This window comes from Nuphar pumila, chromosome 13, assembly GCF_984573655.1.
Source record: "Nuphar pumila chromosome 13, dmNupPumi1.hap1.1, whole genome shotgun sequence".
In the NCBI taxonomy this organism is placed as follows: Eukaryota; Viridiplantae; Streptophyta; class Magnoliopsida; order Nymphaeales; family Nymphaeaceae; genus Nuphar; species Nuphar pumila.
The window spans coordinates 99216824-99336711 of NC_143261.1; the positions used below are offsets into that span (position 1 = coordinate 99216824).

A 119888-nucleotide genomic window follows, 5' to 3' on the forward strand; every position below is an offset into this window, starting at 1 on the left:
TCGCTCTTCACTCAGAACTCTCTCTTTGTTGGGTGTTCCAGCCACTGCCGGAGCCTTACCTTCCGTCGGCCGTGAAGCCAGGAGAGCGTTCAGCCTCGACTGCACCACCAACCCCACCGTCTTGTCGTTGCGACCCTCGGTGCCCTAAGAGCTCTGGTTGATCCTGTTCCTGTTCGAGAGAAAAAGTTTCTCGTCTACCGCCTTCAGATCCGTCCGCGCCTTCATCACAAAGGCATCCTTGTCGAAGCAGCAGGGTAACTCTCTCTCTCTCTCTCTCTCTCTCTCTCTCTCTCTCTCTCTCTCTCTGCTGATGATGAGAGGCAAGTTGCGGGGGTCGGATCGATTTTGGAGTCTCTCGTGTAGTCGGTCAATTTCGCACAACAAAAAAGCTCTCTTGGACTTAGCGAAGGGTATTAATGCTTGGGCCTTCGCGGTGTTGCTCCAGAAGTGGGGAGTTTCGGTTAGGGTCCCGTTTAGGCTATCTCAGGGATTCTTCGCATCATTATCTGGGTTCTTGGTCCGCGGTTTGTGTCGACGAGCGCTTGATATAAGGGATGTTTGGTGGTTTGTCAAGTCTCTTCACAGGGAAGCTTTGGAAGAAAATGAGATTCAAGGGTCGCTCAATGCTCCTTTCTTTCGGCCCTACTCTAACAAGGACGTACTAGAGGGGTGGAATCTGGTTTGGCCGATGTGGCAACCTTCTTTCTGCAGCCTTAGGCGACGGGCGGATACGTGTCGGTCGAAGCCGGGAGACTGGTGGTGTACTGTCTGTTTCAATCGCAACTTCCGTTCAAGAGTTTTCTGTCACAGGTGTGGCTCGGATCGTTCAAAAATTCATCATATTATTTGCCTCTCTGGCAAGTCTCGTATGCCGGAACATTCATCACACGCCAGGCACCGGGTCCATGACCCAAGTCGACCTGTTGTATCTTTCAGTGATGTGGCGCAGGTGTGTACCATGGAGGCAGGTACCTCTTCATTTTCGGCGGTTAAGATAGGTTCGCTTTGGGTACCGTTGAAGGCATCCAGTGCCGTCTGTCCATCCCATGATGTCGGTCGTTCGTCAGAGTTATACCGCTCGTATCCTAAAGCGTCCATCGAGAAGCGTCCTTCCAAGCCTACAATCTGTCTCATCCGCCCTGATGAATTAATGAGTAAAACTGCTTTCGAGATGGAGTGTGGGTCCACTTGCGTTGAGATTTCTTCGGGCTCTATATGTTCATCCGGTTTGCCTCTTCAACTATTGGGCCGCCAGCACGATCTTGCTTCTTGGAGTTGTGCTGCATCTGTCGCCCATGATGCATCCTGGGCCCGTTCATTTTTTGATCATCATGGGAGCTTATGTTCAGTCGATTCTACAATTCGTATTATGACGATATTCCTACCATGCAAAGGCATCCTGGTGTGCATGGGGTCTGCCCCAACGTGTGTTTTGGGTTTTACCTGCGTGGTCTCGTTGTCACCTTGCATGCTGCGTCCAACTCACTTTTTGAGTTCGGCGGACTGCTTGCCCGATCAAGACGGGGGTTATCCCATGGAGGGTATCGGAGCATCGGTTCAGGGGAACTCGGGGGCCTCCTGCTTGCAACCAGTGCATCCACAACCTTGCCCAGATTCGTCAAGTTCGGGGGGTGAGCCGCAGGGGGTCGATGACTTGTTTGACATATGGGGTATGTCATTCGTCGAGGCTGTGCAGGCACTAGGAGTGCAGATTTCAATCGGGCAGCTTTCTTTGATCCAACAATAGATTGTTCCTCGAGCACGATCGGCGGTCAGGGTCACAAATAGTCTTCGTAGAGCTAAATCATTGGCCCGTTCGCAAGCCCAGATTCATGCAGATGGCTCCAGCTCAGTTCGACGCTCAGCCAGGCAAAGGCGTACTAGGGTGTTGTCTGATTATTTATCATGAAGATGTGTATTTGGAATATTAGAAGCATGAATTGCCCCCGTAAGCGGTTGTTTTTAGCTAATTGGATTAGGTATGAAAGTCCGGATGTCGTTGCAATTTGTAAAACCAAAATGGAGGATATTCCATTAACAGTGGTATCTTTCTTATGGAGAGGTGCGGCATATGCTCTTAAGCCGTCCGTTGGGTTTGCTGGGGGAATCCTGGTTCTTTGGAAAGCTTCTCTTAAGGTTGCGATAGTAGATATTGGTCTTTATTCAATCTCCCTTTCTGCAAACTTGTTGCCGTCGCTGCAAGATGTTGTTCTCACCTTTGTGTATGGTCCTGTCGTGTCTACTTCGCGACCAATGTTTTGGGCTGATTTGGATCGAGTTCTGGTTACATTTGGAGCTCTTCAGTGTTTAGGAGGGGATTTCAATTGCCTGTTGTCCACGCAGGATTCTAGTTTATCGGTTCTTCTCAACCCCTCCATTAGGGGGTTTTAGGAGTTTGTTCAGCGGAACCAACTTTACTCAGTACCTCATGTGGGAGAGCAATTCTCGTGGTCAAATATGAGGTCTCGCCCTTGCTTGCAGATACTTGATCGCGTTTTTCTCTCCCCAGAACTATTTCACGCAGTTCCGGATGTCACTGCTTGTCTGCTGCCACGGACCATGTCCGATCATGGACAAATGACTGTTTCGTTGGGCGCAGGCTTCAAGGCGTGTCGTAGGTTCTTTGAGGAATGGTGGCTTCGGGTGCCAGACTTTCAGCAGTTGGTAGGTCAATCGTGGACTCAACCTGCTACGGGATCTTGGGTGGCCGTCCGCATCCATGCTAAGCTTCTTCGTCTTCGAAAACGTATTAAGGAATGGCTAAGTTTTAATAACCTGAACAAGTTTAGGTTCATCGGCCAGTGGGAAGTCGAGCTCTCTGATTTGGCTCAACGTCAGGTCGATCTTGTTGGTGTACCGGAGGGCCAAGTGCTTCAGTTGCAGGAGCGTATCGTCGTACTCTCTGCTCTCGTTGCATAATGGAGAGCACGAGATGAGCTTAGATGGAAGTTGAGGGCTAGAGTTGCATGGTTGGCTAATGGCGATGATAATACATGATTTTTTCATATGAACGCATCAAATAAATACAGTAAGAACCGAATACTCTCGATCGAGATCGATGGATGTCAGTTTGGTCCGCACAATTGCCTGCCAGCTATTACTTCTTATTTCTCCAGGTTGTATTCGGCCGACTTAGGCGTCGGGGGTGTCATCGGCGATATGGGCTATAAGCGGTTGGCGGCAAACCAATCTGTTTCTTTGCAGGTTAGATTCACTGAAGTGGAGATTTTGAATGCTATTAACGAACTATCGGGATGGAAGGCACCAGGCCTTGATGGTTTTCACATCGACTTCTTTAAAGCATTTTGGTCAAGTGTTAAAACGGACCTGCTCCACTTGTTCGATGAATTCTATCGTAATGCGAGGTTGCCTAAACCATATCACGTGGCAGTCATCTCTTTGATTCCTAAGAGGCAAGGGGCGTCAGACATATCCAACTTCAGGCCGATTTCGGTGATGGGTGCTCTGTATCGCATTATATCTAAGGTGTTGGCTAATCGATTGCGCGCTGTCATTGATCAACTTGTTTCTCCGAACCAGGGTGCTTTTATTCCAGGTCGAAGTTTGCAAGGATCTTTTATTTGTGCAACTGAGCTTCTTCACTCTTTACAGTCGACTGGATCACCGCACTTTATGCTAAAATTGGATTTTCACAAGGCTTATGACAGTCTGGCATGGGATTTTCTTATTGAATCTCTAACAAATATGGGGTTTGGCAGCCGGTTTATAGCATGGGTTAAGGAGTTGGTCACAAAATCCGTATCATCAGTTTGCATCAATGGAATGAGAGGGGAAGAATTCAAGTTGGCTAGAGGTGTACGATAGGGTTGTCCTCTAGCACCTATCCTTTTTAATATCGCGGTAGATGGTTTACCTATTCTCATGAAAAGGGCAGAAGAAACAAGCTTCTTGGAATCCTTGGCATTCCTGATTTTGTTGGTCACACAATTCAATATGCAGACGATACTTTAATTTTTGGACATGCGAATGTTAATCAAATGTCCAGGTTGTGCTTCATTATTAAAGTCTTCGCTGCAATTTCAGGCCTTCGCCTGAACGAGAGTAAGTGCGCTCTGGTCTTACTCAATGCTGACCCTCTTCTCCAATCGACTGCTGCAAGGATCTTCAACTGCCCAATATCCGACCTTCTTGTCAATTTCTTGGGTCTATCGTTGCACTCTCGGCAGCCAGCAGGAACTTCTACTTGGAGGTCTACCATAGAGCGGGTGCAAGGGAGATTGCAGGCTTGGAAGGCTCGATATTTATCTTTTGCGGGACGAGTGACGCTCATTCGCCATGTTTTAGCCAGATTACCAGAGTTTCGAATGAGCATGTCTATTATACCGACGATAGTAGAGCAGACGATTAACCGTTTGCTTTCGCACTTTCTTTGGTCTGGGAATGTGTCGCACAAAAAGTACCCGCTTGTTTCTTGGCAACAGATCGTTCTCCCGAGGCAGCGAGGCGGCTTGGAGATTCCAGCTCTGAGAAAGAGGAGCATCGTTTTAGTCTTGAAGTGGGCTTGGGAAGCTTCCACATCTCAATCTTCTTGGGCTACGTTTGTTAGGCAAAAATATGGTAGTCTACATGAATCCCTTCTTTCCACACCAAGTTCAGTGTGTCACTCGTCCCTCTGGCTGGAGTGGCGGAAGACACTTCGATCCTTCAGTGGCAGAGATCTTAGGCCGGTCCATGGCCTGCCGTGGCTTCACTGGGCCATGGCGAGCGGAGATAGGTTCTCCATTAAGCAAGTTTACCATTCCTTGTTGCCGTCAGGGATGGACTGGTTTCCCAGTGATTGTATGTGGGGTAAGGGGCCAGCTCCAAGGGCAAAAGCTTTGGCGTGGCTTGTGGCTCTGGATCGTGTTCAAACCCAAATTAATGTTAGGAAGCGGGGGATACGACTCACCTATTTTGGCTCTGCTCGGTTGTTCTAGACTTATTTTTTCAAACTTGGGGTGCGCCACCTGTTCAAACTCGTCCGTGCTCCGTTATTCGGGACCTCTTGCTTGGTCCCAGGATTGTTCGACATAAAAAAAAATGGAGATTATTGTGGCGGGTTTGGTTGCTTTCAGCATGGTGGGTCATATGGACCGAAAGAAACGACATCTTTTTCAGGGGCATCAAATTCGATTTCGGAAGGCTTCGGCAACGGGTCATGTCTGATGTGTATTTGGCTCTTAAGTTACATAGTAGGGGGGAGGGGCTGATCGGCTTGTACTTTGATCTATGCACAATCACCATCTAGATTGTGATTGCTTTGCTCTTATGTTTCTCTTTTGTCTCTCCCATCCAATATTCTGATGGATGTATTTTGGTAATGTTGAATGGTGAATGTTCTCTCTCTCTCTCTCTATATATATATATATATATATATATATATATATATATGAACGCCTTTTCTTTGCAGACTCTTCTTCCAATATCTCATTCTCTTCTCTCTTGCATAGGTCAGCGTAAAGACCCTTTTCGAAATATATATATATATATATATATATATGCACACACATTTGTGCCCACCATAACTTGGATTTATGGCTCTACTAACTGTGAGGCCTTTTGGGCATGGTTTAATGTCACAACACAAACATAATGCTCTTTTTTCAAAAGGAAAGAAAGCCCTGATTTTAATAGGCACACCTCCTTCCCATACCTTCTACGTTAGCATTTTTGGTAAGGGGACTGGAGCATAGTGACAAATATAGCGAGAAATTGCCTGAAAGTTTAAAACGGTAATTTCTTGTGAGATTTTTAAAATATCGCAAGATTTATGAAAAAAAACATAAATACTGTGATTTAAACATGATATTTATGTTTTACACGGCTATTTATCATGAAAAAATCATGTGTTTTTATTTTAAAATATTTTTTATTAATATTTTCTTATAAAAATATTTTTATATTTTTTAATTAAATTTTCTTATTGCCAAGATTTTGTCCACAACAGGCAAACACACCCTAACAGGTTTTTTTTTTTTTATTTACGCAAAGAAACCACCCTAGGATTAGAGACCTTACAGCCGCTGCCCCAAACAAGAGGGATGGCAATGCTTGTGGCTATTCAGGGTGAGGCCACCCTTGCACGCTTTTAAATGGGGTCATCAGAATTGAGACCCCTGTGAAGGGTGGTAGGATCAGGTGCAATCACATTGCACAAAGGCAATGTGCTGCTGCACCTGATCACCCTCCATCTTCCATGGTTACAGCCGGTCGGAATGGGGGCTCAACAACAGATGATGGTGATTAGATGCATGGCTCTGAGTCATGGGCAAACTCGGTTGAGTCACTCTAAAACTAATCTGACTGGGTCATGACTTGGCTGAGTTTGCCCATGACTTGACTAAGTTATGTACACAAACAAGTTGTACTGGATTTTGACCCAGTACTTGAACGATCCAGGCCGAGATCGAGTGAGTTTTCAAACCTTGCCTTTTTGTTTCTGGGAGGACATAAACGATCATATGGAGTGTCACACCCAAGAGGCAAATCAGCCATTTAAGAGAAAGCAGGCACCTTTTGGTTCTCTAGAAATCAAGTCTTGGACATTAGTGTGTGCTTAAGTTATTAGTCAAAGTTAAGTATCGAAGTTGTCATATAGTTGAGCGTTTTGAGTATTTTTGTAAAAGTGAAAGTGTGGGGAATTTGCATTCAGTTTAGCATTTATGCAATGATATAAGAGTAGCATGTGGATAATAACTTACTTAAATATATGTATAGTGAGAACCCAATGTTGTTATGATAGGGATATATAGGGTTACATGCAAATAGTGGGTACATATAAAGGTAAATAGTAGTTATACAAGTTATGCGTGCACAGAAGAGTGGTGCATCATTAGTGTGTCATTAACATGAAAATTAGTACTTAGTGTGAGATCGTGTCATTGTAATATAACCACAAGGGCTCCGCTCATCTAATAGGGATGACTTATGAATATCACCAAGTTGACCGAAGGTTACAAGTTCGAAACCCATAGCTGGCATCAGGTCAAAGTTGGGTGTACTCCCTAGTGGGCCGGGGAGTCCTTAAGGGTTTTATCAACCATAAACCATCTAATGTGTGGTGAGGGTCTTTTTTCTTTGGATTATAAGATATATATATGTGTGTATGTGTGTGGATTAGTTTAGCATTAAGTCAATTAGGTTTAACATTAGATGGATTCAATATGAAATTGACTAAAATATTATTTTAAGAATGCAAGGTTACTTTTTTTGGCATTATAGGTCTTTCGAACTTGTTGAAAATTTAACCTTCAAGCGCTTTTTCTAAAAAAAGTAAAGTTATCAAAGTTACTTTTTTTACCACAAAAAAGTAATCTTTCAATTTAAAAAAATATTATTTTTGAGTGTGTTTTAATCATTTCCATAAACATCTAAAGTTAAACCTAACTGTTTTAATATATATATATATATATATATATATATATATATATATATATATATATATATATATATATTGTGAATGTATTTTGTATTTTAATAAATAAAAATAAAAGTGAATTTAAGAAACATTACTCTTTTCTTTGTATTTTTCTTGGGTTGGGCGTATCTTTTATTCTTTTCTAAAAAACCCTCGCAAACACTTTTTTTCTTGGGGGAGTAATTTAAGGGGGGGATACTGATGGACTGCGTCACTTTATGTGCAACTCTAAGTAGGTAGAACTTTATTTTATTATAATGTTAATAAACCCTCGACAATAGAAACTTGGTAAATAAAAATATTATTTTTTTACTCAAGATACATGTTCCATCTGCGTCACTAGATGCTTAATACTGTGTGCAGTGTTTGATCCCATTTGCTTTTGCAAACCAACCTCACACATAATGCCATGACATAATGCTTATCGAAAAAATAACTTCTTAAAACCAAGTGAACAACCGGAAGTCAAACTAAATTGATTCTCTTTATTTTATTTTTTTGAGCATAAAGTCAGCAAGCTATAACTCGATATAAAACAGCACACACATGACACAACTCCACTCTTAACGTGGGTTTTAAATCAGGGTGAGAGAAACCGCCCCCAGAAACAGAGACCTAACTGTGCAGGCTCTGCCTTTCGTGCTTTCGGCCACTATCCTGATAGCGTAAAACTCCACAGAGAGATGGCAGTGGACCGGGGTGGGGGCGGGGGACAAGGTCTCCACCCCCGCCCCATTTTAAAATCTGAACCTTCATCCCCGCACGGGGATGGATTTTAACCTCCACCCCCACCTTCATCCCTGTTTCATGCATGTCCTCCATCCCCGGTCCAAAAGGGGGCGAGGTGGGGCAGGTCTCCATTTTTCCTTAGTCTATAGTCATCCCTTAAAGGATTGCTGCCGGGGCGGAGCGGGGTGGGGATTGGGATGGGGATCGGGTGGAGCGGGGAAAAGTGTTAAGTCCATTCCTGTACGGGGATAGATTTTAACCTTCATCCTCGCCTCCATCCCCATTTCATGTCCTTCATCCCTGGTCCAAACGGGGCGAGGTGGGGTGGAGCCCTGTTGTCCCACGGTCCACTGCCATCCCTAACTCCACAGGCTTACCCCTTGTCCCAAGGGAGACGCGACACTTCAGCTTACACAAGGTGACATCCATGAAATTTGAACCTAGACCGCCTAGCGGCCTAAGCCCCATCCCACTACGCAAAAAACCCCTTTGGGGCAGGCTGCCGGATTTAGTAATGCATTATTTGTTGTTTTGTATCTTTGTTAATGGAGAATGTAAACAGTGAATAAACCTCCTGATTGGGGAGGATAATTCTCTTAACCCTCAGCTTATAAAAAAAAAAGGTCTATGGGATAATACAAGAAACAAAAAAGGACTCACGTTTTCCAATATGATGGGTGTTGATCTGAGGTCCTTATTTGACAGTTTTTAGGGAAAGTTTGGTCCATATTTGAAATTTCAGAAACATCTGGCTTATATTTGTAATTAAGGCAAAAAGTAAATGAAATTTTTTCAAAAAAAAAAAAGAGTCACTGTCCGTCCTCCTAAATTGATTTTTTAAGGGTATGATAAGATGGTGTTAAAAATATTAAGTCACTAATCTAAAAATTAATGACATGTTTACTGGACCTGGTGATCCACGACACCCCCAAGAGTCAAGTTCTACATATGTCAAGCTGCCACTAGTGCAAAATCAGAGGTACATTTGGGGTAATTATTATTTTTTTTGTGAAAGGCAAGCTGGGTTAGGCAGACCTCTACAAGTTATACAACTATACCATTGAGTTTTGATCATGCAACGTCTCAACACAAGGTGACGTACACTAGCTGCTCTTATCAGACAAGCGGAGCGCTCTTTGCAAGTGGCACCAGCAGCTGTACAGGCTTATTTTCAAAATTCACTGCGCTTAATGCTTGAGAAAAATACTGGTTCTATTTTACCATAGAGGATCCCATTCTTCACATAGGATACAAAGTATATTAGTTGATTTTAGCCGTCCAACTGATGCATCTGGACGGCTAGGATCAGTCCACATGCAGTGACGATGTGGATGAATTATAGCCATTGGTTGTACAGTTAGAATTGAATGTAAGATGAAACCCATCAAATGTTAAATGATGGGATCCCTATTGTTTCACAAATGACTCATTGAAATTAAGGATGGCAGTGGATCAGGTGGGGCCACAGGACAATTCTCAAAATCTGGACCTCCATCCTAGCACGGGTTTGGATTTTAACCTTCATCCACAGTCCAAACGGGGTGCAGCGGGGTAGGTCCCCATTTTCCCCCAGTCCATTGTCATTTCTAAAGAAGGATTGGGGACAAGACGGGCGGGGCATGGCGGGATCGGAACGGGGGAAAGCGTAAGTCCATCCCTGCACGGGTTTTAATTTTAACCTTCATCCCCGTTTCATATCCACTATCCCTGGTCCAAATGGGGCCCGTCCCCCCAATGCCATCCCTAATATATGTCCCTTGAGTTTAGGTTTCCATGGCATACACCATCTGTTAAAAAGAGAGGGGATCTGGTCAGAGCAAAGATGTCTGTATCGGTATCGGCCTGGATACTCAGGTGAATCGTTCTATATCAGCCAAAAAATAATTAAAAAAATTTGTGTCAATCAAAATGTGATACATGTTAAAATCATTAAAATAATATTTTAAATTTATTAAAATTTATTTTTTATTTTTATATTTATTAAAAAATAGCCGATTCAGGGGTGATAAGTATCGATTTTCTGCCAATACGATACGTGATCCTCTCTCTTATAAAAGTACTATTTGAATATGATTCACTAGGGTATAGCAACAAATTGACAAATATCAGCGATATTTTGAAAATATTGCAAAGAAAAAGAGCAATATTGTCGTTGCCACTTTAAACATCCAAAACATTGCAATATTTTCAAATATTGTGATAGTGTCAGTTTCACGTTTTAACAAATATATCGAGATTTTTTTCGCAATATATATTTACCTTTATATATGTGATATCTCACTAAAAAATGGGCTGTCTTACTTAGTTATGTAATTTTGTCTTTTGTTCCATAATTTTATGTACTTTTTTTAATAAATTTTTAATCAATTTAGTTTTTTGATAGGAATGCTGGAAAAAACAATGACTTTCAATTTCAAATAGCAATTTATTTGGCGCTATTTTGCCGTTTTAAACTTTTGCCACCAAGGTACAATGCGCAACAAAGTCTTCGGGCTAGGGGTGCCAACAGGCTGGGTTTACCCGGACCCTACCCGTATCAAATCCTATAATGTCAGGTATGGTGATAAATAAGAAGACCCAATTAAGACTCGGGTAGTTCATATCGGGTCTAGGTATGGTTTCTCTTATGATGGTCTGATTAGACCTTGATCTGTATCCGATAGCATACTAAAAGTCAGGGTCAGGTCTGGTTCAACCTGGGTCATAACCAAACACCATCATTTGACTCCACTACTTCCTATTAAGCTTTATGATGCTCTGCGTTCTTCCCTAAAATGATCATTTTGATTCTGTCACCCTGCCTTTTTGTAAGATGAAGTCAAGAACTCTGTTATTTTATCAAGTTTTTTACACGTTTTGTTTCTTTTTCTTTTTGTTGTTAAACTAGTAAGTTGTGAACCCCGCCGGGTTAGCTTAGCTGGAGCGGGACTCAGCGGTTAGATGGGCAGTGGGGGCTTGGGATAGTGGACCGGGTCTGGGGACAAGGTCTGCTTCGTCTCAAAATCTTACCCTTCATCCCTGCCTCAATTCCCGCACGGGTTTTGATTTTAACTTTCATCCGTGCCTCCATCTTCGTTTCATGTCCCCCATCCCTGGTCCAATCTGGGCGATGCGGGGATCCGTTTTTCCTCGATCCACTGCCATCTCTAAAGAAGTATTGGGGATGGGCAGGGCGGGGGGAAAGCGTAATTCCATCCCGGCAAAGGTTTTGATTTTAACCTCCATCGTCGGTCCAAACAAGGTGAGGCGGGGTGGGGCTCCATTTCCCCCCCGATCCACTGCAATGCCTAGTGGGGGTTTGAATTTAGTGGGTGATAGATAACCCCTTGCGTAAGTTGAAGCGCAATATAGGCCTTTGGAGTGAGGGTTCTAGTCCTGACATTTTACTCCACCAGGATGGCGACGTTCTGAATGTGGTTTTCTCGGGCAAAATAGAAAAGCCAGAACGGTTAGGTCTATTGTGATCTTGAGAGTGATTTCTAAGTGTAATTATTGAAAAATATAAAAGGAAAAAAATAATAAAAATGTGGGCTGACGTTTATATTGAGGGCCCCGTGGGTGTGGATGATTCATGAGGAGGGAGTGTGATGAACTTGGGGGCTTTGTGTTGCATTACCAGAGGGAGGTTGCAATTCTTCTTTTCAAAAACTCGACGCCAGAATTACGCAACTTTGAAGGCTTGCAATAAAATAAAGTAGTTGGCTTTCTTGAATCAACAAGTTGCCAATGGACACAAAAGAAGAAGAAGAAGACGAAAAAACTTTTTCTGTACATCGCCTTAAGCTGGTTGTTCTTGTCCCTGTGTAATCAAACATTCTAGAGGACCAGATCGATGGTGTTCGTGTCTACTTTCTCTGAAAACCTGCGATTTTTTCTCTGTTGAGGACTCTTGAGATGATGGTTTAATAGACGTGAATCCTGAAACAAAAAGGGAAACACAACAAATCAGCTAATGGAGAAAGGGTGTTATTGCAACAGACTCTAAAAGAAAAGCAGAACAATTTCATTTTCAGCAACAGAAGACCAGTGCCCATCCCCCCAATCCAACAATCCAAAGGAAATGCTTCATCTTGGGCTGCTGCTGCTTTGGTATGTTGGGCAACCAATCACTAGTCAGGCATGCACATCCACACCCAATTAAAATTTGCACTGATCAGATTGCTTTTAAAAAGAGATTGGAGAAAAAACTAAAACGAAAGCAACCCAAACAGGCACACAGCACTGTAAGGAGAGAGAGAGAGAGAGAGAGAGAGAGAGAGAGAGAGAGAGAGAAAGAGAGAGAGAGAGAGAGAGAGAGAGAGAGAGAGAGAGAGAGAGAGAGAGAGGGGTTTGTATGGTCTCATCACCTCAGAAGGCATCACACGGGCGGGATGGGAGGAAGAAGAGCGACATTCGTTGCAGCAACAGGAGATGCAGCGGTAGAAGATGGTTTTCAAGATACTCTTGAGGACATCGCCTCGCTTTGGGATGTAACGCGGGTGGGTGTTGGTGGTCGGCATAATTAGTAACAGCTGTGATTCGATTGATTCACAGATGAGAGAGCAGGCGAGGGACAGGGCCGTGAGGCTGTAAGAGAGATGGATTGGTGAGTGAGAGGACCGCTGCTCTTTATTTATGCATCGCAAAATGATTTCGGCTCGCTCACTTAACCGAGTGACACCGTCCTCATTTGAGTCCGTCTCGGGGAGGGTGGGACCACGATTCAGGAACCATTCAAAGAGTACAAACTTGGGGCACACTCCCCAAATGGGGAACGCGGCGTTTTCCGTCCATCCCACTTTGCAACTCTGACCTTTTCTCTTCCTCTTCAGTCTTTTACTCTCTCGACCCTGTTTTATTTTTTATTTTATAGTCAAGCTGGGGTTAGGCAGACCCCTACCAGATATCTCTTAAGCCCGAGAGATTCGAACCTTGGCGTTCAGCTTGAAACAACAGGACCCCGCTTACCACATGGGATACCACCTGGGTGGTCTCGCCCCTGTTTTATTAGTTATATGTTGTTGTTTTTTATGATGAGGAACTGCCCTGCCTTGCGTGGCTCACATTCGAAAGTAATCAAGACACCCGTGTGACAACAGGGTTTGATCCCATATCTTCAACTCAACACCTTAACAACAACCCCCTCTGGCTAATTACGTTTGGACAGTTTGCGTCCTGGTTAGTTAACCAAAGGGTCCATGTCACCCAATTTGTTTTTTTCTGAAAGGCAAGCTGGTTAGGCAGAGTCCACCAGTTACTATTCAACGTAACATTAGGTTTTGAACCTGCAACGTCCCGCCACAAGGAGACTTAAACTGAGATCCTACCAACCACGCGGAGCCCACGTTGGTACTCAATTAGTTTTTGTAAGAGAAACAAACGAGGAGAGTGGATAGGGATGATCTGCCATATCACTACCATTTGTGCTCCTACATCCTCACCGTCCATTGATCTCGTTGGGACCATCCCCTGTATGTATGGGGCCCGCCACGAAGATTCTCATTGCGTCATCAAATCTGATGTGCTTCCTGGATCGAGGGCCCACCAAGAGACTAAATCGCAAAGTGTTTAATGACTAATCATTCATTCTGATTGTTAGTTCGTACTTTACAGGTTTACACGTGTCCACCAACTTTTAAAAGTAGCACTTTTAGATAGAATGACTTGGTCATACGTATCACTCTAACTTGGTTTGCACAAGGGTGTTAACAGGTCGGCTTTGGTTCGGATCCAGGTGGTATCACACTTGAACCTGCTTTTCAGGTATGGTATCTGGTCTGAATCTGGATCTAATTGCGTCCACTATAAGAAAAACCATACCTGGACCCGATTAAAACTCATGGACCAGACCCAGTAAAACCATATTTTTTATCATTTTTATATTGAAAATTTGGGGGTCTTTATCCAGACTCGGGTCAGGTTCGGGTCTGGTATTATAATTCACAAACTATACCCAGGTCCATGTATTACTCGGGTCTTATGATTTATCACCATACCCAGATCCTATAGGGTTTGGTTCAGGTTGGGTCTGGGTAAACCAGGCTCATTGACACCCCTAGTTTGCACACAAACTATACCCAGATCCAACCCGATCCAGATGCACATATGGATTTTACTTAAAGCATCCATGTCCAAAAATAATGTGTCAGACTCAAATCGAATGTCCGGCCACATCCGATCCATTTGCAGCCCTAATATTATCATTAGTAAAAGAACAAAGAAAGACTGCATAATCAAACATCATGCCTGTTCCGAGTCATCCCCCCCTCCCTGGATCTCATTGATGTGTCGTTTTGATCAAATCAGACACTGTAGATGTCATCCACATCATTCACTGGTGAAGATTAGCATTTGAATCACCTATACCCAACTTGTGGCAATTCAAAAAATCGAGGACTGAAATATACAAAAAAATATATAATTTAAAAATTCCACAGCTTTTAGAAGTAGGTCACCTAAGGCAGAGTGGTCATCGGGTTTCACCCGGTATTTTTCTTCGCTTCGGCGAGGATTTCTTGTCATTAAAAATGTGTATATATATATAATTTTAAAAATCATCATCACCACGCGTGCCCCATTATTAGGAGGCGGCATCTCTAAAAGGATAGTAGCCTAATGGGGGTATTTGATCGCACAATGCAGGAGATGACATGGTGATCAAACGCTGGACACACATTATACATGTCCATGTAACGGTGAAACATCGTTCCCCCTATGTTACGATTAAGACAAAACAAGAGATGCAGCTAAAAAAAAGAATCCTGCTTGGGCGGAGGGGTCCCTGACTCTCTCTCTCTTCTTTGTTTTACATTGTTCTTTCTTCTTTTTTCTTCTTCGATTAAGGAGTTTGTTTTTCTTTGATTTTTTTAATAGGGGTTCTTCACTCATTAGAGTTTTTTTTTATAATTTTAATTGATTAGGGTTATTTTTTTTTTTATGGATTATGACTTTGAATCAAATATCTTAATTTTTTTTTATATTTACATAAAGAAACCACCACCAAGATCAGAGACAAACCCATGCTAGCTCTGCTTGTCGTATTTACGATCACTGTACAGTAGGGGTGTCAACAGGTTGAGTTTGGTTCCACTACAAGAAAATTGTTAATTAGCGACGGAAATTAGCGACGGATTTTTTTCGTCGCTAATTAGCGACAGATTAGCTAGAGATAGAATCTGTCGCTAATTCGTGACGGATTAGCGAGGAAACAACTTTTATCACTAATCTGTCGCTACTTAGCGACAGATTAGCGACGGATTAGCGACTGCATTTTTTGTCGCTACTTTTTATTACAAGAACACCATTTTAGCGATGGATTTAGAGAGGGAACTCTGTCGTCGCTAATTAGCGATGGCGTAGCGACAGAATATATTCCGTCGCTTTTTTGGTATTTTGGTTTAGCGACGGCTTAGCGACGGAAACATTCTGTCGCTAAGCCATCGCTAAATGTCGCGTAAATCCCTAATCCCATCCCTCTTTCTCTTTTCTCTGTTTCGCTGTATTGCTCCCTCCCGCCGCCCGTCGGCTCTCGCCACCGTCCGGCCGCTCGCCAGCCGCCGCTCCCCGTCCACCGCTCGCCAGCCGCCGCTCCCCGTCCACCGCTCGCCAGCCGACGCTCGCCAGCTGCCGCTCCCCGTCAACCTCCCGCCACCGCCCGGCGACGCGCAGGTAATCACTTGCATCTTCTTCTTCTTCTTCTTCTTCTTCTTCTTCTTCTTCTTCACGCTGTACGCCCCTTCCCTGCCGGAAACGCAGGGGGTTTAACCCCCTGCCGTGCTTTATAATTTTAATTGATTAGGGTTATTTTTTTTATTGATTATGACTTTGAATCAAATATCTTAATTTTTTTTTATATTTACATAAAGAAACCACCACCAAGATCAGAGACAAAGCCATGCTAGCTCTGCTTGTCGTATTTACAATCACTGTACAGTAGGGGTGTCAACAGGTTGAGTTTGGTTCGGACCCAGGCAAAACAAGACTTCAACCAGATTTTTGCTTATGGTATCGGGTCCGAACAAGAGATTAATCGGGTATACCATAAGAAAAACCATACATGGACCCGATAATAACTACATGAACCAAACTCTAAACAGACCCGGTACAAGCATATTTTTTTATCAATTTTACACCAAAAATTTGTGGGTCTTTATCAGAACTTAGGTCGGATCTGGATCTAGTATAAAATTTAACGAGCTATACCTGAGTCCTTGTATTAATAAGACCTTTGGGTCTGAACCCGGTTCTTAATTTGGCCTTCTTATTTATCACCATACCAGGACGACATAGGGTTTGGTTCCGATAAACCAGTCCCCTACCTGGCAGCATAAAACTCTGAGGGTGGAACATGGTCTGCGATGTTTATGAAAGATAGGCTTCAAATTGACCTGTAATAGCAGTTCTATAATGAGAAAGAGTTATCGTGCTAAAAAAAATACACATCCAATATGTACTTGCATGAGAACTGTATGCAGAAAATAGGTATTGCCGAATTTACTTTTTGTTATCCAATTTTGGAGAACTTTGCTCTTAGAACCCAAAAACCTTAAACTACAAGAAAAAAAAGAAACCATTAATAAACCATAAAACTAAATAAAAAACCTAACTCAAACTCTAATCAAAGTAGATGAAAAAAAAAAAACCCTAATCAAATACAATAAAAGCCTTAATCAAATTAAGTATAAGAAACCCTAATAAAAGAAATTTGATTCAAAACTCTAATAAAAGAAAATCAAAGAAAAAATCTCTAATCAAATTAAATAACAAAAATCATAATTAAATATAAATGATTAAAAAGCCCTAATAAAAGAAAATCAAAGTAAAAAACCTTAATATAATTAAATAACAAAAGCTCCAATTAAAGATATATGTGAATCGTACGCTATAACAAATATTTGATGTAGTGAGTAAGCCTATAACCTGTCTTAAATCCTACCAATGCAATTGATTGAATAATTCTACATGAGGTGCAGATTACTTCAACAACTCAATGCACAATTAAGACAGGTTTTTTTCCTTTCATTGTAGGGTTTTATGATTTATTTATTATTTTTTATTTTTATATAAAAATATTAATTCTTATTTTTTTCTCAAAGTACCTAAACTTAAACATTTTTTGTAATTGAATCCAGTTTGAGATCCATATTTGGGGCTAAAATCTATAATTTTTTGATAAACTTTTATAGTTAGATCCAATATGACATTGATTAAATGATTTATATATAAAAAAATATCAATTCTTATTTTTTTTTAAATTACACAAATTTTACCTCTAATCGCACATGAAATCATTACCTCTATGTATAGAATCATGAACTATTATCCTATGTAGCATTCTCAATCTATATATGAAAATGATAAACACAATCATAATGATTAAAAAAACAAGTTCTTTTTCAAGAGTCATTATACTTTTGCATACGCAAATATAAAAATTATATATGAGTAACATGCAATATTGTGATAACATCTATCAAGTATATGCTTCTGCATACACATATATAATCATGCAATAAACATTAATAAAATGTATAAAATTGAACAAAAATAATATGAATGCAAGCACAATCATTTTGAAGTATATATTTCTACATACACATATATAAGCATGCAATAAACATGGATAACATGCACACAATTGAATAAGAATAACATGAATGCAAGCACAATCACTGTGAAGTATATAGTTTTGCATACACATATATAATCATGCAATAAACATGAATAACATGCACACAATTGAATAAGAATAACATGAATGCAAGCACAATCACTGTGAAGTATATAGTTTTGCATACACATATATAATCATGCAATAAACATGAATAACATGCACACAATTGAATAAGAATAACATGAATGTATAACTCTATTATAATATGCAATATTCAAATGCCTAACACTGTTATAACAAACAACATTTCAATTTAAAAATATTTAACGTGCACAAAAGCAATATTGAAAAATTAACAATGTTATTGTATTTAACAATCAATATAAGTGATTAATTTTGAAAATGCATACCTAAACATTTGGAGATAATCTATAGTTCAACCAATCGACCCGACAGGCATGATTCGTGCTTAGGAACATAGATGTATTTCCAGGAGCTATCAATAAGTCTAATGCCTTCAGGTGCGTGAACTGGGTAATCTCACCATTATCCAACATTTCTTTTAATACAACATTATATTCTGTTGCCATTTTGCAGGGGTTAGTATCATTGATTGTCTTCACATACTCACAAGTGTTGTCTAGCATATCCATGACTTGATCATCACTACAATGTTTGCACTTTCTTTTATTTGAATTCTTGTTTGAAGATGAGGGCATGCTTGGTGGTTGGCTATTCCTGGGTATCTCATCACCTGCACCTTGTGATGATGAGTTTAGTTCATGTACTCCATGTTCGATAGGAGATGGTGGTGGTTGTACTTTGAATAAGATGGTCCTATAACGGCCTGTAGCTATTGATTCTTCATAAATCTTCAAAACATATTCATAATATCTCTATTTGTTTGATTTATTATAATTTTTTAGTGTTGAGTTTTTCTCATAATATCAACCCATATTTTAGTATCTACCACAAACATCTTTAATGCATTATCCCATCCAAATTCTGAGGTGTTCGGTGTTTTGTTCATTATTGTTGAGTTGGGCCTAGCATGTGTCTAACTTGTTCTTGATTTTTTCTAAAGTGAATTCAGCACCAAACTTCTCCTGCATTTTACTCTTCATGACCTTCAAGGCCTTTTCTTTCAAACCCCCTCAATATTTCATTCAAGCTGTTCTAACATGCAGTCAAATTGAAAAAAAAAAACTTCTCCAGCATTGTTTTTTTTTTTTCAATTTGGCTAGGTTGTACAACTTCTTGTGCTTCACTCATTACAAGATTTTCCATTCTAAACGATTTGCATTCACAAACATAATTTTTGCCATAACACTAATAAACACATTAGAATCATAAATAAATATTAATTGTATAAACCGTCATAAAAAAAGGAGTTTGTATTAACACACATGCACATTCATTCACTAAAAATATACGAAACAACATAAGCAGATTCACAGCTCTCTAATCGGGTCTAGTAAAAAAATAGACAACTCATGCACATAATTTTGATTTTTGAAAACCAAGAAAGAAAATCCCAATGAATTTTTTATTGCGTGTACAAAAAAAATAGCAAGATTTGGTAACTATGACATATATGTGTTTCTATGTATATATGTATGCGTTTTTGTATCTATATATACTATGCAAACAACTGGAAATAAATGAACCCTTGAAATAGCCAGGCAAATATTAGTACCGAACAAAATGCAACCATAAAATTCCCCTCATTATATCGCAGCAGCTTGAAAACCATAAAATTTCACTTCGTTCTGACTGAATTTAAATATCCGTAGCCTGGATACAAAAAACCTTACCTGATTTGCACTTAAGATGGTCTTTGGAGCTAGTGTAAGATGTAACAGACCCAACTTCTACTATTTCGCAATATTTTTGTAAAACTCCAACATTCATCTACTCAAGGCATGCATCAAGCCAATTAGACGTAGGTAGACAAGATCCCACCTAGAAATAAATTGCTTAAGCTAGAACACCCCCCTAAAGATCATCTGATGCAGCAAGAATAACTAGACTACAAATACTGGTCAAGATGATAATCTGCACTTTACAGTTAATTATGTGATGACACTGAAGTCATCAAGCTCAAGAAAAATACACCACCTTACGAAAGTCTCAGCTACAACCCACAAAAGCAAGATAAATCCACATTGCAAGACCACAGGACATGACAACAATCATGATACTTGGATTTTCAAGCATGAAAATAAGTTTATGAAACAAAACAATAGCTAACAAACAACATTTTTTATAAGGTAATAGAACCCTTGGAAAAACATAACATTTTCTTTCCATCAACCATCATATATTTGGGCAACCAAGACTCCCAACATCCCCAATTCACCTTGGTTCTTAGATCATCCGATATCACATGAAAACATAAACAGACAAACAAAGAAATTCATTTAACTTCAAACAAGCAGACACCGAAATACTCTTCTAATTTAGGAAACCCTCAACACCAATCCATTTACACTTCAAACAAGTAGACAAAAGCAAAGCAAGCAACTAACGCCATTCTTAGTGCATCAGATCTGTTTCTTTTAGACACAAAACCCTTAAGTCCAAACAAAAACCCCTAAAATAAAATCATAAATCGAACTATGTGCATCAGATTTGTTTCTTTTTAGACTTGTTAAAACATGTAAAATGGTGGACGAATCGAGTTATACAATCCAAAATAAAGTAATTTGACCCATTATCCATGATTGTCCAAATTGTTTGTGCATCATTATCAAACAAGGGACATTTGGAGCACAAAATCCAAGTACGGTTCAAACAAACATTGGACTTGGTACAGTTGTTATAGAACGAACAAAACCATGGCTTTGTTCATTTCGTTCTTCTGTTCCGTAATTTCATGGACAAGCCATCAAACATGCTCATATTTGAAATTTCAAAAAAAATGTGGCTTATATTTGTAATTAGGGCAAAAAGTTGGCCCCTAAATGAAAAATTTTCAAAAAAAAGAAAAAAGTCATTGTTCGTCCTAAATTGATTTTTTTGAAGGATATGATAAGATGGCGTTAAAAATATTAAGTCACTAATCTAAAAATTAATGACATGTTTACGGGACCTGGTGATCCAAGACACCTCCAAGCGTCAAGTTCTATATATATCATGTCATGCTGCCACTAGTTCATATTCAGGGGCACATTTGGGTTGATTTTTTTTGAAAGGCAAGCTGGGTAGGCAGACCTCTGCAAGTTATACAACTATACCATTGAGTTTTGAACCGCCAACATCTCAACATAATTTGACGTGCAGTAGCTGCTCTTACCAGACAAGCTGAACCCTCTTTGCAAGTGGCACCAGCAGCTGTGCAGGCTTATTTTCAAAATTCACTGCGCTTAATGTTTAAGAAAAATACTGGTTCTATTTCACCAAAGTGGATCCCATTCTTCACATAGGATACAAAGTATACCATGTTGATTTTAGCCGTCCAACTGATGCATCTAGACAGCTAGGATCAGTCCACATGCAGTGACAATGTGGATCAATTATAGCCATTGGCTGTACAGTTAAAATTGAATGTAGAATGGAACCCATTAAATGCTAAATGATGGGATCTGTATTGTTTCACAAATGGCTTATTGAAATTAGGGATGGCAGTGGACCGGGCGGGGGACAAGTCTCAAAATCTGGACCTCCATCCTCACACGGGTTTGGATTTTAACCTCCATCCCCATTTCATGTCCACAATCCCCGGTCCAAACGGGGCTAGCGGGGGGCAAGGCCCCGTTTCCCTCGGTCCATTGTCATCCTAAAAGAAGGATTAAGGATTGGGTGGGGCAGGACAAGGCGGAGATTAGGACGGGGACGGGGCCGGGGAAAGCGTAAGTCCATCCCTGCAAGGGATTTGATTTTAATCTTCATCCCCGCCTCCATCCCCATTTCATATCCTCCATCCCCGGTAGAAACGGGGTGAGGCAGGGCAGGCCCCGTATCCCCCCAGTCCACTGCCATCCCTAATTTAAATATATGGGGTGGTTTTGAATTTAGGCATGTCCAAACTGTCCCTTGAGTCCAGGTTTCCAGCATACACCATCTATTAAAAAGAGAGAGGACAGAGCAATGTTGTCAGTATCGGCCTCGCCTCGATACTCAAGTGAATTGTTCTATATCGGCCAAAAAACAATAGTAAAACATTATGCGCATCAATCAGAGTGTGATACATGTTAAAAACCATTATAATAATATTTAAAAAATATTAAAATTTAATTTTTGTGTCTTTTATATTTATTAAAAATTAGCCATTCAGGGGGTGATAAGTATCGATTTTCTGCCGATACTATAGGTGATCCTCTCTATTAGTACCGTGTGCATATGATTCACTAGAGTATAGCAAGAAAAGTGACAAATATCAGTGATATTTTGAAAATATTGCAAAAAAAAAAAGGAACAACATTTTCGTTGCCACTTTAAACATCCAAAACATTGCAATATTTTCGAATATTGTGATAGTGTCAGTGTCAAAGTTTTAACAAATAAATTGTGATTTTTTCGCAATATATATACCTTTATATATGTGATATCTCGCTATAAAATGGGATGTCTTACTATTTATGTAGTTTTGTCTTTTGTTCCTTAATTTTACGTACTTTTGTTAATAAATTTTTAATTAATTTAGTTTTTTGATAGGAATGCAAGAAAAGACGAAGACTTTCAATTTCAAATAGCAATTTATTTGGCACTATTTTACGGTTTTAAACTTTTGCCACCACGGTGCAACGCACCCCCAATGTCTTGGGACTAGGGGTGTCAACAGGCTGGGTTTACCGGGACCCGACCAGTACCAAACCCTATAGGGTCTGGGTATGGTGATAAATAAGAAGACCCGATTAAGATTTGGGTTCGGACACAAAGGTCCGATTAATAAATGAAACCGGTGTAGTTTGTAAAATTTTATACCATGCCCAGGCCCGACCGATTAAGACCTGCAAATTTTAAATGTAAAAATGATAAAAAACAAAAATTTATTTTGCCCGCTATGGCCTGGGTCTGGTCATTTAGTTTATATCGGGTCTTGGTATGGTTTCGCTGGCGATTTGGCAGGGCAGGGCCGGGGAAAGTCTAAGTCGTTCCCGGCCTCCTTCTCCGGTCCAAACGGGATGAGGTTGGGTGGGGCCTGTTTTCCCCCGGTCGACTTACCATCCTTAGTCGGGGTTTGAATTTAGCCGGTGATAACCTCTTGCTTAAGCTAATGCACAATATTGGCCTGGGGAGTGAGGGTTCTAGTCCTGGCATTTTTCTCGGGGAGAGAGAAAAGCCAGCACGGTTAGGTCTATTATGATCTTGAGAGCGGTTTCTAAGTGTAATTATTAAAAAATATAAAAGGAAAAAAATAATAAAATGTGGGCTGACGTTTATATTGAGTGCCCCGTGGCTGTGGATGATTCATGAGGAGGGAGTGTGCTGAACTAACTTGGGGGCTTTGTGTTGCATTACCAGAGGGAGGTTGCAATTCTTCTTTTCAAAAACTCGACGCCAGAATTACGCAACTTTGAAGGCTTTAAATAAAATAAAGAAGTTGGCTTTTTTGAATCAACAAGTTGCCAATGGACACAAAAGAAGAAGAAGAAGAAGACAAAAAACTTTTTCTGTACATCGCCTTAAGCTGGTTGTTCTTGTCCCTGTGTAATCAAACTTTCTAGAGGACCAGATCGATGGTGTTCGTGTCTACTTTCTCTGAAAACCTGCGATTTTTTCTCTGTTGGGGACTCTTGAGATGATGGTTTAATAGATGTGAATCCTGAAACAAAAAGGGAAACACAACAAATCAGCTAATGGAGAAACGGTGTTATTGCAACAGACTCTAAAAGAAAATCAGAACAATTTCATTTTCAGCAACAGAGAGAGAGAGGGAGAGAGAGAGAAAGAGAGAGCCGAAAAAAGATCAACATTATCAACAAAATGTTGAACTTATGAACCTAACAAGATAGAAAAAAAAAATGAACTATAAAAAAATCAGAAGCTAAAGAAAAAGAAACTACAGCCAGATAGCAACAGACAACAAAGTTAATATCAACCAGGATATGAGTGAATGTTGATCAGAGGAAAGGAGAGGTCTTCCATCAACCAGGATTTTTATGGACAAGATTATTAAAGACAACCAAAAATTGACAAAAAATAACATCATTACGTGTCATTCAAACAAATCACCAAGTAGTAAGCAACCTAAACAGACACAACACTGTAAGGAGAAAGAGAGGGGTGGGGGGTCTCATCACCTTAAAAGGCATCACACGGGCAAAATGAAAGGAAGAAGAGCGACATTCGTTGCAGCAACAGGAGATGCAGCGGTAAAAGATGGTTTTCAAGAGCCCCTTGAGGACATCGCCCCGCTTTGGAATGTAACGCGGGCGGGTGTTGGTTGTGATCGGCATAGCTATAACTATTAGTAACAGCTGTGATTCGATTGATTCACAGATGAGATCAGGCGAGGGACAGGGCCGTGACCCTGCAAGAGAGATGGATTGGTGAGTGAGAGTACCGGTGCTCTTTATGCATCGCAAAATCATCCCCACTTGCTCACTCAACCCAGTCCGTCTTCGGGGAGGGTGGGACCACGGGAACCATTCAAAGACTACAAAGGCGCCCCACACTCCCCCCCAAATGGGGGAACGCGGAGTTGTCCATCCCATCGGGACCATACTATGTACCGCTGTACGTGTGGGACCCGCCACCACAATGCTGATTACGTCATCAAATCTGATGTGCTTCCTTCATCGATGGCCCACTAAGAGACTAAACTGCAAACCGTGTAATGACTAATCATTGTTTTTTTTCCTACAACTTTAAAAAGTAGCACTTCTAGATAGAATGACTTGGTCATACGTATCACTCTAACGTGTAGGGTGTTAACGAGTCGGGTTTGGATCGGATCCAGGTGGTATCACACTTGAACCTGCTTTTCTGGTATGGTATCAGGTCTGAATCTGGATCTAATCGCGTCCACTATAAGAAAAAACATACATGGACCCGATAAGAACTCATGGCCCAGACCCAGTAAAACCATATTTTTTATCTTTTTTATATTGAAAATTTGTGGGTCTTAATCTAAACTCATTATATTTCATAAACTATACTCAGGTCCATGTATTACTCGGGTCTTATTATTTATCACCATACCCAGACCCTATAGGGTTTGGTTCGGGTTGGGTCCAGTTAAACCTGGCTCATTGACACCCCTAGTTTGCACCCAAACATCTGGTCGTGTGTGTATGTGTGCGTGCAGGATGGCCGACACAGCAATATGATACGAAATGACGTTTTTGCTGCAGCCACCCTCAATCTGTGGAGGTAATACCTATTATCTAGGGGTGCAAATGGTCGGATTTGAGATGGATCATTCTAGATCCTAATTTCAAGCATTAGATCCATATCAGGAATAGATCCAAAGAGGTGAGGTTGAATCTAAATAAAAAATACATAGAAAAAAGTGAACAAGAAAAAAGATATTTACATGAAAAAAATTTGCAATCGGATCAGATTTTGATTCAGATCAACTCCAAATCCAACTTAAAATGCTGATCCGAATATGAAAAAAAAAAAGATTGAAAAGATTCGAATCTGATCAAGATACCCATATGGATTTTACTTAAAGCATCCATATCAGTGGCGGAGCCAGGGGCAGAATTAGTGGCGGAGACACATAGTGGCCAGGGTAGGTAGGCACGTGCCCACCCTGACCTGAAAAATTCCCCGATGTGGGGGGTTCATGGCGAGTAGTGCCCACCCTGACCAGACTACCTGACTTCTTTTACACTGTTTCCCCAACTCTTCTCTCTCTCTCTCTCTCTCTCTCTCTCTCTCTCTCTCTCTCTCAGAGGGCATGATTATGCAGAAAGTCCATTATTTTCTCGCTATCCATTCTCAATGAAACCCCTTTTTTTCCATCTGATTTTCAAAATTTCTTGTTGTTGATGCCTAATTTTGGTTCTTCTAGGGTTTTCCTTTTCTCATTCTGCATAGATCAATTCTTATCGCAGTTGCAGAATCAACAACTTAAGTTAATTTGTTAGGGTTATGGTTTCCTTGTAATGGTTGTGATAAAACTTATCCTAAAAATAGAAAAAGGACTTTAAGGGTTCCTATGAAATGTGCCTCTTGTGACATGATACCGATTTAAGAACCCGATAGAGCACAAGTATGAAATCGTGAGGAAACTGCAAGAAAGGAAACATAAATGTGGAATGAGTGGAGATGGAGAGAATGTTGCTCTAGCTCTGCAGAAGGAAAATATTGGAATTGTCGTTGTTGTTGCTACTAATGCAGCTAGGAGTGCATCTAACATTTTCCCTATAGAACCTGGGCCAGTTTTGAATCAGCATAATGCATGATGTTTGTTAGGGTTTAGGTTTTTTATTTAGTTTATTTTTAAATAGCATAAATATTTAATTTAGGTTTTAAAGTTTTTTCTGTTTTTTTTAATAAGCATTAGCCATTAAATGAATACTTTATTTTGGTTGGAATATTAGATTTTTTTTCAATGAGCATAAATCTATTAATTTTTTAGGAATTAGGGTGTTTATTTGGATATTTTCAAATGATGTAAATGTTTAATTATGGTTTTTGAGTTTTTCGTGTTCTTTTCTCTTTTCAATTATCATTAAACATGATTTCATTAATGAATGCTTGATTTTGGTTATCGGTTGTATTTTTGTGTTATTTTGGTTTTGCATATGACATGAATATTTAAGTAGGTATTTTTGTCAATCTTCTTTTTCAATCAACATTAAACAAGATTCCATGAATGCAAGCTTGGTTTTGGTTAGAATTCTAGGTTTTTTTTTTTCAATTTGCTTATTTATGAATGATGTTTATTAGGATTTAGGGTTTTGACTTGGTTTCTTACCATGTGTTTGTGCCCACCCTAGTTTAGGTTCCTAGCTCCGCCACTGATCCATATCCAAAAATAATGTGTCAGACTCAAATCGAATGTCCGGCCACATCGGATCCATTTGCAGCCCTAATATTATCATTAGTAAAAGACCAAAGAAATCAAACAATCATGTCTGTTCCGAGTCGTCCCTATCATCATCTGGATCTCATTGATGTGTCTGTTTGATCAAATTTGTAGATGTCATCCACATCATTCACTTGGTGAAGATTAGCATTTGAATCACCCATACCCAACTTGTGGCAATTCAAAAATCAAGGACTGAAATATATATATAATTAAATAAATTATAATTTAAAATTTCCATATCTTTTAGAAGTAGGTCACATAAGGCAGAGTGGTCATCGGGTTTCACCCGGTATTTTTCTTCGCTTCGGCAAGGGTTTCTCATCATTAATATATAATTTAAAAAATCACATTTTTCATGGAAAGATACCATCCAAATGTCGACTCCTTGCTCTTTTTTTCACGAAAAAGATACAATCCAAACATCAACTCCTCTCAAATTGATCAATCTGTGGGATCAGATCTAAACAAAACAACCTACATCAATCAGATTCTAGAGGGGGTATGATTATAAGGGATGATGATGAGTGAAACCAGATCATCACCATAGGTGCCCAATTGTAAGAAGTGGGAGGCATCTCTAGGAGGGTAGTAGCCTAAGGGCGGTATTTTATCGCATATTGCACGAGACGACGTAGTGATGAAACGCTGATGCACATTGTACACATCTGTGTAATGGTGAAACATTGTTCCCCAATGTTACGATGGAACATGGGACACCTCTTAAAAAAAAAGAATCTCACTCAGGTGAAGGGGGGTCCCTGGCCCTCTCTCTTCTTCTTTCTTCTTTCTTCTTTCTTCTTCGATTAGGGATTTTTTTTTCTTTGATTTTTTAATAGGGTTCTTTTCACTAATTAGAGTTTTTTCTTTGATTTTTATTGATTTTGACTTTGAATCAAATATCTTAATTTTTTTTTATATATTTACACGAGGAAATCACCCCCAAGATCCGAGACCTAGCCACACTGGCTCTGCTATTTACGAACATTGTCGTGACAATAGGAGTGTCAACGGGTCGAGTTTGGTTCAAAACCAGGTGGAACCAGACTTGGACCAGATTTTTGGGTATGGTATCCTGTTAAGACCAGAGTTTTAATCAAGTCCACCATAAGAAAAACCATATCTGGATCCAATAAGAACTACATGAACCAAACTCGGTACAACCATATTTTTTATCATTTTCACACTGAAAAATTGTGGGTCCTAATAAAAACTCGGGTCGAGTCTGGATCTAATATAAAATTTCACAAAGTATACCCGGGTCTATGTATTAATCGGACCTTCAAGTTTGGACCCGGGTCTTAATTAGGTCTTCTTATTTATCACCATACCAGAACCCCATAGGGTTTGGTTTGGGTCTGGTCCGAGTAAACCAAGAACTGTATGCGGAAAATAGGTATTGGCGAATTCACTTTTTGTTATCCAATTTTGGAGAACTTTGTGCTTACACAATCCAGAAACCTGTCTTAATTGTGAAGTGAGTTGTGGAAGTAATCTCCACCTCATGTAGAATTATTCAATTGATTGCATTGGTAGGATTTAGCACAGGTTATAGGCTTGCTCACTACATCAAATACTTGTTATAGCATATGATTCACAAATATCTTTAATTGGGGCTTTTGTTATTTAATTATATTAGGGTTTTTTACTTTGATTTTCTTTTATTAGGGCTTTGAATCAATTATCTTTAATTATAATTTTTGTTATTTAATTTAATTAGAGATTTTTTCTTTGATTTTCTTTTATTAGGGTTTTGAATCAAAAAAAAATTATTAGGGTTTATTATACTTAATTTGATTAAGGCTTTTATTGTATTTGATTAGGGTTGTTTTTCTTTGATCTTCTTTGATTAAAGTTTGAATTAGGGTTTTATATTTAGTTTTATGGTTTGTTTATGGTTTCTTTTTTTCTTGTAGTTTAAGGTTTTTAGTTTTATTTATTATTTTTTCTTGCATTTTAGGGTTTTATGATTTATTTATTATTTTTATATAAAAATATGAATTCTTATTTTTTCTCAAATTACCTAAAACTTAAACATTTTTGGTACTTGAATCCAGTTTGAGATCCATATTTACGGCTAAAATCCATAATTTTTTGATAAACTTTCATAGTTAGATTCAATATGACATTGATTAAATCATTTATATATAAAAAAACAATTCTTATTTTTCTTAAATTACTCAAATTTTAAATATTTTTTAGTTTTTAGATGCAATCCGAGATTTATATCCAGAGCTAAAATCCATAATAAATATGCTAAAACAATCATATAGTTGGGTGGATCAAGTCTCATGATCCAAAATGAAGTTATTCTACCACTTATCTATATGTGTTCAAGTTGTCCGCAAAGCGTAAAATTCAAATGCTGGACATGTGGAACAATTCTTATTCAGTCAAAACAAACGCTGAACGTAGTACAATTAATATTTTAACAGATATAACATGTGTTTTGCCTATTATGTTCTACTGTTTCGTCCAATCTTTACCCTAATGAAATGTTGGCATGTGAACAAAGCCTAGTCGGACTTATTGAGCTTATTTGTGTTCGATTACCTATCAAACTCAGTTTGTTTATATATATCAATCCTGAACCCTTGCTGAAGCTCCGCTCATTTATTTTCTTGGACGAGTTCGAACCATGCTTAAACGGGCTGATCCTGAGCTCAACCCAAGCTAGCTCGACTCCATGTGCAGCCCTAACATATTCAGGAAAGTTCACTGCTTCACAAGTGCAGAGTCATAGAAAATACAAGGTTTCATCAGATTGCCAATTTGAATACTTGGTTATTTTACTTACACAAGTTCAACATGCACATCCAATCAGCATTACATTGATTTTATGCAAAAACTGTGTAACTTAGGCTGTTCTGTTTCAACGTGGGCACAAACTTATCTGATCCAGTTGTGTTTAGCATGAACCATACTCACATTAACTTTCAAAGTAGGATTGAGTGAGCCCATGCTCGATCAATTATCAGCACAGGTACCAGCTCAGCTCGGTCCGTACACATCCCAGACCAGCCCATTTCTTGCTGACCCAAAGTTGGTGGAGCAATGCCACGGTCCAACCAAGGCTTGTGAACGGGTCGGGCATTTGACCCATCAGAGTGCATCCAAACTGCCCAAATAACATGCACGTTGAGGTTATATTGGGTCCAGAAAAAACAGTCCCCAAGCCAACCCACAAAATTTGGAGCTGTACTGAAAGTATATTTTTCACATTAAAATATTAACAAGAAACACTCGGGTCAGCTGGGACAGGACTACTAATATCCAACAAAGTCATGAATAACTGGAATATGTAAACTACTGAGATTTTCATAGATTTTTTTTTTTTAATTTCATCAGATTTGGTTTTATAGAAAGGCTCTTAGATCATCCGATTAAGATGTGTAAGAAGAATCTTTTAAAGCTTGAAAATCAACGATTCATAATTTTCATAAATATTCAAGCATACAAAATCTTATTTCTTGATCCGATTATGATGATCCAATATATAGCCGATTCCAAGCAAATGGACAACGTCGAATGCATCTGCAGGGTTAGATTTGCAAAAAAAAAACCTATAAAAAACTCTCTTATTATTTTACATATTTTGCTGGTTTACCTATTTCAGTTTTTCCAAACTCATAGCTCAAACCCTATCCATATGCTACTTGGGTCAGGTTCAAATCAACCCGAATATCATTCCGAATCCCTTGTTTATTATGTCCATACCCGATATCCGGGTTTGGGTACACAGCCCAACCCGTTGAGATCCGTAATCCGATCGATCGACAAACCGAGATTTGCTCATGCAAGGATGATTCTATATCGCCAACCTCTCTCTCTCTCTCTCTCTCTCTCTCTCTCTCTCTCTCGTGATTTCTTGGTTGTTGTTGAGTTCTGGGAGAAGACTATGGATGATGAAGAAGACGAATGCCATGCAATGAGGACCATGGTCACCGACTTGTTGCACATCCGACGCCACCCTGAGGTCCTCTGCCTTTTGCGCATCGTCTCCTTCCTCCTCGCCATCTCCCTCATCACCCCCTGGATCGCCTTCAACAACTTCACCCTGCGGATTCCCGATGTCGACATCATCGACCCGAACCCGCCGAACCATCACCATTACCTCTTCCTCTGGTCCGGCCTCGCCACCATCGCACTCCTCGTCCTCTGGGTCTCATGCTACGCCGTGCGACGCCACCTGACCACAGTCGTTCATAGGGACTCCTTCGACGGCCACGATCAGCAGGCTCCGCCCACGCCCGTGGCTCGGCCCCGAGACCGGTACGGGAACCAGCAAGAGAGAACCGAGATGCAGGAGCAACACAGGAAGATCAGGAAAGTAGGAACTGATTCACCTGCAAGAAATGGCGAACCTTCCTCCTCTCGACAAGAAGAAAGTTCCGGTGCCGAAGCGGCTCGAATTGGCGGCGGAATGATGATCAGAGCCAGTGGAGAGGTCGAGCCGTGTCAAGATGAACGTACCAAGAACGTCTCGGATTCAAACCTCACCGGCTGTGGCTTGCAAGGACATCAACGAGGCCAACATGAAGCTCGTGCTAAGAACGATATCAAGATGAATCGAACCGGTGTTGGCTCCGAAACTGGAATCGGACACGGGCCTGTGCAAGAAGGTACCGACGATGAGTCTAGCAGGGGCGGCTTCCCTTTCCCGCTGCTCAGCAAGGTCCCGGGTCATGTCGAGGAGTCAATGGACAGTTTCCCTCTCCCCTCAACGTCCCGTACCGGCTTTCCGTTCCAAGAGAACCCGAATCTTGACGATATCTTGCCCCGTATCGTCAGCCAACCAAGCGAATCGCTTCTGGGTGCTGCGGCACACGTCAGTGGCCAACCATATGCTGCCACATCGGCTGAAGCGGGTCCGACAGAGCCTTGTAAGCAGGAACAAGCCAGCCTGCGTCTGCTGATTCATCAGCCGTAGCAACTTTTTCAGCGCAGCCCACAACCGCTGACGATGAACCACCTGGCCAGAGAGCAAAATGCGTGATTTCCTTGTTGCCAGACGTTAGCCAGTAAACGAGGGCCACGTCAGCAAGTTACACGGCCACGTAAGCATGATGAATGTAGAATACATGGACTGTTTCCTCTGTTATTTCCTTACTGCCTGATTCTTTGAGTAAAATGAATTTTCCTGGTTTTCTTTTCACCACACACACATTTTACCAATCTTAATTTTGTATTTACAACTTCTGACGTATCAACTCCACGGTGGCGAGGGGGTCTTCAAGGGTTTTACCAACCGGAGGCCAGTCAATGTGCAGTTGGTGACGGGATTTTTTCTTCCTTAGATTGTCTAAAAAAAAAGAAATTTGGTGCATCGTAGACTCCTGAATTTTGAAACTCCTAAAAGATCTGCTTGGAAATACAAATCCAGATCATGTATTACAAAATAAACCATGTATATCGTATGTACAGGGCCTGGATCCACAAAAAATTCAGAACAAAGAGAATGGGTGGTTTCTCTACTCTAGAGTGTATGGTATTAACGAGATCAGCCAATATTTCAGCAGAAAACGATTTCTGCAAGATCTGGCAGGGGCTTGCACTACAGCTTGCTGCATCTGGCATCATGCTAAGCATGGAAGAGAGAGAGCTTTGTTTAGCCCTTCTAGTACTTCATACACTCTCTCCATGCCAGCGTTGGACCTATCCCCTGCCACAAACAAACGAACCTCATCCTGTGTCTCAATGAAGCTCCAACCAACCTCCTTATTCCCACCAACATTCTCCCTCATCAACCTCAACACTCTTGCTGCATCCCCTAACCTACCATACCTACCATACAACCTTGCCAATGTCAAGTAGGCACCACCATCCTCTGGATCCAACTCAATCGCCTTTCTCGCGGCCATTTCACCGGTTATTAGATCACCATGAACACTGCATCCTACTAACACTGATCGCCACATATCGGCTTCTCGGCCACCACCGTGCTCTATCAACCCAACTGCCTCATGAACATGGCCGGCCCGGGCCAACGCATCCACTAAGCTAGCACAATGTTCACTAGTGACATTGCCATCCAGTTTCCCAAATAATTCACACACTTCTTTTACTAAACCAACATGACTAGCAGCGCTCAACACTCCCAGCATAGTAACATTATTCCATCCCACCCCTTCTCCCATCCTCATTTCTTCAAACAAACCCAATGCCTCCCTTCCCATGCCATGTTGCCCATAACCAACCAACATGGAATTCCAGCTCACTATATTCTTGGCCCCCATCTCCTTGAACACTCGCTCAGAATCCCTAATGCACCCACATTTTGCATACATATTTATCAAGGAGTTGCCAACTGAGACATCCCAATCAAACCCACACTTCACCACCTCAGCGTGGATTTGCTCACCAAACCTTAGGCATGCCAGCCTAGAGCATGCACCAAGCACACATGAGAGAGTGAAACCATTGAATTCAATACCCCTCCTCTTAAATCTCAAGAAAAACCTCATGGATGCTTCATACATGCGATTCTTACTCAGCCCATTCAGCATGGCAGTCCATGCTATGGTATCAACAGTATGCATGGAATCCAGCAAGAGTGCTGCTTTCTCTATGCCACCATTCTTGGCATAGAGGTCTATTAGGGAAGCCACTATGTAAGGATCACACTGAAGGCCTGCTTTTATGAGTTGTGAATGGATTGCCTCCCCATGTTTGCGGGACTCGAGTTTGGAACATGCTTTGATCATGTTTGAGAACATGTGGTTACTGAGTGGCTCTTGGCTCTGCTCTAGCATTGCCGTGAAAAGATCAAAGGCTTCTTCTAATTGTCCGTCCCGAATGTACCCGGTGATCATTACGTTCCAAATGACAGGATTCCAGCAGAGCACACGATCAAATACTCTGCGGGCATCTGCTACATCACTGGACTTGCAGTAGAATTCGAGCAGAGCACTCAGTAGAAACGCATCATGGATCACACCGCTGCGAATGATATGAGAATGGATTTGTTGGCCGGTTTTGAAGAACTGGAGCTGCGTACACGCCTTCAAGGCAAGAGTATAAGTGACGTGAGTTGGATTTGGGCCATTTACAAGCATTGCCATGAAAGCTTGGAGAGCTAATTGTGGGAAGCCACGGTCGAGGTAGGAGCTGCAGCTTGAATTCCAACGAACTGGGTTCTTTTGGGACAGTTTAAGAGAACTTTCCCCAGATGGTGGTACAGAGCCAAGAAGTTGAGGAGATCTCGAGGATTTTCTCTGCGGCATTTCGTCGAACAGTTGGCACCATGCCTGAAAACGACGAGAGCGCTGAGCACGAGAATCCGAATAATGAAGGCCGTTAGAATGGATGAAATAGGGGTCATTCAATTGCAGTACTTTTGAATCCATTGATCGTTCCCACCTCACCTTACAGGAGTCTCTCTCTCTCTCTCTCTCTCTCTCTCTCTCTCTCTCTCTCTATATATATATATATATATATATATATATATATATATATATATATATATGTGGCTTATTTTTTTAATTAATAGTAAGGTTGAGCGAAAACGGGAATTAACATAAAGTGAGAGCCTTCCAAGAAAAGAGAAGACACCACACGTGACACAATATCAAGACTTTACTTTTGTGGCTAGGGATGGCAGTGGGACGGGGAAAGCGGGGCCCGCCTCGCCCCGTTTGGACCGGGGATGAAGGGTATGAAACGGGGATGGAGGGGGGGACGAAGGTTAAAATCCATCCCCGTCCGGGGGTGGAGGCGGGGATGGACGTGCACTTTTCCCCGCCCCACCCTGCCTCATCCCTGTTTGAACCGGGGATGGAGGACATGAAACGGGGATGAAGGCGGGGGTGGAGGATAAAATCCATCCCCGCCGTGGAGGCGGGGAGGGGGTGGAGACCTTGTCCCCCGCCCCACCCCACTGCCTATTTGTGGCAGAGGTGAGGGCTTGCTCTTAAAAATCAATGCACGTAACCTTGTGTTGGGACCTTGCAGGTTCAAAACCCAATGATGTATAACCCCAGCTTGCCTTTCAAAAAAAAATCAATGCGAGAAGTACAAGCAAATAATACTTTTGGCTTGCACGGCCTATGATTTTGTAACTTTCACAGGTTTTCTGTAATTTTGAATCACATTTTAGAATTTTTACATGAACATTGCAAACATGCAGAAATGCAACCAGTAAATTTGATTCTCATATGTGAATTTTGAAGCCTCAAAATTTGTGAAAGTTTTGCACAAAACTTTCATAAGGATTAGATGCTTAGATGTGAATGTGTTAAAGTACCAAACCGTGCTCCGCATGGTTGGTAAGCGCCATCAATGCATCTCTTTGTGGTGGGACATTTTAGGTTCAAAACCCAGTGGTACATTGAATAACTGATGGGGTCGGATAGACTTAAAAAAAAAGGGTTATAGTAATGATATAACACGACACATTCTCATGTGATAAATTTTCATACAAGTCAAATTCACAACCTGATAGCAAACATGAAAAAGTTAATGTCTGAAAATCTGAATCACAGACATAAATCACTTTATTAAGGACAAAACTTTGACAGCTGCATCAAAACAAGCATGTCCTATAAGATGGGAAAGAACATACGGGAACAAATATCCTTAGATAGTCTTTTTTTAATAATGTACTTATTTGCTATCTGCCAACATTCTTTAACCAATAATTAGCAAAATTTTCTAATACAAAAAAGTTTTAATTTTATATATGATTCAGCCAGCATGTGAAAAATAAAATAAAATAAAATAAACAAAAGCAACTTTGTATCGGATTTAACAAGCATAAGAATATACAAAAAATCACATGCTTAAAATTTGCTGATCTCGATTATTGAAAGAAGCTTCACATGATATCTTATAAATGTCATACTATATATGCGAATTTAGTAAAGTATTTGCGAAGTTGAACAGGTTTCAAATAAAGAAGGCTCACAAATTTAGTTATGCCAACTTTACAATATGTTACATGCACAGATCATCACAGATTTATAGATCTTCTTGAAGATCAATTATTGAAAGAAAGTTTGCACGGTATCTCGTGAATGTTGTACCATATATGTGAATTTAGTAAAGTATTTGCAAAGTTAAAAATCTTTAAGTCACATGTGGTTAACAAATTTGGTTATGCGAACTTCGTGAGGTCTACAACAAAAATGTGAATATATATTTTAGTGAGAATTAATGATACTTGAAGATTGGATCGATATATCGCACGAACCTCTGGAGGTTTGCTCATATAAAGGGTAAAAACATTCTAAACAAGTCAGGCATTTATGAATTTGAACATGAGATGCATTTAAAAAATCATGAGGTATTTCGAAAAACATGTTATTTTTGTTGTACAATATGGTTGTTTTTTAAATTCTTTTTATCTTATATTAAAACTCTGACCTGGTGGGGATTTGCCTAGCCCCATATTCTTTATCCCAAAAAGGTTAATATAAGTCATAATAAAATTTAGAAAGCCAATATATATATATATATATATATATATATATATATATATATATATATATATATATATATATATATATATATATATATATACTTAACATGGGAGAGGGATCCATTAATTTATTGAGAGAAAAATATCAATTTAAATATACTTAGCATGATAAATGGTAACCAAAGATAGTATGATTGCCACAATTAAAAAGGTGAAAGAAGCAACCCACATAGATGGGAGTTATAGAAATTCTTGTCAAATTTATAAGAGATGGAAGGCATTGTCCTTTAATTTTAGACGTAGAGGAAGACGTTTAAAATGTGAACAGTTGCTTAATTCAAGTAGTTTATATGTAATTACTAACGGGGTTTCCGCTTGTATGGCAGGAGCAGTTAGTGCACGTCACCTTGTGTTGGGACGTTGCAAGTTCGAACCCCAAATGGTACGATTGTTTAACTGGTACGGGTCGGGGTAATCCCAGGTTTCTCTGTCGAAAAAAAAATAGTTTACAATTAATTTATTAAAAAATTACGAAGCAGACATATATGTAACACATCCTCTTTTAGAAAAAAAAAATCTGCAAATGCCCATCAAATTTATATTATCATTCATTGGGCACATGACAGCTGTCATTCAAGAAAGGGTTACAAAGAGTAAATCTTTTTGCCTCGACTATCCCTTCAACAGCTTTTATAAGATTTTGGAAAAATGGGCTTGAAAAGCAGAAACAGATGTCCATGCCTATGCCCTTGCTTCAATGGCACCGGTACCCATCAACTCTCATGTACAGATGAGATCTAATTTAGGTTTTCTGAGGCACAAACCTGATCGGCATCAAGGAACCACTAAAGCTGCCCCCATCAACTCTCATGTACAGATGGGGCCAACAAAAAAAAATCAGACCCATTCATGGTCCAGATGGACAGCATCTGTCTACACAAAAGAATGAACAACTTAAAATAAGAAGTAAAACCGTGGTTGTAGCGTGCCTACCATCACATCCATCAAACGGCACCGGCCAAACTCCTAATGGTAATACCGTCCGGGGCACCCCTGACCCGAGCCTCTCACTAACCCAGGGGATTTGAACCCCAGATCAGCGGCGGAGCTACATTGTAGCCAGGGTGGGCATGCGCCCACCCTGACCTGAAAATCCATCAATATTGGGCCAAGGTGGGCAGTGCCCACCCTGACTGGAAATGTGCTTGAGAGGCCAGGTCAGGGTGCGCACCACCCAGGTCGGCCTACATCATAAAAACGATATGCTGGATCAAAATCGGATCAGGTATGTTTGAATTTACGTTTTGGATCATATTTCTGGATTTTGATCTTGCTCTCACTCCTCGCGTGTGGGGCACGGATCCAAATGCTCATTACTCTCTCTATGCTAATTGCTCAGGGGTTAGGGCAGTAAGCATGCCATCCAACTGTACCGGCAGGCAGCCTCTCTGGCATATCATTCCATCTTCTTGTGCTATTTCTTTTTCTAGGGTTTGGAGTATTTTTTGTTTTTTTGTCTAATTAGCATTTGGCTTTTTTATTGTAGCTTTATCAATGAGATGAATTAATTAGGTATTTTTATTTTTATTTCAATCAACATTAGATATGATTCCACATGCTTGATTTTAGTTATAATTTTAGGGGTTTCATTTTTTTCTCAATTAGCGTGTATATAAGAATGATTTTTGTTACCAAATAGGTTTTTGATTTATTTTTTAAAACAGCATAAATATTTAATTAGGTTTTAGGGACTTTTAGTTTTTTAATTAGCATTTAAGTTTTTAAAATGCTAATTAAAAAATAAATCATAGAATGCCATTGAGGTTAAAATGCTAAAATGGAAGAGTGCAACTAGAGTGTTGTGCGATCGTAGAATGCCATTGAAGTTGAAGGGAAAGTTTTATAGGACAACTATTAGGCCCGCTTTACTATATGGTACGGAATGTTGGGCTGCCAAAAGACATCATATTCAAAAAATGAGTGTAGCTCAGATGCGTATGCTGAGATGGATGTGTGGAAATACAATAAAAGATAAGATTCGGAACGAGGAGATACATAAGAAGGTAGGCGTTGCACCCATTGAAAATAAGATGAGAGAGAATCGTTTATGGTGGTTTGGACATATTCGACGAAGGCCTAATGATGCTCCAGTTAGAAGGATGGAGAAATGGGAAAATATATTAGTTAAAAGAGGTCGGGGTAGGCTTAGGAAGACATGGATGGAGGTGATAGGAAATGATATGAATGCTTTGAACCTCACCGAGGACATGGCATTGGATAGAAATGAATGGAGGAGAAGGATTCATGTGGAAGACCCAGAATGATTTTCTTTGTTGGTTCATATCGCCGACCCCAATTGTTTTGGGATGAAGGCGTAGTTGTTGTTGTTGTTTGTTGTTGTATTTAAGTTTTTAAAATGAGATGAATATTAATTAGGTATTCTACATGATTGATTTTAGTTAATAGGGTTTTTTAAACTTTTCTCAATTAGCATATATATATATATATATATAATGTTTGTTAAGAAATAGGTTTTTGATTTTTTTAGTGGCATCAATGATAATTAGACTTGAATCCATGAATAATCAATAATAAACGCATGAATTCAGTTAAAATATTAATTAGGTTTTAGGGTTTTTGTATTTTTTCAATTAGCATTTTGGTTTTTTATTTAAATTTTTAATGATTTCAATATTTAATTAGGAAGCTTGGAAGCTAGAGGTTTTAAGTTGAGTAAGAGTAAGACTGAATATATGGAATGTCGGTTTAGTAAGCAACGAAGTAGTGATGGGAGTGTAGTGAAGCTTGGTGAGCAAGATATACCGGTGAATGATTATTTCAAATATTTGGGATCCATCATTCAAAAGTATGGAGAAATTGATGGAGATGTAAATCATAGGATAAAGGTTGGGTGGATGAAATGGAAAAGTGCTACTGGAGTGCTGTGCGATCGTAGAATGCCATTGCGGTTGAAGGGAAAGTTTTATAGGACGACTATTAGACCCGCTTTACTATATGGTACGGAATGTTGGGCTGCCAAGAGACATCATATTCAAAAAATGAGTGTAGCTGAGATGCGGATGCTTAGGTGGATGTGTGGAAATACAATAAAAGATAAGATTCGGAACGAAGAGATACGTAAGAAGGTAGGTGTTGCACCCATTGAAAATAAGATGCGAGAGAATCGTTTACGGTGGTTTGGACATATTCGGCGAAGGCCTAATGATGCTCCAGTTAGAAGGTTGGAGAAATGGGAAAATATATTAGTTAAAAGAGGTCGGGGTAGGCCTAGGAAGACTTGGATGGAGATGATAGGAAAGGATATGAATGCTTTGAACCTCACCAAGGACATGGCGTTGGATAGAAATGATTGGAGGAAAAGGATTCATGTGGAAGACCCAAAATGAATTTCTTTTTTGGTTCATATCGCTGACCCCAATTGTTTTGGGATGAAGGCGTAGTTGTTGTTGTTGTTGTTGTTGTCAATATTTAATTAGGTGTTTCTGTTTTTAAAATCAGCATTAAACATGATTTCACATGCTTGTTTTTAATTAAAATTTTAAGTTGTTTTTTTTATCAAATAGGCTATAAATGAGTGATTCGTGTTAGGATTTAAGGTTTTGATTTGATCATTTTTTAGATGGCATAAATGTTTTTATGGTTTCAGGTTTTTTTATTTTTTTCAATGGTAATGAGACATGAATCCATGAATAATCAATAATAAATGTTTGATTTCAGTTAAATACAAAGGGGTTTTTTTAATCAACTAATATAAATGCATAATTATCATATTTGTAGGAATTAAAGTTTTTTGTAAATGTTAAGCATTAGAATAATTGATTTTTTTGAAAATATTGTTAGTATAGTTTATTAGGTTTTATTTTTCCTTTTCATGTGCATTCATGCCCACCCTAGTTTAAATTACTGGCTCCAACCCTGGCCCTGCCCCAGGACACCTGATTATGAATGAAAGTCACGATAATGCAACCTCATATCATTCTGACACCCAAAACTTGTGATAGATGTCTCACCTGACTGAGTAGGCACGGCCTACTTTAGATTGGAACCGGGCAGACCCAGACTTTCCTCCACAGCGTCTGAGACATGGAACCGGATCCTCAATCCTATCACCAAAGAGCGGTAGTGACCCCCCTTGCCAAGGTGTGGGAAGAAAAGGCAAAAACGTTCCCCTCCCAGTAGAAAATATAATAAACAGGTAGCTGCACAAACTCTTATTGTATTCATGAAAAAAAGATCAGTAACTTATAAGATGCCAACAACACGGAAGAGTGGCAATTCAACAACTGACTAATGCAAGGTGAGCGCCTACAAAATCTTCCATTTCTGCTCCAATGCATAGCAGATCCTCGCAATGCAATAGGCGGCTGTTAGAGGATAAGCAGAAACTGCAAATGAGATAAAAGAGGAGTCAACTGAGGTTTATCTGTGTATTGCATTCAACTGAGGTTTTCGCAACAAGCAAGCAGAACCAACAATGACTACAACACTCCTTGCACAGTTCAACTCTTTAACACATCATCCATAGTATAAACAGATGTCAGTCTTCTGTTCGTTTGATTGCACATGCTAATTTCAATGGTTTCACTGAGAACAACAATTGCATCAGCAGGCCCTTTTCAATTAGGCAAAATTATCCTTTTCTCTAATAAAAGCCAAACGGAAATTTTCAAGATAAGACAGATTTAGCCGCATTTCATGTGTGAATTCCAAACGGCTTTTGATGATATATGCAAATTTCAAAAGCTTATTCCAATGATAAAATCAGACACCAAACTAGGAAGCCGAAGCAGGAAAAGAAATAAGAAGCAAATTTATAAGAAAAAGGAAACAAGGAATCAATTTAAAAGCAAAATAGGAATAAAAAAAAAAGTGATATGGAATCGAGTGGGAAGCAAAATACTAATCAAAGAAGAAAATAAAAACTAAAACAAAAATGACTAATCTTAAATTTTGTGATTTTGTACTATAAGAATTAAATTCTTCTCAAAATCTAAAAATGATGATTGCCAATTTAAAAAAAGTATATGAAAAGTGTGTGGAAAGAGTAAAAAGAAGCACAAAAGAAGTGTGGGAGAAGCACAGGAATCACGTAGGGAAACATGGAAGAAATGTGTGGGAGGCATAGGAGAATTGTAAAAGAATCGAGATTCCTATGAAGTTTCGAAAGCAAAGAGTTTCGCACTTCCGAAGTGAGTTTCCGAAAAGCGCGCTTCCCACCTATCTATGAAGCTTTCGGTAACTCTGCACCAAACCATTCTCACACTAATATCAGCAAGTGTTCTATTCAGAACTGAAAAGACATTTTTCTCAAGAAATTTTTGACAACCTTAAGAAATGAAATATTTAATATATATATAGGGTTAATATTTGCTACAAATGAAGGCACGGACTTATTGAGCTAGAAATCATAGGTGCAAGTTGTAGACTAAATCTAACCACATAGATGTGTTCAACATGTTTGTTTGCTAAGGATCAAGCCTTGCATCGTGCTTTTTTTATGTAAACATGTGATCTTTGGAGTTATAAAATTTTGATACATTGTGGGCCATTGATTTTGGACCCCTTTAAAAACCTAATTACTTATCATAATCACATGATTCAAAACAAGTATCCTACAAAACAAACCATGTAGATCACATCCGTAACATCAAATTTACAAAAAAACAGAATTTAAAAAAAAAACATGATTTCTACTAATTAGTTTAATACCTTCATTAGTAGCCAATATATATATATATATATATATATATATATATATATATTAAAAAATGCAACAGAAAAATATTGACAGTACACAATAACATTGCAATGAATATTTTAACAACAATTTCAATGTATCAATAATTTATCCCATTTTCATTTTAAAAAAAACCTTTAAAATGTTATAATTTGAAAATATGGACATATTTGGCGAAGACTATACTTCATGTGAAATCATCCCCTGCTGAAAACAAACATTTCTACTGAAACAGCAAATGAGAAGCTAAACGGACATTAAAATACATGCAATAGTTACAAACATGCATGCATGGACTCCCCACATGCGTGTGTGCCCACACATGTGCAGATGCATAGATGCACATACACAGGCATGCATGCATACATACACACAAAAACACATCAATAAATCCTCTCGATTATAAGAAGCAATCCCAACACCAGTATAAACCAACTCGTGAATAAATATTTCTTATAATGGAAAAAGTAACATTTTCATTTGTGCGCATGTCCGTGGAACAAACCAAAGGTCCAAAGACATTAGTGTATCCTCTCAATTATGCAAAATGCCTCAACTACGTATACTAATTCCCAATGAACAACAAAAGAGAAGCCAATTCAAGGGCAATAATAGTAAGCCATATGCAGGCACACACACGCCACCCCTCCCGCAGATTTCACATGCCTCCAATGCCAGAAACATGAACCTAGTCTAGTGTGCATCACCTTATTGTGTCAAGTGAAAAGCAATACGTTAAGCCCCACCTACCTCTCAGGGTTATGCTTTGTTTTTCAGCCCAAAGAGGTGGGGAATGTCTTAGTATTATTGAACTAAACCATAAGATAAAAGGAAGTGTGTAGTTTGTGGTGCACCTTCACCTGCCTTTCAATTGGCAGTAGGCATGCTTCGCTCAAACCAAGTAAGATGTGATTTCATGAGTCCTTTTTCAGGGTTTCGTTGAATAAAACGGTAAACACGGGCTTGATCTTGGTTTGTTTGTTTATTATGGGCTTCTTGATCATTGTTCCACCACATGAGCAAGCCAGAGGTGATTTAAAAATTAACAAATAGATAAAGAAGTGTTGGAAAAAAAAAAACTGTCACCCTTAAGTGTGGCAATGACTTTTCAAAAGCAAAGTGGTAACATGTCATCTTCCTCACTACCTATGCAACTTACCAGCTATTAAATCATCGAGATAATCTGTATGTATCTTTCCATTGGCCATTGCACCAACCTGCATTTTGATGACAGAAAAATTGATACTTATTTAGTTGAAAATTCCAATGACAGCAAATAATAGATATCTGGGCTACAAAAAATGTTTGAACACATTCTACACTTAAGCTTTAAATCAAGAACCACAGTGATAAGATTTTGTATTGGTTGACATACCACAAACACGAGGTTAACATCATCGCTTGCTGAAGCCACATAGTTACTCATCTGGACTAAGTTTTGTGAACTATATGAGAGACCTGATCAAAATATGAAAAAAACAAAAGCATAAATTTTAGGGGGGGAAACAAGAAAAAGGTTGAATGTCATCCATTGTACCACATGCTTACCTATTCGCCGAGAATTGGGAGGTAAATGACGAGTTACTGGGTTTTCTATTTTGCGAAGCAAAAAACCAGACCCATCAGCAGTTCGTATGTTCTTATTTTGCAGAACCTGCACTATAGTTATTTCAAAATGGCAGCATATGTTAAGAAACAGGGATGAAGAGTTAAAGACAGCACAAAAACTAAAATACAACAAAATGTGGAGTATAAGCCGCTTACACATGACACCACTAAATCGCTTGTATGTTCTTGGTAATCGAACTTGTGGATTGACTTGAACAAGCACATTTTTTTCGGTATGCACATACAATGCCTGAACCCTCCCAGATTTATTAAGGGGGCTGTCTAATATTGCAAGTAGAGCCTGCATCAAGTCAAGCCAAATTAAAAACAGGAGCACCCTAGTTTGAGCAAAAGCTAATTCAAGCATAACCCACTATTTAACAGTGGAGTGGATGCAGTACAAGAACACACGTAACTAAAGCAAACTATATATGCACCCTCCAAGAGAAATTCAACCACTAAACCCCCCCCCCCCCTCCACGAAACCAACTTACTGGCAGCCAACAAATAAAAGGAAAACACAATAAGACATGTTTGCATATGCAAAATTCTTCCAACACATTTAAAAATGAATAATTTGAATTTGAAAGAAATACGTCCAACATATTGGAGATCATAAATTATGGAAAATCCAACAAACATGATGCTTGGAATTGCATGATACTTAAACGAAGCCACTAACCTGATGAGTGATATCAGGCCGATAAGCCGCAAGATCAAGCTTATGCTTCTTGAAGTAATTGACATGATCGTCCGAATTCAGAAGCTGGAATTTCTGAACACAGAAAAAACACAAAAATATATATTTTAATCCGCAGAAAAAATACAATGTCCACTGCGAATCAATACTTCGTCATTTTAGCAAGAGAAAATATGATCCGTGTGACAGAAAACTCCAAGATTTTTCAAACAAGAGCATTTTAAATTGCACACTAATTTATCGAAAGCGAAATTTGCAATGATTTTCCAACCCTTATCTACTAACAATTTCCCCAAGTTTCCCCACTTCTTCCCACAAAGATGCTATCCATTTCCCCTTATTCCTTACTTTCATTGAGACATTCCAGTTCGCCAAATAAAAGGCGGGGGGGGGAGGGGCGGCAAAACTCGGTAAATAATCGCAGCGATGATTACAACACAGGAGAACACCTTGCCTTTCTTTTCCTCCTAACTTTCGTCAACATGATCGACTCCTCTCAATCTTTTTATCAGATTTTTTTTCATGAATCTCATTTCTCTTGTCTTGTACACAAATCCAAGAGAAAAACAATGATACCTCAACAAACGAACACACAAACCACAGAGAGAGAGAGATTTACCTTTCCAACGCTTGCGTACTCCAACGACGCCTTCTCGAGGATGAAGACGACCCCAGGCTTGGCGCCCTCACCAGCAGAAGTAGGCATCGAGGGAATCCCTACCGACTCCGATAGCTCCGACGGATCGGAATCCTTCGTGTCCCGTATCTCTACCCCACCCTCCTTCTCTCCTTCCTTCTTCTTCCGCTTCAGACCCCTGACAGCATACGGCCGGACCATCGCTCTTCGTCCACCGGAAAAACCCTAGATTTCTTCAAGATCAAGGAGCTATCGCCTTGAATTATGAGAACGATGAAATATATCTGACCGGTTTGGATGACAGAGCGAGGGTTCAGAGTTAGGGTTTTGAACGGGAACGATCTCGATCGTTACCGTTCGAATTGCGAGAAGAACACCGGAAAACCGAGGTATTTGGCTACCGAGAGTCTCCGGGAGACAATCTCAACGGAATATTAACCGTACGGTGGCAGACCTGACGGAATCCCCCCGCGGGAACGTTGCGTCGCCGGAGATGCCGCCGTGAGGGTTTTGTTAGGGTTTCTGCAGAGAGGGAAGATAAGAACGAAACAGAAATAGCCTTGAACCGAGTCTTGAAATAACCGGTTCCTTTCTTTCGATTCTATGTATAATCGTCGAGTCTCTCCCAGATCCCGTAGTGGTCGGATCCGGACCCGGGATATATGCTCCACGATCATATGGACCAGATATCCAGAATCCAGATCCTATTAGAAGAGAGTTGGATCTTGGGAGAACCGATGGAACCATACCTGGGTCCTAGTTAGGCCTGCCAAAGTGCCGGATTTGAGCGGGATATGGTGGGGCCAACAAATACCTGGCATGGTCCGAACCGAAACCACATCATATTTAGAATATAAAGAGCCAGACCCAGCAAAATCTCCACCGTTAAAATATTTACTTTGGGGTCTGCCTAACCCCAGCTTGCCTTTCAAAAAAAAATTGTATCCAATCTTCCAATGCTTTATAGGATTATTCATATTCCTATTTCAATAATCACTACTCAGGATCCACATTCAATTTGCTTGATACTATAAATGAGCCTTATTTCGAATATTAATTAGATGTTATTCTTCTTTAGTATTTCTGATTTGGTGGAGCCAAATTTCAAACCTTTGGCATCCTTATCTCAGCTGCCTTGGCCTGGATCTTGGGTTTCGTTTATAAACTTTGAAATAGATCCAAGTCTGTTTAGTAATTGGGTCGTGTGGATCCGATCAGAGTTGCTTTCAGACACATTGTGACAAGTCCACACCTAGGCCCTATAGTATATGATATGGATTAGAATCTTACTGTTAGTTGACCCATTGACAGCTCGGGTCCCAGTCATATAACAGTAATATTATGGCCATAAAGCAGTCTGATTTGAATTAACCAACGCACAGTTTGGTTCCATAGAGTCAGGATTGGATTTCGGATCTGCTTTGTAATAATCTTCCTCTTGGATCAATTTCTAGTAGAAGCATCATATCCAATTAATTTTGATGGGTCAAGTGCCTACTTGTCCAAATATTTAAAATTCATGCCCTCATTCTTAGTTTATGAGGTTTGAGGTTTATATGGTGGAGCATATCCATAATTCCAAACCAGGTTCATTGGATCATGGAGTTTTCAATTTTTTAGCACTTAAATTGAGATATAAAAACTTAAAACTTTATTTTGGGATCTTTTTTACTTTTACAATAGCTTTTCATTACTAGAGCTGGGATTTCAAGTAAGAAAAAGAAGAAAAGAGAGAGAAAGAAAGATTAAAAAGGAGAAGAAGAGGAGGGCTTGAGAGTTTGTTAAATCCTCTTATCTTCTTGGGCTTCCTTGAATACACTGTTAATTGAGCCAAACTTTTTCAATCTGCTTTATTTATTTATTTCTCATTTTGCTAAACTTTTTTCTTAAATTTAGGTCTATAATGAAAGTTACTCCATCATTGATGCTTTTTTGTCTTCTTACTTTATTTATGGGTATCAGTCACAATATGGGTAGATATGTCTTACTCTACTTTATAAGTACTAGTTATGATATAGGTGAATGTTTAGAAGTTAAGTTGCTAACATTTTTTCAACTACGATAAAAGAGATTTACCGTAATCAACACAAGGTATCATCTTTTTACCATAACTTGTAATGTTGGTAAAAAAGGTTTACTGTAACCAGCACATGTTACCTTCTTTTACCGTAAGCACAATAAAGAAAGTTTATCGTAACCATCATAGGTTAACCTGCAAGCATGGTAAAAAAAGTTGACTGATTTGAACCAACAAGCACGATAAAAATATTTATCCTAATCAACACAAGTTATCATCTTTTACCATAATTTTTAAGGGTGGTAAAAGATATTGTAACTAGTACAAATTATCATCCTTTACCATAACATTCACACCAAGAGAGATTTTACACTAACTTATGTATTTATTCTATCATGTGCAAATGAGATGAGTGTATATCTATATCTATATCTATATATATATTATATATATGATATATGATATATTTGACACGCTTGCACATATTTTTCAATAATATTTAGACTAATTATTTATATTTTTTATGCAAACAGATCCCATGACATAAAAAGAAAGGAATGCACGCAATGTCATGGGTACTCGTATTTTCTTGGCATAGGAAAATGCAGTCATTAATTAAAATTTTGTTTTTTGAAATTTGTTGAGCATGTACAAAAATTAAAATACAAAAATGCATATTGTATGAAAACAAAGAAAGTGTTAAAATTATTGTGATTTTTATAATGGGATAGGATTTGGTCACGGTGACCTGACCGTCCAAATAAACTGAAACTCATGTGCAGGTTGTATTGACACAATTGGACCTCATAAATGGATTTAATGTGATTCAAATGCTAGAGATAGCTTGTTGGATCATGTTTTTTTCAAAAAAAAATATATGTTTTTAATTATGAGCCGAGAAAACGTCTTCAAGGCTCATAAAATTGTATCTACATGTCGTAATCGGACAATCTAAGAGTCGATTCCCACTAACATAAACATGTGAAACTTGTTTGTAAGGTTAGTCTCATGAAAAGCAACAAAAAACAAGAAAATGAAAAGAAAAAATCATATGTAATGGCGACCTGACCAAATGTTAGCCCGTTTATATTTTAAAGTCTTGAGCCTAGACAACGAATTGTGCACCAACTTGTTTGACCAACCAATCAAAGATTGCCGAGGACCTAGAACTTGGCTTTGACCAGGCAAGACTCGACCAAATCCATTAGTCGATTCTTGGTCCAACCAATGACTCAAGGACTTACCCAAGTTTCCGATTATTCAAGTTGACTTTCGACTATCATGCGAGTTGGTCATACCTACCAATCCTTAGAAAGCTCATAGTAATAAGACAAGAAGGAAATGCTGGTTATTCTTGACATAAAAATATGTTTTGTTTTTTAATCATAAAATTCTGCTGCCATTGATATTTGCAACTCTTAAATACGTTGATGCTATTCCGTTGGAACATAGAAAACCTCTTTTACCCAAAGTTTTAAAACCTGGTGACTTGTCGCTGGAATCGTCCTTGATTGACTCGGGCGGGTCATGTTAACTTTATCTTTTACATAAAATATATAAATATATCTATATAGTATGTATATTTTATACTATGCTACTAATATATTATATATAATATGTATTATATGATATTTTTATATTATATTTAATGTATACTTTTATTAATATATGAATAACCATATTTTTATATATAATATACATAATATTTATAGTATACTTTATATAATATATGTAATTATGTATGAAATATTATATATATATATATATGCATGAGTCAGCCCATGACTAGACCGAGTTTTGTAAATAACGAGCTAAACATGATTTTAATCCAGTTATTGGGCAATCCCGGTGAGTCATCACTAGGTTGACCCGCCGAGTTTTTAAACCATGCTTTTGCCTAGACAAACCACATAGATCATATCTAAAAGACTTGATTTGGTAAAAAATGAAGGAAATACTAAAAGATAACTCATTTCAGCTCCATAATATGGTACTGTCGATGATAGCCAACATCAACCCTAAAAAGGGAGTCCCATTATATTGCTTTTATCATGCATACTTAAAACCGATGCTCTAAAAATCATCAATTTTAAAAGTGAAAATCAACATAGATAGGGATGGCAGTGGATCGGGGTGGGGGCGGGGAACAAGGTTGCCTTCCAACTCGGCCTTCATTCCCAGTCCACTCTCCATTTCATATCTCTATCCCTGGTCCAAACAGTGTCATTGCCGCTTTCTGTCGTTAAAAGGAGAGAAGAAAAATGAAAGCTTGCACAACTAGTTAGAAGGAGAGAAGAGAGATTCGAGAAAGAGTTTTATGTTAGAGTTAAGAGTATATATATATATATATATATATATATATATATATATATATATATATATATATATATATATATATATATATATATATATAATAGTAATTTTCTTAATGAGGATCGGGGATGGGGCAAGGCAGGGTGGGGGCAAGAGATTTCATCCCCGCCTCCATCCCTACACGGGTTTTCTTTTAAACCTCCTTCTCTTGTCATCCATCCCCGGTTTAAATGGAGCGAGGCGGGAGCAAGAGTAAGTTCATCCATCCCCACACATGTTTTGATTTTAACCTCTATCTCTGGCCCATTTCGTGCTCCATCCAGTGGCGGAGCCAGAAGTTTTTTGTTGGGTGGGCAGACTTCGGGTGGTAATCATCGACCTCTGTCGGCACGAAGCTTCCATGGTGGTGAAGATCATACATCGAGATCGAAAGCCTGTTTCGGTAGTTGAGCCACCTCCTTCTCGGTGGTGATCCAGCAGCAAGCCGAAGGTATTCCAACTGAGGTGCCTCCTCAGCTCTCTCTCGGAGGGGACGGTCCTCGCCACAGCATCAATGCAGAGCAACTCTGTATCGTAGGGAGGCGTGATCTCCACTCCTGCACGACCCTGCTCTGATCTTCTTCCACAAGCATTCACAAGGAAAGAATGCAACCTCCAAATCGTGGGGAATGAAGAAGAAGACCCAAGTCGTATCATATTTCGACTCGGTTTCTAATTCTGGGGTGGGCGACCGCCCACCCCTGGCTCCGCCACTGGCTCCATCCCCGCTCCAAATGAAGTGAGACAGGGTGGGGACCATTTGAGGACTAAAAGACAACAAAAAAATGTAACACCTACACCATATGAACCAAGAGACAAGAGATGGAAAACCTTCCCTTCCCATTCATCCAATCTACCTTTACTCCCATAATGGATTAAAACCCAATGCTGTAAAAATCATATTGAATAGGTAAAGGTGCCTTGAAGAAGTGATCTTGCAGATAGATATAAAGAGGATAACGACAAGTCAAACCCACAAGCCACAACAAAAAATGAAGCAGCCAATCACAAACTTCCATGAATCATCTCCTGTGACATTGCAAAAGAGAACAAAAACCTTCATATCCTCCTTCTATATACCCTTTCATCTTCTTCCACAACCTTTTGGAAACTGTGTTGCTCCTTTTGCTTCCACAGAGTTTGATTAGCAGATCATAGCCATGGTGTACCACTTGATAATTGCAGCCAAGATCAAGTTGCTAACAGGCTGCCACAGCCATTTGATCACACTGCTCCTGTGGCCTTACATACTCAAGTTTCCACTATGGAGTAGGGTATCTAAATCTTACCGTGAGCTAACCACTTCTTCAATTCTCTTCTTTTTCCAGTTAAGCCAGATCATCTTCCAGGACGCCTCCTCGATCTCGAATGGCCGGAGATGGGAAAGAGCCCTCCGGCTCGTCTCGGAGAGGACCGCCAACATGTGGCAGCTTCCATCAGTTGAGCCTGATGCAGACAGTCTTCATACGTTATCCATGATTTCTTTGTAGGGGCCTATGTAATTAAGTAATGTTGAAGATGTTCATGCTCTTGTACTTGTTATGTGTATCAGACAATGATAATGAAAAGTGGTAATTCCCTTTTGGGATTGGCTGGGATTCTGTCGATTTTGAAATTAGTAGCATGTTGAATTTTAGTGGCTATGGCTCACCAAATCCTTATCCCGTACACCCAAGAAACCAAGACAGGGCATTTTTGGAAGCAAGAAAAGTTTTCATAGGAAAAGAAAATTTTGCCCAAGTTTTTACTTATTTGTGTACCATAAAAAATGTTATAAAAATGAGAGAGAGAGAGAGAGAGGAAGGATGGGGTGGAGCAGCTTATCCACCACGACTGCTGCCTTGCGTCTCAGCTTCAACCAAGACGTGGATCCAAGTGTCCTTTTGCTATCGCTGTACAGTGTAGGATTAGCAGCAGCAAGGAGTCCATCGTTGAAATCCAAAGCCAATGTGTCATACCCACAAGCCCCAATTGAAAAACGCAGCCAAAATCAGGCAAACGATCAAGTAAACATCATTGTCATGAGAAACCAATGACCCCCAAAACGAAGAACAGGGAAAAAGCGTCAAGATAAATATAGGAACCAAAAAGGGCAGAAGGTGAGGAATAGTAAGCAGCAACTGAACCGTGAACGCAACGATCACATGATGGAGCGAGAAAGAAGAGGAAGACACCCAATAGAGGGAAGAAAAAACCCATGTTTGCGTTAACGGGGAGGGTTTGCTCCACACAGCCATGTGAAGTCCACCACTCTTTCCCCTTGCCAATCCAGCGAACGGGGATCCCAGTGCCACCGCCACCGTCGGCAGCTCATGGCCGTCTCATCCTCCGCTGGCGACAAGGCTTTCGATGGGTGTGTGTGTTAAATCAACATTTTCTCTTGGTAAGCACTCCCCTTGCCATTCCTCAACCTCTTGGTATTGCCATTCCCCTTACCACTATTTCCCCTTGTCATTCCTTCATGGTGGAGAAATGTTTCTTATCAAAAATTGTATTTTTTAGAAAAAAAATACTTTCAGAAAAAAATTCTCTATCGTTTGAAACAGTCGGAAAATTCGTAGTTTTTTTTACAAACCTTCATTTTTCTTAGCTTTCTCTCCCAAAAGTGAGGAGTCCTTACCTCAGTGTAGCGCACTCTTGATTAATCCATAGATTTATGTGTCCGTCCTATATAGGTAGGTGGGTGCATAATGATCCCCTTATGATGAATGGGACAATTTTCTTTAAAACTTGTGTCACATTGATTAGGTTCAACTGTACAATGGCATTAATAGGGATACGAGACAAATACATAAATTTGTACATTATCACAACGAGAAACTGGATATCTCATAGAAGTAAATTGGATCATCATAATAACATTAAATTAAATTTCATCTTTCTTTTTTTTAAATCATCAACTGTTTAAACTAGATAAATGGATACAAAATAAAATTAAAAACTAATTTTGATTAGAACCTTTCCTAAAAAGAATAGTAAAATATCAGAATTTATGATCGATTCCTTCAATATTTTCCTTTTTAGAGGACAAATTATCACATTTATATCATGTGTCACCGCACCTGGAATCTTTTTTCATGTTTTTCCTGAAGGTCGAGAGAAAACAGCAATCGATAAGATTCCCCTAATCTTTCCTTCCCAAAAGAACATGTAGCCCACAAGGATTAGACATGTGGATGTCACCAAGTTAATAGGAAGTCACAAGTTCCAAACCCATGGGTAACATCCCTTAACGAATTATAGAAACGAAGTGTACGCCCCTAGTGAGCCAGAGGGCAATCAATGTGCTGTCGGTGATGTGGGGGGTTTCTTGAATTATTAAAAAATAAAAGATTCCTGTGGTTTAAGGTCTTGACTTTATTACCTTTAATCACCATACGGATTTGTTCTGTACTGGTAAATCTAGAACGTGAGAACAAAGACATTTTAGTATTTAATCTATAAAAGAATATATTTTGGTACTTTAATATATAAAAATAAAAGGAATTTATTTTTATTACAATATGTTTAAAAACTAATAATCATAATAAATAGTGTCGCAAATGTTTATGGTGGGGTCACCTACATCCGGAGAGCATAAACAATCAATTAAATAATTTCTTGTCAAGGGAAAGTCTGTTGGGTGGTAGTTCTGGAGAATAATGATCTTCCTAAGGTCTACGACTATGGAATGCCGAACACTTATAGCTAGGGGTGGCAGAATCTGACACGACCCAGCCAACCCGCTTCTTAGCAGGGTTCGGGTTTGGCTAAAATGGGTTGTGTTGTAAACGGGTCGACCCGCCTAACCCGTTTATTAAACGGGTCGGGTTCGTGTTAGGGGTATGCCAACCCGGACCTGTTTAATAAACGGGTTAGGTGGGTGGGTCAGCCTGTTTACCCGAACCTGACCCGTTTACTCGTACCTGACCCACCAACCCGTTTACCCGACCCAACCCGTTTATTAAACGGGTTAATCATGTTATGTCGGGTTACCCGTTTAATAAACGGGTCGGGTTCATGTTGAGGTATGCTGACCCACCAACCTGCTGACCCGACCCGATTGCCACCCCTATTAAAAAAGTGGGTCTCATGCCTGCCCCTATTAAAAAGGAAGGGACACATAAAGTAAGGATGGCAGTGGACCAGGGGAAAAGGACCCCGCCCTTCATTGTCCCTCAATCCTTCTTTAGAGAGATGGCAACGGACTCAGGGGAAACGGGCCCACCACCGGGAATGGAGGACATGAAACGGGGAGGGAGGTTAAAATCCAAAAGCGTGCAGGGATGAAAGTCCAAATTTTGAGACGGGGCAGGGGTGGAGACCTTGTCCCCCGCTCCCGCCCCCCGTCCATTGCCATCCCTACGTATACTATTTGCCCGAATCAATGTTGTCAGTATCGGAATGGGACATGTATCGGTTGTCCAACAAAAAGTAATTAAAAATTAATGTGTCAATCAGACCATCATAAGTGTTAAAGTTATTAAAATAATTTTAAAAATTAATTCTAAACTATTTTTATATTTATTAAAAAATAACTATTCAGGTCAGTATCATATCAATTTTCTGGCGATACGATGTGTATTGTCCGATTCAGGCCGATGGGCACCCATACTGACAACATTGCCCAGAACACACAGGACCACGCCACCTGTCTCTACCAAGTGATGAAACTCACATGCCAGAGAAAATCCTCTAAAGCATTGCTATTGGAACCAAGATACATACATATCTTTGCTACTTGCTTAGTCAAGATGTTGAAAGCAAATAGACAGTAGGAGCTAATGAATCCAGTGCCCCTTTATCCAAAAAATGGTTCAATGCGGTAGCAGTTGAAATGGTTTGAGCATCATCATCCAAACATCGAAATTTTGCTTTTCAAATAGGTTACCGGCTAGTGATTAACACAACCAAGAAATCCACTTTTCGGATTACACAAACCTGAATCCATTTAGTCCGATTCAAATGAAAGCAATCCGGTTAAAAAACATATTTGGATCTGCTTTAAGAAATTTACATCTAATTTTGAATCTGATTAACATTTGAATCCAGTCAGTCACTTACAAAGGGCACATCGGATTAGCTACATATGTTAGATGGAAAAAGATCCAATAGTAACTTGTATCTAATTCCAAATCTGTCTTTGAATCTGATTAGGCCAGTAGGATTCATTAATGCCCACATCCAACCTGAACCTTATCCACTTTTATTACTAGATAGAACTCATGAAAGAACATAAATAGGGAGAGAGAGAGCGAGAGAGATTGGTTTATTTTAAGACCTCTGATTATGAATTGTTCTTATAATTGACAGTCATTCAAGCCCTGTCTTGAAAATTGATCCCTCCTACCATCAAGAGGGCATAGATAGCACTAGTTTAGGTTAGGACGTTCTAAGGCTTGTTTTGCAAATTAGACCCCCCACAAAATATGCTCAACATGGTTCATTTGCAAAGAAACCTCAGTCTTGAAAATGGTAAAAATTGTAGACCGTTGATTTATGAAACCCTTGGAAATCCGGCTTTAATTGGACAAACAAAAAGCGATTTTGTACTAAGCAAACCATGTAAACCACACCTGCAAGGTTAGATTTAAAAAATAATAATAATAAATGAAAAACTATCACCATCTACACCCGACCGACATTTAGAAGGAACCAATTACTCTGAAATAAAAAGTTTTGTTACCCGTCTTGAAAGTCATTATGCTGGCTATATTAGCTACTATCGAGTTGGCATTAAACCGGGAATTGCAATACAAATTTTTGGGTGACCGGTATATTTTTACGATATTAGAACATGTTAAGAGAAACGCTCAGGGCAACAAAACAAGCATTTGTGCACTGCTACACAGCACAAATGTCATTGCCATATAACAATTGTTGTCATCTATCATAAAAGGAGCGGAGAAAGATTAGGTGGAAGTTAGAATGGAGATTGATGACCCCACAGTCACATGGATACTCCAACATACCCTCTTGTCGTGTCCCCTTGTATACTATGTCTAATGGAAATTTACACAAAAATGGTGTTCCATGAACATTTGGCAATATCCTTCTGACAGCTTCCACATTTCTTCGCTATCGCCAGCAATGCTTATAAATGGTCTTGCTGTAGATGCCACAATGCCATACGCTGTGTTCCTGCTGAATGCAACAGCACATCTCTCTAATTCATACGAATTGGGTGTCATCCAGGTCATGGAGACGTTCTCAATCTCTAACATCAAACCTAAAACCGCAACAGCGTCAACCTTCGAATTTGAGACGTGATCTAAATGACTAGTTCCATAACCCAACTCCAAATGAATCAAGCACCTTCTACATTATGGATCTGCTCTCAATCTCCAATATAAACCCAGAAATGCAGTAACATTGACCTGCCTTGAGGTGATGAATCATTCTCCAGCTTCCAGCCTGCCATTTCACAATTTAAATGTTGATTTGCATCGAGCAATTCGTTACTAAAAATAATTCATATAACAAACAATTATTTTTCTATTGTACTGAAGTATTTCAAAGAAACAAGTCTTTCTAAAACTAACCTGCACAGTGGCGAAGATTGGAAAACTACTATTGTCGCCAAGCATACCCAAAAGAATGGCTTCTGTTCAGAGATTACATAAATAGAAATGAAACAACCAAAATGAAGATATAACCAAGTGAAACAATGTTGAAAATTAGATGTGCCGGTGGATGACGTAACAAAAGAATAGCTTGTGTAATTTTCGCCACTTGAAAAAGTTGACAACCAAGCCCTCCTCACAAGTATGTTTTCAGGAAGATTTTGGGTGCCCTCCGTTTCATGAGCCACTAGTTTTATCTTTTTCGGACCCAATATTATCTCCTAGCTTTTTCAAAAGAGGTTCAGGTCATGGGCAGTGGATTTTATTTATAGCTAATGTTACGATGATTCGTAAAGCAGAAGTGGATGAACAGTCTAAAGGGCAAACCCTTCAGTCTCCTGAAATAGTTTAGGTCCTTGAGGAGGAGGGAGTTAGCTATAATGAATTGAGGAACTCTAGCAACTATCCCTTTTTAATGAATCGTATGCCTCCAACACACAGACCTATAACAAGTATTTGATGTAGTGAGCAAGCCTATAACCTGTCCGAAATCCTACCAATGCAATCGATTGAATAATTCTACATGGGGTGGAGACTGCTTCCACAGCTAACTTCACAATTCAGACGGGTTTCAGGATTGTATAAAAGCAAAGTTCTAACAGAGTGAATTCACCAATACCTATTTTCCGCAGGTAGTTCTCATGCAGGTACAGATTGGACGTGTGTATCTTGTTGAGCACACTAACTCTTTCTCATTATAGAACTGCCAATACAGGCCGATTTGAAGCCCCATCTTGAATGAATATCACGGACCATGTTCCACCCTTGGAGATAGCAAACAACACAGGTACAAAAAGTGCAGAAAGAGATCAGGCCATCCTGTGGACACGAGATAAGCTAACAGGGTTTACCCACCGAGTAGTACATTCAAGTGTACTTACATTTGCCATGAGCACCGCACAAACCCATCATCCACCAACATAAGAATTGCTGCAGATGTATTCGCCATTGCCCATTTCTTACCCACAGAGGTATGTCCGATTTTTGGGATGAAGCATCAAGATCCTTACAGGTAGTGATAAGATATGAACTTCAACGGCTACTGTAGGATAGGATATGCAAGTGCTTCAGGTTAAACTGGTTTCTTCCATCATCATCATCTGAATAAGATCAGAATCAAGCATCCATGACAGTTGTCACTATCAGAAAACATACATATGGGGAATGGAACAGCTGGCAGGAACATGACTGTATTGTGAAAGCACAAGGACAATTCACATTACCTGCAAAAGCATGTCTGGCCAATACGATCATTCCATAAATGATTTGATGCTTGGGATAATCATCGGAAGCAACCTTTGAGATGGTGCCTTTCTTGCATCATCAGAACGTGGGAGATGCATTAGCTCCTCTTCAAGAGTGGAATAGGCATCAGAAAAGGCCTGCATGGCAAATTAGGTCAAAGTTGAACAGTATGTGCAAGCATACAGATACCCACTTTTCAGTAATATTAACACCCCATTTTCCAGACAGCACCAACTTGGCTGGAAAGCATTCGGCCAAAATTGTCCAGACACAATGGAGCCAGCTGTGCCATTGTATTACTTGAGATTCACTGACCTATAGATCCACTATTGCAGTTCCACGTCGCAAACATTGGCCAGAAATCAGTAGGGATCGCACCATCGTTGGCACTGTCCATCTTAGCAAAACTAATTACTAACCACGCAAGTTGAGGCAGGGAAGAGAGAAGTTACACAGTCAAAACTAAATGCAAAGCTAAACAAATTCACTGTGCAGCAACACCACTGAAGAATCACATGCTCACTCAAGGCTAGAAAGTGGAGAGGAAAGAATCACTGTCATACAGCAGGGTTTCCAAACGAAACTTAGTGTTTCATATGAAAAGGTGGGGCCCATAGGATGAGATTTTGTTTCACGCAAAATATGAAATGGCCCAATTTTCATCATTTTCCCCTCATTTCATGTGAAACAAACAAGCCCTATTGTGAAAAATACCAATATATGCTGGTTTTATAATGAAAAAAGTAATTCCTTGGAAGAAAAATCAATTTTTCTAATATGAAAATGCATTTCCAACATTAGTACAACTGTACAAGTTTGATTTCATATCAGGAGAAGTGAGCTTCCCATAAAGTTCCAGGAGCATAAAAGAAGTGCATTCTTTTGCACTTCCAAAGTGAGCTTAAGCGAGCTTCAGAGCTCTCCAGAAGCTTCTGATAACTATGTGCATAGCACTCAATATTGTAAACTCAAAGTGCAATTCATGGATCTAACATCTCTTTTTCTTTCTTCCTGTTCTTTGGCATTAAGTGTGGGATTTGGACCAAAATAGCTCTAACTGAGCATATCCTTTAATCATATGATAACATCAAGCATCAACTTTTTACAAGACACATTTAAAATAATTACGGTTGTTAACAGGTCGGGAATCCAACCCATCAGGTGAACCAAGACTCACCCAAATAACTAGTCTATGGAAGCTTAAACCAAGCCATGTATTTAAAGAATTTAAAAAACAAAAGCTCAAACCCAACCACGTATATTATTTGAGTCAAGTTCAGGTCCCCGCATATTTGGGCTTGGGTTCAGTCAGATCCTGTACACAAACCTGAACCACTGATGCCCTTGCAGAAATCCTTCATCAAGAAGAGCAATTCTTTTTCAATCCACATTAAAGTGCAACAAAGGAAATGATATTTACAGCATAATGGTTTGGACAAAGTCATTTAAAGATTTTCAATCTAATAAATGAAAATTATTTTTTGGCAAACGAGAACTCTAATTGTGAGTCCAAATAGGCAGTTTCCTATAGAAATTAATATCAGAGCACTTGATATGACAGCTTCTCAGATGATGGCTCAGTTCAGGTTTGTGGCTCACCAGCTCACCACACAGAGCACATCCCCCAGCACACAGGATTCAACCCAGCCAAAATGCTTTATATCTGTTCGAGAATGTATGGATTGACAACAAATATAGATAGTCCAATCTTTCCAAATAAAGAGTCATATATGTTAAATGTATTATGCCTGCATGTCAGTAAAAAAAGGAGATGAAAAATACCTCAACCATTCCAGGCTAAAAGATGCAACACATAAGAGATGTAGCCTCAAGGATAAAAGATAGCACAATACTAAAAGAAAAATATTAAAAGAGGATGATAGCTTAGAGAGAATAAACATCTACGAGATGTGGACATAGCTAGAGTTCTAGCAAAGAATTGAAGATCACCCAAACAGGGCTGAAACCTAAGGGGAATGAATAATGTGGAGAAATCCAAGTTTATTCAGTAATTAGAAGCAGATAAATAGGGTTGCCTGAGAAAGCCGGCACAAAGATGTGAAACAGCTACAATAATGCCTCATGATAACCTAGTTAGGAAATACATGCGGAAAAACAACAGTAAAGAACAAAATACCTTGATACACTGATGTATCCGAAAGCAATTCCTGCCAACGTTGTTTGTTGGATAAAGAGGGTCAGCAATATGCAACGGATCTAGGCTGAAAAAATTCACAAGAAAATTATTAAGGAAAATCACTAAGGAACAAACATAAAGGGGAAGATAAACAAAAATCAAAAACTCATCACCTTTGTCCTCTTTCTCTATTCATATAAAGCCCACTACCTCTTATTGAAATACGCATTTGACGTGGATCAAACACATTACTGGGTTTTAGAGAGCATGATTCATCAGTTGGATGGAGGACAAAACATATTCTTTGAGAGAAAAAGAAAAAACTTGTCAACCAGTCAACAATTAACTTACCCAAAAAAATAAAAGAAGTCCATCAAGAGGCTCCCTAAGTTCTAGACAATAGAAAAAATAGCATTAGTTAACTGAAAAGTACAATCTCAATCTCATGAGAAAATTAGGAGCAAAACTTGGCAACAATAAGGTAGCTAGACAGCTAAGAAATAACAATAAAATAAATATGGAAAAAAGTATTGAACAGAAAATATTGTATTTAGTTTCAAATGTCATTAAAAGTACTTGAAAATTATTTAATTGAGATAAGTTTGAAAATGGCAAGGATAATGAGCTTCATACTATAATGAAAGAGGAAAAAATACAAATAGATGCCACTTATGGGCTTACAAGAACACAATAACACAATGACCACTTATGGGTCAATACAAAACTCATACACATGAGCCACTTATGGGCTAGAATCACAAATAAAAATAATGAATATTATTGAGAGATGGGTGCTTGAGAAAAGCAATTCCCATCTAAAGGGAAGCATCCCTATATATACTCAAATGAGAGCCAATATAGTAGTTGGATACCAACAGCTATAAATATAGCTATTGGGATCTCCCAACAGCTACATTTGGGCAATGACAGTATTGTCCATTACAAAACAGAAAAAATAAAGGAAACTAAAAATATACAAAAACACTAGTGCCCCTAATGGGCACAGCCTATACAGTAAAAAGACTGAAACACCCCCATTGGGTATTAAATATTACAATGATATGAATATATGTATCATATATATTTATATGTATCATATATATTTATATGTATCATATATATTTATGATACAACTTAATGTTAAGATGGATGTCCTTTTATATAGAGAGACCTTGTACAAATAAGGAACCTACATAAGTAGGAAACCTTATACAAATAGGAAACCTACATAAATAGAAGGCATGCATAAACAGATAGCAAGAGACGTCAATTCCTGAATGCTGGACCTGACCTGGAATTGGATCAGGATCTTGGATCAAAGTATTGGATCTGGATCTGGATCCAATGTCCAGATCCAAGTGTCATTATCTCTTAATACAAGCTCTTTACTAGCTGAGCCAGAAGCGGCTGTTCTTGTTTCCTAGTCCTACCACCAACACAGTTCATTATCTTCACATTAGGCATTGCAACACAGTCCATGAGGAATTTAGCATCCAAAATTACTTTTCTTCTCATGCTAAGAAATCCTCCATCCAACAAACCATAGCTTTCTGTTTTCCGTCATACTCTGTCCAAGCTTCAAACATCAACATCCACCAATTCCTACTACTGTAAAGTTAAAAGGTTTAAACATACCGAAAACAGAAAAATACTGCACCCAACCCTTTAAGAGGCTTCACTTAACCACCTCAATTTTTATCCTTGTACCAGTATCATTTTGATTTTCTTTTTCTCTTGACCTCTCATATTCCTTGTCTCCATCTACTGATGCTTTTTTAAGCATCAGACTTCTGGATTTTTTTGTCCTATTTTCTTTTTCCAATCACCGAGTCCCATGAATCTTCTTTTCCTCCGAAATGTGGCCTTGCAACTCAACTTGATAGATTTATCCTTTTTGTCATGGCAACAATTCAATAAAAGTTGAAATGTCATATCAAGACTACAAACTGACGGGTAAAAGTTTGAATCCCAACAGAATAACCTAGCTTGCAAGAAAAAGAAGAATGAAAAAGGGCAGTGTATGTCATGAAAAGACGTTGTCATTCACGACTGGGTCTGGATCTCAGACCCAATTCATTTTATTTAAACGAATGCTCTCTTTTTATTTAAACACATGCTCGTTAATGGCATGTTGTAATTTTAACATATCATGTAATGGGTATTTTCGTACCCTACTATTGTACCTGTGTATATTTAATGAGAAAGGCAAGCAACCGAATACCCTAATAAGGGATTTTCACAGCAGCCACGTTCTCTCTCCCCATTCCGTGCTGGTGCATGTGGATGAACTAAGGAACCCATGATTTCTATCATGGTATCAGAGCAAGCAGGTTCAAGCCAACGTGTTTCTCTATCATGTGGATGAACTAAGGAACCCATGACTTCTTCCTTCTGTCCCCTTTCTTATTGCTCATACTGATTTCTGATTTCCCTCTTTATTCAAGCCAACGTGTTTCTCTTATTTCCTAAAATCCAAAACTTCACGTTGTAATATTTTCTTCTCTTCTCATTGCCTATTAGTCTTCTGTCTGTCTGCCACTCTTTCTTTTCACCATTGATGCATGTGATCTTACCCATCCATTGCTAAAATAATCACGCAAGATCAGATTTTGATCTATGCGTGATTTCAAGAGTTGAAAAGGATCACGTCAAACTCTTTTGCATATTGACGTCGGATCAGTTTCTGATCTGGATGAGATCCCAGATCTGTTTTGAATAACTACTACCATCTTTGAACTCATTTTCATCTTTGTTTTGTATTGTTTGTCTATTTCATCATAATTGTGAAAGGAAAACAAGTTATTTTCAAAATAATGTACCTCTTACTGATTGAATTTTATTCAGAATAGATTCTTAACTGCACAGTTCTGATTTTTTGTCTCATGTTAAACAGTTAAAAAAAAAGATGCAAAATTCATTGACATTAAATTTTTGTTCTGAATTATATTAGAATTCAATAGTAGTTGGGTCTTTGTCATAAAGCCATTCTCTTGTTTCCTATTTCTTATTCTTTCTTGTTTTCGGTTATAATAGAATATGGACTCATTTCCTTATTCTCAATCCGGCCTTTCCTCAAACTTTCTTAGTCAACTCGTGTCTGAGAAACTAAACAATTCCAATTTCCTAACTTGGAAGCGACAAATCATACCATTCATAAGAAGTCAGGACATTTCCGGACATCTAGATGGTCATCTTCCTGTTCCTCCAGAATTCATACCACAAGAAGAAAAGAATGGTGAGGGAGATCTTTCTATTACCTATGTTAGAAATCCTGAGTACGTATCCTGGATGAAGCGAGATCAGGTGTTGGTTGCCTATATCACTTCTACATTGTCACAAGAAGTGCTTGTGGCAATTCCAGATGACTGCTCAGCAATGCAATTATGGCAACGACTGGTTCAAACATATTCTCAAGTTTCTCAGGCTAGAGTATTATTTTTAAAGAAAGAGTTTCAAATATTGAGGAATGACTCCACGACTATTATGGAGTACTTGAACAAAAATTATTACAGATCAATTGGCCATTGTGAGATGCGCAGTTAGTGACAAAGATATGGTACAACAAACTTTGAGTGGCTGGGATCGGATAATCATATGATGGTTACTTCCTTATTATGTTGGCCAGATTTACCTACATTTGAAGATCTTTGTGCCAAGTTTTTACAGTATGAGATGACCTTGAAGGGATTTTCTAAAGATACACATGCTCATGTTGGAGCACACGATGTTCTTGCCACAGGAGTAGCCTATGGGCGAGGACGTGGTAGGTATGATTTTCGAGAAAGAGGAGGTCAAGAAAGAAATGGACAAGGAAGTCATAGAATATCACCTACTCCCAATGAGCAAAGGCAAAGGTCAATACCTACCTGCCTTCTCTGCAACAAAAAGGAACACATAAAGGCAAATTGTTGGTTTAACCCGCAAAATAGAGGAAAGCAATTGGAGGCAAGAAAGGGAACAAATATATTGAAGAATAGTGGAGAAGTAAAAGAGTTGTTATTATCTGCCTTGGCCGAATTGAATATCAAACAGAATAATCAAGGCACTTGGTATGTTGATTCTGGTGCAGCCACTCAAGTCACAGGAGATGGGTCTCATCACCATATTTCGCACATTGAAAATTATGTAATTCCTATGTCCAACTCTTCTCTTGTTCTTTCAAATGTCATTCATGCTCCTAATATCAAGAAAAATATTGTTTGTCTCTAAGCTTGTAGATGAGATTAATACTTCAGTTGAGTTTACTCCTTCTGTTTGTGTTAAGGACCTTCACACGAGGAAAACGTTCGCTGAAGGAAAACGTCAAGGGAATATGTACGTGTTCCAAGAGAATCATCCTTACTCACGTGTTAAAATGTATCTCTCTTTATGTAAATATTTACATATATATATAAAGAGAGATACATATACATATATACATCACGTATATATGTATATGTATCTATCTATATATATATATGTAAATATATATGTTTTCTTTTTTCTGTAAAACCCGAAAGGGTATTTTAGTCATTTCTCTCCATTTTGCGCATATTCATACTTATGAATATGCTGTAATTCTTTTTCCTTTTTTACTTTTCTTCTTTTTTTTTTTCTTTTCCTTTTTTTTGTCTTTTTCTTCTTTATTTCTTTGTTGACTCAAAGTCAACCTTGGAGGACTCAACACTAGCCGTTGAGCCTCTCCAACGGTTAGAATTCTAACCGTTGGAGGGGCTCCAACAGCTAGTGGAGCCCCTCCAAGGCTCCTTTTCCCTCTTATAAATAGGGGAGTTCCCCCTTTGTAAACTTCACTTCTTGGAGCTTTTGTTCTCCAATCCTCTCAATAAAATTCTTTATATTTTGTATGCCTTTGTGCATTTGAGTTTCTTTATTCTACCTTTGTGTACATTTGTTCTAAGTGTTCTTGTGCTTTTGTGCACATTGGTGGTGTTGTGCTCATCTCACACTTTATCTCATTTTTTGAGATATTTTCACATGGTATCAGAGCTAGGCTTAAAGGAAAAGAAGATCGTGCTCTTATTTCTCTTCGTTGGAATACCTCGTAAAGCGTGCCATTGAGTTGTGGTGGTGGAAGTGAAGACTCGGCTCTTCATTCTATATTTTGCAAGCTTCCTACATCAAGAAGGGACTCACTTCGCATTGTGGTACGCATTTATTCCTCTTTGTATCCTCTCTAATGGGCGAAAAGGATTCGCACTTCTCTCTTGGCTTCAAATTGAATGGAACGAATTATCATGTATGGGCCGGGAATATGGAGGCCCATATAAAAGGAAAGGGACTTTGGGGATATGTTCAAGGAACTATTCCCGAACCCGTACCAAAAATTACTACCCTTGACAAAGGGGAGATCAAGGTTCTTGAGGGTGAAGAAAGAGAAAAGGCTTTTGAAGATTACAATAAGAAGCATGAAGAATGGGAAATGAAAAACTACAAAATTCTCTCATGGTTCTTCTCTTCGGTTGAGACCAAAATTAATGCCAATATTCTAAAGTTCAAAAAGGCATGTCAAGTATGGGAATATCTTGAAAGAATGTATACTTCAAGAGATTTGTCTCATAAGTACTATCTCCAAAAGAAGGCCTTAACCCTTCAACAAGGAGAAATGTCCGTTAGAGAGTATTTCGCCGAGTTACCCACTATTTGGGATGAGCTTGCCCTCCAAGAACCTAAATGGAGCGGTGAGGCTATTGAATTGAGGGCCAAACAACTAGAAGAGGATCATTTCTTTAACTTTTTAAATGGGCTTAGACCCGAGTTTGAACAAACTAGATCCTCTCTCTTATCTTCTTTTTCTTCCCCTCCTTTGGAAGATGTGCTTACCAAATTAAGTGGAGAAGAAACTAGATTGGGAATGAATAAAACCAATCTAAGTGTGTTGGCCGTTCCCTCTAAAGATGAGGATGAGGGTGCTTATGCCGTCTCAAGACCGGGGAATAATGTTAAAACCTATAAACCCCCTCATTTTAACAAAAATCAAGGAGGAAGAGAAAATGGTGGGCATTATGGAAGGAGAGATTATAGTAAGATCATATGCCATTTTTGCAAAGAACCGGGTCACATTAAACCGGTATGCCCTAAATGGAAGAAGATGGTGGCTATGTCTACTACTTTCCAATCAACCAAGGAGGAAGGTCCTTCTACTTCCAATCATGCTACTTTGGCTCTCAATCAAATCATGGAAGCTCTTCAACCACTCCTCAAGGGATCCGTTTCCGGAGCCGCCATGACCACCTTCTCTCCTCCCGGTAATACTCTTTGGCTCTTAGACTCGAGTGCATCCTTTCATATGACTCCAAATGTTTTGTCACTTTCTAAATACTCAAAAAATTTGTCACCCTCTTTTGTCTCCACCGCGGATAGGGCTTCTCTTGAAATAAAAGGAATTGGTGATTTTGAAAGACAAGGTTTTTTTATTCCAAAAGTTAGATTTATACCAAAACTAAATTTAAATTTGCTTTCCGTCTCTCAACTATCGGATCATGGATGTGATATCAAATTCTCATCAAATAAATGTTGGATACAGGATCGTCGGTCCGGGAAGTTGATTGGGGAAGGCTCTAGGAAGGGAGATCTTTATCTCATGGAATTTCTTTAAATTCCAAAAACCTCTTTTTGTAATGTTGCCCAACATAAGGATATAAATGTTTGGCATAAACGCCTTGGGCATCCAAATATTGTCAAGCTTTCATATTTACATTTTGTTAAAACCTTATGTAAAGACAATTTCAATTGTAATGATTGCATTCTTGGTAAAATGAGAAGCTTACCTTTTGGACAAAGAACTATGTTTTCAACCAAACCTTTCGAAATTGTGCATTCGGATGTATGGGGACCGACACCCGTTGTGTCTAAGGGAGGTTTTTCATATTATGTTATTTATGTGAATGATTTTTCAAGGTATAGTTGGATATACTTCCTCAAACATAAACATGAGGTTTTCTCTACTTTCAAGATCTTTCACATGTTAATACAAAATCAATTCAATAGTAAATTACAAATTTTTAGAACCGACTCCGGGGGAGAATATCTCTCAAATGATTTCAAAAGTTATATTAAAAATAATGGGATTGTTCATCAAAGGTCTTGTCCCAAAACTCCCCAACAAAATGGGTTGGCCGAACGAAAACATAGACACATAATTGAAACTACAAGAACTTTGTTAATTTCTCAAAAAATTCCAAAAAGATTTTGGGCCGAAGCGGCTCTTGCATCGGTTTATCTCATCAACCGACTTCCATCCAAAAACTTGAACCAAATATCTCCATATGAAATCTTGTATAAAAAAGAACCCGACTACAATAGGTTAAGAATTTTTGGTTGTAAATGTTTTGTTCTCACCGATAAGAATGATAAATTATCTCCCAAAGCTATTCCTTGTGCTTTTTTAGGATATTCGGAAACCCAAAAAGGTTTTAGGTGTTATGATATTAAAAATGATAAACTATATGTTTCAAGAAATGTAACCTTTTTAGAAAACATAAGTGGTTTTGAAGAACACAAAACTCATGAAGATAATGCCGATTATTCCTTTTTGTTTGAACTATTATCTAGAAATGAAGATTTTAGCGATGATGAATTAAAAGAGAATGAGGATATAAGTGAATGTATTCCTCAAACCATTCATGATGAAGAAGAAATGATAAATGAACCAATTACCTATACTCATAGAGATAAAAGCATTTTTAGAAGTGCAATAGAGAAATATAGTGATCTTAGTGAATCTTCCAACAACTCTCGAAGAACTGAAAGATCTAGGAAAAATCCTTCTAGATTTATATCCTATGAGTCTTTTTCTCCAAAACATAGGGCATGTCTTAGTGCCATTCACTCATACCAAGAACCTAGAAATTTTAAAGAAGCTACGAAAATGATTGAATGGAGGGATGCCATGGACAACGAATTTAGAGCCCTCAACAAAGCCAAAACGTGGGTTTTTCAATGTCTTACAGAAGGAAAGAAAACAATAGGATGTAGATGGGTTTTTAAAGTCAAAACCAAGAGTGATGGCATTCTTGAAAGATATAAAGCCCGTCTTGTCGCAAAAGGATATAGTCAAGAATACGGCATCGATTACGAAGAAACCTTTGCTCCTGTTGCACGAATGGTTATTGTAAGGTGTTTGATCACCATTGCATCTATTAAAAAATGGAATATTTACCAAATGGATGTTAAAAATGCATTTCTAAATGGGGACCTTAATGAAAAAGTCTACATGGATGCTCCTCCTGGTATGAACATACCAAAGGGGAAAGTCCTTCGTTTGCAAAAAAGCGCTTTATGGTTTAAAACAAGCCCCTAAGGCTTGGTATGATCGATTTAATGATATAATGGTTCAAAATGGTTTTTCCTCATGCTACACTGACACTGCTCTGTTTGTCAAAAAGTCTGATGCAGGAATTGTGATTTTATTGTTATATGTTGATGATATGTTGATAACAGGTAGTGACAAAAAAGGCATCAGAAACATTAAAACCACTTTAAAAGAAAGGTTTGAAATGTCAAACCTGGGGTATCTGACTTACTTTCTTGGTATTGAGGTAGCCTACTCTCATAGAGGCTATTTTTTGTCTCAAACTAAACTTGCCTGTGAGATTCTTGACAGATCAGGTATTACTGATGATAAAATCTGTGAGACCCCTGAAATTGTGGGATCAAAAATGAAGATCGATGATGGGAAACCTTTGGAGGATCCTACCCCCTACCGGCAACTTGTGGGATCTCTAATGTATCTTAGCATCACAAGGCCGGACATCTCTCATGCCGTGCATACTGCAAGCCAATTTCAGCATGCTCCTACATCCGTTCATATAAGTGTCGTTCTCCGAGTTGTCAGATACTTAAAGGGAACTTTAAACAAATGAGTTTTTATTTCCTCTTCTTCTGAGTTAAATTTAATTGCATATACTGACTCTGATTGGGGAGGTGACCCAAATAACCGTCACTCCACTACAGGCTTTTGCATTTTTTTAAGTGAATCCCTGATCTCATGGAGATGTAAGAAACAACAGAAGGTGTCTCTATCATCCACCGAAGCAGAATATCGAGTCATGGCATCTACGACTATGGAGACTGTCTGGATTCATCAGTTGCTGCAAGACATGGGGATTCCAATTCAAGAACCCACAAAGTTATGTTGTGATAATAAGAGTGCAATCTATATTGCCAAGAACCACACGTTTCATGAGCGGACAAAGCATATTGAGATGGACTGTCATTATGTCCGTGAGGCATATCTACAAAAAGTCATCGATCTTCCTTATGTGACGTCAGAATATCAGTTGGCAGATTTCTTCACCAAGGCGCTTTGCTCCCCAAGATTCAACTTTCTCCTTAGCAAACTTTCGGTCATTGTGCCCTAAGTTTGAGGGAGGGTGTTAAAATGTATCTCTCTTTATGTAAATATTTACATATATATAAAGAGAGATACATATACATATATACATCACGTATATATGTATATGTATCTATCTATCTATATATATATATGTAAATATATATGTTTTCTTTTTTCTGTAAAACCCGAAAGGGTATTTTAGTCATTTCTCTCCATTTTGCGCATATTCATACTTATGAATATGTTGTAATTCTTTTTCCTTTTTTACTTTTCTTCTTTTCTTTTTTCTTTTCCTTTTTTTTTGTCTTTTTCTTCTTTATTTCTTTGTTGACTCAAAGTCAACCTTGGAGGGCTCAACACTAGCTGTTGAGCCTCTCCAACGGTTAGAATTCTAACCGTTGGAGGGGCTCCAACAGCTAGTGGAGCCCCTCCAAGGCTCCTTTTCCCTCTTATAAATAGGGGAGTTCCCCCTTTGTAAACTTCACTTCTTGGAGCTTTTGTTCTCCAATCCTCTCAATAAAATTCTTTATATTTTGTATGCCTTTGTGCATTTGAGTTTCTTTATTGTACCTTTGTGTACATTTGTTCTAAGTGTTCATGTGCTTTTGTGCACATTAGTGGTGTTGTGCTCATCTCACACTTTATCTCATTTTTTGAGATATTTTCACAGTTCAACCTGTTGATTCCATCTTGAAGCTCACATCATCATCTTCAGTTCCTCCTGAGAGTGTTTTTAATCTTTCTGAATGTATTGAGTTGAATCTTTGGCATGGTTATCAGGGTCATTGCAGTAGTCGCTTTATTGATAAGCTTGTTTCAAGTAGTCTTATTCTCAAAGTCAAGTCTAAATTTAAGTGTCGATAATAAAAAATGTTCTAGTTGTCTTCAGTGTAAGAGTCATGGTCTTCCTTTTCATTCCATTAATAAAAGAGCTTCAAGACCATTTGAAATTATATGTTCTGATGTTTGGGGCCCGACTCTATTTTCTTCCATGTCTGGCACTAGATATTATCCCATATTTGTTGATAGCTATTCTCGATATACATGGATCTTCTTTATGAAAAGTAAATCTGAAACCTTCAAGTTATTTCAGAATTTCCATTCCTTTGTTCAAAATCAATTCTATGAAAATATTATTAGTTTCCAATGTGATTGAGGGGGTGAATTTTCTTCAAATGACTTAATTTCCTCCAGACAAATGGAATAAGTAGACAAGTGTCTTGCTCTCATACACCTCAACAGAATGGGATTGCCGAACGGAAGCATCGCCATATTGTCGAGAGTGCACTGAGCATGATGCATGATAGTAATCTTCAAGTTACCTTCTGGGCAGAGCCTTTCATACAACAGTCTATGTCATAAATCGTTTGCCCATGAACATCTTGAAAAACAAATCACTCTATTTTTCTTTGCATGGTGTGCATCCAAATTATCATGATTTGCGTGTATTCGGGTGTGTATGTTATGTTCATGTTGACAGTTAAATGCGGCACAAGTTTTAGGATAAGGCCTTAAAGTGCAGATTTGTGAAGTATGTTGATGATTACAAAGGCTACAGATGTTATGATCCCGTGAGCAAGCGCATCAAAATATCCAGAAATGTTGTGTTTGACGAATCAAATTTTGGTCATAATGCTAACACTCCTCCTGAAATTGAAGTTTATCACCCTTGGTTGAACTCAGATCTCTTTTCTAGTATTAATGGTGTTTGTTCTTTTGAATGTAATCAAAGAGATGAGAGAAACGTACCTACTGTTGCGCAAAGGACTAAGGAAAGTGTGATTTATGGACCATTATTGACCCCCGAAAGGTATAAAGGCATTGTTTACTCTTGATGTGAGAAGGAGATACCGCCCAGCTCTAATCAGGAGCAAATTCTCCTATTGTTTTCATTCAATCACCTGCTCACAGAAGGTCTACCCGACCTCGACATCCTATTGATAGGTGGGTTAGTTATGAGAACTTCATGATGGATTTTCAACTCTTCTTAACCTCTTTAGGCAAGGAAGATCAACCAACAACATTTTATCAAGCAATAAATTCCAAGAGATTGATTGAATCTATGAACGAAGAAATGGAGGTTCTTCGTGAATGTGGCACTTGAGATATTGTTTCAAGTCTACACAATCGAAATGTGGTTGGGTCAAAGTAGGTGTATAAGATAAAGTATAAGTCAGTTGGTACTATCGAGCGATACAAGGCTAGACTGGTTGCCAAAGGATTCACACAGGAGCAAGGACAAGACTATGATGAGACCTTTAGTCCAGTCGTAAAAATGGGTACTATTCGCATCATACTATCATTGATTGTTGAGCCCCAGTCGACTCTCAGCCAACTGGATGTAAAAAATGTGTTTCTACATGAAACTCCGAAGGAAGAAGTATATTGTAATGAAAATAGCGGAAACACCAATAATACAACAGACTCTTTAAAGGAGCCAAAAACACAAGCACTAAAAGTGCAAATGTAACCCACTAAGGGGTAAAATGCCTATAAGGCATAAGATTGATATTATTGAAGAGTGAAGAAGGGTAAAAAACGCATAACAATACAAGGGAGAACCGCCTCTATTTATAGGAGGAAGCTAAGGAGGAGGGACCACAAGGGGGCTCCCATCTAATCGTTGGGAGCCCCAACGATCATAAATATGACCGTTGGGGCCCCAACGACTAGATGAGTGGGGCCCCTTGTGGTCTTTACAATATGAAAAATAAAAAAGAAAAAAAGAAAAAGAAAAATACAAAAAAGAAAAAGATTACATGGTGATTTACCAAAACACCCCTATCGGGTTTTTGGAGTACAAGAAAAACAAAGGAATTAAATATATATATATATATATACTTATATAAATATATATCTATATATATACTTATATATATACGTATGTATATATATATAAGTATATGTATAGATATATATTTATATATACATAATTTAACATATACATGGAGCAACCCACTGGGTATGCAGAAGGGAACTCTAAAGAATATGTGTGCAGGTTAAAGAGAACTATATATGGTCTGAAGCAGGTATCTCGATCTTGGTTTGACAGTTTTTCTCTTGGAGGAGAAAAATATGGCTTTAGTCAGTCTCTTCTTGACCATTCTCTTTTCATATTCAAATGCAAATATATAGTTACCCTGTTATTGATATATGTTGATGACATTATCATTACAGGTAACTCTAATGAACATATTGAACAGGTTAAAAAACTTTTGAACCATAGATTCAAGATGAAGGATCTTGGTAAATTGCGATATTTTCTTGGAGTAGAACTTGACAAGACTCCTGAAGGCATGACACTTACTCAACATAAGTATATTGTTGATGTTCTTAGCAAGGCAGGTACGAGAGATTGCAAGCCTCTAAGCACACCCAGTGTACATCAAAAACTCAGTACCCAAGATGGAGATTTATATGAGGATCCTACAGGATATCGCAGGATAGTAGGAATGCTTCAGTATCTTACCTTCACTCGGCCTAACATTGTCTATTCTGTCAATCAGGTATCTCAGTTCATGCATGAACCGCATATTGGGCATATGGAAGTTGTTAAACGCATTCTTCGATATTTGAAGGGAACTATTGGAGATGGTCTTCTGTAAAGAAAGAGCATGCATGGCCATTTCATGCATGAACTTCTTACTTACACAGATGCAGATTGGGCAGGAGATCCAAATGAGTGTAGGTCAGTCTCAAGATACTGTGTTTTTATTGACCTAAATCTTGTCTCCTGAAGCAATAGAAAACAAAAGGTCATAGCCAGGTAGAGCACAAAAGCTGAATATTGATCAATGGAAGCTGCCACAGCCGAAGTAACATAGATCAGACACCTGTTGACAGAAGTAGGAGAATTGATTTTCAAAAGCATTCTTTTGTGTGACAATCAAAGTGCTATCAACATGTCATTCAATCCTATCTACCACGGTCGTGCCAAACATATTGAAATTGATCAACACTTTGTAAGACTGAAGGTCGAGGAGAAGGAAAGTGAACCAGAATACGTACAGATTGTTGATCAAGTTGTTGACTTGTTTACAAAAGGACTTATCAAGGACAGATTTTGGACGTTAAAAGGCAAATTGTTCATGGTTCAAAACCATGTACAACTTGAGGGAGGGTGAAAAGACGTCATTCATGACGGGGTCAGGATCTCAGACCCAATTCGTTTTACTTAAACGAATGCTCTCTTTTTATTTAAACGCATGCTCATTAATGGCATGTTGTAATTTTAACATATCATGTAATGGGTATTTTCGGACCCTACTATTGTACCTGTGTATATTTAATGAGAAAGGCAAGCAACCGAATACCCTAATCAAGGATTTTCACAGCAGCCACGTTTTTGTGTTCGTGCTTGTGGATGAACGAAGAAACCCATGATTTCTATCATGTCATTCATGTTCATCTAGTAAATTCAGATGAACTCATAAGATATCATAAGTCCATAGCTTGCTTCACAAGACACGGCCCCTGGCTCCAAGTTCAAACATCAGAAAAAAAAAAAAAAACAAAAAACTTTATTTTACATTACAAATAGAAGGGGAGGATAAAACAGTGTTAGTTTCCAGCTGAAACATCGTGACTTTCTCTTTTTTATTTACTTAGGAGAGATTACTATGACAGCCGTGGAGAATTGGTTTAGCTTAAAAAATATGGATGTTGTAGTAACCTCAAAGATGCTTGTATTTTTTTTTCAATAGCCAAGATGAGAGATAAACTTTGGTGGAATAAAAGTTCAAAACCCACAAACATTGGTTTAGTGTATCTTTACCAATCTAGCCATCACCCTCAGCCCAGAAATAATGTTAATATGAGCTGTTATTATCTACACCATAAACAATGACTCCCCTGGAGCATATAAAACCCCCACAAAGGGCATTTTCTATTTCTAAGAATTTTATAGACCCCTTCTATTAAGAAGCTTAACCGTCATCAAACACCTTACGGGTAACCTGGCGCAGTGCTTGTTTTTTCTAAAGAAACTAAAAATGTTACCAATAAAATAAAATTGAGAGGAAACTTGTTGTGGTGCTTATAACTATACCTCAAGGGTGCTTTTTAGGTAGCATTTGATTGTACCTGCAAATAGTTTTTCTAGGCTAACGATGCGTAGAGTTTATCAATTTATTTTTAAACATTTAAAAGCTTGTTTGGATGTTTAAGTCATGCCTTTAAAATTCTAATAAAAATAAATAGAAATATACCTCCTAAAATAAGGGGGAGCTGCTTTTTTTCTACTTCTATCATTTCTAGTTGGGATCCCCTCTTCCCCTTCTTTCTGTTCCTTTGATCTTGTCCTTCCCTTCTCTGACCACTCTGATCCTGGTCCCATCCCTCTTCTCTCCTGTTCCACCTCTTCCCACACAACAAACTGGTCGTCTGCTCCTCCCCTTCTTCCCTAATCTACCCAACCACTTGGCTGACCGGGCAGCCACTGACAACATTGGTATAAAAAAAAAGACCAAGCATAGAGAGCATGATTCACACAAGAGCAAAACTGTTTTAAACAGGCCATGATTCAAACAATGTATTTATTTTTCTACTTCTGTTTATAATTATTTGCAAATGTTGTTTTCATTTACTATATCAAAATAATAAAAATAAACACATCCAAACAAGGCCATGGTATTTCAAATTTACAAACACAACCATTCAATCCTCATGTTCCTTTTAAATAGTATCTATAGGTCAATCAACTTGATTTGTGGTCCTGGCCACAAGGGCTCCCTTCATCCGGTAGGGGCAACTTGTGATTTGTGAATGTCACCAAGTTGATGGGACATCACAAGATTGAAACCCATGAAGGTGTGTGCATATGTGATTCTATGAGTGCATATCTATGTAAAATCAACTAAAATTGAACACCAGATTGCCTTACCAGTCAAAGCTAAAAGTTATGCATAAACGACTGCTATGATTTTTCATGGAAGAGTTATCCTTTATAAAGGAGATTGAACTAGTAAAACTTTTTTCACTATTATCATTAACACCTAGGCATCTACCAATCACATCTATTTACAATGCAAAAGCATGAATGAGAATAATACTATGGGAAACATTCAGATTCTTGGTAATTTAAGCACCTGCTGATGAATTAACAAAATTGAATGACCACGTATCCAGCATTCAAAATTCAAATTGTAAAACAGGAGTTCATCCCTCAGTAAGAAATGTCAGACAAGTCAAAAGAAAGATTCAATTTTTATTTGTTTCTGTGATTATGATGTTTATGCTTACACGGTTTCCAGGTCGGCCCTTATGATGTTGATGCTGAAGAAATCGTGTAATCAGCAAGACCTGCACAAAAGTCACCACGTAAACATTACTAGATAAATTTCACATCAAAAACTACCCTCAGTTATTAGGATATCATCACTGAGATTGTACCTCAGATTATTTTCTCTTAATTCTACTAAAACTTAAATTCCAAGAATGTTTTAAACAAAAGAAATAACAACAAATCTTAGCAGTTATCAAGACCACCATAAACATTTATTCTAAGGTATCACACAGGATAATAAGGTTTCATCATTCTCAAATAATTCTGGTACCAATATAAAAAAAAATGAAGCCAAATATTTTAGCGTATATTATAGGGCACAGACATTTAGAATTGTTAAATTGTATATAATATAATGTATATAATATATATAGCTCCAACGACTCTTTTGAGCCTCTTTGAGTGAACTGCCTCATTCATGTTATGATTCTTGCATATTTGAGATATTAATAAAATAATATTGTTTACATTTGTAAGCCTTCTTTGTATGCGCCCTTTATGGGTATTGTGAATGTGCCCTTAGTGGCCACTTGTGTGCTTGCTATTTTGATTTTTGGTGGACACTTTGTTCGTGATTGAAGTCCCTTGATTCATTACATGCTCATTGATTCACATTCAAGTGTTTGTGTGATCGTGCATTTGAAGATTGACTTGGTTCTTTGGCTCGGGTGCTCGATGATCCTACTCAAAGTTTGTGGTGTAGTGCTTGTGCTCTCGCTCTTTACATCCATCTCTCTTTCTCATCTCATCAATTTCTCTCTTCTTCTCTCTATCTCTCTTACCCTTTGTAAGAATGGATGACAAAGAAAGTGTTATCATCATGCCCATTGAATTTAACGATACAAACTATGTAATGTGGTTTTCATTTATGAAGCACCATATTGGGAGAAAAGTGATGTGGAGATTAGTGGATGGATCTGATCCAAAGCCTAAACTAGTTCTTAATAAAGTGCACGAGAAGTGCCTCTTTCGGATGGAGACAAAACTAAGAACATAGCCAACTATGAGAAAAATGAAAAGAGTGGAGAATGGAACATGCTAAGATTACATCTTGGCTTATTAATAGTGTCAATATTAAAAAATGTTCTAGTCTTGTAAAATTCGAGCATGCTAAATAAGGCTTGAGAATACCTCAAAAATATGCATTCCCTTAAGAATATTGCACATGTGTGCAACTTGCAAGACAAATTTCGAACTATGACCCGAGGCAACAAAAGCATTAGGGAAAGCTTTGGGAAGAGTTGGCTCTTGAACCAAAGTGGCATTGTCCCGAAGATATTGAGCTCTACCAAAAACAAGTTGATGGTAAACATTTCTATCAATTATAAATGGTTTGATAACCGAATTTGAGACCACTAAATCGGCCCCCCTTCATAGAGAAATTTTCTTCTATCATTGTCTCTATTGAGTTAAATGTGGAGGAAAATAGGTTAAAAAGGTGTACTACAAAGAATAAAGATTATTCGGTTCTAACAGTCTCTAGTCCAAGAAATTACACACGTACTTACAAGCCGCTTCATTTTGGGAGACAAGGCAATGAGTAATGACAACCAGAGAAAAATCATTTGTCAATATTGCCATGAACTATGACACATTAAGCCCCAATGTCCAAAACTAAAAAGGAGATGAGAAGAATGTGGCTTTGATTGGTTCACCTCAAGAGTCCAACATTAGTAACCCACAAGACTCATCCAATGTAAATATGTCTTTGGCTCGATTGATGGAGGCACTTCAACCACTTCTCAAAGAGATATCATCCTCAACTGGAGTCGCATTCTCATCATTCTCCAAGTGCATCTTTCCATATGACCCCCAATATTGACATTTTGTCTTAATGTCATACTAACTCAAATGTGTCAAATGTTTTTATTGTTGATAGTACATCTTTTGAGATAAAAGGAATAAGAAATTTCAAAAGTAATTTTCAAAACTCCAAAAAATATATTTCAACAACAACAACTACGCCTTCATCCCAAAACAATTGGGGTCAGCGATATGAACCAAAAAAGAAAATCATTCTGGGTCTTCCACATGAATCCTTCTCCTCCAATCATTTCTATCCAATGACATGTCCTCGGTGAGGTTCAAAGCATTCATATCCTTTCCTATCATCTTCATTCAAGTCTTCTTAGGCCTACCCCGACCTCTTTTAACTAATATATTTTCCCATTTCTCCATCCTTCTAACTGGAGCATCATTAGGCCTTCGCCGAATATGTCCAAACCACCGTAAATGATTCTCTCTCATCTTATTTTCAATGGATGCAACGCCTACCTTCTTACGTATCTCCTCGTTTCGAATCTTATTTTTTATTGTATTTTCACACATCCATCTAAGTATACGCATCTCAGCTACACTCATTTTTTGAATATGATGTCTCTTGGCAGCCCAACATTCCCAATCATGGATGTAATGTCTCTACTTAGATATATTATTAAATTAAATTTAAACCTTTTACCCCTCTCTCACATACCCAATCATGGATTTAATGTCTCATAGGGAAGTTGACTGGGAAAGGCTATAAAGAAGGAGGTTTCTACTACATGATTTTTTTTGAAATACCCAAGAATATCTTTTGTTGTAATATTTAGAAATTGGATTTGGAATTTTGGCACAAAAGACTTGGTCATCCTAATGTATATAAATTTTAATATTGTCCCAGTTTAAAAAAAGATTAGTAATTCTAAAAATTTTACTTATAAAAATTATATTCTTGGTAAAATAAAGAGATTATCATTTCAAGAGAGAACTCTTATTTCTTATAGACCGCTTGAGTTAGTACATACTACATTCAGATGTTTGTGATCCAACACCAGTTATATCAAAGGGTGGATATGCATATTATATAATTTTTGTTGACAATTTTTCTAGGTATATTTAGACCTACTTCCTTTGACATAAATCTGAAGTTTTCTTACATTTTCAAATATTTTACCATTTGATCGAAAATAAGTATACAAATGATATTTCTATCTTTCAAATTGATTCAAGGAGAGAATTTCTATCAAAAGAATTTAAGAATTCTCTTGATTTGCATGGCACCACACATCAAAGATATTATTCTCACACACCACAACAACCTGGTTTGGCAGAAAGAAAACACAAGCGCATTATGGAAACCACAAGAACCATACTTATAGCAAACCAAGTACCAAAAGATTTTTGGGTTGAAGATGCTTTAATCATTGTGAACCTCATCAACAGAATGTCATATTCTTGCAAAATACGACACCAGTTGAAAAACTCTTTAAGTTAGTTCCTGATTATTCTAGAATGAGTTTTTTGGTGCAAATGTTTTGCTTTTACTAACAAGAATGACAAACTTTCTTATTGTGTCATCCTTTGTGCCTTTTTGGGTTATGCAGATAACCAAAAAGGTTAAAAGTGCTTTAATTTTAAAAGTAAAAAATTATATGTTTCAAGAAATATATCCTTCTTAGAAAGAGAAAGTTTCTTTCATTTTGAAAGTTCTAAATAACTGAGTATTCCTTCTTGTTAGATTTAATTTCGTAGTATGAAACTAATGATTTTGATGTTGATAATAGCAATGACTTTAAAGATGTGATTAGTGAAGAGCAATCCCATAGTGACAAAAATTATTGGTAATATTCTAGGCATAGGTGTCATAAGCATCCATGTGCACTGAAAAAATATTCTGATATTGGAAATCAATTTGAAGTGCAAACAAGGTAATCTAGAACCTCAAAACTACCAGAAAAGTTTGTGCCTTATAAATCTTTTTCATCCAAGTACAAGGCTTGTATTGTATTAATTCAATCATTTGTAGAACCTTCAACCTATGCTCAAGCCAAACAACATTATGAGTGGGAAGAAGCCATGAAGGTAGAGTTAGAAGCTTTAGAAAAAGTCAATACTTGGACATTTCAAGAATTTAAACAGGGCAAGAAACCCAAGGTGGTAAGTAGCGTATTGTAACCCGTATTGGTCGAGCCCAAAGTAAGATACATATCGTAGCATAGCATATCGTAAAAAATCATAAATTTCACTAAAAATTGAAGAAAAAAAACAAAAACAAAATCACAGAACACATAAACACAATATATTTATATAATAAGATTAAATAAACATAGATATGTCATTAAACATTTAACAGGACGCATTGCACAAAACATTTAACATTTAACAGCACAATACATTTAAATAAACATAGAGTTAAAAAACAAGTCTATATATAAAAGTCATCTTCAGCTCAATGATTTCCTTTGTTTATTGAATAGTTCAGTGGCTTAAGAGGATAATGGGTCATCTTCATCTTTTGAATTAGAGACCACACAATTTCTCTCCCACAAATGTTGCATATACTCGTGCCTTTTATCTTCTACAAGACTAGTAAGAAGTTAAACACGAATATCAAAAGGAATAAGATATGTACACAATTTCACGGTGGAGTTACTATGCCTCACAATATGACATTTAAATCCATATAATGCTCTATGCATTACAAAACAACAAAAGTTACATTTCACTATTCCTTTCAAACGCATCTCCAAGCCAACTTATGTACGATATTTCAATGCAGGATCCTTTGATACGCATCCTCCAAGACCTCCATCGACCTCCTAAAGCACGGATTACTAAGTCTAATCACTACAATGACGTAAAACAATGCTCAATAACAAACTTAGGGACAAATTTTGAATTCTAAATGTACAAAAAATTGGATTAAGGGTAAAACACTAAAAGTAAAGTAATATCTTCTAAAAACATCAAAAAAGAAATGAATTTACCATCCTTCAACTTCAATCATACACAAATGAAGCAAAGAACGAGAATTTTTCACCTTATTTCACCTTCTTCAGCGAAAATTGGGTGAAAATGGACTCTTACACGAAAAAACAACAAAAGCCTCCTACTTGCGCAAGAATCATACCCCAAACGCTCTCAAGTCTCTTATGGGTGTGTGGGTTTCACTCTAATGGCCTCTACACAGATGGAGAAATCGGCCCTTTGAAGGTCTTTAAAACCCAAAGTAAAAAAAAAAGGTCTTGGCCCTTTTAAAGTGTATCGTACAATTGTTAAAAATAAAATTGTATTCAAATACCCGATAAGGGTATTTTTGCCTTTTATTATATAGTACAGTCAACTAGGGACTGAAATATAATTTAGCATTGTAATAAATAAACTGCCCAATAATCATATTATGATTGTTGGGCACAACAGTCAAAGTATGATTGTTGGGCACAACAATCAAAATATGACTGTTGGGAGGCAGTCCGACGTTGGACTGCCACCCAACAGTCATTATTATGACTGTTGGAAGGCAGTCCAAAGAGTTGGACTGCCTCCCATGTGCTGGAGTGAGGCTCTATAAACAGAGCCTCTCTCCCTTGTTATTCTACAATGCTCTTAGAAGCATTTGTAGTTGGTCACTAATGGACCAACTACAATCTCAAAAGAGATAAAAATATCAAACAGCACAAGAGGCATACAAGCCCTTTGTTGGCATTATGTTTGTTTCACTATTGTTTCATTATACCTTGTTTCATTACATGATATCAGAGCTAGGCTCTTGAAAGAAGGAGAATCTCGTGAAGGAAGTGTTCTTCGATCATTGATCATTCCCTATCTCCTCTATTGTAAACACAAGTATTAATTATGGAAGAAAGAGAGTCTGCCACCGTCATCACCTACAAACACAATAAAAACAACTACTTGATGTGGGCGACAGCTATGGAGAATCATACCAAAGAAAAAAATTTATGGGGTTTGTTAGTGGTTCTACTAGTGAACCACAACTCAAATTGAATAGAATAGAAGGAGATCAAGTCAAAGCCTTGTCCGAAGAAGAAAAAGAAAAAGCCTTGGAAGAATACCAAAATAAATTGGAAGATTGGGAGGCAAGCAATGCACAAATACTCTCATGGTTTATGAATACCATGGAGTTCAAGATCGCCACCAATATCATCAAATTCAAGAAAGCATGTGACGCATAGAGCTTTCTAAGAAGTACCTTTATGCAAAAGGATATGGCTAGACTTTATTATCTTCAAGACAAGGTACGTAATTCAAAACAAGAAGATAAAAGTGTAAGAGATTTTTATGGTATTTTATCTCCTATTTGAGATGAATTAGCCATGTTGGAACCAAAATGGGAAGGTTCGGCTATTGATACGAGAAGAACCCAAATCGAAAGAGAAAATCTTTTCTCCTTCCTTTATGGCCTTCGATCGGAATTTGAGCAAGTAAGATCTTCCTTACTTCATAGGACCACTTCTCCTTCTATAAGTGAGGCCCTTGCTCAAATTTGTCAAGAAGAGACAAGACTTGGAATGCACAAGTCTAATGATGAGGTCCTTGCTATGGCAAGACCCAGAAATTTTGTGAAAACATATAAACCACCTCACTTTGAGAAGAAGTTCAATGGGAAGGACACAATGGAGGAGGATACAAAGGAAAAATTATTTGTCATCATTGTAAAGAACCCGGACATATAAGACCGGAATGTCCCAAATTTAAAAAGGTGACCGCCTTAAGTGAAGAACCTCAAGAATCAAGAAAATGGGGCAACTTCAATGAATTAAATCTTGCTCAAATAGCAGAAGTCATCTCACAACTTCTCAAGGCTACACCTTCTACATCTGAGGCTGTCGTCTCTTCCTCGTCTCCTCCAGGTAAGACCTCTTGGATTCTAGACTTGGGTGCTTCTTTCCACATGACTCATAATGAGTCTCTATTATCTGATTGCACTAAATCATATTTTCCATGTGTGTCAACTGCCGATGGTACCTCTTTAAAAGTCAAAAGCTTAGGAAACTTTGATGATATTTCAAAAAAAAAAAATTTGTTCCAAAAGTGAGAGTCATTCCCAAACTGGATTTAAATCTTTTTTCGGTCTCTTAAATTGTTGACTATGGTTGTAAAGTATTCTTCTCATCTAAGGCATGTTGGGTGCAGGATCTACAGTCGTAGAAGTTGATTGGGCAAGGCCATAGACGAGGAGACCTTTACTACATGAATTTCCTGTGTTTACCAAAATACTTGTTTTCTAATCATGTCAAAAACATTAAATATAGATCTTTGGCATAAAAGATTAGGACACCCAAGTATAACTAAATTATCTCTTTTTCATTTTTGGAAAAATTTTGTAAAGATAAAAATTTTGTATGTGAAGATTGTATACTTGGAAAAATGCAAATGAAACCTTTTGGGTCTAGAACCTCTGTGACACATACAATTTTTGAATTAGTGCATTCGGATGTGTGGGGTCCCGCTCATGTTATGTCAAAAGGTGGTTATTCGTACTATGTTACATTTATAGATGATTTTAGTAGACATACTTGGATTTACTTTCTAAAACTCAAATCCGAAGTTTTTTCATGTTTTAAAAACTTTCATAATCTAGTTAAAAATCAATTTAAAACAAATATTAAAGTCTTCCGCTCAGACTCTTGGGGAGAGTTTCTTTCAAATGAATTTCAATTATATCTAAAAAATCATGGAATTGTGCATTAAAAATCATGCCCTAAGACACCTCAGCAAAATGGGATTTCTAAAAGAAAACATAGTCATATCATTGAAACTACTAGAACCCTACTTATTTCAAAAGAAATTCCAAAGCAATTTTGGGTTGAAGCTGCCCTAACCACAGTCTATCTAATAAATAGAATGCCTTCCTAAACTTTGGAAAACAAGTCTCCTATTGAAAACTCTTTAAAATTTCTCCTGATTTAAAAAGGCAAAGGGTATTTGGTTGTAAATGCTTTGTGCTTCTTGAAAAATATAGCAAACTATCTCCTAAAGCCATAAAATGTGTCGTTCTTGGTTATGTTGATAATAAAAAAGGATATCGATGTTATGATAAAACAAATGATAAACTCTATGTTTCTAGAAATGTTACCTTTCTGGAAAATGACAATGGATTTGATTTTAAAGTTCCTAAGGAAGAATCCGAGTATGCTTTCTTATTTGATTTGTTACCCAATAAAGGCATTAGTAATGATATTGAAACCTTCGAGTCTATTAATGACTCAAGTAGCGAACCATCTCAAGATCTTCTTCAATACTCTAGACAAAATACTGGAGAGCATTCATGTGCCCTTGAGAGATATAATCAACTAACAAATACTGAAGAAACTAGTGGTAGAAGGTCAGAACGAACACATAGGCCTCAAAGTAGGTTTGCCTCATATGAATCCTTCTTACCAAACTACAGGGCATGTCTTCTAGCCATTCATTCCTATCATGAATCATCCAACTATAACGAGGCAAAAAATATAAACGAATGGGTTGAAGCCATGAAAATTGAATTAGATGCATTACATAAGGCTCACACTTGAGCAATTCAACCTCTTTCTATCGGAAAGAAGACAATAGGGTGTAGATGGGTGTTTAAAATTAAAACAAAAAGTGACGGGTCTCTTGAGAGATATAAAGCAAGACGTGTTGCAAAAGGATATTCTCAAGAGTATGGTATAGATTATGAAGAGACATTTGCCCCAGTAGCTCGTATGACTACAGTTAGAACTCTAGTTGCTATAGCATCTATTCGAAAATGGCCGATATATCAGTTAGATGTTAAAAATGCATTCTTGAATGGAAACTTAAATGAAGAAGTATACATGGATCCTCCCCTCCCCCTGGTCTGTCTATTGAAAAAGGCATGGTCCTTCGTCTTCAAAAAGCCCTATACGGGCTTAAACAAGCCCCTAAAGCAAGGTATGATTGGTTTAGTGATATGATATTAAAAATTGGATTTAAATCTTGTTACACTGACACTGCTCTTTTTGTGAGATCTGCAGGTACCTCATTGATCATTCTTTTTTTGTATGTTGATGATATGATCATCACAGGTAATGATCAAAAGGAAATTGAAGATATTAAAATTTTGCTTAAAAAATCCTTTGCTACGTCACATGGGTGCGGGTGCGGTTGCGGGTGCGGGGATTCAGCACATCCAAAAAAACCAGGTGCGGGGGTCCGGCAGGGGCAAAAATGTAAAATATATATATAGAAGGGGGTCGGGGGTTCCCCTGGCGCGGGTCGGGGTTCAGTTTTTTTTGTTGGTGTGTTTGTTTGAAGACTTGTTACCCACGTTATGCTTGTTGTGTACTTTAGCTCAACGGGACAAAATTGATGAACCGAAAGGATTGGCAATCTGATCGACCCAGCCTGCTGCGTTCCACTGACTGTCATGATTCAATCATGTCTGAAATTCCCTGGTCTTCACGAAAAAAAATATAAGCGAAATGTTTGACGTGGTTTTTTGGAGAGAGAGTCTTCAATAGGCCTACGGGGCCACTGCCTAGGGTTCTTCAAATTTCATTTTATATATAGTTGCACATTGATGACAGCTAAAAGAAATTTATTAGATTTGACATGTGGAAAAGAGAGGTCTACACAAGGCTACGGCTAGAGCACCCATCTCGTCATGAAAAAAGTGAATACTAATAGCCACCAAGGCTCTACCACCACCATTATCATTTATTATGGAGAGAGAAAATCCTTGACGAAAAAAGATCTGGTTGGTTGAAGCATAAAGACTTTAAAAGGCTCTTGAATTTTGGTTTTAATTTTTGAGGAAGAAGGATCATCATTTCCAAGTTAACAGTATGTTTTTCAACGTTGTGAATTAATTGTTTGGAGGCAGGAATAGCATGGGATGCCAACAAAGCTCGTCAGATGTTGTGGACACAAGTGCACCTTTATAAAACAAGAGCAGCTGCAGCAAGCAGCTGTCAGCAGAAAAAAAAATTTAATTCTGCAGCTCATTTCGTAGGGCAATTTAAAAAAAAAAATCCAAACAAAAATAGACCGAAATGACCCTGGGTGCGTTGACCGCACCCGCACCCAGTGCCGCACCCGCGTCGAGTCACGTCGACGCAGGTGTGGCACCCTGCTATCCGAATCCCTGTGACATAGATCCTTTGATACGATTGATCTTGGTTTTTTAAGATACCTTTTAGGAATTGAAGTAGCCTACTCACCAAAAGGATATATTTTATCTCAAATCAAGTTTGCAGCCGATATTGTTGAGCGTTCAGGAATCACTGACACAAAATATGTTGATACTCCTGAAGTAATAAATGTGAAAATGCAAGTTGAAGATGGAGTATTATTAGATGATCCAACCCCTTATCGACAACTTATTGGATCATTGATGTACCCGTCCATTACAAGGTCAGATATTGCGCATGTCATACATTCTGCAAGTCAATTTCAACATGCGCCCACAACCGTCCACATGAGTGCAGTATTAAGAATAGTTCGATACATCAAGAAAACTATATCTAAAGGACTATTCTTATCTTCTTCCCCATCCTTAAGTCCTATTTCTTACACTGATTCTGACTGGGGAGGAGATCCCAATAACCGACACTCAACTACTGGCTTTTGTGTGTTTTTAAGTGATTCTCTCATTTCTTGGCGATGCAAAAAAAAACAACAGAAAGTATCTTTATCCTCTACGGAAGTTGAGTACAGGACAATGGCTACCACAACCACTGAAGTTGTGGATGAGAGCACTACTTTCCGATATGGGTGTTGATGTGTCAGAACCTTCAAAGCTATGTTGTGATAATAAAAGTGTCATCTATATAGCAAGCAATCACATATTTCACGAGCGAACAAAACGCATTGAGATGGATTGTCACTATGTTCGCGAAGAATATTTGAAGGGGACTATTACATTGTCATATGTCCAGTCCGAATTTCAGATTGTAGGCTTCTTCACCAAAGCTCTTCCACTCCCTTAATTTTTGTTTCTTAGCAAACTTTCGGTGATTTCCCCATAAGTTTGAGGGGGAGTGTTAAAAATAAAATTGTATTCAAATACCCGATAAGGGTATTTTTGTCTTTTATTATACAGTACAGTCCACTAGGATTGAAGTGTAATTTAGCATTGTAATAAATAAACTGCCCAACAGCCATATTATGATTGTTAGGCACAACAATCAAAATATGATTGTTGGGTGGCCGTCCAACTAGACTGCCACCCAACAATCATAATAATGACTGTTGGAAGGCAGTCCAAAGAGTCGGACTGCCTCCCATGTGCTGGAGTGAGGCTCTATAAATAGAACCTCACTCCCTTGTTATTCTACAATGCTCTTAGAAGCATTTGAGGGTTTTCTTTATAGTTTTTCCCATCTTATAGGCTTGTATGTCTCTTGTACTGTTTGATATTTTTATCTCTTTTGAGATTGTATTTAGTCCATTAGTGACCAACCTTAAGTGAGTTTATTAAAGCCCTTTGTTGGCATTGTGTTTGTTTCACTATTGTTTCATTGTACCTTGTTTCATTACAACGATACCGTATGATACTTACAACATTGAAGAAACCTATAGGTTGTAGGTGGGTATATAAGGTGAAAACCAAGAGTGATGATACTCTTGAGATATATAAAACTAATTGGATATTTTCAAGAATATGGCATTGATTATAAAGAAACATTTGCTCTAGTTGCTAGGATGACCACCATTAGGACCTTAAGAGATGTAGCATCTGTTAGAAAATGGCTTATATACCAAATGGATGTCAAAAATGTCTTCCTTAATGAAGATTTAGTTGAAGTACATATGAAGGCTCCTCTTGTTGTGAACATTCCTAAGGGAAAAGCTCTTCATTTGAACAAAGCACTTTATGGTCTCAAACAAGCATTGAAAGATTGGTATGATAAATTTGGCAAAGTTATGCTTGATATTGGCTTTAGAACTAAATTCGTTGCTAAGGAATATTTTCAAGAATATGACATAGATTATAAAGAAACATTTGCTCCAGTTGCTAGGATGACCACCATTAGGACCTTAAGAGTTGTAGCCTCTGTTAGAAAATGACTTATATACCAAATGGATGACAAAAATGTCATACTAAATGAAAATTTAGTTGAAGTGCATATGAAGGCTCCTCCTGTTGTGAACATTCTTAAGGGAAAAGTTCTTCGCTTGAACAAAGCACTTTATGGTCTCAAACAAGCATTGAAAGATTGGTATGATAAATTTGGCAAAGTTATGCTTGATATTGGCTTTAGAACTTGTTTGGCTGACATGACTATTTGTTAAGATTACCGACGCAAGTATTATCATTCTCCTCCTGTATGTGGACGACATGATAATCATCGGAGAAGACAAACAGGGAGTTGAAAACATTAAAAAACTTCTCAAAAAATATTTTAAAATGACTGATTTTGGTTTCTTAAGATACTTTTTAGGGATTGAAGTTGCTTATTCGCCAATAGGTCAATCTAAATTTGCTTTTGATATTGCCTCCCAATCTAGAATCATAGATGATAAAAGAATTGATAGTTCCCATGTTGTCAATGCCAAGAAGAAAACTAATGATGGGAAACCTCTTGAAGATCCAACTCCTTACAAACGGCTTATCGAAACACTCTCTTACCTTTCAATTATTAGACTTGATGTAGCACATGTACACACAGCTAGTGAATTTCAACACACTCCTACTTCTGTTCACATGGGAGCAGTCTTGCGTATTATTAGATATATCAAAACTTCTCTTTCTTGAGGTCTCTTCTTATTTGCTTTGTCTATATTGGATTTAATTGCTTATACTAATGCTAATTGGGGAGGTGATCCCAATAACAAGCACTCAACCATGGGGTTTTGTATCTTTTTAGGCGAATAGCTAATTTTGTGGTGATGCAAAAAGTAGCAGGTCTCTCCTTTGTCAACCGAAGTTGAATATCGGGTCATAGCTACCACAACGATAGAGGTGGTCAAGCTAAGAAGATTGCTAGCAAATATGGGAGTTTAAGTAATAGGAGCTTCACAAATGTATTGTGACATCAAAAGGTTAATCTACATTTTAGCAATCGTATGTTTCACGAGCGCACCAAACATATTGTGATGATCACTACATACAAGAGTATCTACATGGCAAAATTTATCGGCCCTATATTACATCAAGAGTACCAGTTGGAAGACTCCTTCACCAAACCTCAGTTCCTAGATCTCACTACCTTTTAGGTGAACTTTTGGTACATTTTACTGTAAGTTTGAGTGGGAATGTTAAATTGTATATACATATAAAATATATATATATACTCCTATAAACATCTTTTTTTTATTTTTTTATACTTTTTTACTAGTCAACCTAGAGTTGACTAGGTTTGACTAGCAGTTGGGGGCTAATCCAACGGCTACAAATATAGTCGTTGGACTAGCTCCAATGACTCTTTTGAGCCTCTTTGAGTGTATATAAAAGGGGGTGAACCCCCTCATTCATGTCATGCTTCTTGCATATTTGAGTTATTAATAAAATAATAGTTTTTACATTTGTGAGCCTTTTTTGTGTGTGCCCTTAGTGGGTTTTGTGAGTGTGCCCTTAGTGGTCACTTGTGTGCTTGTCAATTTTGATTCTTGGTGGACACTTTGTTTGTGATTGATAGCCCTAGATTCATTACAAGAATAACATCAGAGAAACAGAACTGGTGTTAGGTGAATACAAGCAGGTGGTGCTATGTTATAAATTACAAGTATGTGCCTCTTCCACATGAAGGGGTATCCTTTTATAAGTAGCATGTAACAACACTTTATTTTACAGAGAGAGCATGGGGATTGAGGGTGGATAGAAAAGTGGAAAGTGAGCAACCTTTGGAGGAAAAGATGGGAGCTCCCATTTAAATGCCACATGAAATCCTTCAAACTTTGAAAGATTCAGGTTTATCATATTCTGTTTTCTCAGGGAAATATAAAATACCTTTCAAGTCGCCAAGAAAGTGAAGATAAACAAACAAGAAAGTTAGATTAGGAAAAATGTGATGATTCCCGTCAAATAATAGTATAAATAATCTCAATGGACTCTGATCTTCCAAAAACCCGATTGTGCTGTTCCAACCACAAGCTCCACCATGCCAAGGTGTGCCCCCACTTCCATCAATTCTTTCAATCTTGACCCTTATGCATCACCCATTTAGATAACTGATTGTTTGATGGAGTTGATCCATCACCCACTCTCATAGCAGGTATCTAAATATGGGCAGGCTAACTCATCTTGAAGAGAAATCAAATGTTAGATCCAAACCATAATGATGAGATATGGAGAAAGTGGATCCTCTTGTGGATGTCCCCTGCTGCTTTCAAAGAATCCCGTTATTTATTTTAAATTATGTTTTTCTTCAAATTAAAAAAAAAAAGATCAGTGTCTTTGCCAACTTGCCCTACATGTGAGATCAATAAATGCAGTAAACAGTATAAACTGAAATTTGTGTGATTTGCAATACGAACAGACATCTGGCTCTGGTATTGCTTGATTAATGGAAAGTCAGTGATTAGAAACTAATGAAATTGGAATAATGGATATTCACAAAGCACAAACTTCAACAAAATGGAATAGTTCCATCACTGTTTTTGTCATAATAGAAAAACCTCAAGAATGCCATAAGGGCACGTTTGGAAGCAAGAAAAAATCTCATAGGAAAAGAAAATTTTTCCTATGAGAAGTTTTGATATGATAACTTTTCCAAAAGAAAAAAATTTCCCTTGTTTGTATAAAATGAGAAAAACATACTGAAAAAATGAGAGAGATCTGAAAATGATGGTGGGTGGAGGAAGACGAAGATGGGGGAAGCTCTTCCTGTGGCAGCCGATGAATGAGTTGTGTTATGGATGAATATTTTTGATAGGAAAAATCCCTCCACCCCCTAGGTGGAGGAATTTTTCCTATAAAAAATCAGACTTTTTAGAAAAACTTTCCTTTCAAAAATTCGCGCGTTTGAAATGGATGAAAATGTTACAAATTTTTCAATCCTACTTCCACATTTCCTACTATTTCCCCACTTCCAAACGTGCCCTAAAGGAAAACAAGGTAGAAACCAAAAGAGTGAAGTGCAATTTTCAGTGATAACAAGCATATACAACAAAGTGAAAAAGGAAATTCAACCACATCATTTATATTATGTAAGTCACCAAAATAAATGGATCACGCAACATAAATACTTCTGATCAAGTTTCTCGGCAGTTAACCATCTTCATCAGCATGCAAATGTAAGGATTTGAGATTATTATATTGCTAATTTGCTAAAAAGAGCAACATTGGACATCTCCGCGTGAACCAATAGACATGGACCAGTTGATGCGTTTGTGCAAAAGAGAAAAGACTAAACATGAAAACAAAACGACTGGTTTTTAGGCAGTTAAATAACAAAATAGAAGGATTTGTGGAATATAATACATATCCACAAATAGCTGTGGACATACTGTAACAGAATAAAGAGTGAATTACCAGACAGTATGAGCTTAAACCACCTGAATAAGAGTGATCTAAGCTGCGATCTGCTAAGAACTGCTTCAATACCAAAGCAAGGGGAATAGCTGCAGGAAATTGCCCTGTCAGCTCCCTAACCTGAAAGAAATGAAATCAAAGAAATTTTACACTCGAAACATTTCCAACAACTCTTTATCATGAAACCAATATTAATGGGAAGAAAAGAAACAATTAAAAAGAATAGTAGGTTCACACAAAATTACAATTGAATGAAGAATATCCACATCAAACAGGCGAAATGGCATTATATTCATCAGACTTGTCATCAGATATCATCCCTTCCACGTCATAAATATTAAACATAAAGAATAATATGTGTAACAAGTAGCATAGAGATTAAATTGATAGACTTAAACAAAGTCCAGCATCCAGGAATGTAACTACATTATTAAGGAAAAGCACCATGTTAGAGGACACCAGGAGAAAAAGGCTAAATATGATGTGCCAATCAGAGACTAAGATATGGATCTCAGGGGTGTGCTTCATATTCTGTAGGAAGTAGTTGAAAAAGGATAGAGATCAATGTTGTGAAAAGCGTTGAGGCATAGTGAAGGGCTCCATCAAATATGAAGCAAGGCGTAAGCCTCAAAAATATATTTTTTAAAACTTTTAAAAATATCTAAAAATACAAATAAATAAAAAGAAATACTTTATTTATATGAGGGAGAAAACTTATTTTTAATTCACATGATTTAATGACACAAACAAAAAGTCACAAATTCACATTAGCAATCTTTATATACAAAATTACAAACCTACACATACACAATCCTTATATGTACATCTACAAAGTACAAACCTACATGCACAGTCAATTACGTGTACATCCACCTATCAAGACATTATTTTTAAATAATAACACAAACTATGAAACAAACATTTACAATTTGATATACACAATCTTTACAAAAACCAACAAATACAGTCAATTACATATACATACATAATCACATGCATACTCACATTTTATAAAACAGCAACATTATTTCAATTTTGTAAAAATAATGAAGGTTTATCGGTATATTGGAATGAGGGAAACATGCAGGACTCCATGCTCATTAAGTGTACAGATATATGGGAGTGTTACTTGGTTTCATCATATCGGCTTGTTCAGTTTTCAGGATTGGGGATAATATCTGCTTCAGAAGTTGACAAAAAGCTACAAAGAAAGCATGAAGGAGGAAACTAGTAGTCAATCATAATTTCTGATAATCAGAATATAAAGCAACACATGAATCAACACGTGAATATAAAGCAACACATGAACAGAGGAAAACGGAGGAGGAGGGAAGAAGAAGAAGCAGAGGAAAGAAAGAAGGAAAAGGAGGAGGGAAGAAGAAGAAAAAAGAAGCGGAGGAAGGGAAGAAGAAAAACGAAGGAAGAAGAAGAAGCACAGAAAGGGAAGAAGAAAAAGAAGGAAGGAAGAAGACAGAAGAGAAGAAGAAGGGGAGCGAGAAAGAGAGAGAGCATTCGTATCTGAGTGTGAGAAGGGGAGTACAGACGACTCTTTTTCTTGAGAGAGAGAGGCTGCTGCCGCTGGTGGTGGTCGACGCCGGTGGTGGCCAGGAGGAAGAAGGATGATTGGGAGGGAAAAGAGGGGAGGAGACAACCCTAGCAACCCCCCCCATTCCTAGTTTTTGTTTTTTAGCTGACTTTTGGTCAAATGAGGGCTTTGACCTCATTTGACCAGCCAAAGAAGAGGTGTGAGCCTCAAGGAGTATGAGGCGCACACCTCACCCATGGTTGCGTTTGAGGCGAGGCGCGCTTTCAACAACACTGATACAAATAGTTAAAACTTAAAAGAAATAGGAAAGGCAACATTGATAAAGGACATCTTGATCTTTGCATTTTTAATATTGCAGAATTTTTTTTAATGGAATGGTGGGTAATATGGCCACGGCAGATTTTCCTACAGAACAAACTGCATATCACGGTGATCTAACCATCCTATTATCTACCAAAAGCACTCAAATTCAGAGAATTAAGTTATTCACAAATATTATTAGATGAAACTAGAACAATATCCATTCATCCCATCTTTTCCATACATGGCTATCTAATGTTGCTCAAAGTGTTAAAATGCTTTAGCATAGTTTGCCAAAAAAAAATTTGCAGTCATAGCATATCTTCCCTTGAAAATAACATAAATCAATGTCAGGAAGATGTCCCAAATATCTATTAAAAGCACTGAGCTTAAGGGCTTTAGGTTGTTCACGAATATTAGAAGATGAAACTTGGACAGAGTGTCCCTTTGAGCCCTAGATGGTGTCTTTTATACTCCATTCCCTCTAAAGGACCACTCATCCAGTTTATGATGACAAGATATGAGAAGCTTCCTACATGGATATAGGCATGTTTAACACTAATACTGAGCACAGCTGCAAATATCAATTTGCATACTCAATCCTCCGGTAACAAAGGGTGACATGACGTAAGAATACATGAGAAAGAGGTCCACAAACCTTTCATCCAATCTAATATACCATGGAAAAAGATCTCCATACTGATCATAGAATCAAATAAATTGAGAGTATAAAGTAACAGCAATGCTAAACATTTTACAGAAGTTTGTGATTCCAATATGGAAACCACTTAAAAGTCAATTCTTTTAATAAAGATAAAAGAATTTGAGGGTCCAATGACTTTACCAACTCTGTAGTTTGAAGCCCAGTATGTGTTGGCAATTGAAAGCTGATATCCAACCGTATAGATTTCATGTCAATACCAATATTAGGTTCTACTCGTGCATGAGTAGATGATGTCAAGCTTCCCAAGTTTGATATTTCACCATCAGTAGATGTGCCCTGATCAGAAGATAATTGGGCATCTCCACCTCTTGAACCATGAACAGCAGCACTTCCATTACAGGAGATAAGATCTTCAGGAACTTCAGCAACAAGCATGATCACAGGTATCTAAGGAAGAACAACATTCAAACAGAAGAAGAGTGCATAGATTGCAAGTTATGAAAACCAATCATCAGAAAAGCATGAAGGGAAGAGGGAAAATTACAGCTGTGTTCTCAATGGTCTTAAGAGAATCACTTTTAACCCACTCCTGGTTGGCAAGGTATCTAGCTGCATGCTGGAGAAAAATATACAAAAGCATATCAGGCATTAATCAAGCATTGGAAAAAATGAAATCAGATACATTCACAACAAGAATACAAACATCACAGGGCCCAACAATGTCAAACATGACTTCCTAATGTTGATTACAACATAAATGAATTGACTCGAGAGAGAGAGAGAGAGAGAGAGAGAGAGAGCAAATTCACAAGTAGCTAGCGTTAGTGAATAAAATGGCTTAGAGCACTATATATCCATAGTTCACACACACTGAACTGGTCACTCAACTATGAGGTGTTTCACCCCCTTGCACTAAGCCAAGATTCTCAAGGCTTGAGGCGATCAGCTCCCCTCTTCTAATCTTTGTAAATCTTCCTGATGAACTGACAGCAGCTGGAAAATATTCCTGTGTAGGAAATACAAGCAATACTGAACCTGTAATGAAGTACGCAAAAATATAACAAATGCTTAAAGCATTCACAATGTCCTTCAATGGACAAGAGAGAGAGAACAAGAGAGAAGTCCACTATGGAATAATACAACAAGCCTTTAAGGCAACACACATAAAAGAATATGAACTTTATTGGAGAGGAGCTCTAAAAGCATTAACAAATACAAGGAGAGGCTAAAACACAAAAGAAGGGGGGCCATTGGCGGCTCCCCATAGAGTCATTGGGGGTCCCAATGATCCTATGTGGGACCCCCCAATGTCGAACAAAAATATTTTTAAAGAAAAATAAAAAATAAGAAAACAAAAAAGGATATTTAAATAAATAAATGTTTCTATAAACAACTATGTGAAATGATGAAAATACCCCTATCGGGTATATATATATATATATATATATATATATATATATATATATATATATATAACACCCCCCTCAAACTGTACGAGGAGATGACTGAAAGTTTGCCAAGTAGGAAAATAAAACGGGGAGCAGGAAGTGCTTTAGTGAAAAAGTCCGTCAATTGATATTCTGATGTGACATAAGGTAGGGCAATTGTTCCTCTTAGATATTCATCACGAACATAGTGGCAGTCCATCTCTATATATTTAGTGTGCTCATGAAAGGTGTGATTACTGGCGATATAAATTGCACTTTTGTTGTCGTAACATAGTTTCGAAGCACCAGAGATGTCAACACTCATAACTTTGAGAAGACTTTGAATCCACACAAGTTTCATTGTAGTAGCTATCATAGCCCTATATTCAGCTTCAGTAGATGACAGCAAGACTTTCTATTGCTTCTTGCATCTCCATGAAATCAAGGAATCTCCTAAAAAGGCACAAAAACTAGTAGTTGAGATTCTATCAGTAGGGTTACCTCCCCAATTTGCATCAGTATAAGCAATTAAATTTAATGAAAAAGGCGAGGATAGAAATAGCCCTTTAGAGATGATATTTTTGATGTATCTAACGATCCGTAGCACGGCATTCATATACACAATTGTATGAGCATGCGGAAACTGGCTAGCAAAGTGAACGGCATGCGCAATATCTGGTCTGGTGATAGACAAGTACGTGAGAGATCCAATAAGTTGTTTGTAAGGTGTAGGATCTTCTAGAAGAACCCCATCGTCCAGTCTTAATTTTGCATTGATCACTTCAGGAGTCTTCACCTTCTTGTCATCTGAAATTCTAGATTTAGTACATATATCTGCAGCAAGCTTCATTTGTGAAAATATATATCCTCGAAGAGAATATGCTACTTCACTTCCTAAAAAGTATCTTAAAAATCCTAAATTAGACATATCAAAATTATCTTTTAACATATTTTTAACAATACCAACTGGATCATTTCCTGTAATAATCATATCATCAACATAAAGTAAAAGAACAACAATATAGCTCCTGCACTTTTTACAAAGAGAGCAGTGTCAGTATAACATGAACGAAAACCCAATTTAATCATGACATCACTAAATCTATCATACCAAGTCTTGAGAGCTTGTTTAAGACCATACAATATTTTTAAAAGTTTAAGAGTTTGATCTTGTCCAATATTATAGCCCGGTGGAGAATTCATATATACTTCTTTGTTTAATTTTTCATTAAGAAAAGTATTTTTTACATCTAATTGATATATAGGCAATTTTTTTGTTGATGCTACAGCTATTAAGGTTCTAACACTAGTCATTCTTGCTACAGGTGCAAAGGTTTTCTCATAATCAATTTCATGTTCTTGTGAATATCCTTTAGCAAGTAATCTTACTTTGTATTTTTCTAAGGATCCATCACTTTTAGTTTTAACTTTAAAAACCCACCGGAATCAAATGGGTTTTTTGTTTGGAGGAAGTTTAACTATTTCCCAAGTATTAGCTCTTTTGAGAGCATCTAGTTCAATTTTCATGGCTTCGATCCAATGAGGTATATTTTTTGCTTAATGATAATGTGTGGCCCAGATGGTATACCTATCGAGGCTTGGAAATGCTTGGGAGAGAAAGGTTTAGAATGGTTGACAAATCTTTTTAACAAGATTTGGCGGACAAATAAGATGCCTAATGAGTGGAGGAAGAGTACTTTGGTGCCTCTATATAAGAATAAAGGTGATATACAAGATTGCACAAACTATCATGGTATAAAACTCATGAGTCATACTATGAAACTTTGGGAGAGGGTGATTGAGTCTAGGTTGAGGAAGGTTGTCATGATATCGGAAAATCAATTTGGTTTTATGCCTAGAAGATCAACTATGGAAGCTATACATCTTCTTAGACAACTTATTGAGAGAAATAGAGAGAGGAACAAAGATTTGCATATGGTTTTTATTGATTTGGAGAAGGCATACGATAGAGTTCCTAGGGACGTTCTCTGGTGGACAATGATGAAGAAAGGTGTTTCTCTTAAGTACATTAGTATAATTAAACACCAAAAAATTAGTTTTGACCTTTGGTTTCTCGTAAGACTCTAGGATTTTTATTCTAAAAATACAAAAAATGGAAAATAACGCAAAAAACCAAAAAATTGGAAAAATTACGAGAAAAACAAATGAGTTTAAGCTTTTCTAAATCAATTTTGCTAAAAAAATTGTTTCAAAACCCTTTTTATGAAAAACTTTTTGAAGGAGCCTCTTTTTGGAAAAACCAAAAATTTTTACGAATAAACCCCTCTAAACCCTTTCTTTCTTCTTCTCCTTTTCTCCCCTTTTCGGTTTCTCTTTTACAAAACCCTTGAAACCCCTCTTCTCGGACGGCCTCCTCTCTCCATCACCCTCCATCTCCGAACCCCCTTTCTCCGCCATCGATGCCTAACGGCACCTACCTCTCGAACCTTCTCTTCCTCCTTAAAAGGGGATGCACAAAGCCCCATTGCAGGCACCCGCTTTTCACCCCTCCATCTTCATGCATCTCGATTCCTTCTTATCCTTATTCTGCCTATTTTCTTTCCTTTAGGTTCTCTTCCACACCAACAGAGGAAGTTCGATCCTATAATCGAAGCCCCTCACCTCCAAGTGCCTTCTAGTTTCAGAGCTTCAGCAACATCGCAGAAATCCGATCCTTGATAGCAAGGGAGCCTCTCTCATCTCAGCTTTCGTTAATCTACGACTTCCAGCAAAACCGAAGAACTCCAAATAAATACATCCTTTTCGGAGTTGCTACCGGAAGATATCCCCTCCCCCTTTAGAACTCCTGCATAACAGAGAAGGAAGTCAACCTCATCACAAAAGTGCATCAAGATAAAGGATCGATTCCAATTGCAATATCAGAGTACATCTCCATTGAAGGCCGACTCCCTCCTTCATAACCCTGCAAAAGGAAAGTAAATCACCGATTCTTCTGAATCCTTTTTTTTTCTCTTCTTATTTCTTTTTTTTTTATTCATTTCCTTTTTATTTTTGAATGTTAATCTTCATGGATTTTCAATTTCGATTATCTTCTTCTATATGTCGATGATTAACAATGCCTCTCAATGGCATTACCAATCCCTCTGGATTTTGAGTTCATTCTGCATTTATTTCCCTTTTGCCTCACCATTTTTCCTGTTGTACTCTTAATCCTCTAATTTCTACTCCATTAGAGCACCTCTGGTGGCGTTGATGTTGCTTGTGCAAGTATCAACCCACCTTGTGCAACAACAATCGGAAGATTCATTCCGACATCTTGCTTTGTGTTTATCAGATTTCTCCGATTTTTCGATTAAAAAATCTATTCACGCCTGATTTTCTATGCCTCGTTTTATTAACTGATCGCTTGTTCTCTTCTGTCTATTTACTTTAGTCATCTTCATTTTTTTTTGAATGACATCGGATAACACTCTGAGGCCTTTTTGGTTTTGTATTTTGATTATTCTCAAAATTTTATTTGATCATCTGTCCCGTTATGTTGCTTATACCAGATTTTTTTTTCTCCATGTCCGATGATGAGAGAATTCGAATCACCCCTTTTTCATTCCAGGCTTACTATTCATATTTTATCTCTTAGTCATTTACCATCTTCACCGATTCACCCAGGGCATTCATTATCATTTGTTGATTATTTAGTTCAATTATTTAATTCTTTTACTATTTACCTGATTTATTTGCATGATTCATCCGCTTGATTCATTTACTATCTATCTAAATCACCGATTCAAACCCTGCAATCCGATCGACCCAAGCTCCTCATCAGGAATTCCATCTCCATCATGGTAATGAATCCTGGTCGATCATGTGGGTTGGAATATTTCTGTGTTATAAGTTCTAAATATCCCTTTCTGGTTAATATAAAGTGCAACCTCTTGACGACCGATTTGCCAGAACTTGCTAGGCTCTGGGCAGTGGTCGAAAGGTGGATGGTGCCAAAGCATCTCCTGCTTCTTATCCCTTCTGTCATAGGTAGGATAATGTTATTCACCCTCCTAGTCCCAAAGAAAAGATTTTTCACGTTCCCAACATATATCACTTCCTGTATAATCCACTAGGATCAGCTAAGCCATCCTTACCAATCTATTGGAAAATTACACAAAGGTATTGGCCAAACGTTGTTTGCTCTTGGTAGATTAGTTGCAGGAAATGTCAGCAAACCTGGAAACTTTCCATCGTATCAAGGAGGTGCGTCCCCAGTGGCGGATGAATTGAAGAACTGCCCATTGCGGTAAGGCCCTCGGTAAGAATCTCCAGATAATCGGATGCTCCAAATAACCTCAAGAATCGCTCCTTAGTATGTTCTATACATCACAACACCTCCCTGTTAGCTTTGTGTTTCGTAATACATTTTCTGCTATTTATTTTCCTGTCATTTTCTCATTGTTTGAGTAGCTGCTTGTCACATTCTTGCTATTGTGCTTTTACCTGCCTTTCCTGTATATTTAGTATTTCATTCTTGTTAATGAGTTTTTGATTGATCCCCTGTTTTAAATCTTTAATTCCCGTTGTCTATTTTGATTGTCCCGTGGATTTTGACATCTTGCTTACATTATGCTCTCTGTCCTTGACGTTTGGTTTCTTACCTTCATCAACCATGGCGTTTTGATTTTCATTGAAAATCATCTCATAGCATTACTTCAGTGGATAATGACCTAAAGCTATTGTTGAAATTAATGGCTTACATTTTTTTTTTATAATATATTCATCATGGCATTATTTATTCTGTAGTTGATTAATCCCAAATAATGAATCCAGTTTTCATTTAATATTCTTGCATTCATATGATTATTTTCCTTTACCTATAGTTAGTCTGTGTTAATTCCCTTTATGAAGATTGGATATTATCATATGCTGGAAGCATCTCGTCTTCATTTGAATGGGAAATTCCAAAAGGTCGTGATGATGGTGAAAATGGAATTCAAATGTCTTCATCATGGGCTATTCTGATGAGGATGCCCAAAAGGTGTGCAGCAGAATTTATTCTACAGCTAGAGCAAGGTGAGCTTCAAAAGCAGTGGACATGGGAATCAAGAATGACAGAGGGCTTAATCCTTTTGCTAATGGATCCCAATGATACTGTGCGGCGAGTTAATAGGATCATATTGGAACATTTTTTTTCACAAAGCCTGGCTGGTGGCTTACAATTCCTTTGTTCAAGTATTGTTTCCTTGACTACAAGACTGCGTCACCCTTCCAAAACGATTTCAGTAAACTCAGTCTTATCAAAGTTTTCAAAATTTGCATCATTTATTCTTCATTGTCCAAAAGCTTTTCAAGGAAGTTGGTGTTTGTCTCCCTGAGTCTTGTAATGATTATCCTGACCTGTCCTCCAAGATCTCTCGTGATGGGGGATTTCTGGTGGCAAACCCCTTTTCAGTGCTTATGATTCTCTTGGAACTCCCGGCATTGTTGTAGAATTGTGCTGCTTGCTTCCTAGAGTTTGTGGTCACCTATTGCGAAGTATTGAGGGAAAGTTTTTTTTTTCGCTTGATGGAGTTTCTTCCTGTCATTTTTTTTTTGAACAGCTTATAAATTCTGAACTTGTCCATTCTCCAACATCAAAATTAATCTATTCTGGACCTTTTGGCTGCATGGTTTGATTGAATGGGGAAAATCATCAATTGTTGTAAAAAAAAAAACAAAAACAAAAACATTTGAAACAGTGTCTTATTTTGTTACTTAATTTGTTCAAAAAGCTTTCTTTTCCATACCCCATCATATCTTCTACTATATATCAGTCCACACACCTGCTGCTACAGTCTCATTTGCAGCAGCAGGTGTATGTCTTGTCACCACTCCTATACTTTCATCCTTCATTTACAGCCACTCTCTCGCTTCCACCATATACAATATGTGCACAATAAGCACTTTCCTCACCTCCTGCACACAGCCACATGTTCAAGTATATCACTGTACCCTTAACCCCCCCCCCCCCCACTTACTACTGATTACCTGTGCATAACATGTTTGCTGGGATTACAGCAATTTTTCTCCTGTAGGTTACTTACATATTGTTTTTTTTTAGTTGTGCTTTCCCTGACATACCCTGTATACATGACCTATGTATAAATGATCTTAAGTCTTCTAATTATAGGTATGTACATACATATATATGCATATATATATATATACACACATGTGTCCCTCCATGTGTATTCTTAAACATGTTTGGACAGATTCCCCCCATATATATATATATATATATATATATATATATATATATATATCCATACACACTTATATACCTGTGAATACACCTATATATATACATATATATATAGGTATATATATATCCTTTCCACTTTTCCCATCATTCATACCGTGGTTTATGAACATTTTTTTAGATATCCAGGTGATATATGTGATTTTCCTCCTCTTTTCAATACTAACCCAGTTGTTTTGCAAGAAATATGTGAAAAGGGCTATTCTTTGGTGTTGTAAACTTGATTCTACCCGTTGTAATAGCTAGATCTTAATGAAAATTTACATTTCTTGCTTTAGGTAGAATGAATGAGCATTATAGAATACCATGAATGGTTTATTCCATGCATTTTTTTCCTTTATTTCTCAAAATCCCCACAATGGTGAAACACGAATGGCACGTGCACCATTTCGTGAGAGGTAAGTTAATTCTAAGTTGACGATTTACATCAACGGCCATAGTCGGGGTGTGAACAAAACTTAGAATTCTTATCTTTTACGAAATAACATTGGATCCACACTGGATCCACTTTCAAAATCCATCATATTTTCTCAAAAAAAAATATATTTTTTTTTATCAGAATTTAACTTAGAATTAACTCAAAATATATACCAATGGCCATAGTCAGGGTATATTGAGGGTTAATTTCATTTTAAATTCTATAAAAGCACCAAAAGGGTATTTTATCCTTCACTTGAATTTAGATATGACTATTATATAATACATTCAATGACCATAGTCAGGAATGTATTATATCATTAGTCTTGTTTAAATTCACTTGAAGAATGAGATATGATTTTCAAATTCCAATTTTAAATTTATTCAAATTCATTCATCATATAGGATAGAATTACATCATATTTTTCAAAATTCTTTTCCAAAATCCGAGTGATCTCAAATATCTTTCTCAAGTCTATAGTTTAATTCATTCTTCTATCTCATCTCAAAAATCTAAATTCCAAGTTCAAAGTCCAATTCGATTTTGAAATTTCAAAATTCCATCTTTATATTCTTGACTCATTCCAAATTCAAGCTCCAAATTCAAAGTCCAAATTGACTTTGAAGTTCATTCATAAATTCAAATTCTCAAATCAATTTTGAAATTCCAAAATTCCAACTCAATTCAACATCCAAAGTTCAACTTTGAAATTTCTGATCCATCTTCTGATTCAAAATCAAGTTTTCTTCAAGTTTTAAATCAAAGTTGAGATTGATTCTGAATCTCAAAATCCAAATTTTCCTAAAAGTTCCATCTGGGTTTTCAAAATCCAGATCCATCTTCAAAAGTCTCATTTGGACTTTCAAAACCCAAATCCAAAATCAAATCTTAGTCTCAACTTGGATCCAGATTTTCAAGTATAGGACTCCATTCCACTTTGGATCTCCAATCACGGATCCAAATTCCATTTAGGATTCAAATCCTTATTCTACTCTGGATCTCCCATCACAGATCCAAATTCCATTTAGGGTCCAAACCCTTATTTCACTTTGGATCTCCAATCACAGATCCAAATTTCATTTAGGATCCAGATCCTCATTATACCATTGGATCTCAGATTCAAATTCAAATTCCAAATTCTTAGGATCCAGAATCCAACCCTACTTTGGGTCTCAGATTCAGATCCAAAATCCAATTCTTAGGATCTATAATCCAATCCTACATTGGATCTCAGACTTCAGATCCAAATCCATTCTAGGATCCAGAACCCAATTCTATTTTGGATCTCAGATTTCAGATCCAATTCCATCTTAGAATCCAGAGTCCCACCTTATTTTGGATCTCAGATTTCAGAATCCAAATACCATCTCGTATTCCAAGTCTTAAATCCAATTCCCTTCAAAATTCCAAATCCAAAATTCCACTTAAATTCCAATTCTTAAAGTCAATTCCATTTTCATTCAAACCAAGTCCCTATTTCGGATCCTAAAAATCAACTCAAAACACTATTCAGAATCCAGAATTTGGATTCGGATTTCATCTTAAAAATCCAACTTTTACAAATCTCATTTCTCAATTCCTTTAGATTTCCCATATTCCCTTCTAAAATCAAAACTTCAAAAGTGGAATTCAATTCCATTCCAAATATTCATCCAAGTTCAAAATTCTAAATTCAAAGTCCATTTATGACTTTGAAAATTTCCTTTATTCTCTTTTTTCAAGACTTCAAGATCAATTTCCAAATGCCAGATTTATTTTCCCAAGCTCCCGATTATTCTAAAAAACTTAGAACTTTTTAATCTTAAGTTCTAAGTTAGAAAATATTTCTTCACTTTATCGGATTCACTTGGGATTTCTTCAAAATAATTTTCAAAAAAGAGCATACATCTTTGCATTTGCACAAGCATGATTCATTGTGCATTTTTAGACCTAGGATAAATACTTAGATAATTTCTTAAGCAAAGCAAAAGGCATTAATTCGACCCTTGGTTCGATTACCCCTGATAAAGGCGCCAGGAACGGTCGAACCTCGTACCGACGAGCGGATCCCGTCTCCCAGTTTTCCCGCAAATATTTCAAAAACGGAGGCGAGTTATTTCAAATATTTTTAAAATTAAGGTCAAGTGAGACCCGCAAAAGAGTTCCTCTTCTCTTCTCTTCTTTTTTTTCTCTTCTCTCTTTCTTTTCCGTTCTTTTATCTTTTCTCCCTTCAAAAAGGAGGAAAATAAGAGGTTGGAAAGGAAAAGAGAAGGAAGAGAGAGAATATTACGAGAGAAAAAATTTTGCGATGATCACAGGTTAATGCTAAGTTAGACTTATGGAGACAGACATTGGAAGCAAGATGTTTTAAGTTGAGTAAGAGTAAGACAGAATACATGGAATGTCGGTTTAGTAAGCAACGAAGTAGTGATGGGAGTGTAGTGAAGCTTGGTGAGCAAGAAATACCGGTGGATGATTGTTTCAAATATTTGGAATCTATCATTCAAAAGTATGGAGAAATTGATGGAGATGTAAATCATAGGATAAAGGTTGGGTGGATGAAATGGAAAAGTGCAACTGGAGTGTTGTGCGATCGTAGAATGCCATTGCGGTTGAAGGGAAAGTTTTATAGGACGACTATTAGGCCCGCTTTACTATATGGTACGGAATGTTGGGCTACCAAGAAACATCATATTCAAAAAATGAGTGTAGCTGAGATGCGTATGCTGAGATGGATGTGTGGAAATACAATAAAAGATAAGATTCGGAACGAGGAGATACGTAAGAAGGTAGGTGTTGCACCCATTGAAAATAAGATGAGAGAGAATCGTTTACGGTGGTTTGGACATATTCGGCGAAGGCCTAATGATGCTCCAATTAGAAGGATGGAGAAATGGGAAAATATATTAGTTAAAAGAGGTCGGGGTAGGCCTAGGAAGACATGGATGGAGGTGATAGGAAAGGATATGAATGCTTTGAACCTCACCGAGGACATGGCATTGGATAGAAATGATTGGAGGAGAAGGATTCATGTGGAAGACCCAAAATGATTTTCTTTTTTGGTTCATATCGCCGACCCCAATTGTTTTGGGATGAAGGCGTAGTTGTTTGTTGTTGTTTGTTGAATGATAATGTGTGGGATCATGATATGAATGCAAAGATATTAAGCAATCCCTATAATATGGAGCAAGTGATTCATATGACACGAACATATTTGGTGGAATGGATTCTCTAGAAGAACGTCTAAGGGAAAACTTTCGATTTAAGATTAAGAAAATAAATTCACACATATCTAGTAAAGACATCAATGAATGTTACGTAATATGAATAACCACCTTTAGATATAACCGGAGATGGACCCCAAACATCCGAGTGCACAAATTCAAAAACTCGTGTTGAAACAAAAGTTTTAGTTGGAAATGGAAGACTTCATTTTCCCAAAAATGCAATCTTTGCAATTTATATCTTTTTCTTTACAAAATTTGTTTCCAAAAGGAAAAAGATACATTTTAGAGTAACTTGGATGTCCAAGTCTTTTATACCAAGTTTCAATATTTTTATCTTGGACATAAGTACAAAAAGAGTTTGTAGGAAGAGATAAATAATCCATATAGTAGAGGTCACCCTTTTTATGGCCTTTCCCAAGCCGCTTCCCGGACTTGAGATCCTGCATAAAGCAACCTTTAGATGAGAAAGATATTTCACATCCATGGTCGGCAATTTGAGAAACCAAAAAAAGGTTTAGGTTTAATTTTGAAACCATTCTTACTTTTGGAATAAAAAAGTTTTAAGATTTATTAGGATCTAATGTTCCTATACCTTTTATTTTTAAAAAAGTTCTATCGCCCGTAGAAACACAAGATATTTTTGAATTAATGCAAACATCGTTTAAAGCATTTTCATGAGTCATATGAAAAGACGTTCTGGAGTCTAGAATCCAAGAATACGTACCAAGTACACATGTAGAGGCATCAGCGGCACCGATGTAGAGGAGATAGACTTGAGTAATTGATGAAGAGCCACAGATATTTGACCAAGAGTTTTTTTGAGATCCCCGTTCTTGCCTTCATCTTCCTTGGTGATGGATTTTTCAACGAAAGCCACCTTAGGCTTGAAAGTTCTATTTAATTTTGGGCAACCTGGTTTAATATGGCCCAGCTTATAGCAATGATGACACACGATCATCTTTCTACCTCCATTATAGTTTTTTTGTTTTCCATGTATATGTCTTGACATTGTTGTCGGGTTTAGATACAGCAAAGACTTCATATATACTTTTATTCATGTTAAGCCGTGTTTCTTCTTGAGTGATTTCGGCAATGGCATCTTCTAAAGGAGGAAGAGTGAATCTATGAAGAAGTGAGGATTTTACTTGTTCAAACTCAGGACGAAGCCCAAATAAAAATTGAAAGAATCTTTCTTGTTCCACTTGCTTTTGCCTAAGTTCAACATTTTCTATAGCCACCCACTTAGGCTCTAGGAGAGCCAATTCATCCCATAGTGGATCTAGAGTACTATAGTAATCTTGAATGCTCAAATCCCCTTGCTTAGTGGTTCTTACATTTTCTTGCAAAAAGTAAGCTCTTGCAAGATCTTTTTTGGTATACATACCCTTCATAAAGAACCAAGCCTCACTGGCTCAATGAAATTTAGCTATGTTTGGACATAGCTTGAGTTTAACATTATTCATAAACCACGCTAGGATTTTTGTGTTATTGCTTTCTCAATCATCTACCTTTCTTTGATGTTCTTCAATTGCTTTGAGGCGAGAATCTCTCTCAAGAGCTTTTTTTTTATCTCCTTCGATCTTGGTGAGCTTTAATTGGGGTTCCGGAATAGAACTCATTACATAACCCCAAAGTTTCTTTCCCTTGAGATTATTCTCCATCACGGATGCTCACATCATATAGTTCTTGCCATTGAGCTTGAAGGATAGATCGATTTTGGATTTCATTGCACCAACAAAGTATGAGAGGAAGAAGGGAGATCTTACAACTTTCAAGAACTTCGCTCTGATACCATGTAATGAAGTATGTGAAAATATAACAAATGCTTAAAGCATTCACAATGTCCTACAATGGACAAGAGAGAGAGAGAGAGAGAAAGAGAGAAGTCACTATGGGACAATAGAACAAGCCTTAAAAGCAACACACATAAAAGAATATGAACTTTATTAGAGAGGAGCTCTAAAAGCATTAACAAATACAAGGGGAGAGTTCCCTGTTTATACACAAAGTAAGCAAAAAGGAGAGGCTAAAAGACAAAAGAAGGGGGCCATTGGGGGCTCCCCATAGAATCGTTGGGGATCCTATGTGGGACCCCCCAATGTCAAACAAAAATGTGTGAAATGATGAAAATACCCCTATCGGGTATTTTATATATATATATATATATATATGTGTGTGTGTGTGTGTGTGTGTGTGATTACATATATTTTAACAGAACCTACACGGAAAAAGAACCAGACCTTCCTGTAGCATACTTCAACAAATTCCATTCTTGTTGCGCAATCATCAACATCGTCATCAAGCATCATCCCAACTACATGGGGTCAGCTTTACTAGTAATGTTTCTCCATTCCTTCCCATCTAAAGCTACGAGTTTGGTCATATCTTCCATATTACCTCATGCTTCCTTTCAAGTCTTCAATGGCCTTCCTCTTTTCCTAATTTCTTCCACTTGTATCATGTCAACCATTCTTATGGATGTTGTAATAGGTCTCTGTGCAATGTTGAAACCATCCTAAACAACATTATCTAATATTTTCCTTTATTGGTAAACTCCTCTTTAGATATGTTCATTTCTAACACATCTCCAGGCATCCATCTTAACATACGCACCTCTGCAACATGCACTCTCTCTTCTTGTTGCTGCTTAGTCACTCAACATCCAACACCATAAATAGTGTTGGTGTTAATAGTATTTTTGCACAAACGTCATTTTAATCATAGAGTCCACTAGGTTGTTCCCACTTTATTCAGCCAGCATCAATCTTACTAGTGTTATCTTCTTCAAATTCACAATCTTGTTGTACCATCCCAATGAGGGGGATGAAATCAAAAGTAATTCCTTTTGTATGTTCCATCCCAAAGAGGGAAGAACTTCCCAAATTTTGGGACCATTCATTTAACAGAAGACTGCATTATGGTTACACTCGGGACTCAGATTATCATGGAGGACAATCTACTCTGGCAAAGTTTAGTTAATGGAATCTCCTCGAACAGTCAAGATCTCCATCTGATGATAGTGTGGTTATTAAACTAAATAATTGGCAATAGGTAGCAACAAGTGTAGTATCCAATTAACCTAGACAGGTCAGTCCTCTCAACCCGAAAAGCAAAAATATCTGTCTCATGCTATGTAACACGGACTCTTCTACCAGAGCACCGCACCTGGGTCGCACCCGCACCTGTGCGGGTGCGACACTTGTACACGGCTTTGTTTGTCAGGTGAAGTCAACCACACTGAGGTCCATTTGTCCAAAAGTAGATTCAGTTAACCCTAACAAAGTCCGGTTTTATCTATATTATATAAATTAGTGTTGTGAAAGGCGTTGAGGCGTAGCGAGGCGCTCCACCAAAAACCAAGGTGAGGCGTAAAGCGTAAGCCTCAAAAAAAAAATTGAAAACTTAAAAAAAAATTATAAAAAATATCTAAAAATACAAATAAATAAAGAAATGCTTTATTGATTAAATAACAATCAATAAGAAATAGAAAATCTCAAATAAGTACTAAAAAATATGAGATTAACATATAAAAGTAACTAAAAACTGATTACATAACTGGAAAATATATGAGATTAACCAAAAAAAGTTAAAATATACTAATAAACTGATTACATAACTGAAATAACTGGAAAATATACGAGATTAACCCACAAAAGTTAAAATATATGAGATTATTCTAAAAAATACGAGATTAACATATAAAAGTGACTAAAAAAAATGATTACATAACTGGAAAACACATGAGATTAACCAACAAAAGATAAAATATACTAAAAAACCGATTACATAACTGAAATAACTGGAAAATATATGAGATTAACCAACAAAAGTTAAAATATATGAGATTATTCTAAAAAATATGAGATTAACATATAAAAGTAACTAAAAACTGATTACATAACTGGAAAATATATGAGATTAACCAACAAAAGTTAAAATATACTAAGAAGCTGATTACATAACTGAAATAACTGGAAAATATATGAGTTTAACCTACAAAAGTTAAAATATATGAGATTATTCTAAAAAATATGAGATTAACATATAAAAGTAACTAAAAAACTGATTACGTAACTGGAAAATATATGAGATTAACCAACAAAAGTTACAATATATTAAGAAACTAATTACATAACTGAAAAATATATGAGATTAACCAACAAAAGTAAAAATATACTAAGAAACTGATTACATAACTGAAATACTGGAAAATATATGAGATTAACCTACAAAACTCTTACTGATTATGTCTCATAAGTCTTGTAAAAAAAATTAAAAATTTGTGCCTTGAGGCACAGAGGGCCGAGCCTCAAGGCGAGGCACGCCTTTTGCGCCTCAAGGCACGTTTTTTATAACACTGATATAAATAAATACATAAATGCACACACATACACATAGTGTTAACTTAAAACTGATAATATATATATACCCTTCTTGCACTGCCGCACCCAAGTTTTTTTAAAGTGCCGCATCACCACATTCACACCCGCACCTATGTGACATAGGTCTCATGTATTACATTCTACCCTTAACCAGTTAGTTCAGGCACATTGCATATCAGGTAAATTAAACCACAGAACACAAAGCATGAAGGCATGAAAATATACAACAAAGAACTACAGCGGTTGCTGAAGTATTGAGTTTGTAACACCCTGATCTTCTGTAACCCATGATTTATGTATTTCAAAATAATTAGATGAGTTTTTACGTGAAATTTATGTTTACTATTATGGAATAGTAGATTCCATTGATGGTTGGGTTCTGAAATTGTTGAAATCGGGTTTGGATCAGACCCGATTTGATCCAGGACAAACCCATAAATTTTGGGTATGTTAATGGCATTTTAAGACAAAGGACTTACCCGGTATTTGTGAGAAAGATAAAGGATTTTTTCCTAGAGTTATAGAAGGTATATTAGAAAAAGCTCTTGGTTTTATGGGTAATGGCACAATTTAAATTAGGGGAGCAATTAAGGGCAAATTAGGTAGAAGGAGGGTATGTTGGGAGATTTAATTAGCAACAAGGGTATTTAGGTAATTAGGCAGGGGAAGCTGTATTTAAAATGCACAGCTCAGCCCCCATCGATTTATTAGGTTTTGAGTCTTTTGACATGTAATGATTTGGGTTAAAATAATGTTTTGAGTCTTTTGACATGTAATGATTTGGGTTAAAATAATTTTACTTAAAGCTCATTAAGTTCTCTATCTCTCCCTTGTTACGCATTTTCCTCACTCATTGTTCACCCTCTCTTACCCTATGCAAAAACTCTCTCTCTCTCTCTCTCTCTCTCTCTCTCTCTCTCTCTCTGATTTCACGCCATTTCCCTCACATCATTCACGCTCTAGCTGAGGAGGAGAGGCTTCATCCTATAGAATCGGGTTTGGTGGTCCTAGACGGCGAGTTTGGGAAGATTCATCAGGGAACTGAGAGTTTTTGCGAACCTGGGGGCTCATAGCTCGTATTATTGGGTGGATTCTTTGGTTTTCTTACATTAATCAAGGTGTGATCCCTGTACTCCGTGACCCCCCTAGGTGCAAGTATGCATGTAGAGGAATTTATGTTTTGGAATCCCTTTTCTTCATGAACCTCTAGGGGCTTGTAGCATGAAGAAGAATTTGTGTTGGAAACCATACTAGTTTCCTTGATTTTTGGCATGTTTTGGTAGGTGATTTTATGTGTAGTTCCTGAGTGTTTTTATATCGAGTAAAATCCGTGGTATGCTACCTGATTTTAGGAAGTACTTGTGAGGAACAAACCATGTTAAGATCAGAACTTTGTGGAAATCTAGCATGCCCATGACTGTTTAATGTTTAGAAAATGGTGTTTTTAAAGCATACCTGCATGTTTAAGTGGGTATGAGTTTTGAATGCAATCTTGAACATGTTTTTTCTCGTAGAAATTAATGATAGAACTGTTCACCTTGTGTTTTATGATGAAAATCCATGAAATTTTTGTTTGAAACTCTGTTTTGAAACATGGAAATTTGGTTTGGCCTTGTCTGGGGTTGACAAATGTAGATCAGGAGTCAATACCCTCATGTCTATGCATTTTGCTCTGTCCCCAAGGGTTGACTTTTGCAGATCAAGTGTAGACACCTCATTTCTATGTTTCTGTCTTGTGTTTCTTTTGGGGACAAAGGTTCGACTCTTGTATCAGAGTTGATCCCTGCAACTCCGTTTAGATTTGATATTGTGTTGAGTGGACCACTACAGAGCTAGAGTCAACTCTGCAGGAGGTGAGTCGATTCGCAGGAACCAGCTTGAAGCAATTGGGTATGGGCCGATGGGACCAATGTTTGTTGATTTGATCAATCTTTGTGCCATGAAACACTAACTTGATTTCGGTTGGTCTAAGAGGGACCCAATTCGTGCATAGATGCATATTTCATATTGTATGATGTGTGTTGCATGTGGATGTGGAGTCCCACTAATTTCATTAACGAGTATTACGAGGATAGTAATACCAACGAAAGGAAGATACATGAATATGTACAGTTAAAAATTTTAGGGTGATGACCCTAGATGTATCTATTGAGTTCTTGTCTTTTGGATTGTAGAGAACTGTTCCCAATCACGGTGGCTTAGGGAACACTGGACTCCGATACTCAATGCGGGGGTGGAGCTACTGCAATAAGCCTTAGTAGTGCACTACGACAACACAGAGAGAGACGAAAAGTGTCATGGACTTTGTTGTCCCAAGGAGAGGGATGCCTTGACGAAAGGTCTCGAACTCTGGTGCAAGCGTCACAGTAACCACCTAGGGATTTAACAATCAAAAGAAATTGATGAAAGAACACCCCTTGAATGGCGCGATGATGCCCATAGTGATGGGGGAGTGGTGCCCTCTTGGTTGTAAACAAGATCGTAACAAAATTTGTGTATGAGCATGGCATGTAATGCAAAAGCAACTAAATAAAGGATGAATAAATTTCCCATCCATGTAGGTATGCATAGTGATCTATGTCTGGGGTCGACTCATGAGTAGGGGAGGGTCGACTCAGAGTGAATTTCGGTATATCTGAGAGTCAACACTTGAATTAAGTGGGTCAACTCCCTGTAAATTAGTTTTGATTAGTTTGTATGAGGGTCAACCCTTAGAAGTGAAGGGTCTACTCCTCTTTGTTGACAAAGTTGTTAGTGTATAGCTGAGGAACGACCCTAGTGTGAGAGGGTTGACTCCTAATGGGATTCAATTTGGTCCTGAGGGTCGACCCCTGAGTTGGGTGGGTCGACTCTTCTTTGATTCAGTTTGGTGGTTCAGTTGGTCTGAGGGTCGACTCCTGAGTTAGGAAGGTTGACTCCTCTTTTGTTTTGTGTTATGTTCTGTTCTAAGGGTCGACCCCCGAGAGTGAAGAGTTGACTCCTCGTTCTTTGAGAGAGGTTTAACCATAGTTGAGGGTTGACCCTTGGTTCAATAGGGTTGACTCGTCCTGAGTTTATTTCCCAGTGTGAGTTTCACCTGATGAGTTGAGGGTCGATAATTCTTGTTTGAGAAATGGAATTTGGCCAAGTGGTTTTTCAATTGTTTTGACCTCGTGCTACTACCTAGTTGTTGCTCGCGCACAATAGTTCGGTCACACTGAGACATGTATTGTCCCACTCCTTTGATTGTTGTTGTTTTAAGTGCCCAGCGATAGGCGGATGTGGCAGCGGAGGACACATGGACGAATCATGAACATCAATGGACGTGGACATGAGACTGCTTCTGTAGTTTTTGGAAATTTTGTGCATCGATGTATCGATAAACATTTTGTACAAGTTACATTTTGTAAAATGAATGATTTTTATGTTTTTGCATAAGTGTAAAAATTGTTATGTGATTTTGGATCCTGGTTTGGAAACCTGCATTCAAAAAGGAGTTTTAAAGAAAGAACAGCCTTCCGATGTGTTTTCAAAAAAGAAATAAGGAATAAGAAATTAGTGAAATTTTTTTCGTTAAAAAATCGATAATTACTTTGGGGATTACAGAGTTACACTTGAAAGAAAAACTTACAAGAGGAGGGGGAAGGGGGGAATCTACCTGAAGGCATGTCTCTTTAATACCATTACGACCCTCCAAAATTCCAGCTTCTTTTATGGGCTCCTGGCAGATGAATTCTTCATTTTCAGTTTTTTTCTGATGGAAAACACATCCTCCAGGAAAAGATCAAGACAATGCTTAGCGCATCTTAGTAAGGTCCTTACCAGATTTCGTACAGGGGGTAAACACACAACCAGATCCACATCACTAGTTGGAAGTGCCAAACCCGTTGCATTTGAACCAAATATCTTTGTCCTTGAACGTGGCCAGAGCACTTGAAGAGATCGAGAAACCCTCTTGACAGCCCAATTAACATATGGCTTTTTCATTATATTTTCAGCACCAACCTGACATTACCAATAAGAAGATGAACCACTATTAGTATTGCTGTTCCCTTATTAGCTGAAACATTAAAAAAAAAAAACTTGAAAACATGGCACTTATAACATGCAAATATACTTCACTTTGAATAATGAAATGTGTTAGGGATTACAATACAAAATAAGCAAGTTCATAAATATATCAGCTATTTCCTCTCAGCACCCCAAAGGCCTGAATAAACAGGCCCAAATCCATATGACGAATTCACATGTTGCACCACCACAGATCATGTGACAAGCACTCCAAACATAACTAGACAGCAATAATCAGCAACAAACAAAGAAAATAATTATGCTAAAGAAATATTGTCATACAAAATGTGAAGCACCGATTGGCACTGTCCATACAACCTACCGTCATGAAGAAACAGATAAAAGTATACAAAGGAGTTTAATGAACCAGAAGATAGATGCAATATTAAGCATCATAATAATTATTAAAGTCCACAAAGCAAGAGGGGGCAAAAGAAGAAAAAAATTCAGGTGGAATAAGCATTCGGGAAGGCAAGCAGAAACATGAAGGGAGGTATTGCTGTGACATGTCATCATGGATGTATCAATAACCTCCAAACACCTTTAGCATTGCACTTTGAATTAAAAAAACAGAAGCCAAGCCTAGATACTGTTAAGCAACAAGCACTAATGAAACGCTAAAACAAGATTGTACAGCCCAAGAAGCTTCTTTTCTACATGGCTGGAATTTAATAAAATAAATATATTGAATAGTCATTAGCAAGACTGCCCTCTATAATAAAATAACAGCAGAAAATAAAGCCAAAAAGAAAAGACAGCAAGGGCATCACCTAAATGAGCAAACTACCATTTAAACATAACATTAGGAAGACTTTTCCCTTTTCCTTTGCCAGAAAATATATTCATCAAAATAGCAAGCTTTCCAACTGATCACAGATTTACCAAATAAACGCCCAGCCAAAGGTGCCAAGCGCATATGCTAGAAATTACCAAATAGGCCTGGTCATCTGAAAGATGCAGAAACATCCGCATAGAGAGAATGTGACTCAATCATATGTCCAATAGCATGCAACAGCGGTCTAAAATAAATTATAGATGGCAGCTGGAATTCATTTTCCAAAAACATTCACCAAAGGAGAACATACAATGAGCGGGAAATCAAGAGATAAGCACCAACCTTCTTGCAGAAAAAATCAATTTCTTCATGAAGAAGACCATGCATCAAAGCCAAAGATGCTTTAAGATCAGGAGATTTCTGTAACTCCAGAGATTGAAGCGGAAATGCAACATCCGGCTGGAATGAATCAATTTAAATTTATACAAAAGGGAATAATATTACATGCACATGTGATAATACTTTTAAATTTTCCATGATATTCACTTACATGTTCCTGATCCAGGGATAGCTGTGAGATTGCAAGCAAACGATCTTGTAGCAAGGAACCAGGTACAGGTTGCATCAGCGCTGTGCTAGTAAGACACTTGCCTGGGCATGAGGGCCAAAAAACTTCTGCACCATCTACACATGTTTTACCTTCCTCAAAACTTTTTTCATCTACATACATATTTTTCATGCCCCAGTGCCTAGGGCTGGAGCTTCCAGACCTCACGGTAGGGAAGCCCCTCTGCTTTCTTGATTCACCAACAGGAGAAGGGGGAGGCGGCCGTGGAGCACGTGGAACACAAAGTACTACAGGTGATGGAGGCCGTTTTATTCGAGGGTAATCCTTTCGAGTGCGAGGTATGCAGGGGCTACTATGATCAAGACTTACCTTGAAGTCTGACCTTGAACCTTTCCTTGATAAATTTGGAATGATGATGGGACGCAATATAGGGCAAGGCAATGCATCCCTTGGCATCCCTTCTACAGAAACAACATTTTGGTTCGTCAACGAGCCAGAGACTTTCTCTTCTTCTGGTATCATAGAGGAAGAGTGGCGCATCATCCCATTAACCTCATTCCCTGGCATAGCATAACCAACTGACTGGAGTCCAGGTGCCAAAGAATCAAATGGAGGACAAAATGGGGAAGCAGGTGGAGAAGCCAAACCATTGGTACTGTATGAACAAGATAAGCCAGGCACCCCAACAATTTCATCTATTGCTCTATTCAAATCAGCTTCATGTCGTGCCCAAGAACTATCGTCTGAACTAAGAGAAGGAGGCCTTGAAAATCCTGTTCCAGCAAGATCAGATGTGTTCCAGTACATAACACCACCACCGAAGAACTGACTGTAGTCCCTGTCAGAAAATGGATGTGTCTCATACTCTTCCTCCGAAAGCCAATGTCCCTCAAAATCATCGGACAGATCTACACTTTTTGACTCATAAAGATCCACCCCTTCGCCTATACAAGCTTTCTCATCCTTACTTTTTGCTGTACTGCATTGTGCTCCGTAGGCAGTAAAACCAGAGTGTAAAGAAGGCTGCAATCTTGGAACAAATCCAGAATCGACGTTATGTGACAGAGACAGGCTTAATCTATTATTGCTTTTAACAGCAGGAGGCCAATCTAAACTCACTGCAAGAGATCTTGAGGACATCATTGTGCTGCTATCTTCAACAACCGAATTATTTGTGGTGTATTCCATGGATATGATAGACTGCTGGAAATTATTATGTAAGTTGCATCCCACTTCCAAGTGCAATCTATCTGTAGCAGCTGGGAGGTATTGTGCATTGACGGATGGGCAAGGAAAATGTGACACATTTGGCCATTCATTTATTCTTCTTCCACCAAATCCTGCATTGCCATTGGCATGGTAATTATCATCCTTGCTCACCTGCAGAAGTGCAGTTTCTTTAGATGGAATAACAGTTTCTAAAAAGTTTGGCCGCCCAGGTGATACCACTGGCAAACGATTGCCAGGTGCACATTCTGGTTTATTGTGCTCATTATCTTTAGAACATATTAGAATGCCTGACTGCTCCGCAGCTGAAACGTCATCTGAAACAGAAATGTTATTTGAAGAATTCCTTATAGACAAGGCAGAACACACACTACTATTTAGCTCAGAACATACAGCAATATTTTTTATATTAGTGTCTGGTGAACCTTGATTACTTGGGACATCTTCACATTTGTCTCTCGAGTCAGAAGTGAATGAGCAGTTGCATACTCCTTCAGAAGGATTCGTTATGCTTGAACTCGAACATCCAAAATATCGATCAGTTTTTCCAACTGCAGAATGCACTTCAAGATCTTCATGGACATCTAGAGTAGCATCAATATCATCCCCCTTAATGGAAGCATCCCAAGCACTTGAATTATATGAAAACTGAGCAATATTTATAGTATCAGAGAGATCATGATCAATATGAGGATTAACCACTGCTGCCACAAACTGTATTTGCTGATGCTGCCCACTGCTAGTTCTGGAGGAAGGATTATTAGACAATTGATGTCTATCCACAAGGCCTTCGGTGTTATCTTCACATGATCTTTTGGATTTTGACTTGCTCTTTTTACTCTTGGAGCTTGTTTTCCCTCTCCTCAAGTGAGCAACAGGGGCATTATTATCAATTAATCCTTCAGAAAGTTTCTAGCAAAACAAATAAATAAATAAATAAAATCAAAGCTGTGGTTTTAATATCAAAGAGAGTGATAATTCAGAACAATGATTACCATCTCCGTTTCTGCAGATGAATTGGCTTCTGAATGATCATTATGTAGTGTCACAGCATTAACCATGTTATTAGTAGTGCCAGCTTGCATCCAAGTAGCCTGTGGCAGATTGCCATGGTTGCACCCCTCAATAAGTTTGCATCCATGTTCCTGGAGATTCACCCAAGACAATCAGTGATCAAAAAACCTTCTTAGTTCAGATTTATAAAACAGAACCACCCCTAAAAAATGAGGAAAAATAAAACCTCAGAAGGCTTTAGGCATGTAACATCAACCAGAGGAGACTGCTTCTTCTGAGATGTGCTCTTTCGTCGGGAGCCTTTCTGTTTTCCTTTCGCATGACCTGCATCAGACTTCTTGATGGATTTGTTAAGCTGAGGTTTCATGTTCAGATTGTCCAGAAGCTCAAGCTTTATACAGTCACTCGACAAACGCAAAAGAAACTCCCTGATTCTCCTAAGCATACTATCTGAAAGGGTAGGAATTGAGGCCAGTGAACTAAAGAAAAGTTTTTCTGTGTCAACCTCATGATGCTGCCAAACTAGTATTGAAGCAAAAAGCTCCTGGAGTAAAAACAATCCATTAAAAATATTAGCCAACGATGAAGATGGTTGGGAGGTTGAGACTACATCCAAGAGCACTGGGTCAACTTGAGAAACCATTTGAATAGTCCTCTCCCACACTGGAGATATGTGGTGCCGATGTACTTGGATTGCATCTACACTATAATAGTCTCTTCTGTCCTTCAAAACATCACTTCTACCAGCCACAGCCTCAGTAACCTGGCATTGTTACATCCATCAATGACCTTATCATACAATGAAGCCTCTCCAACACTTATGATAAATCATACATCATGTTCATTTGCCACAAAGAAATTTTGAAAAATATGTGGGTCAAGCACTTAACAAAAACACAATAAATGAATCCAATCAGCATGCCACATGACCATCAATAACATTTTTTCAAACAGATATTAGTTTGGCTCTTCTAATGTGCCCCAAGAAGTGGTCTAGTGTCCTAGAACACAGCATGTTTTTGGTTTTCCATCTTAAAAGCATTACTCAGTTGACTTTACACAGAAATATATACAAGGATCAGATATGTATCGTACGTTCATCTGGAAGGGGCTGGTTCCCATGTCTGACACAGGTATGGGCACTGGTACGTCTGGATACAGGTCTGACTGGATGCAGTAAGGGCCAGATTAGACCCGATAACCATAACCCTTTTTAACCTAAAACTTGCTTTTTCTTTGAAGTATTTGACATGATTTGACATAATTCCAATTGTTACTTGTTTACATACACAAAACACACACACACAATATATATATATAGTCGCACAATACCCATACTTATACAAATTGCCGTGTCATACCCTTTGTCCCCGTACCTATTTGACATAGATATACACAGTTTTTAAGGGCATTTCAAGAGGCATTAGAGGCCTATACCCTAGAAATCTTTCCACAATGTACGCCCCAGAGGCTTAGGCCTCTCAATGAGGCATGGGCCTCTGAGAGGCCCACACCTCTCTCAAAAGTCAATAAAATAACTAATACTGGTAAGTTACTAATAGTAGTTACAAAGAGGGCTAGTTACCTACTATGAGGGTCAACTTTTTATATCAATATACACTTAAACATTTAAAAAGAATAAAAGTTTAACTCATCTTTAATGCTAAAAAAGGTAAATTGTAAAAAAGGACATGCAGGATTTTTTCATTATTTGAATGTTAAAAGTTGCCTAAAAAATTATAGGAAAACTGACAAATAACCTACAGTTTCAATTGACACAAAACGAAACAAAAAAGATGGGATTCTTTTCAACAAAAATTAGTTGAAGGCAATAATGTTTTTAATTTGTATTTTGGTCTTGTGTATTTTGATATGATATTTCTTTTTTTTATTCTAAACGCATGTTTGTTCTTTCTTCAAGCTTCTTTGGTTTGTGGTTTGATGAAAATATTGTCCATACATATAAAATTAATGATGAGTTTGTTTAATCTCGGTAGGATATCATGTCAAAAATTAGAAAAGAAAACCAAGAAGAAATTTAGTCATAGATTACAATATAAATTTGCTTTTCCGTAATCATTTGCAATAACTACCATTTATTTATGCTTTATAGTTAACGAAGTACTTCATTCTACAGTTACTTTTTTATATTTTATTAACTTTACACATTGAAAATTAGAGGCTCACACCTCACTACGCCTTGAAGCTAACACCTCACACCTATGCAAATTCTGAATTTGTTTGGTCAAAACAGATTTTTCAATGATCCAACCTCACACACGCTTTATCAAATTAGTGCAATTAAGCATACGTGTGCATACATAATTATTATATGCACACATATATATAAATACACACAACTTGATAAACGGCAAGTTTTTGCCAACTCGTGTATACATGAATTTGCATATATTTTGATATTGAAATTATATGAAATAATTAAATTCCATCTATGAGATTCCACACGCGCACACACACATACACACAGCCACGCATTGACACTTGAATACACTATATGCACAAACGCATGTGCACGCATGACGCAACACGCATATGCAAGCACGCCCCAGCATGCGTATGCACGCAGACACAAACACACGCACACACGTATGCATGCAAGTAAAATGAGATGATAGAACTACACCATCGTAACCCCTTGGATTGAAATTCGAATTCTAAGTGCATTCTTTCCAAATACGTCTGTGTGCATCTAAAACGCTGCAAGTTTCCACGAGATAATAACATGGAAAGAGAGAAAATATCGATGGCTCACACCATCTACAATCTGCAACGTCTCTCTAAAAATGCTGCCAGAAAACAACTTCAAGCAGAGGAATGCGAAAAAAAGAACAAACACAAAAGCGAAGCGACTTACCAACGCTTTGGTCGCCTTCCGTGAAACCACGTAGAAGACTTGCTTCTTGATCCTATCGTCCAGCCCATTCCACCAATCTATGCAACCCCTCTTTCTGGAGAGCACGTTCTCCACAACCCCTGCAGCATTCGCCCCCGTTTTCACCTTCACTCCCCGCTTCTTCCCCCGTGAATTAGCCCAAGAAAACCTCAAAGTCAGCTCCATCTTATTCATCACGAAGGACTCCATGCTATAGTACCCCTTCGCCTTCAACCACGGCAACTCCTCCCACTCTGTCGCCGTGGGCACCGCCGGCCCCCTCAAGAACTCCCCGTTGGAGACCCCGTCCATCACCGCCGCGAAACCCTCCAAATCCCTAACGAAATCTTCCGACACGGTGACCGTATCGATGGGGGAACAGGAACCGACCGCGCCTTCGCCTTCCCTGGAGCTGAAGAGGCGTACGCTCCGAGCTAGGGCTTCTTCGGAGGGATTCGAAAAGCTAACCCTAGCGAGGAGGCCGCGGGATCGCCGGAAGCAGAGGCTCGGGAGTGGCGGGTCGCCGGAGGGGACGTCTGGGAGGATGATGAAGAAGCCGTGGCCGCTCCGGAGGAGGCGGCACTGCATCTGGAGGAGGAGGCGGGTCCATGCGGGATCGACGGCCGTGAGGGCGGCCTGCCTCTGATAGACGGTGAGGGACGAGAACCAGTCGAGGATGGCGTTTCTAGGGTTTGCAGAAGAGGAAGAGGAAGAGGAGGAGGAGGAAGCGTGGTAGAGGGCGACGTGGTCGGAGAGGTCGTCGATCAATTGCTGGCGATTGGCGCTCATTTTGATCGCAGGGAGAGCGGGAGATCGACTCGCCGGGGAGGGGGGGTCCGCGGTATTTATAGTTGCTCTCTGGTTGGAGTTCCGATGCCGGAAGCGGGCGCTCAACGGGGCGGTTTTGGCAGTTCCGGGTCGGGTTCGGTGTGGAGTCAGAGAATGTAAACGGATCGGATTCGGATAATATGAGGCTATTAGCAGATCCGACTAATCGGATATTGTCTAAAAGGATTTGGATTCGAATTCGGATTTAGATGGTAAAAAGCTCATACTAAATTTGATTTTTTACATGTAATGTGGATCCAGATATCCATCGAATTTGGTAGTGAAAGGCAAAACTGTGTGAATCTCATTATAATTTGATATGGCTTTGGCTTTGTAAA

At 38.1% G+C, this 119888-nt stretch overlaps 3 protein-coding genes across 5 annotated transcripts; all 3 read right to left on the bottom strand.

Moving 5' to 3' along the window:
- Positions 1 to 32297: 32297 nt before the first annotated feature.
- On the bottom strand, positions 32298 to 33944 carry LOC149819418 (pentatricopeptide repeat-containing protein At4g33170-like). Its single transcript, XM_089986406.1, has one exon. It carries the CDS (start codon positions 33942 to 33944, stop codon positions 32298 to 32300), a length of 1647 nt encoding a protein of 548 aa, XP_089842532.1.
- Positions 33945 to 40353: 6409 nt separating this feature from the next.
- LOC149819419 (uncharacterized) lies at positions 40354 to 45349 on the bottom strand. Its single transcript, XM_089985401.1, has 7 exons — positions 44822 to 45349; positions 44185 to 44277; positions 43659 to 43803; positions 43443 to 43553; positions 43270 to 43352; positions 43054 to 43111; positions 40354 to 40542 (listed from the first exon to the last, which is right to left on the bottom strand). Exons 1-7 carry the CDS (start codon positions 45038 to 45040, stop codon positions 40463 to 40465), a joined length of 789 nt encoding a protein of 262 aa, XP_089841527.1. The 5' UTR covers positions 45041 to 45349; the 3' UTR covers positions 40354 to 40462.
- Positions 45350 to 54980: 9631 nt separating this feature from the next.
- Positions 54981 to 119531, bottom strand: LOC149819420 (uncharacterized). 3 transcript variants are annotated; one of them, XM_089985989.1, is made up of 20 exons: positions 118705 to 119525; positions 116056 to 116592; positions 115811 to 115960; positions 115241 to 115727; positions 113571 to 115132; positions 113363 to 113479; positions 111997 to 112179; positions 111833 to 111895; positions 93063 to 93134; positions 92699 to 92965; positions 90009 to 90128; positions 74767 to 74826; positions 59544 to 59584; positions 59366 to 59443; positions 59193 to 59277; positions 57034 to 57192; positions 56692 to 56910; positions 56430 to 56574; positions 55730 to 55791; positions 54981 to 55601 (listed from the first exon to the last, which is right to left on the bottom strand). In XM_089985989.1, exons 1-16 carry the CDS (start codon positions 119509 to 119511, stop codon positions 57061 to 57063), a joined length of 4761 nt encoding a protein of 1586 aa, XP_089842115.1. In that variant the 5' UTR covers positions 119512 to 119525; the 3' UTR covers positions 54981 to 55601; positions 55730 to 55791; positions 56430 to 56574; positions 56692 to 56910; positions 57034 to 57060. The 3 variants fall into 3 exon arrangements, with proteins under 3 accessions (XP_089842115.1, XP_089842114.1, XP_089842116.1); XM_089985988.1 differs by having other exon boundaries at positions 113571 to 115727; positions 118705 to 119531; XM_089985990.1 differs by lacking the exons at positions 54981 to 55601; positions 55730 to 55791; positions 56430 to 56574; positions 56692 to 56910 and having other exon boundaries at positions 57065 to 57192; positions 59193 to 59272; positions 113571 to 115727; positions 118705 to 119531.
- Between the last annotated feature and the right edge of the window lie 357 nt (positions 119532 to 119888).

What these genes read in the sequence shown, in the direction of transcription:
- LOC149819420 (XM_089985988.1), bottom strand. Translation starts at nt 119,511, where the DNA reads ATGAGCGCCAATCGCCAGCAATTGATCGACGACCTCTCCGACCACGTC. An exon ending in GGAAGGCGACCAAAGCGTTG is followed by an intron (nt 116,593 to 118,704) that starts GTAAGTCGCTTC and finishes TAACAATGCCAG; the next exon opens with GTTACTGAGGCTGTGGCTGG. An exon ending in AGGGCCGACCTGGAAACCGT is followed by an intron (nt 59,585 to 74,766) that starts GTAAGCATAAAC and finishes TCTATTGTCTAG; the next exon opens with AACTTAGGGAGCCTCTTGAT.
- LOC149819418 (XM_089986406.1), bottom strand. Translation starts at nt 33,944, where the DNA reads ATGCCGCAGAGAAAATCCTCGAGATCTCCTCAACTTCTTGGCTCTGTA.
- LOC149819419 (XM_089985401.1), bottom strand. Translation starts at nt 45,040, where the DNA reads ATGGTCCGGCCGTATGCTGTCAGGGGTCTGAAGCGGAAGAAGAAGGAA. An exon ending in GGCCTGATATCACTCATCAG is followed by an intron (nt 43,804 to 44,184) that starts GTTAGTGGCTTC and finishes GACTTGATGCAG; the next exon opens with GCTCTACTTGCAATATTAGA. An exon ending in TCCCAATTCTCGGCGAATAG is followed by an intron (nt 43,353 to 43,442) that starts GTAAGCATGTGG and finishes TATTTTGATCAG; the next exon opens with GTCTCTCATATAGTTCACAA.